This window comes from Aythya marila (assembly GCF_965140915.1).
Source record: "Aythya marila genome assembly, chromosome: Z".
In the NCBI taxonomy this organism is placed as follows: Eukaryota; Metazoa; Chordata; class Aves; order Anseriformes; family Anatidae; genus Aythya; species Aythya marila.
Window position 1 is genome coordinate 68536309 of NC_139080.1, and position 143006 is coordinate 68679314.

At 40.2% G+C, this 143006-nt stretch overlaps 6 protein-coding genes across 18 annotated transcripts; 4 read left to right on the top strand and 2 right to left on the bottom strand.

Moving 5' to 3' along the window:
• Positions 1-9688: 9688 nt before the first annotated feature.
• On the top strand, positions 9689-11204 carry NAIP (NLR family apoptosis inhibitory protein; the record flags this gene model as incomplete). The annotated part of the gene is given in 8 exon segments (XM_082783918.1): positions 9689-9716; positions 9811-9865; positions 9867-9907; positions 10732-10922; positions 10925-11008; positions 11012-11032; positions 11035-11086; positions 11089-11204. Coding segments are annotated over 8 exon segments (579 nt in total). The 3' UTR covers positions 11196-11204.
• Positions 11205-12240: 1036 nt separating this feature from the next.
• Positions 12241-17845, bottom strand: SMN1 (survival of motor neuron 1, telomeric). 3 transcript variants are annotated; one of them, XM_082783273.1, is made up of 9 exons: positions 17786-17845; positions 17614-17685; positions 17402-17518; positions 17005-17178; positions 16513-16656; positions 15194-15265; positions 14051-14161; positions 13489-13574; positions 12246-12743 (listed from the first exon to the last, which is right to left on the bottom strand). In XM_082783273.1, exons 1-8 carry the CDS (start codon positions 17822-17824, stop codon positions 13518-13520), a joined length of 786 nt encoding a protein of 261 aa, XP_082639399.1. In that variant the 5' UTR covers positions 17825-17845; the 3' UTR covers positions 12246-12743; positions 13489-13517. The 3 variants fall into 3 exon arrangements, with proteins under 3 accessions (XP_082639400.1, XP_082639399.1, XP_082639398.1); XM_082783272.1 differs by having other exon boundaries at positions 12248-12747; XM_082783274.1 differs by lacking the exon at positions 15194-15265 and having other exon boundaries at positions 12241-12747.
• A 143-nt stretch (positions 17846-17988) lies between these two features.
• On the bottom strand, positions 17989-22339 carry SERF1A (small EDRK-rich factor 1A). The gene is made up of 3 exons (XM_082782472.1): positions 22240-22339; positions 19002-19110; positions 17989-18503 (listed from the first exon to the last, which is right to left on the bottom strand). Exons 1-3 carry the CDS (start codon positions 22244-22246, stop codon positions 18431-18433), a joined length of 189 nt encoding a protein of 62 aa, XP_082638598.1. The 5' UTR covers positions 22247-22339; the 3' UTR covers positions 17989-18430.
• A 142-nt stretch (positions 22340-22481) lies between these two features.
• Positions 22482-80371, top strand: BDP1 (BDP1 general transcription factor IIIB subunit). 10 transcript variants are annotated; one of them, XM_082783639.1, is made up of 42 exons: positions 22482-22731; positions 26545-27097; positions 27773-27882; positions 30741-30800; positions 31158-31301; positions 32032-32165; positions 32590-32684; positions 34335-34389; positions 35060-35203; positions 37070-37357; positions 37578-37755; positions 38853-39012; positions 40968-41044; positions 42440-42584; positions 43263-43339; positions 43941-44097; positions 44523-44605; positions 46213-46444; positions 46946-47133; positions 47816-48029; positions 48529-48713; positions 51321-51531; positions 53056-53171; positions 53839-54061; positions 54598-54779; positions 57093-57306; positions 58523-58737; positions 59611-60001; positions 61099-61215; positions 62024-62060; positions 64160-64243; positions 64737-64962; positions 65883-66037; positions 66760-66898; positions 67427-67598; positions 68816-68876; positions 70380-70569; positions 71977-72193; positions 73066-73108; positions 74465-74765; positions 76083-76311; positions 78025-80371. In XM_082783639.1, the coding sequence occupies exons 1-42, from the start codon at positions 22589-22591 to the stop codon at positions 78151-78153; spliced, it is 7074 nt and encodes a 2357-aa protein (XP_082639765.1). In that variant the 5' UTR covers positions 22482-22588; the 3' UTR covers positions 78154-80371. The 10 variants fall into 10 exon arrangements, with proteins under 10 accessions (XP_082639765.1, XP_082639770.1, XP_082639772.1 ...); XM_082783644.1 differs by having other exon boundaries at positions 65883-66034; XM_082783646.1 differs by having other exon boundaries at positions 59614-60001.
• A 468-nt stretch (positions 80372-80839) lies between these two features.
• MCCC2 (methylcrotonyl-CoA carboxylase subunit 2) lies at positions 80840-120685 on the top strand. 2 transcript variants are annotated; one of them, XM_082783731.1, is made up of 17 exons: positions 80840-81043; positions 85133-85199; positions 88297-88381; positions 88647-88748; positions 89319-89446; positions 90157-90269; positions 94972-95085; positions 102602-102666; positions 103561-103660; positions 104659-104754; positions 106038-106110; positions 106326-106402; positions 108401-108467; positions 108752-108908; positions 109688-109802; positions 111208-111293; positions 120227-120685. In XM_082783731.1, exons 1-17 carry the CDS (start codon positions 80915-80917, stop codon positions 120342-120344), a joined length of 1692 nt encoding a protein of 563 aa, XP_082639857.1. In that variant the 5' UTR covers positions 80840-80914; the 3' UTR covers positions 120345-120685. The 2 variants fall into 2 exon arrangements, with proteins under 2 accessions (XP_082639857.1, XP_082639858.1); XM_082783732.1 differs by lacking the exon at positions 80840-81043 and adding an exon at positions 82192-82274.
• A 6438-nt stretch (positions 120686-127123) lies between these two features.
• On the top strand, positions 127124-127663 carry CARTPT (CART prepropeptide; the record flags this gene model as incomplete). Its single annotated transcript, XM_082784323.1, has 3 exons — positions 127124-127309; positions 127394-127477; positions 127556-127663. The coding sequence occupies 3 exons, from the start codon at positions 127124-127126 to the stop codon at positions 127661-127663; spliced, it is 378 nt and encodes a 125-aa protein (XP_082640449.1).
• Positions 127664-143006: the final 15343 nt, after the last annotated feature.

Below are 143006 nucleotides of genomic sequence, written 5' to 3' on the forward strand. Positions count from 1 at the left end.
CACCCTCACCTTGAAGAAATTCATGTTGGTGCAGAATTTCCTGTGCTCTACCTTGTGACCATTACTCCTTGTCCTGTCCCCACAAACCACTGAAAAGAGGTTGGACAAATCCCTCTGTCTCCCACACCTCAGGATTGATGTGATCCCATCTCACTCTTCTTTTCTCCAGGCTGCACAGACCCAGGTCTCTCAGCCTTTCCTCATAAGGAAGATGCTCCAGGCCTCATATCATCTTTGTGGCCCTCCGCTGGACTCTATCCAGGAGATCCCCGTCTTTCTTGTACCGGGGAGCCGTACTCCTCCCGAGAGGACAGGCCCTTTTTCCATGCTACATAAACCTTCCTCTTCCTTTTGATCTTTTGAGCTTCTTACTCATCCACACACATTTCCTGCCCCCCTTCCCCGATTTCCTACTCTCAGGGATGCACCGGTCCTGAGCGTGGAAGAAGTGCTACTTAAATGTAGCCCAGCTCTCACAAGCACCCTTGCCTTCTAGCAACCTAGCCCATGAGATACTCCCAAGCAGGTCCCAGAAGAGGTTGAAGTTGGCACTCCAAAAGTCCAGGGTAGCAATCCTTCTTTTAGCCTTACTTCTTCCACCAAGTTCCATCTGGAACTCCACCATCTCATGGTTGCTGCATCCCAAGCTGCCCCCAACCTTCACATCCCTAACCAGCCCATCCCTCTTGGTAAGGACAAGGTCCAGGAGCACCCCTCTGCCTCATCGCCTCCTCCACCACATGCATCAGAAAATTATCTTCAACGCATTGTAGGAACCTTTTGGACTGTGCATGCCTGGCCGAGTTGCTTATCCAACAGATGTCCGGAAAATTGAAGTCCCCCATGAGAACCAGCGGCTGTGATTGTGAGGCTACTACCAGCTGCTTGTAGAAGGCCCCATCGACCTCCTCCTCCTGATCTGATGACCTGTAGTACACCCCCACAACAGTATCACCCATACCAGCCCACCTCTTAATTCTCACCCATAAGCTCTCCACTTGTCCTTCACCCTCCCCCAGCTGGAGCTGGGTACACTCTAATTGCTCCCTCACATAAAGGGCAACCCCACCCCCTCGCTTCCCCAGCCTGTCTTTCCTAACAAGGACATATCCCTCCGTGACAGCGTGCCAGTCATGCGAGCTGTCCCACCATGTTTCTGTGATTGCAATGAGATCGTGGACCTGCAACCGAACACAAATCTCAAGCTCATCCTGTTTATTTCCCGTGCTCCACACATTGGTATACAGGCACTTTAGGGAAGCAGCAGGCACCATTACCCCTGGAGAAATGCAAGAAGAAGGAAATTCGAGACAGCGTATCAGGATCATTACCTTCTCTGAGGAGCCCTCGGACGATCCTATGGGACAGCTCAGAGGTTTTTCCCTACTATCTTCAACAGTGACAGCAGTGACAACTTCCCCCAGCCCTTCTCTGTCACTTTTAGCTCCCCTCCCTTTCCCCCATCAAACCTAGCTTAAAGCCCTGGTAATCAGCCCAGAGAGCTTGCTCCCCAGCACACTTGTGCCCAACTTTCTGAGTTGAAGTCAGTCGGCAGCCCACATACCCAGCGTCTCAGAGGGCTACCAAAGATCGAAATACCCAAATCCTTGGTCCAGACACCACCCTCTCAGCCAGTCGTTCACCTGTCCTGTTCTTCTTCTTTCTGGGTCCTGGTCACCCAAAGGGAGGACAGAGGAGAACACTACCTGCACTCCTGATCCCTTCAACAACCTTCCCAGGGATGCAAAGTCCTTTTAAATATTCCTCATTTTTCTAGTTGTGGCTTCCCGGGATCCAACCTGAATGACAACAAGAGGATAGTAATCCTCTGGTTTAAAGAGCTGTGGCAGAGCTTTCCTAATGTTTCTGACATGTGCCCCAGTGTGAACCTTTGTTGTCAGATTAGAAACGGCAGTAATCTAACCTAAACACTTTTTTGTTTAAAAACAACAACAAAAAAATCACCCTATCTTAAATTTAGTTCTTGGTGGTTTTTTTTTTTTTTCCTTTTTTTCCCTGTTTTTTTTTTTTTTTTTTTTTTTCTTGTTGGATGTTGGTTTTTTGTTTGTTTGTTTTTAACACCACATACAAACAATACATGCTACTTTCTTTTCTTTCTTTTTTTTTTTTTTTTTTGGTGGGCAGTTTTCATTTCCAATTGTTTAAAAATGCAAGTTCTCTATTGTCAATATAGCACCTTCTGTATTTTCTCTAAAGTTTTTATGCCTGCAGGCTGGCCAGAAGGCAGTAATTCCACTGTGTTGGCAAAAAGATGGTTTCAGCATCTGTTTCATTCTGTGTGGAGTGAAACAATCTTTATAATCCCTTTGTGCTATTATGTGATTGCAGTGCCTGTTACCATTAGCCTGGTTATTGGGCTGTTTAGCCAAGCTATGCTAGGGTGTCCTAAAATGTAGCAGGAAGAGGGACATATTCATGTGTTTTGGTGTGGTTTAGCAGGACATTTGAAGCCAAGGGAATACCCTAAGCATATGTCTCTTAGTTAATCTGATATTGGTGATGGTGTCGTGTATGATGCTTTCTAGAAATGTTTTCATCTTTAGTGTCATCACTTCCTTATGGGGGAAGAAAGAATGTCAAAACATTTTAAATCCATTCTAGCCCTTCCTCTTGCTAAATAGTAAAATAATGTAATAGAAAGTAGAAGCTGTTTAGAAGTCGTAGCTGTGTATTCCATTGTCTGATAGTGATCTGAGCAATAATTTGGGTTGTCCTTTTCTACCCTTCTCATTAAATAGAGCAGTTACAGGTACATCCTGAAAAAATGCTATCAGGACAATATTCCTCCTGACAGATGAGGAATTTCATCTTGTTATAAATGACTCAGTCTTCAAAACAGGATTATAATCAAAGTTTACAATTTATTAAAGGAATAGAGGTAAGCAAACAGCGCTGGGTGCGCCGGGAGTCTCCGCTCCACCAGGACGCACACCAGTTACATCAAGTAGCTGATTTTTATGCTCCTAGACTAATACATATTCATTACTATTTCTAAAAAAAACTGGGACATGTGCAATTTTCTTCATTTCCTTTACAAGTTCATTTACAGCTTTTCTTTCTATTGTGGTTTAACCCAGCGGGCAGCTAAACAACACACGGCTGTTTGCTCACCTCCCCCTCCCCTTCTCTGGGATGGGAGAGAAAAATGGAAAAGTGAAGCCTGTGAGTTGAGATAAAAACAATAAAATAATAATAACAATAATGATGATAATAGTACTACTAGTAATAATGTGTACAAAACAAGTGATGCACAATGCAATTGCCCACCACCTGCTGTCCGATTCCCAGCCTAACCCCGAGCAGTCCGGCCCTCCTCCCAGCTCTTGCACCCCCAGCCTTAATTTAGATCAGCATGGAGGAAAAGCTTCCTTCATCCATGCTCCTTACTAGGATTCACTAGATCTCAGCAGTCTTTGTTCATATCCAGTCAGTTCTTGTTCTTGTTTGTTTTCTTGTTTATTGGATCTGCCACAATGTTAGCTGACCAGTGAGATCGTTATCAGGAGTGTCAGAAATTATTGTGCTTTCTGAGGTTGTTACGTATTACTCAGATAAAAAATGCTGAGGGAAGAGACATGAATGTATACTGTGGCAGGGTTGGGGAAACAATTGTGTTGGGAAGTTCGAGGCTGAAAGGCACTCTCAGCCAGACAGAGCACTGCTGTTTGGAGTGAAGTGGGTATCTCAAAGGTAAGTGCCCATGTTTTATCATGCACTTCATACTTGCAGAAATTAAATTCACCATTTGCAGTAACAGTCATAATTAATTTCCAAGACTGGAAGTGCTGAAAATAAATAAAATACAATTAAAAGAAATGTGATTATTTTTAATAACCACAACTTGTGAAGAACTTGCCTCCTGTTCTATGGATGTCTAACTTGGGCAATATAAGGAAGAGTTTTAATTCTATATTTTGATATAATTTGTGGATGGAAAAAATGTCAGAACAAACTCATCACTGGTTTGTGCAGCCTCCTGACTGAAGGAGTGACAGTCTGTGCATTTTAATTTAAAAATTCATAAAATTTGAACTAGAATCACTTTTTCATATTTAGTTTTGCAGCATTTCTTTTCTGTGGGATTTGAAAGCATTGTTTAGCACACATTTTCCTAAGGGAGTACATGCACTGGTAAAGGTGTGGAATGATTATGGATTTGTACAGTGGCAATCTTGCCTTTGCTACTTCAGTTTTATATCAACAGCAAATGTAGTCAACTCCTTTGCTTGCCCTTGTCTGAATCATTCATGCTGCATTCCACAGTGCAAATCACATTGCTGGGCACTGTAGTCCCACCATTGACCTTCCTCTTTTGCTAGAACTGACCATTTGTTTCCCATATTTGCTACCTGTTTTTAGCCAGTTACTTTTTCTCCATTGTTATGGCTCAGTTCCCTTAAAAAACTGGAAATCCAGGTGGATGTTATCAATCTGATTGCCCATCTGTAATGTACTTGTTGATCCCTTCAAAGAACTAAGGATTTGCTTTTTACGAGCCATGTTGACTCTTCCAAGTAGTTCATATTTATCCAGACAGTCATTCTAGCATTTTTGTTGCTTCTGCTGATCTGCTTGTAGCAGATATTAGGCTTAAGGACCTGCTGTCTTTTTCCCTCTACCTGAAAGATGTGAACTGTTTTCTAAAGATTGTCATAATATTTTCCCTAGGAATCTCTCTGAATTCCTCTGCAGTGAACATTAATACAAATACTGCAGAGGATGGCACTTCAAGGTCTCTGCCATTGCATGGTCTCTTTGAACAGTTCTTTAATATCTTTTATAGTGGATTCTACCACCTCTCTTCACTGGCTTTTTGTTTCTGCTATCTGGAAGAAGGCTTAGATTCCTTTAGCTTCTTACTATTAGCCTTTTCTTTATTATTGCTATTATGCCTGATTTTATTTTTTTTCATATTTCATCTGCTACACCCTTTGAGCCTTCTGTCTTATTTGCTCAAAAACTACAGTTTTTTGAATGGTATTTTCTGATAATCTGATTTATTTTCCTGTCAGTCATACTGATTTCCTGTGACTTTTCACAAATCTTTTCTAATAAATATCACAGATTTGTGTTGCAATTCCATTATAATATCTTACAGGAAACTCTCAAATGACTGTAAGATATTTTTTTATTATTTGGTTGCCAGTTTAGTTGTATGGTGTCATTTTTTTTTAAGTGATCATTTTCAATTTTCTTATCTTTACATAGGTCTTGTTTTTGAAGCCTAACACAGCCTTATCAGATTCCTTGTTCCTGTGGGGATGTTGCATAGAAATAAATCACAATCATTCCTACAGTAATATTTCGTAAGGAGACTTTTTGCTCCTCCCAGCACAATTCTCATTACCAATTCAACTTCCTCTAGTAAACTTGCTAGTCACCGTCTAAAGAAAGTCACCTGTGCTTTGCATCTCAATGTGGTGGCATCAGTGCAGTACACTTCGTGGACAACTGGAGTCACTGGATACAATTCTATTTTTTGCCCATGTTGCTTCTTTCATTTCTTTGTGCCTTAAGACCATTTCCTGCTGTGAAATGAAAGTTGACATAAACTTTTGCTTTCGTTTTTTAAATACTACTGTGATGTTTAAACATATAATCAGCTACATGTTTTTGGTTGTATCAGACATTGTGCCTCTGCAAAAAGACTTTTTTTTTTTTTTTTTAATTAAAATTTAATGTTCAAAAGTTGAAATGAGGTAAAAGTCTCCAAATAAAATAAATGGGTGTCAAATAGCAACATTTTTCTTCCAAATGGAAACAAATGGAGAAATGTATTATACTAACTACTGTGTCTTTTGAAAACACTGCTTGGAATCTAATCAACATAACAGCCTACACAGTTTTGTGCTAATTGTGAGAAACATCTCAATTAATTTTCTTCAGACAGGCTCTTCTGTGAAGCTATTTTATTCACGATTGCAATGGCAGGCATCCTGTCAATCAGGAGTGCATCCCAACAAACAAGTCATAACCTTTTATTCCCTATTACCCGATGCTTGATCACCTTCCCTGTTTCCTCATTGGCTGAGTACTACAGGTTCACAAGCTACTCGACGTTCCTCTATACCATATATGTACAATTTTTCTTTTTTTTCCAACCCTTTAATTTCTCCTTTCTTATGTTTTGAGAACTTGTGATCTTTGTTTTACTGTTCTCACACTGCTCGTCCTGTTCTTTTCAAGCTTCTACCTTATTTGGGAACAGTGAGGCCTTCTATGGTCCACTTACCTACTTAGCATTTCTCCTCATTATGACTACACAACTGCCTTGGAATACAGAAAAACAATTCTCTACTGCAAAAACACAACTTTGTTTCTCAAAATTCCCCCTTCTTCTTTTCTTACTCCTATTGTTGTTTTTGCGCCTCTTCACACAACGCTCTCTTGAGTTTTTCCAACATTAAGGTGCAATATTCTTCTTCAGATGTCACGGGATGATAGATATACAATGCTATTATTATTACAATACCAACAAGTAGTTATTTGAGCCAATTCTATTCAGGTAATCACAAAATTAGTTTCTCCCAAATGTTTCTAAATCCCCAGGATTCTTCTGGTGGGATTAAATAGCCCCCTTTCTCCCACTTCCAGAGAGTGTTTCCTGGAAACACTCCAACCCCTTTTACTTATTAATTCATTAAGAATTCTTCCAAGGAGAAGTTAAAGATTTACAACAGGTAGCTTTAACAGTTTTAACCTTAAAAGTCTTTGTTAATGCAGTCTCTCTGGTATCAGGGTTAACTGATGCTTTTACCCAGGTACGAATCCATCATTTCTCAGCCATTCTTACTGTCATCTTGGTAGTCAGGAGCACTTGGAACAGTCCGTCCCACTCAGGTTGCAGTTTCAGTTCTCTCCATGCTTGCATCAGATCCCAATCTCCTTCTTGGAATGGATGGATCAGAGCTCCCAAGAGTGGGGTTTGACCTAACAGTCCATGGGTCCTGAGAGATGACAAAGAGGACAACAGCCCAAGTACATAGTTCTTAAAAAAAAGTATCTTTTGTCTCAAACTGAGGTAATTCATTCCCTTTGTCCATGTACAGCAATCCAAATAATGTTTCATATGGTAAAACTCCCACATCTTTTCTTAGTGTGGTTTGAATTTGTAGAAGTGCCAAATGTAAGCACTTCATTCGGGAAAGCCGAGTTTCCAGAACTTAGTCAATTGCTTCCTTACTGTCTGATCCTCTCCACCCTTCCAGAAGAGGAAGGATGCCAAGGAGTGTGAAATTTCCACTTAATTCCTAGAGTCCACATTAGCTCTTGCGCTATTTCTGACATAAAGTGATTTCCTTGATCAGAGTCAGTATTTTCAACAATTCCATACCTGGGAGTTATTTGTTCTAAAATTACTTTAGTTACTATGTTTGCAGTAGCAGATACTGAAGGGAAAGCTTCCACCCATCCTGACAAAAGATCGAACAAGACTAATAAGTATTTAAATCTACCTACTCTAAGGAGTTCTGTAAAATATACCTGTACATTTTGGAAGCATTGAATTCCTCATTCTCGCCCCCTTTGATCTGACTGCAGACAATTTTCCTGTTCACATTTTAACATACAACACAAGCTGTTGAGTACTTGTTCAGCCAGAGTATATATATATATTCCTACACATACTTTCATAGCACCACATCACATGTTGCTTGAACTCCCCAATTACCCTCTGTAAAACAGTTAACATTTGTAAAACAGTTAATATTTGCCTCATTAGCACTTTATTCAGCGTTTCTCTCCCATCAGGGAGTATCTGTTTTCCTTTGGACTTTTTGACTCCTACTTCCTTAAAAACCTCTTTCTCTTAAAACTTTTACTTCCTTTTAATTTTGTGTAGGGGTAGCTCAACAGTTCCCTGAATCCTCTCTGGATTTATTCTTTGTTCCCTCTCAGACACCAGATGCCATAAATACTTGACTTCTCCTTCTACGTACTGTAATTTATTTTCCAATACTTTCAAGCCCTGTTTTGCCAGAAAGTCAAATAGCTTGTTAGTGGCTTCCTTCTCAACTGTTTTCTTCTGTCCTGACAATAAAAGATCATCCACATATTGTAACAGTAACACCTCTTTTGGAGGTTGGAATTACTCCAAAAGTTTGTTCTAGAACTTGCCCAAATAAATTGATGGCCCAATAAACCCCTGAGGTAAAATTGTCCATCTGTATTGCTGCTTCTGCCCCATTTCAGGATCTTTCTAATCAAACGCAAATATATCTTTGCTCTCAGGGTCTGAGAGCATCCCATTAATAATACCGTTATTCCAGCCTAACAATTTATTATTTGAATGCCCAATTTCATTATCAAATCCTTTTCCAACAAGTTAGTCCCTGCCTCACGTGCATGCAATAATTGCCCAGTGATCATTCTATAACTAGTCTCAGCTTGGTGTCCCCAAAAAGTGGTACTGTTATCCCAGTCCCTTCTACCCCCATCACATTTAGGGTCTTATTAGTTAATTTAAGCCTTGATACTTTACAGGCCAGTGATGACCTAGCTGCCTCAAAGTATTGGGTTCACATGGCAAGATTCTGGTAGCAGGGGGGGCTGCAGGGGTAGCCCTGTGAGAAGAATCCAGCAGCTGCCCTGTGTTAGATAAGGGACAGTTTCAGCCAGCTCCAAAGGGGCCCAGTGCTGCTCAGAGCCAACCCATGAGCAATGCAGTTTGAATCTCTGAGAGCACACCCGAGAAAAGGAAAAAACAAAACAAAACAAAACAAAAACTGCTGCACAACAGCAGCTGGGAGAGTGAGGAGTGAGAAACCTCCTGCAGACACCTAGGTCAGTGCAGAGGAGGGGGAGTGCAGTGCAGAGGTGCTGCAGTTGCCGGAGCCAAAGCCGCCCCCCGCGGCCCACAGAGAGGTCCCTGGTGGGAAAGGCAGACCCCCGCAGCTCATGGTGTAGCGCAGCAGAGCACATTTCCACGCTGCAGCCCATTTAGGAACAGCCCAGGAACGTCCCCACGACAGAGCAGGGGGGAGAGTGACTGTGAAGGGGCAGTGGAAATGAAGCACCACGGACTGACTGCAGCCCCCACGGACTGACTGCAGCTGCCACTGCCTCCGGTGCAATGTTAGGATTATAAGGACCATAACTTGATTGCTCCTCCAAAAAAATGAACTTTATTGTTTGCATATAAATTTCAAGCCTGAATTTTCATCAGACCCGTATTTTGGCCAAAATACTGAACTTCCTTTTATTAGCTTTTTAGGCCAGCTGGGGTAGGGGGCCAGCTGCTTGGGGTTAGTCTGGGCATCGGTCAGCAGGTGGTGAGCAATTACATTGTGCATCACTTGTTTTGTACGCATTATTATTATTAGTACTATTATCATCACTGTATTATTATTATTATTGTTATTATTATTTTCCTGTCTTATTAAACTGTCTATATCTCAACTCACGGGCTTCACTTTACATTTCTCTCCCCTGTCCCAGAGGGAGGGGGGAGGGTGAGCGAATGGCTGTGTGGTGTTTAGCTGCCGGCTGGGCTAAACCACAACACAAACAAACAAACAAACAAAAACAGAAATGAACTTACTGTGCAACTTGTTTGCATTTTAAGGCCAGAGTGATTCCTTGCAATTCTAGCTATAAAATAAAACATAGGCCATCTGATTTTAAAAAAGTGGTAAATTTAAACAGGAGAACAAAACTGCTGCTGCCATTCATGTTTAGTAGCTTTGGTTGGGAGAGAAGTAAAGTGCACAGGTGTAGCTATGACAACCTTTATTTACCCTTGTTCATTATACAATGAATCTTTAGTGTTGTAACACTTTGTCATTCCTGAAGGGAAAGGGGTGAAGTCTGCAGCCAAACTGATTATTCAGCAGTGTCTACACCTGCAGCAGATGCTTCTCATTAATTCCATATTTGGATCATGACAGCTGTTTGGAAATAAGTGACTTTAAAGGAGAGAACTTTGAACATGAAATAACATTTAAGAGCAGAGAGCACACTGCTTCAAGATAAATTAATTTTATGTTTGTATACATTACAACAGTGACAACTTACTTGTTATTCTCTCTTACCGCTTTTTCTACATTCAGCCCCAAATATTTCTTGCTCACCAGTGTATTCAGACTGCTCAGACACTGGACTTTGTTTAACACTTTGTGTAAAACTTCTTTTGAAATGTCTCAATTTCCTGTCTTCCACAAAACATGTAAAATGTTAAAAAAACAATCACAGCGCAAAACCAAAAAGAAGAAAAAAAAAAGCAATAAATGACTTAAACTAGAATTTCATAATTTGGTTGGTAGTCTTATTAGCTTACCTCTCACCACTGAGATGCACTAGTCGTTAAAACAGTGCATTACCAAAATATTTATTGAATTTCATACTTGATAGTAGTCTTAAAGCTAGTGTCTCATATATGTGACTGAAAAAAAATGATTCATTTCACAAGCAAATGCTGAGTCTGTCCTATAATTTTCCTCTATTTTTGACATATATTTTAGTATACCAGTAAACCTCATCAACTTGCTTACCGGAGTTCTGTCTTGTAAATAACCTGACCATAAGTCAAGACTGAAAAGCTGTGCAAGTGGTTGTATAAGCTAGTGTTTTATTTGCTTTGCTCCGTAACAGTGATAATCACACACCCATCAGCACACTGATATATTTTTTCTGAGGCATTAATATGACAGGTAAAATACCCTCTATTTTATCTCTGTCCTTAGCCTGAGGCATTAAAATGCTTAATGATGTGAGTTCAAAGTTCTACATTTTTCATCTTAATAGCAACAATTCTGTTTTATTTTAGATGTACAAGTCCTCAGCTTCACTGTATCTTTATTCATGTTCGAGATGGGTTTGAAGCATCTTTAAATCCTTGGTTGAGTTCTGCTTCTTTTTGCAGCAAAGGTTGCACAACCTGTGGAGGTTTCCAAAAGGTTGAAAAGTGCTCTCCTCTCTCTCAGTAAATCACAATGTTACAGACATTGGTCAGAGAAACTTCTTTAGAACTCTGAATTTAAGAAAGCCTGATTAAGGAAAGCTGGACATTAGTCATGTATGTTAACATATCAGATGAAAGCCAGTACATCAACAGTCAGAGCTTCTGTCCACTTGTTTCTCAATTGTCTGGCCTTGTGACAGTTAGGATGCATGGCTGGCTCCTTGATGCAGAAGACTGTAAAATGTTTGATGTCATGAAGGTGCATAACCCCATCTAGGAGTTGAAAATATCTTGGCAACTGCTTTTGCACTTTCACCAATTGTTCAAGACTAAAAACATTTGAAAGTGTTTTTTTCATTGCTGTATGAATTATGCACCTATATTTCAAATAAATACATTGTAAATTTTTTACCACAATGAAATATGCGAAATGATTAAGGAAGACAGAATTAACTAAATTGAAAAACCTGACCTGCTTTACAAATATATTGTAACTAAGTGATGCCTTCTACAGAAAAATGTATAATATGCTTAAAGACTGTTTAAAATAAATATTATTTCTATTCAGTTGTTCTGCTTGGAATTAAATGAATTACATGAATCATTTGCTTTTAAATATAATCAAAAAACTATCTGTAGCAGCACTGCACTAAAAAATAATATTGGATGCTAGATTTCACTAGTATTAAAAACTGATTAAGGCCACTTGTAACTTCATGCCAGAAACTATCACAGGACTAGCTATAGAGGTGGACGGCAGCTGTCCCTCTCAGCAACAACCAGTCGATAACCTGGTTTATACCATTTGCATGACAGTGAGCAATCTTAATCTAGTTTTGCTAGGCAATGAGGAAAAACTTCCCTTTGAATACTATGATTTCAATTTCTCTCTCTCTTTTTGATCAATTATTTATGGGAAAAATGATTTCCAGGGATTTGGACATCGTAGGGAAAGGAGTCAAATATATAGCAAAGTTCCAAGTCTGAATTACGCTACTTTTCCCACAATAGATACTGCTGGCTTTAACTAAGTAACAATCTAGTTTTATGTGTATAGACTCCGTACTACAGGACTAAAGACTGTCAGTCTAAGACCGCCAAAGTCTTAGTCCACAATTTCAGTTATCTTTGCAGAGCCTGCTACTACAACTTTTGCATTTAATGTGGTACCACAAGAAACCCAGAAAAAGGCCACATGCCAAAATGTTACTGTCCTATTTGAACAATTCATCCAACAGGAAGACTTCTATGGAAGTCTAAAAATAAACAAACAACATGCCTAAATTAAGTTTGAAAAGTAGAACTTTATTAACAAGCACGTGAAAAAAAACACAAGTCCTTCTGAATTCAGCTGCCATACTCAGACCCGTAAAATAAGGTATCTTTTTCAGGTCATTGCCACCAGTAGCCACTGTAACATAAATTGTTGCCATAAACTGAAAATACTGTAATTGCTCGTTGATGTGTTGTCAGTCAGGTAAAAAGTCAAAAGAATACAAGAGAAACTAAAATAAAGGATAAATTAAATCTGTCAAGTGTTTTTTTTTTCAATTCATATTAGACTTAAAATTGTGTTTCAAGAACGTAAAAAAAAAAAAAAAAAAAGCAAAAACACTTCATTGCTGCAGTGCTTTCTAAATGCATTTGCTTGGATGTCTTTATGACAACGCACATACAACTATCAGCTTCAAGTAATCTGTCTACTTGTTACCAGGGGCAGATCACTGTTAAGAAACCATTCAGATTAATTGTCTTGATAACATTCTGATCTTCGCCATCAACCAATGCACAAAGTGATACACACCTCTGTCAGAAACATTTGTACCTGGCTTTAAAAAAAATTAAACAAGCAAGAATTAGTAAAAGACTTTTTTAAAAAAAACAAGCAAACAAGTACTCATTAGCACTGAAATGCAATGCTTGTCACAGAAAATAAGAAAAGCAAGTTCCCATAAGAACACAGTTTTTTCTATGAAGAACTGGAGAGTTCTAAACAAATGATTCCAAGTAAAAGCAAAGCACTGAAGTATTGAGAAGGGAATAGTTCAGCAAGATAAACCTGAAATGCTGATCTTATCCAGAAAACAAATTAGAGCTACATATCCCGCTACATCATCTGTATAAAGAAGCAGTTGCTTTTGAAAATGCATACATAACTGTGAAAATTGTATTTTAGTTAACAACCCTTTTACCTTCAAAATAACCCTCGAGCAGATAGAGTAACTCTTAAAAGTTTAAGTTGTGTTAATTAAAAAAGTTTAAAAAAAAAATAATTAGAGTTTTAATCATGACATAAATGGCGAGAAAGGTATGAGTGATGAGAGGTAGTTAAAACCTCTCATCACAGCAATAAAATACTTTCCTTCACTCTAGCTAAGAAAATACTATTCCACTGCTGCTAGGCAAAGAAGGAATTAATTATGGCAGAGAAGATCTCTGTAGAGAGCCATGAAAGCAGGTGGAAGTCCTGAAGCATTAAGTTTTTGCATGGAATTCAAAACTTTCCAAGAGCTAGACAAATTTGTCAGGCAACTGTGTATCTCAATTTAGCATAAAATTACCACACTTACAATTGTTCAAATCAGTGATGGATATTTAGTTATTTTGTATAGGATTCTCTCTCCAGGGCTGCTTCCATTCGACTCTGTTTTAAACCCTACAGGACACAATGTAGTTAGAGCTTTAACTTTCTTGTAAAAACAAGATGTTGTCACAAAATAAAGATATTTACAGACAACTTTTTTTTTTTTAATTCCTTAACAAATCAAGAGATCAGACATCGAGCATTAAACAGGACAGAAATTAAACTATCTGTCCCCATTACAAATAGTATTTTTACGGAATGATTAAAGATCTCTATTTCTTGACCAATGAAAATTGTATTAAAAAAAATCACTTATATAATCTGAAGCAAGATATACTAAAGTTAGTCCTTCAAGGAGAACCTAGAACTAAAACAACATCAACCATACAAACATCCAGGCTTATGTGACCCCTACTCAAGGACATGAATATGCATATAATCCAAAATACTTTTAAATCTAACTATTATAATTTAAAGCAGCAGCAACACACACACACACAAACAAAAGCAGGATGACAAAGACACTTCCAGACAGAAATTGCACATACCAGGTAATAGCCAGTGTGATAACCACTCATGTACCAGGCTATCAACATGCTTCCCAATGCTTCATCATCCTCAGGAGAATCTGGCCCCATAGGTGGTGGAGGAGGAATCAGCTAAGAAAACACCAAGGAAACGTAAGTTGTTTGTTTCAGTGGAGTACAGGCCATGTTAGATAGCAACCAATTCTAAATGACCAAAATATAATACTGAAAACAAGGAACATATCCTCAATGCACTCCCTGGAAAGGAGTCAAGCAAAACAATCTTTTCTAAAAACATTTGGTTTCCAAAGCCTGGGAGGAGCAGGGTTCCTGTAGATTCACTGTTCAAACAAACTTTCATTAGAACAAGAAAATACTTATTTGTACCAGTGAATGCTGTTAGTCAAATTTAAGGTAATAAGTGGAGACCAGGCCCCCTGCACTAGATCTCTGCAATATATGCAATTGAATGGGTTGTCAAATATTTGGAAAACACGGAGTCTAACACAGAAATGTGTCCTAAAACCAAGTGTTGTGGTTTAACCCAGCCAGAAGCTAAACACCACACAGCCGTTCGCTCACTCCCCCCTCCCTCTCTGGGATGGGGGACAGAAACGGGAAAGTGAAGCCTGTGAGTTGAGATAAAGACAGCTTATTAAGACAGAAAAAAAATAACATAAATGATGATAATAGTACTACTACTAATAATGTGTACAAAACAAGTGATGCACAATGCAATTGCTCACCACCCGCTGACCGATGCCCAGACTAACCCCGAGCAGTCCGGCCCTCCTCCCCCCGGCTAGCCACCCCTATATATTGTTTAGCATGACCCCAGATGGTTTGGAATACCCCTTTGGCCAGTTTGGGTCAGCTGTTCTGGGTCTGTCCCCTCCCAGCTCTTGCTGCACACCCCCAGCCTGCCCACTGACAGGACAGAGCAAGAAGCTGAAACATCCTTGGTGTAAGCACTGCTCTGCAACAATTAAAACATCAGCATGTTAGCAGCACTCTTCTCATCCTAAGCCAAAACATAGCACCCTAACAGCTACTAGGAAGAAAATTAACTCTATCCTAACTGAAACCAGGACACCAGGTGATCAGCACACTCGGAAAACCTGTGATCACCAATACTTATCTCTGACACTTTTTACTCTTACTTACTGGTGGTCCTGCTGGAAAGGGTGGAGGCCAGCAAGATAAGAATGGCGGAGGTGTTCTGAGTTTTGATCCAGACTATATTGAAGTAATTGAACAATGAAAGTTAAGAAAAAATATTAAGACATTAGATTTTATTAAACACAAATATCTGAAGCAATGCACAAGCCTTAAGCTAAAGACAGCCCATCCAAGCAATTTAAGGAAACTGAATTAAGAACGTGGGATGGCTATTTCTGGGGAGCATTCCGTGACTAGAAGAGTAGAACTTGTATTAAATATGCCCCGAGGTAACCACTGCTGAAACAGGGTTCTATTTAGCACAAGCTTTCAAAAAAGTTTTTTTAAACAGAATTCTACAGAGAAGGCATCTGAATTTTTACATGAAGAATCTATGATACTTCCCACAGGCATACAGATAATTTCTCTGTTCCATTGTGGCTGGGGACACATGCTGACTAGATTCACTGAACTCAGTGTACCATTTTCATTACACTCATGAATGTACTTGCTTAATATGAGCTCAAATACAAAGCTATAACACGGAAGATTAAAAAAAAAAAAAAAAAAAAAAAAACCATTATAGAGATATCTTGCACAAATAGCAATATTTAGAAAACACAATGCAGTATTTAGCTGCCTTATCATTTTAACTTCTGCACAACACAAAAACTGAAGGGCCACCCCAGCTAAATCAATAGAGAAGCTACAGCTGAGGGCTTCTATGACACCTGGACATCACTCTGCTTGCCTTCAGTGCCATGTGAAATGAAATGTATCACTTGTCTTGCAAGGTGTAATATGAACAGCTTCTACCACAGTTCTACCACAAACAGCATGATGATGGTCCAAGGAACAACATCCTCTTCTAAGCTACAAGGCAGCTGCAAAGCAAGTGCTAGCTAAGGAGAAAGCCTTCTTCACTAGCCAGCAGCTCTGCAAAAGTTCCACACTGTGGCCAAGCTATTAAAAAATTACATACATATGGGTTGTAACCAGCACATCTATTCTCAAAATGGTATTTTGTTTCTAGACAATGACAAAGGTTGTCAGGCACTGGGACAGGCTTCCCAGGGCAGTGGTCACAGCACTGATCCTGTCAGACTGCAAGAAGTGTTTGGACAACACTCTTAGATATAAGGTCTGATTTTTGGGTGGTGCCATGTTGAGGCAGGAGATGGACTCAGTGATCCTTGAGGGTCCCTTCCAATTCGGGTTATTCTACGATTCTGTGACTATATGACAAATATTATGCCATTGTCTCAGAATTTAGCGAGCATGCTTAACAGTGGTATAGGAATTATTGCAGATAACACTGAGCTTACCCTTCCCAGGCTGGGGGCTGCTGGTGGTATGGGAAAACGGAAGTTCTGGGGAGAGAATCTTGCCTTTGTGCAGTTGTTTTTGTTTTGAGGTGACTGGAAAGATTTTTCGCTTTCATCTGTTGAATATGGAGTCTCGTTTTCATTCTGGAAAACCAAAACATTTTTATGAGATGCACTAAATATGAGTCTGCAAAACGCAATTTCAGTGTGAAAAAGTGTGGACAGCCCTCTTTCTTTCCCTCCCAATCCTACTGAGGAGATATCTCATCATCCTACCTGCTCATCACGCTAGCTAGGTTTACTTTTACTCATAAATTTCTTGTCTCCCACGCTGACTTCTGTAAGTAAGGGGATGCTTTTGCCCCCTGCATCAGTTTGCGTTCTTTCACAACGCAATTGGGTTTTCAGCCTCACATAACCCAATCTGGTCACAGCAGTGGTGCCAGAAACGCTGGAAAGCGCCCCTCGCCTCCCCGAAATCCCCCATCGTACTGTTTCGTCGTTGGCTGGAAGAAGTAGATCGGAGAGGTTCTGCTCCTCCTTGTTCCCGTATCCGTCGTACGTAACGACACACGTGCCCCTCTTCTGGTTTATGGAGACGATGGTGGCCAGGTACACGTTGCCGTCCTCGGACCAAACCGCGTTGCAGCTGTCACCAACTTTCCACTGCAGCAGAAGGGAGAGAGGCAGGTAGGGAAGTACAGCAGCGACTGGTGAGGAAGAAGCCTCCTTCCGCCCCGCTTTTTGTCCCAGCCCCTCTAACGGGTAGCGGGACGCGAGGTCTGCGGCGCTCTCACCGCCCCCCCACCGCGGAGCGCTGCTTTTGAGGTAAAAGCGGCCCGTTTTGGGTCCTGCCGCCGCGAGCAGCGGGCGGGGGGCCCCGCGTCACCTGCAGGGCGCTGCTCTGCTTTCTGTTCCTGTTCTTCTTGTTGTTCTTCCTCTTCATCCCGGGCCGCTGCTCCTGCTTGTCCGCGGGCTGGGCGCACTCCCCATTCCTCAGGGCGCTCTTGGGGCACAGGCAGGGCGCGGCCGTGAGCACCGGCCCCGCGCCGCCGCGCCCCGGGGGAGGTAAAGGGGGGGTCCCCCCGCGCCGCCCCTCACCTTGAAGGACGCCACCGCCTTGTCGTACGCCTTGATGAGGGCCGTGTCGTCCCACACGTCCGAGTCGTCGCTCTGCGGAGGCCACACAGCGCCTTACAGCCGCCGCCATCGCCTCACCCCCCCCCCCCATCCGCCCTCCACCCCCACCCCGTCCCCCCTCCCCGCCGCCCACCTGCCCGGTGCCGCGCCGGAACAGCACGCGCTCCGACATGGCCGCCCCGCCGCACCGACACGGCGCGCACTGCGCACGCGCCGCGGGGAGCTCCCGGGAGCCGTGAGGCCACGCCCCCCGCCCCTCCCGAGGCCACGCCCCCCTCCCCCCGCCCCCGCCCCCGCCCCCGCCCCCGCCCGGTGATGACCCGGGACAGGCGGGAGGTCATGCGAGGTGTCTTTTTATTGTAAAAATAGTTAAACGGGGGAGACACGCGCGGCTCGGGTCCCCGCGAGCCTCGGCAGGCGTTACAGGCGTGCTGCACCGCGAGCCCAGCGCAGCTTCTGGGAAATGCGGGAAATAAAACCTGGTCTAAGCGCAGGCGTACAGACCCGTGGCCGCAACCGTTCGGCGGGAGCTGCAGACGCGGCGCAAGCCCGGGCACAGCGACGGCCCGGTGCTGCCATTGCTACACATGCAGAGCAGCCGGCTGGGAAACAGCATTCCAGACTACTACACCTACGCTAACCAGAGGACAAACTAACGCTAGCTGAACAAGGCTGCAAAATTAACACCTAAATCGTTTAATGGCTGGCCATTTTCACAAATGATCCTCTAGGCCTTTCTGCTTCAGCGGCGCACTCCTGTCTGCTCTGCAGGGGTGCTTCATTTTGCTTCTGCCTGCAGAGACTTCCTTTCGTTAGCCGCCTTCTGTTTCTGCTGCATGATTTCAGAGTCCCTGTGAAGAAAAAAAAAACATTGCGTTTCAGGTAACGGCTTGCTGCTTCTCTAACCAGTCTCCTCTAGCTTTTCTACAGCCCTTTACATCAACCCCGTTTTGGTAACGGGAAAATACTAGAATAAAACATCTCAGCCATTATCACACTCTTACACTGGTCCTTTCATCAAGGTACGCCATGATTTAGAAAAGCTGCTTGATTAACGCGTTGGATCTAATTCTGAGTTTTATAAATACAGGGTGCAATGAAACAAACATCTTCAAGAAAGCGTTATACCACTGTTAGCATCATGCAAAAAGCTGCTAAAAAGAAATAAAAGCCTTTCCAGGTCTTGGAAGAAAAAAAAATGTTCAACAGCAGATGCAGCAAACCCTACATCCAGGGTTTACACTTTGGCACATGAGTTGAGCAAAATACTTTAATCTGTTTAAGGTAAGACACTGGATTTTTCTGATCCTTCCCATTTTGCCCAACCACTTCAGTGCTAGATTTCTCACCTCTGTTTTCTCTGAGAAGCAGACAAGCTATCCTCTTTCCTTTTCCCTTTGTGGATTTCCTGAGTCTTCTTCAGGTTCTTTTGGCGGGCAAGTTCACGTTGGTTCCCACCTAGAAGATACCGTATGGTTTATATAGGTCCTACCACTTTCCACATGCATTTTGTGTGTGTAGGAGTCGATTACAAAGGTGGCAACGTTTGGCTCTGCCTGTTAGCAATGGCAGTATTTTCTATCATGGTCTCCCTATCGGGTGCACAGTGAGAGGCAAGACAGCCTATTACTTCTCACGCTTAGATTCCTACAGGTCATGCTCAAAGGATCACCAAAATCCATCTCAACATTCCTTGCAAAATGTGCCATTTTTCCAGGTGCACAATGCAGTTTCCCCCAAAAGACTGAAGGCAGACCATCCCATCAATGACCTGGGCAAAACAATGACAGCTACTCTTCCAAAGAGGAGCCATCCTCCAGGAGCCTTGAACGTGATTCCAGCATCCAACAGAGCTTACAAATTAACTTTAGACTGGAATTACATCATTAAAATTAAGGCAGTCTGAGAGAGCTTATAAAACTTCCTCAAACTCTTCCCAAGGCCTTCTTAAGAAGCACGTGGCTGTACATATTTGGAATCCAGACGTGTCTACCTGCTTTCAGTCTGTCATGCTGTCGTGCAAAATCACTGATGTTTGATCACATCCCATGGTCAAGCAGCCAAACCTTTTAGATCTTGCTCATACTTACTAAATAGCAGCTGGGAGCCTTGCACCCATGTGTAGAAGAGCACACTTCCGCTGATGCCACTTAGAGGATGACCAGTATGGGTAAGACAATGTCAGATCTGAGAACTTTGACCTTATATTCTATTAAAGTCCCCCACACCACTTAATGTGGGATTAATAACGCACACATACCCCAGAAACTCAGGACTATGAATTGCTAAGAGTTGCCTTCCTCTAGCACTATGAAAGCAGAGAAGACCATTTAGTATACAAGCAGCTGTATGGATGTTTAATTCCCTTTTGCTGCAAAGCAGCTGACCTGTACTCAGTACTAAGGCAGCCAAAGAGCTCCAGCCGAAGGTTTAGTTTACAGACAACACAGAGCACCCTGTGAAAGAAAAGGGGCTCACAAAGCTGAATACCGACTCAGAACTACAGGTCCTCATCAAGACTCCTTGCTCCCTCCTTACCACCAGCATTAATGAGATCCTGTCCCTGAAGTTCTGCCATGTAGAACTGCTAGTAGTAGAGTTGATTAGAACTTGATGACTCATGAGCAGATGATACTTTCCAGGCTATAAATGGCCCCTGGATTTTGTAGAGCTCAAGGAGGACTAAGTGTAGTCTTTTACCATGACAAAAAAGGAGGTGAGAAGCCAAAACACACTGCTACAGACAGAATTCATATAGCAGTCATCCTCCACCCTTAACCTTATACCTTTCTTTCCTCTCCAGGCAAATATTGTGCAGGGTGTCCACAGAACACATGTAAGACTGAAAGCTCAAGAAGCAAGTTGAATGGCATCAATGAAAAGCTTGGCTGCTATTTCTGCAAAGCAAAGGAGAGCAGAGGGGAAGGAACAGCAGTATAGTATACATACAGAACATACAAACCTAAACTATTATTTGAAAAGAAATACTCCTTTATCATCTCTGTTTTCCAAGAAAATATTGCAAAAGGACTGTTCGGCCCCAGCACTTCACCTGAGATGCTGAGTGAGAATCCCTAGCTCCACTGGAGATGGTCCTGTTTGCTACATTCCATAAAATAAATCTTAATCTTCCATGAAATGTGGTCCTAACAAGATGCCAATTCCACTTTCTATCATGTGAAATTCAGGCATTAACAGCTACTTAAAGGCCAGTACATACTTCCTGCTTATACCTGTGCTCTAGCACCCCAGTCCCTGCCTGCCTCTGCAAGACATACAGCCTTGGTTCTGCCTGTCCCTCCTCTCCCATCTCCCAGGATCCATTTGTCCTTGAAGAGAAAGACAAGCAGAAGGCCTCTGTACAGCACTGGAACAAGCAGTAATCGTCTTTACTGGAAGGAGGTCAAAGAGAATGGCTCTAAGGGTTGACTACTAAGGTCACGATCCCTGCACTACTTTCTGAGTAGCAAAGGATCTAATCACAGTCAGAACTTCCAGCTGAATAGAACTGTCTGCAACCACATTCCCAAAATAGAACACTAAAGTAAACAGTGGAAGACAAGTGCCAAAAAAAAGTTCTCCAATTCATCTAGCAATGAACATCTTCACAAATCTATTTTGGTTCCAGGTGTTTGCACTGCTTCAATCTCATGGTGCAACAATTACCGTGAATTTATGAATTCAGAGGCACAATTACTAATAAACAATCTAATCTTATTCTGTTTTACCACGTGACTACTTGAAGTCAGAAGGAGACCCACGTGACCAATACCAAAGCTCTGAACTGTAAACATATCCCACAGCAAAGACCGAACAGCAGAGTGGCATACCACAACTGCTACACCTCTAGCATTTCAGTACTGTATTAAAGTAGGTCACAGAACGAAATGCAATCGCTCTGTTATAATTAGTTGTGGGACACTGTACCTCTCCTCAAAACTTAAGCCGTAGTTATCCTAGTATCACAAGAACAGGAAAAAAAACATCAAAAGCCATCAACCTGCTTCTTCAAATTCAAGGTCTGATCTGCACATAGACTGCTTATCATCTAGTCCTTTGTGCTTCCAGCAGTACAGTGTATAACATAGTGTATTTGAGGGTGTGTTTTCTGTTTTTTTTTATAAAGTCCAAACTTAAAAACAGCTCCTTAATTAACCACGGGCAGTTTCAGTGCTGCCAAGCGTACTACGCAGCAGACAGAGGAGCCGCAGCACCTATTGGGTTAAATGGGGGCATTCTAGGCTCCGCTATTTTAGAGTAGGTCTATCCACGTTAGTTTTGTACATCATGCTAACGCCAAAAAACAAAAAAACAAAAACTACGTGCTATTAACTATTTGCAACCGCGCAGAAACCCTTTTTTATTTTTTTTTTTACAGCCTGGCCGACAGCCAGGCCCGAATCCGACCGTTTCTTCCCGAGCGCGCTGCCCCGGTCCCTCCTCCTCCCCTCACGGCCGCTCCGTGAGGGCCGCCCCCGGCTCCCCGAGGCCACCCCGGGCCCCGCACAACCCCCGGCTCCCCGCTCCGCCTTTCCCCGCTGTATCCCGAATCCCCGCTCCGTGACAGGCCCCCCCCTCCGCACTCACGGGTCATGGCGGAACGCTGGGGCCGCGCAGCGCCGCAGCCGCCGCCCCCCAACCTCCCTCACCGGCTGCTAGAAGCTTCTGACGGCGCGCCCGCCGCGCGCTCCCCTTATAAAGCCTCGCCCGCCGCTACGTCACGCGCCGCGCGCGGGGAGGGGGGCGTGGCCCTCAGCGGCGGCAGCGCGCGCGCCGATGACGCGTGCGGCGGCGCCGGTGGAGGAGGAGGAGGAGGCGGCGGCGGCGGCGGCCATGCCGTGCGCGCGCCGGGCTCGCGCCGCCCGCGGGCCGTTAACGCCGCCTGGGGGCCGTTAACGCCGCCTGAGCGCAGCCCCCGCGCGGCGCCGCCGCCGCCATGTTCCGCCGGTCCCGGCTGAGCGTGCGGCCCAACGTGCGGCCCGCCGGCAGGGAGACCCAGGGGTCCCACGCCGCCGCCGCCGCCGCCGCCGGGGCTTCTGAGCCGCAGCCGCCGCCTCCAGCCGGGAGCCGTGGTGAGGGGTGAGTGCCAAGTGGGGTCGGGGGGGGTTGTGGTGTTGTCCCCTCCCGGCTTTTTGGGGTGTTTTAGGGGCTTTCTGTGGCCCTTTTTGGGGTGGGGGTTGCCCTTCGGAGCAGCCTCCCCGCTGCCTTTAGCTGGCTGTACGTGCGCGGATACCGGCGTTTTTTTCCTTAAAATGCCCTTCGTGGCGTTGCACGCGGTCACAGAGTCGCAAAGTAATTTCTAGGTTGGAAGAGAGCTCGGGATCACCGAGTCCAACCTCTGACCTAACACTGCCAGCCCTCCTCTAAACCATATCGCTAAGCTCTACACCTAAACGGTCGCTTTACAACATCTTTACTTTAACGAGTAACTCGGGTGTCAGCGTGCCTGCGGTCGACCCGTGCTGCCTTCAGTCCAACTCCTTTCTTGCGTCCCGAAAGCTGTTCCACAGCACGTCGTGAGGGTGTTCCTCTTCCAACACTCACTTATAAAACGTGTCAGCTACAGAGAAGAGATCAGTGGGTCTCTGGTTGGGCAGAGCTTAATCCTGAAACGACGAGGCGGTTCGTCGGTTATGTGGCAGAGATGCTGACTCAGCAGATTTACCCTTCTTTTTATTATAGTTTAATGGGTGTGTTAGCATGATGTAATGTGCAAAACTAGACACTAACGCTGTTCTGGAGCGGAGAATATTCTACGAAATCATGACTTGAAAAAGTAGACTTTTACCATGTAAGTAGCAGGCTCTTGGCTAACAGTAAACACCACCACAAATATCCGTGCAAACAAATCCTGATCCTGCTGTTTTAAATAAAAACTAGAGCAGTTACATTAACCTTCCACTACCTGTGGTGGAGGTTATTTCAGAAGTAGTGTAACACCTCCAGTTCGTTAACCCAGTGAGATGTGCGGGGTGGGGAAGAGGCCTAGGAAGGAGCTTCTTTAGCAACGTGCAGGTTTGGGAAGTGATGTGCTTACAGGAAGACTCTTATGGACCACTCCTACGGTGGCTTCTGGAGTGCAGGTGAAGGTAGAAAGCAGCATCTGCCTGTAAGTGCAGGGAGACTCAGCAGTACTGAATGCTTAGTCCTGGCAGCAGGTAGTAGGGGCACAGGTGAGAGTTTCTCCCTTTTGCCCCATATGCTCACCCCTGAATTCCACAGAATTCATAAAGCTTCAGCATGGTTTTGAAGGCCTGTACTAACCAAACAGGAGAGAGTAGGTGTCCTGGTTTCAGTTAGGACAGAGTTAATTTTCTTCCTAGTGGCTGTTAGGGTGCTATGTTTTGGCTTAGGATGAGAAGAGTGCTGCTAACATGCTGATGTTTTAATTGTTGCAGAGCAGTGCTTACACCAAGCCAAGCATGTTTCAACTTCTCACTCTGTCCTGTCAGCAGGCAGGCGGGGGGTGCAGCAAGAGCTGGGAGGGGACAGACCCAGAACAGCTGACCCAAACTAGCCAAAGCGGTATTCCATCCCATCTGGGGTCATGCTAAACAATATATAGGGGTGGCTAGCTGGGGTGGGGGGCCGGCTGCTTGGGGTTAGTCTGGGCATCAGTCAGCGGGTGGTGGGCAATTGCATTGTGCATCACTTGTTCCGTACGTGTTATTATTCTTAGTGCTATTATCATCATTTATGCTATTTTTTTTCTTTCTTAATAAGCTGTCTTTATCTCAACTCACAGGCTTCACTTTCCCGTTTCTGTCCCCCATCCCAGAGAGGGAGGGGGGAGAATGAGCGAACGGCTGTGTGGTGTTTAGCTTCTGGCTGGGTTAAACCACAACAGTGGGCCAAGGGATTTATTGCAGTGTAAGCAGTAGTAGCTTCTTGAAGAGCTGTCTCATTGCATTTTAAAAACTGGCCGCCAGGGTATTTCAGAAGATTCAGGAAGAGTGGATATGAGGAAAGGCAATCTGATTTCTTGAGTGCAGTAATTGGTAGAATACAGCACAACGTGGTTTTATGTAGTCTGCAGAAAAAGGGAACCGAAAAGTCCCTGAGCATAAGGTTACTGCTTTTCATTTTTTAAAAATGGTGTCTGCTAATGTTGGTTAATTTTAGGAGGCTGCACACTCATTTCCCTGCAGTGGGATGGAAAGAGAATCAGAAAGGTAAAAGAGAAAACTCGTGGGTTAAGACAGAGACAGTTCAACAGGTAAAACAGACTCTTTTCATGCAAGCAAAGCAAACTAAGGAATCCATTTGCTGCTTCCCATTTGCCTGCAGGTGTTCAGCCACTCCCAGGAGAGCAGGGCCCATCATGTGGAATGGTTCCTTGGGCAGACAAAGGCCATCGCTCCACATATACCCCTTCTTCCTTTTTTCCCCGCTTTTATTGCTGACCATGACTTCACATGGCATGGGACATCTTGGTCGGTTTGGCCGGCTGTCCTGGCTGTGTCCCCTCCCCAGCTCCTGGTTCCCCCTCAAGCCTCCTCGCTGGCTCTTTGTAAGCACTGCTCTGCCACAGCTGAGACATTGGTGTTTTCACCACAAATCCCACGGACAGCACCAAATGAGTCTGTATGAAGAAAGCTGTCTCTATACCAGCCAACACCAGTACAGCTGAATTTAATTGGCCAAAATCTAGTGTGGTACTCTAGGAAGAACATGTAAGCTACAGGTAGTGCTGAGAAGATAAGCAAAGAATTACTTTCCGCTGTCTCTTGCTGTACCAAAAACAGAGAATATTGAACAGAGGTTGTAAGGATCTCATTCAAAACACAGATAGGCAGCATATAGTGAAGTTGCTCAGTGCCTTGTTAAAGGATGTTGTATGCTCTGAGAATGTGTATGAACTCACGGCATGGGATAAATTGATACAGAAAAGTCTGCTGAGGCTGTTAAATAAGACATCATCTGTAGCCCATGCCTGTTCCACAGAGTATCTAGAGAGGTTTTGGAAAAATTGTGCTGTATATTTTTGCTTTCCTTCTATTCCTTCTACTTGCTTTTCTTCCTGTTCTTTCAAAGGCATTTGCTTGAGTATTTTTGGAGATGGATAAGTAAACCATAGGCAGGGTCATCCTTATGTACAGAAACAAGGCATAGTTCCAATGTGAAATTAAAAAGGTCTTCATGACTCATTTGTAATTCTGCTGTAGTTTTACTGTCAGCAACAGCCAGGGAGTCAAATACTGGAGCTGTTTTCAAGATTTTGGAAGATGATCATGGTTTTTGCAATTTTGTGAATTATTTCTGTGTAAAGGATGGAAACAATACTTAAATTAAGAAAGGTTACCAGGAAAGCTGGAAGTTGTTGTCCCCAAAAGCCCAGTTTTGAGTTGTTCATTGGAACAACAGCCAGTTTCACAGCAGAGGACTTTTTTTTTTTTTTTTTTTTTTTTTAATCACAGTTTAGATTTTATCTACTTACAAGTGTATAAGAGGATGGCTCAGGTTGGTTGTGATGAAAAATCGTAAAACTACTTGTGGTGTATACCGTTATTAAAATGTTCTTACTGTGTAACATGGTATGTAGGGTATTCTTTACAAAGCTTTATTGAGTTTATCGTAGTATGATGTTTGGTATTCTTAGTTGAAAGTCGAGAGCTTTCCAAAAAGAGGGCAGAAAAGGATTGCATGAGTTTAGCATTACTGGTCAACCAACTTGTAGAGAGCTAATACTTAATATTAGAGAATGATACACCAGTTTTTGTATCTGGTTAGTTTGAATGCCAGGCGTAGGTTGGTTCAATTGTGACTTGCTGTATATATCTTTAATTTTCTGTACTACTACATTCATACTGAGTGAAGCATGTGTCTTGATAGTAAGAGTTCTGAATTTGTCACTGAGAAGTATTTCAGAATGTTTCCTCTTAAATTTTCCAGTGATGACAAGGCTGATAGCTCAAATGATGCTGGAGAAACTACTAAAGCTACAGAGACACCTACACAGAGAAGAAAACGTATTTCCACTACGCCAAATCTTGTCAAACCCAGAGCTGGGCCTTCATCTGTTCAGTGTTCTGTATCAAAACCGCAGAGGCGAGCATTGCAGGCTCCCGATGGCAGTGCTTCAGTTCAGAAGGATTCTTCTGCATCAGAAAAGAGTAGTGCTGAATGCTCTTTGAAGTCTCCCATGCTGCCTGAAAAGAAAACGCCTGTGCCACAAGTGCCGCAGTTTTCACCCCTAAAAAAGTCTGTAAATAAAGAACAAACTGCCAGTGTAGCTGCTCAAAAAAATGATGATACCTTGCCGAAGAACCTACCCTCTCCACTCAAGGAGAGACCAACACAGGAAACGTCAGTGACAAAGGAGGAAAAGTTACCTACAAAACCTGCTCCCGCAAAAGAAAAACGAATCTGTTCTGATCGTGAAAGGATCCTCAAAGCTCGGAAGTTGAGGGAAATGCTTAGAGAAGAGCTGAAGAAAGAGCGCATGGTAGGTCTGCCTTGAGCAGTGCTGGTTTGTGAAGCACAGGGAAAGATTTGATTCATCTAACATTGTCACTGCTGCGTTGCTGTAGTGTTTTCTGACAATGATCATCACCTGCTTACTGCTAATGGTTTGTGATGTCTCATAATTATGTATGGTGTTAGTTTGTTTGTAAGCAGTAACAGCACTTCCCTCATACAGATTTCATGGGAAACAAGGTATCTTTCCTTTTAGTTAGACTTGCAACCCTTTTTGACCTGAGACATGCTTTGTAGTAGTCACCTTTCCAATCTTCACAGCTGATAATACCTTGGGGTGGTATGTAAGAAGCTTGGGATGCGGGGCTTCTTGCATTATTTTAGACTTGCTTATTTACTGAGTTCTATGACTTTATCTCTGCTGAGTGTTGAATTTCTTTGAGAGGATAAATCACTTAGAGGTCTATGGTGACAGATATTTGTCCTCTCCGACAAATGTACACTCTTAAGATAAACTTTTCAGTTGAGTGTAAAAAAAAAAATAAATAAAAGCACCACGAACAGCAACACCAAAACACCACCCCAACAGCAACAGCAAAAACCAACAATTTTCATCTGAATGGTACTTAATAAACAAAGAAAAATATTAATTTGTGTAATATAAAGTATTTCCAGGCTGAATTTCTATTTTGGTTTTATACAGAAACAGTTAAAACACAGGCCTCCAATTATCGAAGGGCGTTCTCCACCAGATCGCTCTAAAATGACCATGAGAGACTTGATATACTATCTGCCAGAAAACAACCCTATGAAGTAAGTATGACTTTTTCCTGCTCCTTAGGTTAAGTAATCTTTTTTTTTTTTTTTTTTCTGTCATTTTAATGATTGTGAAAAGGAGGATTCTTAAATCAATTAGCACAGATGCAATATTTTTGCAACGGCAATAAAAGCTTCCATATGTCTTTTCACATCTGTTCAGTCCTTGTACAGAAATGAGAAAGCAGGTTAGTGTACCTGTTGAAAGATAAAAAGACAAACCTTTCCCCACTGCCGATTTATCTCTGTACAAATGCAGAATTATAGTAAGTTGCCTTTTGTTAGCTAGCTTCTGTTAAATTTTGTTTTAGGGACTTTGAGTCACTACCAAATCTAGTGGACTTGAGGAAACAAAGCATTTCTGCTTTCTGGCTGCTGAATTATAGAATATGCTGCAAGTCCCTGGAGGTGTCTCTGTCCCATCTGGATGGATGTGGCTGTTGCTGTTCCTGAACAACAATCGCAAACATATGTACGGTTATCCAAGTCCTGTTCTTCCTTTCTGGTTGATCAGAAGTTAGATAGTGAAATGAAAACACGTGTGCTCATGGATCCCTTGAATGCAATACAGCTTCAAAGCCTTGTATCATGTTGGAAACATCCCCTCATCTTCCAGGCAGTACATGCATTTCTGACATCATGGCTTGTTCAGACTGATGTTTATTGGTAGAACAGATGTATGTGCCCTCACGCTCATTTTACAAGTACCACTGTGATCGTGAATCTCTTGCATAAGTGTGAGCTCTGCCTTCCTAAAGTCTGTGTCTGGACCCTGGGCCTTTATTGAGTTACTTGCTGGGTTAAGCAAGCTGTGTGCATGTACACATCAACATGCATGCAGGGTTAAATGGTTAATAAAAACACAACCTGGTCTCTGTAGTTGCTGGCACTTAGTGTCTCTGTGCACACTACCACCAGCTGCTGACCGCTCAACCTACAGGCATTAAGATCTGTGGTGTCTCCAGTAGCTGGTGTGCAAACCTCACCTGCCTGCGAGCCTGTCTGCCTGCTGGCACCTAGACCCACCAGCCCAGTGAAATGCAGCCTTTTCTCCGATTGAGTTTTAGTCCCTGATTCACTCACAGAAAGTGAGATTATCCATGGAGGGGAAAAAATAATTCTGAACGGTTTGAATTGGAAGGGATGTTTGAAGATAGCTGAGTTCCAATCCTCCTGCCAAGGGCAGGGACACCTTCCAGTAGATCAGGCTGTCAAAAACCCCATCCAGCCTGACCTTGTACAGTTCCAGGGATGGGACATCCACATCTTTTCCAGGCAACCTGTTCCAGTGTCCCACTACCCTCTGAGTGAAGAATATCTTCCAAATATCTAATGCAAACTTACCCTCTTTTGGTTTAAAACCACTATTCTTTGTCTTATCACTACACTTCCTTACAAAGAGCTCCTCCCCAGCTTTCCTTTTGGCACCTTTCAGGTACTGGAAGGCTGCTATAAGGTCTCCCTAGAGCCTTCTCTTCCCCAGTCTGAACAATCCCAGCTCCCTCAGCCTGTTGTTACAGGAGAGGTGCTCCAGCCCTTTGATCATCCTCATGGCCCTCCTCTCGACTTGTTCTAATACTTCCATGTCCTTCCTGTGCTGGGGGCCCCAGAGCTGAATGCAGCACCCCAGGTGGGATTTCACAAGAACAGCAGAGGGAAAGAATCACCTCCCTCCACCTGTTGGTCATGCTGCTTTTGATGCAGCCCAGGGTACAACTGGCTTTCTGGGCTGCAAGTGCACACTGCTGGCTCATGTTCAGTTTTTTGTCCACCAACACCCCCACACAGTTCTGCTGTCAGTTCATTTTATCACTGAGTTTGTATGTTCATATAAGTTCATATAATCCCACAACCTCTTTCTGAATACAACAGTAGGTTTTGGAGAGTCCCCTCAAGCCCTTTCAAATATCCCACAAGATTCTTAATGATTACAAAATGTAAGTTGACCTTTAAAGCTATGCCTGAGTAGTTCCTTTCATCAATCAGTAGCAGACAAGTTTGAGGTTCATTATTGTCCACTATCGTCTGCTCATTAATGTTTGTGAGCCTGTCTTTTATTTAACACTTATCTTGATTTTTATTTTTATTTTTTTATCTTTTACACTGAGTAGTCCTTAACCAGATAATGCAACATATGCTCTTACTTTTCATACGTTCTTATAATGAATATATTGTGCCTTGCAACCTAGCTGTTACATGCTCTCTTAGCTTAATTCAGTTAATTCTTACAGCAGCATGTGCCTTGATGTTGTTGACTCTAGCAGTTTGGGATGGTGTGTAGATGGTGCAAGGAGAAAGAGCAAAATGTTAGATTTGGTAACCTGATGAAAAGTTAGGGAAAAGTATGGCCACTTGACCTCCAAAGTACAGTGGTTACTGGAAGGATCAGTTTCACAAAAGAAGTGTCATTGATTTTTCATACTCACAAACTTGCTGGTCAGTGCAAAGTGGAGTTGTTAGTGTGTACTGCATTGTTTTACCATCAGCTTTCGATATTTCTGTCTCAGTGACTGATGGACCACTGTTCATCTTCAGTCTCTTGTGATAAGGCAATCTGAACTTCTAATTAAAAAGCTAAGAACTAATGTTCGCAAAGTGTTGATCACTTACTATAGTCTCAAGGATTATAGCTTGAAATCTTTGATTTGTTCTTCATCAATTTATGCTCATTAAAAGCAAAATTCACTAGGCAGTGATAATTGTTCAGTTAAACCAAGTCTATATGCAGTACAAAGACTTGAAAATAAGAACGTTTTATGTTTCTTTGTCCATTATTCAGTGAAAGTGGGTTTAGGGGAATGAAACTGAAGTGTACTTGTATAATCTTTAATCTCTAACTTTTTAAAAAATTCTAGGTCTTCATTGTTAGAAGAAAAGAAAACAGAAAAAAGTTCTGCACAGTGTCAAATGAAAGAGTAAGTCTTGGTGACAGAGGTATTTAGAGTAAAAAAAAATTCTGATATTTGGTATGAACATGTGTAAATGTAGTAATGTTAGCAATGTAGGTCTTTGTTTACTGTAACGTAGCCCTTATTTAAAATAAACTGTAATTTGGGAGGGGAGGGTAGTGAAAGCATTTTGCTTTTCATTTTTATGGTTTTGGACTTGTTCACTGTACAACAGAATGAAAAGCAGATTCCAGAGTCTGTATTGACTAACTTGTGTATAGGCTATATTGCTGAGTGGTTAAGCCATTGAAGATCTGGCATACAGAGCAGCAAATTAGAATGCTGACAAAAGTAATCTTTTTGCTTGGTCTCTTAAAATTGTAGGCAGGAAGAGAAAAGTACTCCGGATCATGAAGAGGAAGATGAGGAGGAAGAGGCAGAGAATGGGGAGGACAGTCAAGATGGTCCACTTCTAGTTCCTCGTGTGAAAGTAGCAGAAGATGGTTCAATTATTCTGGATGAAGAAAGGTAAATCTCTGCCTGACTCGTGGACAATATGTGCTAGACTGCTACTTCATTTGTAAATAGAACAGTTATTTTGGATAGGAAGAAACATGAATGTATTAATATGATGACAGTTGAGCTATCCTGATTAAGAAAACAGTGTAAATACGTGTCAAAATATGAGCAACAATTATCTTATTATGTGTCTTAGTAGTGGCAAAATTTCTCTGAGAAACGTGGTTTTGGAGAAGGATACAAAAGAGGGTACCATGCTTTGTTACAGGGAATAAAATTTGTCAGTATTTGTCAGACTTCCAGATGTGTCCTATCTAGTTCACTTCTTTGATTCTCACAGTTTCGATAATCTGCTCATTGTTGTTCAGTTGTCAATATGATTTGCTCTAGCTTTATCTCTTCCATGTTGCTGCTCTGTTCAGCTGTCAGTGCTTTCAGTAAGTTTGCTTAGAATATGACTTTTAAAAGTACTAGGCTACCAAATTACTGAGTTCTCAAAATGCATTATTACCATGAGATTTAGGCCACGATGTAAAAGAATTTAGAGAGGCCATTGTGTGGTTTTGCAAAATAAATTCTTGGATATTAAAAAGACAGTCTTTTTTTTTCTTGCAGGTATTTTAATTTTATCTGTTTGTACTAAATCTTATAAAAGTGGAAAAAAACAAGTTTACAAATGCCAACTGTATGTCTTGCTAGTGATATTGTCATATAAGTCTTTCTGTGTTTGCTTTTCCAGTTTAACTGTAGAAGTTCTAAGAACTAAAGGTCCTTGTGTTGTAGAAGAAAATGATCCTATCTTTGAGCGTGGCTCTACAACTACGTATTCCAGCTTCAGGAAGAGTTTTTACACCAAACCATGGTCAAATAAAGGTGAGAATACTTTTGGTTTCATGTTTTAAGTGTGCAGAAAAAAATACCTGTTTCTACCGATGCTTTATATTTGATGCATTTTATTCCCAATGAAGTTGATGGATCTGCTTAAGTGTGACATGGTCTCAACCCTGGAATTCTTTGCAGCAAGCAGAGCTTTGATGTTTGCTATGCAAATAGGCAAATTAAACAGAAAAAAAAAAGTCCAGTGCCTTTTGTAGGGTACCCATGACTGCTTCTGTCACAGATGTTTAGATGCTGTTGAAATGCTAGCGTGCTTTATCAGATGTGTAATTTTGGATGAACCTGCCATCACTGTCGGTAATCTGAAAGTTATCTATCTATTTGTTTTAAGTTTGAAAATTGTTTTTAAGTGTGTGTGTGTTTGTATGCATAACTATTTTATTTATTTGTTTCCTCCCAGAAACAGACATGTTCTTTTTAGCTATCAGCATGGTAGGAACAGACTTTTCCTTGATTGGACGATTGTTTCCTCACAGAGCCAGATCAGAAATTAAGGTAAAGATTAAGGCACTTAAATCAACTGATTAAAAATGTGTTTTCCCCCTTTTTTTTTTTTTTTTTTGTTTCTCTTTCTCTGTTACTATGCTCCCTATCAGTATTGGTAATTTTAATGCTAATTGGCTCTGTAGCAATGGTTTTAATAAATGTTTCCAGGAGGTGGAAACGTTAAAGTAATCTAGTAAATCTAACATGTCTAGGCACAGTTTGTCTTGATTTTATTTTAATTGAAAAATGCTGATAAACATATTGGATGTTTGATGAGGCTCTTTTGTGTTACTTCTTTCTTGGTATGCAGCTGGGAAAACCTTCTGTATTTCAAACTATGCCTAGACTGGAAGCAAGGACAAAGATGTCAAAAAGAATCAGAAACCATGGCTGATATGTATTAATGAAAGAAAACAAACCTTAGCTTTTGTATGAAAAACTGAATAGCAAACTGGTGGTTTTACCTGAGTGCGTGGCCGAGCTCCACCACAACTGCTCTCTTGCTCCCCCTCCTCAAAGAGGAATGGGGAGAAAATATGATGAAAAGGGCTCGAAGGTTGAGATAAGGACAAGGAGATCACACAGTAATTATCATGACAGGCAAAACAGACTTAGCATAGGGAGACAGTAATAGGTAATAAATCTTACTAACAAGCTAGAGAAGTGAGAAACAAATGAAAGAAACCAGCACCTTCCCCCCCATCCACCCTCTTCCACCTCCTCCCCCCGAGCGGTGCAGGGGAACGGGGAATGGGGGTTATGGTCAGTCTACAGCGCTTCTTCTCTGCCGCTCCTTCTTGGTCACTCTTGTCCCCTGTACTGTGGGGTCCCACCCACGGGATGCAGTCCTTGGTGAACTGATCCGGCGTGGGCTTCCCACAGGCAGCAGATCTTCAAGGACTGCTCCAGATATGGGTCCGTACCACAGGGTCTGTCCCTCAGGAGCAAACTGCTCCAACCTGGGTCCCCCACGGGCAGCAGCTCCTGCCAGATCACCTGCTCCTGCGTGGGCTCCTCTCCACAGGCTACAGGTCTGGCCCGGAATCTGCTCCGGCAGGGGTCTTCCACAGGCCACAGCCTCTGTCACTGCAGGGCCACCTGCTCCACCGTGGTCTCCTCCACAGGCTGCAGCAGGGAACCCTGCTCCACTGTGGTACTCCATGGGCTGCAGGGGGACATCCTGCTTCACCATGGTCCTCACCACAGGCCGCCAGGGACTTCTGCTCTGGCACCTGGAGCACCTCTCTCCCTCCTTCTGCACTGACCTTGGCGCCTGCAAGGCTGTTTCTCACTCTTCTCACTCTCCCAGCTGCTGTGTGTCACAGCATTTTTTTCCTGACTTAAATCTGCTCTCACAGAGGCGCAAAACAACATCGCTTACTGTCTCAGCTCTGGTCAGCAGTGGGGCCCTTAACAAATATGGGGCAGCTTCTAGATCCTTCTCACAGAAGCCACCCCTATGGCCCCCTGCTATCAAAAGCTTGCCACATAAACCCACTATACAAACTTACGTTCTGTCAGCGTGCTTGCAAGTTTTTACAACTTTAGTTTGTAGAATATTTTGTTGCATTAAAGAAGGCTTACTTTGATCTGCTGTATTTTACCATATCTTGTTGCATTTCTTGCTTACTGAAAAGGACATTTTTATTTTTTTTTTAGAACAAGTTCAAACGTGAGGAAAGAGCAAATGGATGGAGGATAGACAAAGCTTTCAGTAAGTAAAGGAAGCGTACCCCACCCTACAGTGAGTCAGTTATGTGCTAGTCATCTTTCTTCATTGTCATTTTTGTGTTTTGCCTTGCTTGAATTAATTATGACCAAGGTTCTTGGTCATAGGTGAGTTTAGAAGCTGGGGCATATTAATTTTTTTTTGAGAAGTATGGTTGACAGTTACGGTTATGTTTATTTTTTTTTGTTTTTCTATACATCTGAAACATGAGATTAATATACCCCTTTCCGTATGCATTCCGTTCATTATCCTAATTCATGATATTTTTTTAGCACAGTTACTAATTGTGAATTCCTTTGAGAATTTTTAAATGTTTTGTATGTTATCTGAATGAGATATATAAATCTTGAATCAGCATGTTAATATATGTTAATGTATTTCGTGATACTATGGTGAGTACTGTGACCTTTTTACTGTCTGTTTTTTAAAACCAAGTTGCTGTAATCCTTAGTGTTTTTTTTGTTTGTTTGTTTGTTTTTTACCTCTAGTGCCTGGTCAGGTGATGCAGAAATTATTTTCAAAAGATTCTTTGTTTAAACATATATAACACCTGTATTTTAGGCCATAACATGTACTACTGAGTATTTCACAAAATAAAAACCTGGAAAAATTCTCACCTTTAATTTTTTTTTATTTCTTTCCTTTAATCTGATAGAAGAGAAGCGGCCCTTTGATTTTGAATTGTTTGCCCAGCTACTTGAAAAAGTCTTGGCAGATGAGGAAAAGAGGAAGCAAAAGACAGTTAGAAACCAGAAGCCAAAGGAAAAGAAACCACCAAGGCCTCGTAAGAAGCCAAAAGGTATTTCAAAAGAGTGCTTGAGTGCTCTTAAGAGCAGTGGTCAGTAATACGTTGCTAGCATAAGTAAAATCATGTAGTGAATCTCTTCCTTTCCTGTTCTAGACAGAGTGAGAGAATCCTGGCTTCATAGTGTATTTATGTTTCAGATGTAGTTCATTAATCTGCAGGGTGGTAATCATAGAATCATTTAGGCTGGAAAGGGCCTTCTAGATCCAACCTTCAGCATGACCTACCAAGTTGCATCTCTAAACCAGGACACTAAATGCTGTGTTCACACCTCTTAAATACCTCCAGGGATAGAGGCACTACCATTTCCTTAGGCAGCCCATTCCAATGATTGACCACGTTCTCAGTGGAGAAATTCTTCAGAATATCCAATCAAAACATCCCCTGGTGCAATTTGAGCTTATTTCCTCATTTCTTACCTACCCTAGTAACAGGTAGCAGCCAATTTCCTGAGGTGCTTTTTCTTGAGGCAGGAATGTAAGATGACACTGAGATTATTGATTCACTGGTCTTGAAGTACTCTAATTCTAAATGGAATATTCTACTCTAAATTTATAAGAATCTCTGCTAATAAATTTGCTTTCAGAATCCTTGGGGCAAAACCATATTTTGGCACGTTCTTTCTTTTTCTTTTTTTTTCATTACTTTTTAATTACATTTTTCTTATATTTTAAACCAATTTTAAAGATTCCGTTTTCCCTATACTTAGTTTAAGTCACAAGTCTGAATGATTCTTTTGTCTTCCCTTCAGGGAGTCTTGTAGAAATTGTTTTACTTCTCGATCTGTTCAAAACTAATGACAATGATTCAATTTTATTACTATTGATCACAATATAGTATCTTATTATTTCTGTAACTGTGAAAGATTCTTTCACAAATGTGCTTAAATGAAAAAATGCATGTACCGACAGCAGTTTACAAGTTCAGTGCTGATTCTGAGTTTTTTTTTTTAATATTTTGTCCATAAAAACACATTTGTTTGTAAATAGTATTGTGGAACAAACAAAAGAACAACCCTTTTAAGGAGTATGCCGGCTAGGAAGCAGCATTTCAGTTAAATTCTTAAAATTGATGCAGCTGTTTTTCCCTAGCCTTGATTTCAGATTTGATCAAGTAAAATGTTCCACTGAGAAGGTCTTAAAGTTGTTTGTAAAAATTATGTTGATAAACTTTAATGGGTAGCTTAAAGGTATTTTGTGGAAAGCAATATATGAATGCTTTTCTACTTCTACTGCATTTTAACTTTCTTACTTAACAGGGGAACAAGTTAGTATACTGATAATAAAAATGATGGGGAAAGGTGTTTGGTGGTTGTCTGATGTTCTGCATGAACTGAAGATGATGACAAAATGTTCTAGAAAAGGCAGGAATAATTTTGGAAATGCCTTAAAGCCCTAACAGAGCTTATGAATTATTAGCTAGATAATAATTAAAGTTTCTTATGGAAAACAGGAATTATTAATCACAGTACATCTGTTGATCAAAATTACATTTTCCTGACATAGTTTCTGTAACCATTATTACTTCTTTCTACGGAGATACAAAAATTCTGCTTAGGAATAACAATATCCGTTTTTACTGGACTCAAAAATGAATACGTAACCTGGTCAAAAATATAGGAACAAGAATATTTGTTAAGTGTATTCTTTATTGCCTTTATACTTGTGGAAGTGTTGTCCCCTCTACAGAATGTGTTTTGTGTTTAGTGTTGAAGTAAATCTATGCTGAAGCGTTTCTGTTTTCTGGTAAGATATTGACACTGAAGTATGAATTCACAAAATATTACTAGTGAGAATAGCTTTAAAATGTATGACTCCTAATATTCTACCGATGTATTAACTGGGAACCACATTGTCTCAGTAGCAAAAGCTGCCAGCACAGAAACTCTTGATGATCAAGATGATCTTCAGGAGGCCAGAATTTCTGATGCAGAAACAGAAGCAGATGCTGTTACGGCTGAGAAGGAAAATGAAGAGTCCTTGGGCATTTCGGAACAGGCTGAAGAACAGGTTGCATTAGAGCCAGCACTTGCGAAGAAGAGAAAAAAAAGGAAGAGAAAGGATGATCCTGAAGAGGAAGTGGACAGTTTTCCAGAACAGCTGGCTGTCCCTTCAGAAATTGAAGAGGAAAGGAAATCCTATAAGAAAAGTAAGAGGCAAAAGCACTTTAAATCTAGACACCAAATCTAGACTAAATATATTTTAGGTGACAACATTTTTCTTAAATCATAATAACTGGTAGTCATGCTCTGCTGGGATTTTTTTCTTGTCTTAAATTAACACTTGCTTCACAGTAGCTAGGATACAAGAACTGAAATTCTTAAGCTGCTGCCCAGAATGTCCACATTTATTTAATTCTTTTTTACTAGCAGGAAAAAAAATGGGATGCGATACAAACACTGATGATCGTATTACCTGCAGAGAAGAATTGGACACTGTTATTGAAGAAAAACAAGATGGTCCTCCTGCTAAAGAGGAGGAGAGATTGCAGTCCTGTTTACCAGTGGATGACATAACAGAGAGGGAAAGTGATCTCAGTTTATGCAGGTAATGTTTGTAGTGGAAAGCTTAGGAAAAATAAAAAGTGATTTGAAGTTTTTAGTTGTAATGTAGTTTTATTTTTTTGTAATAATTTTTAAAATTTGTTCTTACTGTCACATTAAGTAGCAGAAAATGGACAGTTTTTTAGATTCTAAGGACAGTGCTGGATAAGCAGCTTTTAGTTTTTTAGTTTTTTAGTTTTTAGTTTACATGGTCAATATATTCTCTACCCTGATGCACTGTCCTTGGAAAATAAATTTACGTTAATACCAAAGTTCTATCTAAAACTCCTTTCATCATGAGGTGATAAGGAATGGATGTTCATGAAGCCTGTTGGATTATCCTCACCTCTAATAATTTCTCTTAAAACGCTGCTTGGTAATGTTGTTAGGTATTGTTACTGCACACCTGGAATTTTTTTCTATTTTTAATATATATTGTTGTTGTTGTGGAAAAGGAAGGCTGCTTGGATTTTAGTGTTGAACTTTGGCAGAGAGGCGGGCTTTTGTTTTCAATCTTGGGTATTCTTTTACTAGAAAAAACAAACAAACAAACAAAAAAACTTGTTTTGTTAAACTTTTGATATGAAAGCAGTAAATTGAAAAAGTCATTATGAAGCTGTTAGTACTACTTGATCATTTTATATGCTCTATAACTGCTCTGTATAGTCACACTGTAATTGTTTTGTTATTTTATACAGTTTCCCAGAAACTTTTATGTGCTTTAATTCCTCATTGGAAGTACATGAAAGAACAGTATTTGTCCTTGAGCTCAGCATAGTTACAGAAGATGAGGGAAAAAATCGTCTGCATACAGTGTTTATATCAGTAAAGTCTGTTTGTAAAACTATCTAGTCTAGAATACTCAGGTGAGATTTTAACATCTTGCATTGAAAAAGTACAAAAGTTGTTTTAAAGCTCACATCATGGGAATATCACTACAATTTTTCAGATTCTCTGAAAAATATAATTATTAAGTATCAAAATTGCATACTGCTGTAAATATAAATTTTTATGTGGAATTTGATCTGTCTGTAAACAAAACTAGCTTTTTATCAGAGTACACTAATGTTGTGTCTTTTATTGTGCTTTTATTGATTTCAGTTTTCAAGATAGCAATGATGTTATACTTGAAACAGAATCTGCTCAGCTGGGAACTCTAAATATCCCAGATGATATATCACAGGAAATCCAGCTTTCAAATTTGCCAGTTTCAAGGATTAGAAATGAAGAAAGACAATCTGAAGAAACTAGAGAAACAATGGTATTTTTATTTTTGTGAAATTCTAACTTCTTAAAATCTTTGTCTTTCTTGTTAAGTGTTTATATCATTCAAAGTTACTTTTTGGTTGTGTTATTTTTTTTTTTTTGTCATGCTTTTACCATCAGGAGTGAAAAAGGCAACAAGCTTGGGAACAACACCAAAATCTAAATATTTTCAGTGTTGTTAGTATAACAGCCCATTAAAGCTAAACTCGTTCAGAGAGTATAGTGCTCATGCCTGCCTTACCTTACAGACAATTAAAAAAGCTGAACGCTTTGTTTATTCAAAATTAAAGTAGTACAACATCAAAAGTAATGATGTACTGCTTTAGAGCAATTTTCCGTTGCTTGCTAGTGGAACACTGGCAGCTGAGCAGGATGATCATTGCATTGTTTGCGCTGCCTCAGAATGGAAACCTGTCTAAACTTTCACCTGCTGGTACTGCCTGGTTTGAGGTATTCCAGAAAAGATAAGAAATTAGACTAAAATTAAGTGGTCTTTCTTCAGGTATGCTATAGTCAGTTCCATCAGTTTAGAAACTTCCTGAGATTGCATCTGACTTTTTTTCATAGCCTTTAGTGGGGCTTCTATTCATGATTTATTTGGCAGCTTTTTTTTTGCATTTTCCTTTACATTTGTTGTCAACTGCATTGTACAGCTGAGATTTCCTTACCTTAATTATTAACTTAGTAAAAAAAAAAAAAAAAAAGCATACTCTTCAGATTGCTTTAAGCTTCATGCATGTAGCTTAATGCATTGCACCCTTTATTATGATATAATTTATTATAAATTTAATAAATTATAATAAATTATTATGATATGATTTATTATATCATAATATGCATTGCATCCATTATTATGTTCCTGTTCATCATCTTCAAGCTATTCTTGTTTTATAAAACCGTTTTTTTCCCCTGTTCAGCATTATTTTTTTTCAAGCTGGAGAGTCTTAACCTTACACTTCTCCTTACATAGAGACTATTCTGTTCCTCTGATAATCATTCTATCCTTGTGCAGTTACGTTGGTTTTGTAACTTAATATACTGTTTGAAGACTTGTATTTGAGCAAATTAATTAATTTTTGTTCGTCTTTCTAGGACAAAGAACAATCTTACGACTAAACTTTACAGTGAGAGATTAGGAAATTTGAAGTATTAGTGTATACCTAAGGGCAAATCATTCCTGCTTTGGCCTGTTAGATTCTGTTTCCTAAAGCAATGTCTTCGTCATAGTGGAAAACTAACTGCTTACAATCTTCACAAACAGTTAATACCCATGGTTGGGAATGTTAGAACAATGCAATCTCCTGATACTAGTTGGAATGATATTTATAAAAATCAGTGAACTGAACAGGGCAATTCTTTATATACATCTGTCTATCATATGGTACATAGTAGCCAATGTAGCTAAGCTCAGCTCTCTGTCCAATTACTTCTGCTGTTTGGCATGTGAAAAGGTAAAAGTAAATGATTTTGAAAGATCTCGATTGTCAGTTCTAACTGGCTTGGCCTGCTGTGGTTGATTTTCTTTACAAGTAATGTGAACAGAGATCTAAAATTAGAAATAACCAACTAGTAATGTGTGAAATGTAATTCTATCAATATGATTAAAGAAATGAATAAAGTAGAGAAATAGTGTTTGCATGCAGTAGATTTTTATCTTAATTCTGTAGATAGGTTCTGTAAAAACTTCACTGTAATTGGGATTAGTTTGCTCTTGTCACATCCCCCTCTTCCCCCCCACCCCCAAGTTATGGTCCATATTCTTTGGGAAACTGGTTTCATACTAGACCTGGAAACTTACTACTAACCGATATTGCCTAAGGAGTCTGTTATCAGCTTCATTCAGTTAAAAGATGAAGTTACTTTGTGAGCGTTTCTTCTTGTTGTTAACTTACAGCAAAGAGTTCTTCATGTTTATCAATTTCCACACCATTTATTTTTCTTCTTACTTAGAATGAAGACACACATGACTTACATAGACCAGAGGAAGAGCAGAGTGCATCAGAAAGTGATTCTCTGCCTGAAAAAATGTAAGTAGAATTAGATTAACTTGTGGGGGTACTTGTGCTAAACCTGTATTGACTTCATTTGGGTATAATTGTTTCACCGGAGTAGGTTCAACAACATAGTAGATTGTGATGATATTTTTTCATATTCAGGGAAGTTTTTTTTGATAGAAATTCTGATTGTTGAGGAGCAAATGATGCTTTGACTAAAACGTAATGTTTGGACATGAGAGAGGATTAACTGAGCTTAGAAAAAAGCTAGTCCCTCTACACTGAATAACAGCAAGAAACTTTTCTGAAGAAATGTTGTGATTTTATGGGTGAGCCTTTGTTGGGAAAGTTGATCTTGAAAAAGGACTTCACTGTATTCTCTGAAAGTGGCATATGGCCATCAGAGCTTATTAGCTGCACACAGCCCGTGTGCTATATTGAAATGTTCCTGACTGGAAAATTTTGCTCTTTGGAATTCGAGAGTGTAAGCTGAGACATACCTTTCCAGAAGGTACCCCACTCTGTTTCAGCTGCACTCCTTTATGAGGTTAATCTTTGTGACTATTTCCTGTACTTATCTATGTAACTGAGCAGTGATGTTTAAACAACTCTGTGCTCAAAGTTTCCATTCTATATGATCAGAGATGTAATAATCAATGGTATAATTCTTTAAAGTTGATTTTGAGATGGTCTACTAGTTTATGTTAAGGTAGATACTCTTTTCAATATGAAAGTTTCATGCTTCTGCTGTTAGCTTACTGATGGGCAACTCATTTCTAAAGGCGATCAAAGTTTCATTTACCCTGTCCTGGGAAGAGGATAAGAAAAAGTAGTAGTTTCCAATCTGAAGATTATCACTCATCTGTAGGGCTCTGGCAAGTAGCATCTGAATCCTGAGATTCTGTATTGCAATAGTTAATAGGATACAGAGATTGATACATGTACCCCATTCTTCAACAGTTTATGGTACTCAGCAGTAGGACAGAGTTTGTCAATAGCAGTTCATAGTTCTTGAGCAGGGTAGCTTTGAAAGGGGATAGAGGGACAGAAAAAGGGATTAGCAAATTTTGTATGTCAAACAGATCTGCTGTACTTTGGAGCAGACTTGTTGTCTCTGTTGAATTCAGTAAGCCTGTTCACACTGGTGTCAACTGTGAATCCCTAAAAGAATTATTCCTATTTATTGAGAATCAAGAAATGCTTCCTTCAAGTATTTTTAAGTAGATTGCACTGAAGGCCATCAAAGGTATTAAGGTTTATTTGAGGTTCTGTGCTTAAAGTAGTAATGTATATTATATTTTTCTGCTATTACAGTTTTCTTCAGTTTATTGGTACTACCAATGCAGTTTGTACTGCTCTTAAAGTACATCTTGGACCATGTCGTGTTTTAGTAATAGTAATATAAACTACGCCTTTTTATGTTTTAAGTAAAACTGAAAAGCCAGCAGAGAGAGGACACTTGCAAAGACCTAAACCCAATTTCACAAGATCCTCAGGAAAGAAAGAAGCAGCAAACCAAGAGAAAATGGACGCCGAGACTTCCTCTCCAAAACTTGTGAATACAGCTGAAAAGGTCAGAAAGAGAAATGTGCCTTAATATGCTATGCACTTGTTGCTGTATCCATTTTGATCAGTGCTGATCCTGTAGACAAACTGCAGTGTAGTACGTAAAATTCTGAGAACTACCTCTGAGGTATCTATCTGTGCATTTGACCAAGATTTCTTGCTTTTTTTTTTTTTTTTTTTGGGACCGTGTTAATTTTCTTCATAATAGCTTGTGTAGTGTTCTATTTTTGGATTTGTAATGAAAATAGTGCTGATGAATGTTTTAGTTATTGCTGAGCACTGCTTATACAGAGTCAAGGGCTTTTCTGTTTATTGAACTATCTGCTATAAAGTAGGCTAGAGGTGCATGAGAAGCTGGGAGGGACATAACCAAGACAGATGACCCCAGCTGACCAAATAGACATCCCATACCACAGGACATTGTGCTCAGCATCAAAGTGCTGGGAGGTGTTTGCCAGGGCTGCTGCTGTGGAGGGACTGCCTGTGCATTAGTGCTGGACAGTTGAGTTTTGCATCCCTTGTTTTTTCTTGGTTTTGATTTTCTTTTGTTTATTTTTTTGATGCATGAAGCTGTATGTCAACCTGTGAGTTTCTTAACTTTTACCCTTGCGATTTTCTTCCCCTCCATCCCTCTTGGGGGAATGTGAGTGGCTGTGTTAAACCACACCTCTTGCCTTAATTACAGGGCTCTGAGCAAGACAGTAGAAGAAACAGAGATGAAGTCACAGAATTGGAGAATATGGATTTGGATACGAAATCTGAGTAAGTATTGAGATCACTTTTCCAGTTTCATTAGTATTAACTGTCCATAATTGTTACTTCATTCTGCATAGTGCTGTTATAAAAAGACAACAGTGAAGTCAAAAACTTAATATGAATCTTAAAATCAACTTTGGCATTTTCTTGGATGATTCCAGTAGTGGTACTACAGTAGAAGATACATGCTGCTTTTCTGGGAAATTGCAGAAAGTATTACTTTATAAAGTACAAATGTTATTTGGAATTTGGGTGGAAAAAAAGGTGATAACAATGGCTTGGCTATCCTCCCACCCCATCTACCAGTTCATGGCTCCATTTCTGACACTTGCCGGAGCAGGAGTGGCATGTAGTCTATTTGGGTTCCTCACTTGTGTGATAACTTCATATCTTTTCAATAATTAGATAAATGAAGTTTCCACACCCTTAAGACTGAATATAGCTTGGTACTAATGCGAAGGAACTTGCATAATTGTATGCAAATCCTTCTAAAGACAACTCAATGTAATATTGACTCCCAGTAAAGAAAGTTGCACAACTCATTGAATATAAGGCTTGAATATTTGAATATAAGAATAAATTTCATTGTTTTGAATCCTTTGTGCAGAGAGCCTGAGAAAACTGTAATTGGAATGACAAGAGTTAGAGGATGTCGACAGAGATTTAAACCTAATGTTACAAGAGCATCTGGAAGGAAAGAGCCTGAGAACAGTTCAGGAAATGATAAAATGTCTCATCCAGAGTCTGAGGAGGGAACTAAAAAGGTACTTTGTGGAGTAAGATAACTGGAAATAATATGTTAGCTAGGAACCTGTTGGGCAACATTCTTCTTTTTTTTTATTATTTTTAACTTCTTTTTTTTTCTTTTTCTGAATATGACCAGGAATCAGCACTTACTTAACCAGTAGTGACTACGATTACTGTGTAAGGACCTCAGCTTAGCTGGGAGATTGTCACATAAATAGTATATGCCAGTAATCTCTCATGTCCTACAGCAAACACAGCTTTGTTTGTCTGAACTAGATTTTGCTGCACCTTTCTGACTGTGTGAAATGTAGTGTGTAAGAGTCCGTATCTGTCATGAGAAACCCATTTTGCATCCTGTTAAGGATAGTTACCTGATCTATTATTAAGTGCAGCATTACCTAATGGAAAATAATTAATGTTTTAATGTTCTATTTCTATTCAGAATATTGACCAAAGTAATAGGTCTGATACTACCAGTGGAGAAGCTGCAGAAAAAGATGATAAAATTGTGGAGACAGTGTCTCAGTAAGTATGTGAAAAATGAAAAAAAAAACAAACGAACAAACCACCAACGTGTTACTTTCCAACAACTTGCTGTACTTCTCATGTCTGGTAATATTACATAGTATGGTAGTTGTAGAAGTTTCTTGAGGAATTTCTGCAATGAGATAGAAATTGAGGGAATCTTTTTTTCTTTATGCATGAAATGAATTAACCATTTTTGTGTATAAAGCAGTTCTTTTAAATGAAACATCAATCATGATGAATGCAAAAAAAAAAAAAAAGGAAAGCTAGTCCTTTAAAAACTATAACAAGCTTTCTTTAATAGCTTTAATACTGAAGTACCATTTCAGTGGCAGAAACTGAGTATTTAAACAATACTAATCAGTGCTTATTCTTAAAGTGTTGTTCTTAAATCACGGAATCATGTAGAGACCTCTAAGATCACCTAGTCCAACCTATGAGCTAACACTAACCAGTCCTCCACTAAACCATATCACTAAGCTGTCTAAAATGTCTAGCTATCTAAATGTCTTCTAAAGACCTCCGGAGATGGTGACTCAACCACTTCCCTGGGCAGCCTGTTCCAATGCCTAACAACCCTTTCAGAAAAGAAGTTCTTCTAATATCCAACCTAAACATCCCCTGGTGCAACTTCAGCCCTTTCCCCCTCATCCTGTCACCAGGCAAGTGAGAGAATAGACCAACCCCCACCTCACTACAGCCTCCTTTAAGGTTCCTGTAGAGAGTGATAAGGTTGCCCCTGAGCCTCCTCTTCTCTAGACTGAACAATCCCAGCTCCCTCAGCTACTCCTTGTAAGATTTATTCTCCAGACCCCTCACCAGCTTCCTTGCCCTTCTTTGGACACAGTCCAGCATCTAAAGTGTTAGGTGTCTTTCACAAGGGGGGAAAAAGTCTAGTGTGGACAATTTTATGTGAAGGTAAATTAAGAAGTATTTCCTTTATTTCTGTTCAGTGGAGAAATTACAGCTGTAGTGTAAGAGGAGAAATGTGTTTTATAAGAGATTGAAAAATACAAAAAGCTTTTTCTACTACATCGTAAAAGGGAAAATAGCAGTGTGGAGGACAGGTAAACTGGGTTTAATCAGGTAGAAAAATAATTCATTGGTTGCTTCTTTCATCATTATTCTTTCTCGATATTCTTGCTATATAACTTGGCTCTCGGGGTGTAAATGCATAGAAGCATCTGGTAGTTGTAGGTGCATCTGATATAAATAACTCAAAGAATATATTATGTCAGTAAGATTATGGAATGTTTATGATTTAAACATGTCATACCCTTCATTAAACTAGGTGCATTTGCCCCTAAACCAGATACAAAAGAATATAAGGAGAGCCATTATGGGTCAAGAAACTGTCTAGCATGGTATTCTGTTTTCAGTGGGGAAAGACAAAGAACAATGCAAGCATGAATTCTTACTTCTCAAGTACTTTTTCAGTCTAAGACAGACACTTCTAACTTCATTGTTTCATGAACTTAGGAATACATAGCTCCACTTTTAAGAAAGTGTGTCTTAATAAATGCTTGAAAAAATGAAAATATCATTTCTTTGGAACTCTTACAATTTTAAATGTCTTAGATACTTACAGATCTTATATATTTTTCCAGGTCTAATGAAATAACCTGTTCACAAGAAGACAGCAAACTGAGTGTGCTGAAACCAACACCTCTAAAGAGAGGCCGAATGCAGAGACCAAAACCAAATCTAGGCAGAACTGTTGCACGGAAAGATGACCGATCACATGAAAAAGATGCTGAAGAGCAGAAAGCTGAAAATGGAGAAGTAGAAAAGGTTGTGAAACACCATAGAGATGAAGACAGTGGTTCGTGCCTCAAAAGTGTAAGTTTCTTGAACAGCTGCATATACTGCATAGGTTTTAGTGGGGGCCCAAACAGAAGCTTTTAGTAATAAATATCTAGGTGCATACTGCTTAAGTTGTAAGCCTGGCATTTGTATAACAAATTCTTTCAGGATAAACTGAATTGTCATAGAATTTTCTAACTCCTGCATTTAGATTCTGTTTTCCATGGAGAGAGAGATTGTATCCCACATTGTTGTGTTATGGGTGATACAGCTGTGAAAAGAGAAGTGTGTATAGAAAGCATGGTCTTGGAAGAGAGACCATTTCAGGTGGAAAGTATACAGAAAAATAACATTTTTAATTTTTAAAGTATAAACAAACTGAAACAGTGGTTTCAGTTGAATGCACGGGAAGTGAGGGATCTTTTAGAGCATTTTTGTAAGAGCTACTGAAAAATAACCTTTTGTCCTCCTGCCCTTCTAAAGCAGAGGTTGACCAAATCTTTTTCCTTAATTGAGTGAAACTTTTATTCCCCATAGGATGTGATGGTTCACGAAGACCTACAGCCATGCATCGTGATGTTAGAAAGGGATGTTTCAGCAGATTCTGAGTTGAACTCATTACGTACAAGGCAGTGCTCCCAAGAAAAGTCCTCAGAAGCTGGAGGCTGTGAAAGTGAAAAGGGATCTTCAGATGACATGAAAGTTGTTTCAGATTTCAATGCAGGGTAAGGTTATTTTTTAAACGGAGTAAAGGGATAGTTCAAAGCCATCAATATCTCTAGGCATTCCATGCTTTTACATTCAACTCCAGAATCAAATACCTTGTCACAGATATAAAACTTTCTTTTAATCAGGATTATACTATACTTAAACAAAACAAAATCCAAAAAGTCATGGTGATTCCAGTTTTCAAATAAATATCTAAACGTTACTGAATTCCTGTGCTTATCTTCTCCATGTTGGTTCTACCAGTACATCCCCATATCCTTACGTAAATCCCCAAGTGTAGGGCTTGGTTTCCTATTAAGCTGTCTGTAGAAAATAATAAATAAAGAAATCTATTGTGTAGTTCTGGCCATGATGAGACAAAGAAAGGAATTTTTAAAATACTTACATTCCTCTTAGAGTGTGACTGGAAGTTGCGGTTGTTCTGAAATCAAACATCAAAGTCCTGTATCTTATAAATAGGTCAGCAAAGATAAGTAAAAAAAAGAAGCAACGTGTTTCTTTTGTGTGTTTGATATGTTCTTTTTTCACAATGTTGATAACTTTGCTGTTGCTCTGAGAAAATTACTGTGTTTTATTTGGCTACTGCAGTGGACAAAACTACATACGAGTATGTAACATATGATTTGGAGAACTAGTGCTGTCCCATGCCTTTGACTGTTGTTCTTTTTGCTTTCACAGGGAGTCTGGTCCTGAGAAGCAAGAGGAAAAAAATGTTGCTTCATCAGCACGGCTACTGAGGAGTCGATTCCAAAGACCAAAGCCAAATTTAAGAACAATAACTAGTAGAAAGGAAGTACTGGATGTAAATAAAGATGTATCACAGAAGCATAATAACAAAGAAGAAAGTTTGATGCAGTGTGATGGTGAATGTGGTAGCCTGCCTGACACAGATGTAAGGCTTTTCTTTTTCCCCCTTTTAGTTGGATTTCAGCTTTTGAGTTTATGGAACTGAAAGAAACATCTGATGATTTAAAAACAAAACAACACAGATTAATCTTTTCAGAAATAATCTTTTTTCTAAAGTTAGGATTTTGTATGTGAAAACTGCTGTACTTGAGCAACACGTGTGAGGAACACGTACAATCCATTCTGTATTTCCTGTTATATGTACAGATACCTTTTTGACTTGGATTTGCAGAGATGTTAGGGAAATAAAAGTGCTAATAAAAGATGGCAAAGAAGAAATCTAGATTTCAAGGTATTTTAAGAGACAAATACGTGTTCTTGGAAAGCCTGGGAGGTTACCAGTGAGCAATTAGATGAAGGTGGCCTAATTTGACAGGAAACACTTTGGGGAGTGATTAGCACAGAACTTTATGGACAACATAACATACCTTATTTTTGGTTTTATATCTTGACTTTTTCATTTGTGTTTTTTTTTTTTCTTCCAGAAAGCTGGAAAACCTGAAGTCCTGCAATCATTGGAATCCTTAGGAAAGGAAAAGTCATTTGGCCCTCTGGATGCTTCTGAGAGGCAAAGTTGTAAGTCCCCACAGACACTTTCAAGATCAGAGGATGGTGAATTGAAGTCTTACCTACCTGTAGAAAAAGATGGGACCTCAACTACTACTGTTGGGTAAGGGCGTAGCTAGTCAGTTTCATTCTTCATTTAAAACACAGGCATTTTAAAAGGAAATCATTGTGCTGATGGATTTCTAATTGGCAAATAAAGTCTAATAAAAATACTGAATGAGGTGTCAGCTCTCATAGTATCAACACTAGTTATATTAAAACTCCAGTTATTGGTATTCTAAGTATTAAATTAATGGGCATTAATTTTAGGATCATAGAATGGTTTGAGTTGGAATGGACCTTTCAGGATTGTCTTGTTCTAACTGCCCTGCCATTGGCAGAGTCATTGTCCACTAAATCAGGTTGCTCAAAGCCTCATCCAGTGTGGTATTTGAACACTTTTATGGATGGAGCATCCACAGCTTCTCTGGACAACCTGTTCCTGTATCTAACCACCATCATAGTAAAGAATTTTTTTAATATCTAATCTAAAGCTCCTCTCTTTTAGTTTAAAACTGTTAATACATGTTCTATCATTATAGACCTTGGTAAAGTCTTTCTCTGTTACAAGCCCCGCTTTAAATGATGAAAGATCTCCCAAGAATCTTTTACAGGCTGAACAGCCCTAGAAACAACCCTAGAACTGTCTTTCTCCATAGGAGAGGTGCTCCAGCCCTTTGATTCACCTTTGTGGCCTTCCATTAAGGGATTACTGACTCCAACAGGTCCATGTCTTTTGCTTTGGGTCCTAGAACTGGGTTCAGTGCTCCAGGTGGGGTCTCACTAGAGCTGTGCAGAGGGGGATAATCATCTTCCTCGACTTGCTGGCCATGCCTCTTAATGCAGCCCAGGATACAGTTGGTTTTCTCAGCTGCAAGTGCACATTGCTGGCTCGTATCCAATTTCTCATCCCCAGTTTCTTCTCCATGGGGCTGTTCTCAATCAATTCAGCCCTAACTCTGTACAGATAGTGAGGATTGCCCTGACCCAGGTGCAGAACCTTGGACTTGGCTTTGTTGAACTCCATGAGGTTTGCGTGGGCCCACTTTAGCATGTCCAGGTCCCTGTGGATGTCATCCCTATCCTTCTAGGGGATCAGCTGCACCACTCACCTGGTGTTGTCTGCAGACTTGCTGAGCGTACGCTCAATCCCACTGTCTGTGTCATTAACGAAGATATTAAGTGTTATTGCTCCCAGTATGATCTTTTAAGGGACAATGCTTGTTACTGGTTTCCATTTGGATATTAAGCTGTTGATGGCAGGTCTTTGGATACGTGCATCCAGCCAATCCATCTAATAGTCCATGCATCAAATCTTTATCTTTTGTGTTTAGAGGCAAGGGTGTTGGGGACTGTATCAAAGGCATTACAGATATCAAGGTAGATGACATCAGTTGCTCTTACTTTATTGTCCAGTGCAGTCACTCCATTGTAGAAGGCCACTAGGTAAGTGAGGCATAATTTGCCTTTTGTGAAGCCATGTTGACTGTCTTATCACTTCCCTGTATTCAACATGTCTTAACATAGCTTCCAGGAGGATCTGCCCAGTGATCCTACCAGGCATAAAGGTGAGGCTGACTGGTTGGTAGTTCCCAGTGTCTTCTTTCATACCTTTTTTTTTAATTATTATTTTTATTTTTTAAATGGATGTGATGTTTCCCTTTTTCCAGTCACTGGGGACTTAGTGCCATGACTTTTCAAATGTGATGAGGAGTGGCTTAGCCAGTTCATCTGGCATTTCCCTCAGGACCCTGGGATACATCTCATCTTATGTCCCATGGACATCCAGCTTCCTCAGGTGGTCTTGAACCAGATCTGTGATGGGTGGGACTTCATTCCCCCAGACCCTGGCTTAAGTTTCAGGGACTTGGGAGATGTGAAAAGAGTAGTTGTCATTGAAAACTGAGATAAAGTGGAGCACCTCAGCCTTTCCCATGTCAGATTGATTCCCAGGTTCATCAGAAGGGGTACGATTTCTATTGTGTTTCTTTTCTGACTGATGTCCCTATAAAAACCCCTTCTTACTGTTGTTCTCATCCCTTGCCAAGTTTAGCTCTAGCTGAGCTTCAGCTTACCTGATCTGATTCCTACATTCCTGGGCAGTATCCTAGTATTCTTTTCAGTGTGTTTGTCCCTACTTTCACTGTCTGCATTTCCTTCTTCCTAGGCAGTATCCCACTATTCTTACCATTCATGGTATTCATACCACAAGGTATGAAACCAACAGGATTTCAGTGATGGTGATCAGACTGTAGCTTTCCAGATGGACAGTATCTATCAGCTCCTGTTTGTCTCCCATGCTGTGTGCATCGGCATAGAGACACTTCAGATGAGTTGTCAACAGTCTCACCTTCCTGGTAAAATCTTTTTTTAGGCATTCATCCCTTCTCTTGTAGGTGCACTCTTTTACCTTACTGCTTGTGAGTATAGAGGAATTACAAGGCATTAATTCTTAATTCTGTTGTGGAAGAAATTAGGAGATGAATGGTTTGAAATTTGTGCTGAAACAAAGGTTTGTGTGCATAACTTACATTCAACAGAACTTTACGTTTATGTGATGTCTTTTAAAAACTAAGCTGTGTTCTGTATGTTAATTAACCTGTGTTTTTAATGACATGCTTTTGTATTAAGTTTCAGATTTTTTTTTTATTTCTATATGACTTATTGATAGAAAAAATACAGCTCAAGAAGAAAGTAGACAAACACTTCTTCAACCTGTCCAGTTTGTGAGGGCCCGATTCCAGAGGTACAGGCCAAAATTGGGAAGAGCTGGTGGAAAGAAGGAGTTACAGATATCAGAAGATAATGAAGGGCAGAACAAGTCTGAAGCAGACGAGTTGGAACTGCAAAAAGATGAGTCTACCAGTCCTGTGTCTGCCATGGTACGTCTGGGAAGAATAATTACTTTGCTTTCAAAAATGTGGCTCCAAGTTGCATGTTCTATCTTCTGAAGCTGTATTAAAACATTTAAGTTGCATTCTCTGAGGCAGAGAGACCATATGATAAGAAAGTAATTCCCCAAACCATCATATGCTGAGGTTTTGTAGGTACGAGATCAGTGAAGTCTACAACGTGTAGTATTAATGTCTTCTGAAAACTGAGATCTTACTTTGCTTAGACTACACGATAAAAAAAAAAAAAAAAAAAAAGGTTTATGCACATTTAGGTAAATAGAATAAAAGTATGTTCTATATAAAAATAGGTTTTTATTGCTCATTTCATCTTTTCTGTTTAGATTATTAAAATTTGTGTTGAGGAGTCCAGAAAGCATCAAGAGAAGGCAGAGTATAGCTATTTTTCTGTAAGAGTGAGTTAAGGTTTTATTAATTTTGTAAACTTCAGCTTCACCATTATAGTGCCTGACACTTCTCTACTTTACACAGGTAAATAGTCATATTTACATACACTGTGTGTCTCACAGACACTTTACAAGGCACTGTTAAAGGTACTGAAATCCTTGACAGCCAATATAGTATCAACTCTCTGTATTCATTTTGTGGGTTGCACATGAATCATGTCATGGCTGTCTCTTTGTAGACGCTACTTAAATCTCAAACGTAGCTAAGCTTTATAAGAGTGACTCATTTTTTTTTGGAGTGGTTGTAGCTCTTTTTATTCTTGAACCCATGCAGAGCTAGCTTGGAATGCTTGTGTGCTGTATTCCCAGAGCAGAGCATGAGCACACTGCCCCTCTTTCGGTGCCACAGTAGTATATCACTCCCAGCTGAGAGAGTTGCTTGTGGTTTGGATTGGTCTATTCTAGACCTTTGTGGCCTGTGAACCATGCATGTACATCTGCTTTGTCCTGCACAAATGCGCAGATTCATAGCTGGTCTGATGCTTTTCTATACTAATGAACCTGTCTCAGACCTGGAGAGATGATGGATGTGTTTGAGCAGTTTCTTTGTGGAACCAGTGTGGCAAATACAGAATTAAAACTAACGAACCCTTCAGAAACTGAGGTTATGTTGTGGTATGTTGGATGTGTCTGTATCGTATGTGAGAGCATCTAAATTTCAAAGGTTTTTCCATTTGCAAAAGTATTTTTTTTCCCTCATGCCTTGTATAATAGAGTTGATTGAATGCTAAATAGAAGAGTGCTACCCACTTGTTTGAGTGCTGTTGATAGTGTTTACGAGCCTAACTGTAGGTAGCCCAGGACTGAAAAGAGCTATGTTCCCACTTGCCTAGAAATTGCATTACGTGCTCAGGAAGATTACTCCCTATAAACATAGCATGATTTCTTTTTTTTTTTTTTTTTTTTGATTCAAACTGGGAAATTAATGCAGAGATGTACATGTAGTTAGTATTTTTATAAATGCACTTCTGTTTTAAAACCTTGTTTGATTCTCCTTTTTTCTTTGTGCTATGTTGCATAATGTTTTTATTTTTACTGCAAATCGAAGGGTGAAAATGAAGCTGTATTGCATCAAGCAAATGTATTGAGCAATGAGGAACAGACACTGAAAGAAGCGCCTCAGGTGCCGTGTATTTCTGAAAACATACTGCATGAACAAAGCAGGTGAGATTAGAGTTTAGCAAAAATCATATGTGAAAAGTTTTTATTTGTTGCATAATAAGACACTTTTGCAAGAGTCAATTCTTTTGTTCATTTTGAGCTGACTTTCTGTGATGCTTAGGTTTCAATGCCTACAGGCAGCTTTGTCCCATGTTTTCAGAGTACTCTTTTTAATTAAAATGAACTACTTGTCATTGGTTATCTGGCAAGTACTTGATCTTGTGGCTCTTTTGATGAAGCTTTTCTTTTACTGGGTTTGTATTCCATGTACAGTGGTCATACACATAACAGATAAATTTTGGAAAATATTATATTTGTCTTTTATTGATCCCAATGTGCTGTCCTATTTTACTGTCATTCTTGATAAATTATGGGTTTAAGCATGTGTTAGCATGTAGAATCTTTGTTGGTATGCTTAGCAACACAAATTTCTTGGTATTGAAAATGTATTGATAAGTCTTGTTACTCCTCCTTACATGTTAACCAGAACCAAAAATGAGAAATTTGCTTGACAAAATATTTTCTTGATTTTAAGTAGGATACAATGTATTAGAATTTCTAATACTTTTGTGTTGATTCAAAACTTAATGAGTGCAAAAATGCTATTTTCCCTCCCCAACCAAAGTCAAGCAATGCTATTTATTTTCTAAAAAAATTTGTTTAAATACACTAGTGCTGAACAATCCACTTCCCAAGAAGGCAAGCTGGGTGCTCTGAAATCAGCACAGCTCATAAGGAATCGATTTCAGAGGGCCAGACCAAACCTAGGAAGAACATACAGTGAAAGAGAATCTCCAGTGGCACACAATCTTGCTGCTCCAATTGAGGAAGAAGCAAATAAAGGAAAAAATCTTCCTGTAGCAGAAGACTCTGAGGAAACTCTTTCCTTAAAAGTGAGAATTCTGTCCAGATATTTCTTACTATACTTTCTGATGCTTGTCTTTGCACCAGCTGTTTTTGAGGCATCTGAATAAGCTGTTCTAAACCTATAAATTAATTTTGGACCGGTGAGAATTACATTCTTGTTTCATACTTGTGCTGTTACAAGAGGTTTTTTTTTTAAAATTATGTATTAATGCCACATAATATGTGGGCTTCTGTTACCAAATTTAAAGACCTGTCCTGCTTGTCCTTTAAACTTTGAACATTCAGTCATGTACATTGTAAATGTTTACCTGTAGCACATGCTCCTTTTGCTGGGTTTCTTCTGATCCCCTTGGTGGTTGCTTATGAAAGACTATTGATTCTAGTATATGTTTTATTAAATATCTCCTTTAAACAAACAAGGAGCAGTGATGTATGCCATAAACTGTTTGCTTAAAAACTTTCAAAATTTTGTCTCAAATTGTCTGGATCATAACTTGCAATGCTTTATTTTACAGTTGATCTATTTTGTATTAATATATATATATTTTTTTCCAATTTTAAGGATGACATGGAAAGACTGTTGTTTGTGGGTAATTTGGCCAAGGATGACAGTCTAGACATGAATCCAAAAACTCTGTGGTCAGAAACACTCTATTCCCCTAAAAAATCACCGAATTGCCACAGCAAGGGAGAGCAACATCTAATTACACATCCTATAGGGAACATTCAAGATTCCACCAAAAGGTAAAAATCCCTGTTGACAAAATAAAATGTTCTTTAAAAAGCTGGTGTGTTTTTCCACTCGTTTCCATTCAACACTTGAATTTTTGAAGTGCAGGCTCTGAGCTGTTAGTTCTTAGATGCTATAAGCTGTGAAGGTCACTAGGTGGCATTCTTACGTGATTTAAGAGTTTTTAGCAGATTTGTTCTCAAGGCAATTTTCCTTATAAGAAGGTATTTCACAAGTGGGAGTTTGAGCAAGTAGAGTTTCTGTCTCAATTTCTTACTAATACCCTCTTAGGTGCAGTGCAGTACACATGTGGATCCTTGAAGACTGCAGCGCAACTTGCCCTTACTTACAAATGAGAACATTGATGGGCTTGTTGTCTTCGATGTATTCTTAGTCTCTTCAATTTTTTTTTTTTTTCAGGCAGAGAAATTCATGCAATTATGCGCAGTGACATGATCCTTTAGGAGGGATGCTTTTTATGTATGTGGCATAGAAAGCAGATAGTGCCATTCACAAACATTCATTTAACAATTGAGTTACATCTTTTGCTCACTATTTACTGATATGGAGCAACCTTGCCTGAGTTCATTTTTCTATTCTCTGAAATCATATCCCACAGTCTTTATGCAAGTGTTCACAAGACAAGGGATTTGTTTGTCTTTTTTGCTTCTGTGATGGGGGGAATTTTGCAGAATCACAGAATGGCTGAGCTTGGCAGGAACCTCTGGAGGCAGTGTGGTCCAACCTCCCAGCTCAAACAGGGCCACATGGAGCAGGTGGCCCGGGACCATGTCCAGATGGCTTTTAAAGATCCAAATCCAAAAGGAGGGAGACTCTACAGCATCTCCAGGCAGCCTGTGCCAGTGCTCAGGCACCCTCACAGTACGGAAGTGTTCCCTGATGTTCAGAGGGAAACTCCTGCGTTTCAGTTTGTCCCGTTTGTCTCTTGTTCTATGACTAGACACCACTGAAAGGAGACTGATTCTTGTCATCTTTGTGGCCATTTGCTGGGGTCTTTCCAGTAAGTCTATGTCTCTCTTGCACTGCAAAGCTCAGAACTGAACCCAGCACTCCAGCTGTGGCATCAACAGTGCTGAGTGAGGGAAAGATCACCTCCCTCCAGCTGATGGCAATATGTCACCTAATGCAGCCAAAGATGCCATGGGCCTTTGCAGGAAGAGCACATCACTGGCTCTTGCTCAACTTAGTGATCACCAGAACCCCCAGGTCCTTCCCTGCCAAGCTACTTTCCAGCTGGGTGGGACCCCAGCCTGTACTGGCTGTTGTTCCTCCCTAGGTGGAGCTTTCCTTTACTGACCTTCATGTGAATCCTGTCAGCCCACTTCTGCAGTGTGTTGAGGTCTGTCTGGATGGCAGCATGACCCTTTGATATATCAGGCACTCCTCCCAGTTTTGTGTCATCTGCAGTTTCGCTGAGGGTAGGCTCTTCTGCATCATTCAGAGATGATAAGCTGGGCTGGACCCTCTGTTGACCCCTGAGATCCAGTCTTAGTTACTGGCCTCCCCTGAAACTGTGCCACTGATCACTGCTTGCAGGGCCCAGCCATTCAGCCAGTTTTCAGGGCATCTCCTCGTCTGCTCATCCAGCCCATAACTTACCAGTCTTTTTATGAGGATATTAGGGAAGAAGTATTGGAAGCCTTGCTGAAGTCATGGTAGACAATATCGTCTGCTTATCATAGAAGGTTGTCAGGTTGGTCAAGCATGACTTCCCTGCTGTGAATCCATGCTAAATTCTCCAAGTCAGCTTCTTGTCATTCATATGTCCATAAATGTTTTCCAGAATTAGTTACATCACTTCGCCAGGAACTGAGGTGAGGCAGACCAGCTGGTAGTTCCCTGGATCTAAAAAGGATCCCCTTTTCTACCTTGCTTAAAAGTATGTTTAAAAGCTCAAGGTTTCTGTCTTACTGATTTGAATGTGCTTGAAGAGATGTGAGAATTTTATCCTATTTAAAAGCAGTAGTACCTTGAGCACTGGAATTCATGCAGATAGCGTTCCTATAGTTGGTTGATGTGGGGAGCCTATGGTAGTATAGCTGAAACTTTACCTAACATCTTAATGATGTTTCCTTCCTGAAAGGTTTTTCTAAAAATAAACAGAAAGGTCCACTACTGCAGAAAAGCAAGTTATATAATTTTTTCATTGTTTTTTATTCCCTTAGTCAAATCGAAATAAGTAAATAAAAATGCAGAATACTTAAATTCATTTCTGGCTGTATGTTCTAAATATTTGATAATGACACAATATCATAGAATGTGTTTTATAATGCATGAGAACTAACAGTTGAAAAATATTTTTGTAGGTCTAGTGTTAATTTAAGTTCTGGAGAAGAAAGTAAACAGTGTGATACAAAACCTTTGCATGAAGCAAGGGAACCACTCACGAACCCACAGCCAAACCTAATGAGAGTTCAGAGAAAAAGAGGTCATCCTGAAGAAAGTAGAAGAGATGAGAACAATGTCAAGATAAGAAATTCAGAAGAGTATTTATTGTTAGAAAAAACAGATGTATCAATGGTAAGTACTGATCGTGAGAGTTTTGAACCAGTTTATACCTCAGCTCTTGTATTCTTAGAACTCATAGATGACAGGAATCCAGTATATGTCTATGAAAGGTTAAAGGAGATACTTTCGGTTTTGTAATTCACCATTGGAAATGATGCTGAATTAATGGACTTAAAATCTAAAAGCTGTGGAACTATTGTCTTAAGTTTTGCAGTTTATATGCAGAAGTTTGCCTTATCATAAATAGTTACTAATGCTGTTGTGAATAAATTTAATGTTTGTTATTCTTTGAGCAATATATTTTAAGGCAACTTTCTAATATCAAATGCTACCTAAAATCCATATTTTTATAGTAGCATGGATCAACTTTTTAAGTTGATACATAGGTGAACGACATATTCAGACTTTGTTCTATTTGAATTCTCTCTAGTCCTGAGCTAGCCCAGATTGTTTCCTTTTCTGTTACAAGTTGCAGTAAGTGAATCAAGTTTATCTGGTGATTCTTGTTTTTGGGACAGATCACTAAAATCTCTCATTTATTTTAGCCAAGTACCCATAATTGATGGAACTATGCTTACTAATGTGTTTTAAAAAATTACGCATTTTGAGCAGAATTGTGTACTGTTTTCAAGTGACAGTTGTATTCCATCCCAAGTAGCTGTTTTTGTGAGAATAGATACATGTAGAAACTTTGTGAAAGGAAACACTGTAAGTGAGCAAAGTTCTGGGTTTCTTGAAACTACAGTTCCTACAGAGGAAAAAGAGCCTTGATGTAATTCTGCTTAATAGAATATTGCTTAGGGTATATTTCTGTGTGTGATTGAATAACACTTAAACTCCATTCTGCAATAGTTTTTTCTTCCCAGTTGGTTCCCAGGGCAGACAAAATAACTTTTCCTTCCCTCATGTTGTTCTCTAAAATAAATAAGTAGTTTCAGAAAACGTAAAGTAATTCATCTTTCCAGTTGAAGTTTTGCTGCTTGTGATAAGATGAGCATGGACTTGGTATGTTATTTAGTACCAGTGGGAAATTCAGGCATCATAGATAACACTATCTAATGACAATTCTACTTTAAGCAATGAAGAAAAAAAAGACATCCTAAACTATCAGGTTACAGCTGAGCATAGGTTCAAGAACTTCAACCTTTGTTTATTAAATTTTCTGTTACCAAAACCAGTTTAAAAATATGTGGCAATTAATATGATAGCGATTGTCTCTTCTGTTCAGCAGAGCTCTAGTAACATAGTGGAAGCAGCATCCTTCCCAGAGGCTACAGGAAAACATGATTTTATAGACTCTATTGAAGAAGCATCCTGTAAAAGAATCAGGCAGAATAGTAGATTCCAGTCTCCAGAGGTGTCATCAGAGAGTGAGAACCAAGTAGAAAAAGATGACTTTCAACCTTCTACATCTCAGCAAAAAAATTCAGACGATCTTACAAGGTAAAACAGCTGATTTCAGCTTGTAATCTAAACTGATTTTTTTTTTTTTGGCTTTAGACCTTGATTAGTAGCCATAGTTTTGAAGTGTGTGAGAGAGAAAATGAGGAGGTGAGGAAGATAGGGGGAAGAGGGAACACGTGCAGGATATCAGTACTTCTGTTTTCCATCTGAATCATGTCAGATGCCTTTTTACCCTGTCTGCACACTCATTAAATGAACATAGCCAGCACATCCACCAACCTACTCCAGGGTCTACCTTGATCTCAACAGAAATTCCTGATTTTAAAAGAGGATGACCCATCCTAGGGGAAAAGGGACCATGGGATTTGCTGAAGGAAAAACCACTGGAAGTTCCATTTGCTAGTATTTTGTTTCCTTTCCCCACCAGCTGACAATAGAAGCTGTTCTGGGGCAGGGGGGAATTTGGAATTACTTTTGGTTCCTAAAGTGGTCACATCCATCATTTTGAGGATGGAAACAGTAACTAGCTGATGCAAAGGATTACTGTCTAAGAATTAAGAACAGATAATTAGTTATCATCTAACAGTTTTACTTTCTAGGCATTAGATAACTAAAATTTCAGTTTAGGTTTCCTAGTGCAGTATTAGCAACAGAGAACTAGAAATGTTCTTATGATTTAAAAAGCACACAACTTCCAAGTCGCTGAAAATGAAATTAATATATCTGTTTCTAATGAAAGAATTGTGTATCTTGTAAACTTCATTATGCAACTTTTCAGCACTCTGAAACTGTGATCCTTTTCTATTAATTGAGCTTGTTTTTATTTAAGGTGCTTTTTGGGGGGAGGGGAACAGGAGGGGAGAAGTCTTAGACTTCATTATTTTTTAAACATGCTCTTGTTCTGTGCTCTAGAAGGCAGTCTAGGAGGTCATTGAAACAGACAGCACTACCAAAGCATGGCTTGGAGCGACGAACTGCTTCATCTCTTGCTTCTGAATGTGATGCTGATTGCTGTGAGAAGGGGAATCAAAGACAAGAAGTTAAGCAGAGTGTTACTAGAGGCAAAAGTACGAAAACTGCTCATAGGAAGAAACCTGGAAAGGAACACAGAAGTTCAAAGATAACCTTAGTGACTCTACGGGCTTCTCAAGAGGAGGAAGAGGAGGAGACAGATGACTTTGAGCCTGATGATGAGGATGAATGTTTTGCACCAGAGGAAGTAAACAAAGCTCCAGTGTTTGTTCCTGTTGGTCTTCGATCTCCTGAACCTGTTCCCGTTCAGATAGAGGAAACCATGGAGGAGGTATGATGTAGCTGTGTTCTGTGTATGTACATTTGTATTGATTGTTCAAACAGAAGCCTTTATTCTAATACCTGCTACTACTTGGTGGTGGTTTTATCCCAATTTAGTTTACTTCATTAAGAATAGTTTTGACAGTGGCAGGGATGTTTGGTTGACACAGGTATTTGGTTTTAAATGAATTACGAATTAGTGTAATTTTATTATTTTTGCCTATCTCATGTTTTCTTGCCTTTTTGCAAATCTGTTTATCCAACCAGTTCCATTCATCCTTCAGGTCATCATTACTGCTTCTTTTCTTTCACTCCAATTCTCACTTTTCCTTCCTACTACTAATCTTCTTCCTCTCTTCTGTTGAAATCCTGCTTTTTTGCATCCTGAATTAATCACGTTATTTCTTGCTCAGGGTGAAACAGCAAGAGAGTTTAAAGCTCAGTCAAAACACTATGGGAAACTCTAGAATAATAATGGAGAGCAAAGGTGTTTCAGGGAAAGTTTTATGGTATCAAAGATTTCCATTTCAATGATGTGGAATATATTAGGTTTGAGAATAGTCATCAAGTTACCTGGTTTAACACACAGATGTCTTGAATACTTGGATATGATTAGATACCTGAAGACTCAGCTGTTTGCAGATTTAAATAGTTCAGTGGAAAATAGTAAAAGTGGAAGCTTTGCAAACTATGTAGATTAAGCAGTGATTTTCATAAGAATTTCTCTGCCAGTACCGTAACCTCTCGGCCAAATTTCAAGTTCTTGTTTCTGAAACTGTGAAATGTGTGAGGTTCTCAGTATAAGTACAGTGCCAGAGACGAGAAAAAAAAATACAGGTAAAATGATATGTGTGTGTGTACATGTATATTCCCCAATCTTACATTAGAAAATATTACATAGAAAAAAGGTAGAACTGATTTTTTTTCCCTGAACACTTAAAACCTGAAGAAGTAAGAAAACCAATAAAACCCATTTGATTTTTGAGAAGTATCTCACTAGATGTTCAATATCAGCTAAGTCTATACGTTATATAAAAGAACAAAGGCATTTGATGGATTTTCTTTTGGGGCTGATGAACTGAAATGTTTATCAAATTATTTTTACAGCTGGATATATCTGTGAATATCCCAGATGTGCAGGTGGCTACAGATGTAGAAACTCTCTCTCATATAACTGTCCAGCCAGTGATCCAGAGGGAGGAAAAAGCAAACACCTCACCAACTGTAAGAACGTCTCGTTTAATTTCATTGTAGATACAAAGCTATGTGGCTACCACCATAGAATCATGTCATAGAATCATAGAATGGCTCGGGTTGGAAGGGACCTCAAAGATAATCTATTTTCAAACTGTTGGCTGTAGGCAGGGATGCCAACCACTGGATCAGGTTCCCCAGGGCCTCATCCAACCTAGTCTTTAACACCTTCACGGATGGGGCATCCACAGCCTCCCTGGGCAACCTGTTCCAGTGCCTCACCACCCTCTGTGTGAAGAATTTCCTCCTAGACTCTAATCTAAATCTCCCTTCTTTTAATTTAAAAACATTCCCCCTTGTCCTGTCATTATCTGCCTCCATCTTTTTAAGTTCCCTTCACATACTGAAAAGTTGGAGTGAGGTCACCCTGGAGCCTTCTCTTCTGTAGGCTGAACAGCCTCAACTCTCTCAATCTTCCATCATAGGAGAGGAGCTCTAGCCCCTGGGTCATCTTTGTGGCCCTACTCTGAATACGCTTTAACAGGTCCGCATCCTTCTTGTGCTGGGGGCCCCAGACCTGGATGCTGTACTCTAAGTGAGGCCTCACAAGGGCAGAGTAGCAGGGGACAGTCACCTCCCTTGACCTGCTGATAATGGAAAACTGTAAAATATTATCAGTATTTAAAATACAATTTTAAAGCCAGGGTAACCTTTGGGCAGAGAATTAACGATTATATTAGATTACAATTGCAGACTCATTTTATATCTTTTCTCTTTATATCTATTATCTTTATATCTTTATTTATATCTTTGATGTGTTTTTTCTTTTTTATTTAAGGAAGCAACCATAAACGAAAATCCAGAAGTGGACAAAGGTAGATATGAAATGAATTTGTTCATGTCTTCCCCATTGCTACTAATAAGCAGTTATTATTGCAGGAAGTTCATTTATTGTAGGAAAAATGCTCATGAAATGCTGCATGCTTGGATATTTTGGAGGAGACTTAAACAATTTGCTTTCTTACTGTTCTTTATCAAGTAGATAAACCAAGCACTGCAAACTTCTGTTTCTCAGGGTCAGAATGCTAATTTTTTGTGTCCCATGTATGCTTTCCATGCTGCAGTTAGCTGTACGTGGGAGAAGAGGAAACTTTAGAAATGCTTACTTACAACTTAACCTGGTGTGTGACCAAGTGATAAAAAATTAGGTAGATTCATAGGTTTGTCATCACTATGGTCTCTGACTTTAATATCCTAGACTGTTAAGCTAGTATAGTGAAAGAGTGTCGTGGTTTAACCCGGCTGGCAGCTAAATACCACGCAGCCGTTCGCTCACCCTCCCCCCTCCCTCTCTGGGACGGGGGAGAGAAATGGAAAGTGAAGCCCGTGAGTTGAGATAAAGACAGTTTAATAAGACAGGAAAATAATAATAACAAAATAATAATAACAATAATAACAATAATGTTACAATGGTGATAATAGGAAAGTAATAATAATATGTACAAACAAGTGATGCACAATGCAATTGCTCACCACCCGCTGACCGATGCCCAGCCTAACCCCGAGCAGTCCGGCCCCCTCCCCCCGGCTAGCCACCCCTATATATTGTTTAGCATGACGTCAGATGGTATGGAATACCCCTTTGGCTAGTTTGGGTCACCTGTCCTGGGTCTGTCCCCTCCCAGCTCTTACTGCACCCCCAGCCTGCCTGTTGGCAGGACAGAGCGAAAGGCTGAGATGTCCTTGGCTTGGTATAAGCACTGCTCTGCAACAATTAAAACATCGGGGTGTTATCAGCACTCTTCTCATCCTAAGCCAAAACACAGCATTCCACCAGCTACTAGGAAGAAAATTAATTCTGTTCTAACTGAAACCAGGACAAAGAGTAACCACAGCCTTCCAGAAGAAAATATTCTTTCCATGTGAGATATGTTGCTCTTACAGATCTATTGTTTTTTAGAATAGATTTCACTTTGAAATTTAAATACATTGTCAGTCTTTCTGAAGAGAAATTAAAATTTAATGGGTTGCCATCATAGTTGAATAAGGGAAAGTCTGCTATGCTCCTTTGATTTACTTCAGTACAATTGTTTTGGAGGATGGAAATGGTTTGTTTTATACGACCGGTTAGTTATAGCTGAAGGGATGTATTCTGGGTAGAGATTAGGAAACAGGGATTTAAACTGAGATATGGATTAATGCTACAGGTTATTTTACAGGCTATATTACAGGTTATATTTTTACAGCTTATATTACAGGATTTATGCAATTAAACTGGTTCCTCTTTCTTTTCCATTTATGGTGGGTGGGTTGACCAGGGTTGGCTGTGAAATGCACACCAAGCCACTTTGTCAATCTTCCTCCTCAACTGAACAGTGGGAGAAAATGGAAAAGCATATGGGTTGAGATATAGACAGGGAGATCACTTACCAGAACAGACTCAACTTAGGAAAAAATAATTTATTTTATTGCCATCAAAAGTGGATGTGGGTGGTTAGAAGTAGAGAAAAAGACTAAAACACATCATCCTGGCACACCCCGCCATCCTACCCTTCCCCAGGCTCAGCATCAGTCCTTCGCTCCTGACTTGCCACTCCCTACCCTACCTGGGAGGAGGTGACAGGGGTTGTGGTCAGTTCTTAACACTTTGCCCCTGCTACACCTTCCTCCTCACACATTTCCTCTGGTATGGGGCCCTTCCCATTGGTTACAGTCCTTCAGGAACAGCTACTAATACAGGATCCAGGATAAGCCTGTTCTACTATGTCCTCCATGGGCTATATAGTTCCTTCAGGGAATACTGAATTTAGTGGGAATTGCCATCTGTCAGTGAGTATCTTGAGCCATAAATGGCAACAATTTAAAAATGCATTCTGCGATGTATTGATGATAGTGTCAAATGTTTTTTTGAACACAGGTAAGTATAATATAAATATACTTGTGACTTTTAACCTGTGTGTGAACAACTTTGCAGGAATTAATGATGGAAGCACTGAAGCTGCCATGACTTTACTTGCAATGGGTGATCCAATGTTCCAGTTAAAAACAAGCACTGAAGGTATGATCTGATTTGAGACAAAGCCTTCCTTGTGCTTTCTGGGTCCGTGCTTCTTCCCCATGCTGCTGCATAGCAAGCATTCAGGAGTCTTTTATGCATTTTGTTCTGTTGAATTGTAACACGTGTAGTGAGACTAAGCAATGCAGCTTGGCTGGAAAAAGCAAGGCACCTTACTGGATACTACGAACTGCATCACTGTGCTAGAAAGATGTTTCGAGAGCTGTTTAAAGAAGGACATGCTTGAATTAATCTATGTTGGTCACATAAATTGAACAAAAGAGAGGATCCAAGCTTAAATGAGCATAGGTATCAGAGATCTTTCCAGGCCTTTAAATTGGAACATAGCTTCCCAAGTAGCTGTAACCTGAAATTACGTTTTCAGTCTAGTTTTTGGTAGACTTTTACACAGAATTTATTGTCAGCTTTCATTGGTTGAATATTAATTTCTGTCTTTTAAGTTATGCTCTTCTATTTTGTTTATTGTTCTAACCAGAATGGACACAGATGTTACCAACTCAAGATGAATTGAACTTGTCCAGTAGCCTTGTGACCCACGATTACTCTGAGCAAAATAGGACTTCTGATCAGTACTTAGTTTCTTCAGCCTCTTACACCAAGAATTTGGTCCTTTGTGACGATGGAAGCAACATTAATGTAGAGGATCAAAGCACTGATGCAGGAGCAGGTGTTGAAGAATATTGTGAGAAAAATGCTATCAGGTTCAATTAGTACCTTAATTAATATTTTTATTTTTTGATTAAATTACTTTAGGAAGAGATCCTATAGCACTGCTTATGTTTGTGATATAATATGGGAAATGCCTCTTGCATTTCTCTTATGATTTTTGAGATGTTGATATGTGATTTGGAGACTGTAGAACTTTTTCTTAGCTTCTGAAATTATGGTTATGTTGAGGAGGGAAGAATGTGAGAACTTCATTGGTATGGATTGCTGCTAATTACCAAGCCCATTTTCCCAAAGTACTTTATGGCTAATTAGCCCAAGGCAAATTGCTTATGTGTCAGTGCTGCTCTGTACTCTACATTTAGAGCAAATGAATGTCAAGGAACTATTTGATCTTTTATCATCATGTCTTCTAGTTTTGTTAAAATTTTTGCAAACGTTGAAATAGCTTGATGGAACAGCTTTTCAGAAAAATCTGGTAGTGAACATGTTCCTTTATTTGGAAGACTGTAACTTGTTGACTGCTTGAACACACTATCAGATTATACAATTCTGAAAAAATTATAATCAGAGATTTTGATTTCAAATTAGGTGGTTCTTTCACTATATTATTAGCCAGAACTTAATTTCATACGATCAGTGTTATATTGCTGATGGTCTCACATTTTTTCCATATTTCATCTGTTTCTGTAGATAGAGAACATACTAGTTTGTAGTAAACTTGTGTGCTCCAATTCCCAGTGTAGATGATCTTTATTTTTTTGTTGTTCTGCCAAATAGCCTTCGTGCCTTCACTGACAGTTATAGTCTGTATTTCATCTGTTCATTTTCTCATCTACTACACCTCTCCTATCTCTTCTCTGTGCAATGATCTTTGCTGAAAACACTGATTTTATCACATAGTTCTTGATTTTTGACAGCTAGCAATGTTGATGGCATTTCTTTTTACCTGTAGTAATAGCCCTCTGCCGATGGTGAATCAGAGACTGAGAAGAGGCAGACTCCTGAAGCCTCAGCCAAACCTTGGAGTATTGAGGTCTAATGAAAACATACTTCAGGAGCCACTTAATACAAATGTAGTTGTGGAACAGCTGGACCAAGTTCAAAGTGGTAAGCCCGTTTCTTATCCTAGGGTTTTGAAATAGTTTCTTCTAATGGATTCATGTCTGTAAAACAAAACTAGGCTGAAGGTATTTTTCACTTCTGCTCACATTCACAGATTGTGGATCACTGCTTTAACAACAGACAAGTTTATGATATGGTTTTATACAACACCAAATAAAATGAAATCTCAGTAGCAATTACTCGTCTGGCAATGACAGAAATACTGTACAGTACATTGTACTTTTTTTTCCTGTTGTTACTGTCTTTCCCTTCCACTAAAGGCAGAAGGGGAGATATACAGAATAGTTTCTATATTCTTCAAGCAATTACAGAAAAATGGTGGTCTGTAGGGTGTTCAAATTTTTAATTATATTCATACCACTGGCAAAAAAGAAACCACAAAATACTAAGGCAAGTTGAATCATGTGTATATATATCATTTACATTAATGGTAACCCGTGTATACAGACCAGCAAAATTTTTACTATGGTTTTTGCATAACTTGTGTGTGTATACACTTTATGTACACACTAAAAGAATAGATTTTATAGTGCAATTATATGCATATGTCAGTATTTTTAATAGACAAAAGTTTATATGTAAAAATAATATACAAGAAACTACACAATTTTTCTGTGTATGTATATATATACACATGAATAAGTGTAAATATACATATATACAAGTGCATGTATAAATATTTATAAAATAATATTTATATATCTTAGAGTCTACAGAGCTGAGAAGTACTGCAGAAATGCAGGGGGTGGAACTAGAACTGCTCAGACCAACTGCAAGTGATCCTTCAATTCTTCATAATTTTGCAACTAGTATGGAACTTGTCAAACAAGTGAACAAAACAGAGAGGTAGGAAGAAATCATCAGTTAGTATTTGATTTCATTTCTAGAGTCTTATAAAATAAGCAGTTTTGTAATACATCTGTGATGGAAATTATATGCTTACAGATAATGCACAGAAGCTTAGTTTGTCATTTTACTTCTAAGGCTTTTCTATATTGTCTTGCAACTTCTGGAGGTAAAACGTTAATTTGTGTTCGCTGTTTCAGTATTTGGTAATTACTTTGCTAATTAATTGTCTCCCAGAAAACTGTGTCTGAAAGGAAATGTTAAGCAGCTGATCAATTTGGAAATGTTAATAAGCTTGTAAGACTACATGCTTGGTCATGCCTTTAGTAGTAAAGTTTCAATTAGTGGTGTTGGGCTTTTTGCTGAAGAACTTTATGTAGACTTATTTAAAGATTATGCGTTTTCTGTAGTAGAAGTATGTAATTTTCAAACAGGTGCTCTGTTTCTCTGTATGTAAGCTTCACATTAAATGCATAATTATGCAGAATTCAGCCTTGGTTTCTAACTAACTAGGTATGTATCTTACAGAACAGAGAAGGAGATGAGAGATGATTGTAGGACTTCAGGGAATTTATCACCAATATATAAGAAATCTCACCTTGGACTAGAGGATTATCTGAATCAAAGTTCTGTGGATGGACTTACCATGCAAAATCCTTGTCCTGCTGAGCACAGCGTCTGTACAATCAACTTTGCTCAGGTAAATAATTTAATTACAGTCTGGAAGTGCCCCTTTTCTCAAACTCTAGAAGAAGAGGTTTCCAGTACAAATGTCTTCACCCATTTTACAGACCTGGTAGGTCAGCTGGTGAATGAAACCCCTCTTTATTTTTTTTCATGGGGATAATCAAAGTTAATCATTCAGGCAAACCCCGTCTTTGCAAGCCTCAGTTTTTAGGGTTTCAGCAATAAGTGATAAATTTTAGAAAAATTTTGAGGATTTTTGAAAAAGAGTTTTGATGGAAGAAGTTACCTAAGACTCCTGTATTCATTCACTCTGGCCTCTTGCTGTTACTTTTTTTTTTTTTTTAATTAAAACTATGTTCTGCTGGACTCACTACATTTTCATTGTCCCCTTCATTTGCTTTGCTTAAAACAAGTTTTGTGTAAATTGACCCCCATCCTTCGTTCTACTCTTTTCCATTTATTTCGAAACATAACTTTTACATTTTCTATTTGACCGCAGTAATGTATGTATTCCACATCCATTGCTTTGCAGTGGTTTGTGTATCCCAATTCTAGCATATTTGTGCTAGAGAAATATCATATTTCTTCATGAGAGAGATTCATTGTCAGTTCACTCAAGGTTTCTAGTGTTGCTCGGTACCAGTGTTCATGTACTTAAAGTGGAATAGCTGATGGGTAGTAGCTTGTTTCCACAGTGCAATCTGTAGATGTATCAAGACCCATCTAAGGTTAGAACAGGGTACAAAGACTTAGCTTATATTGGACTGGCAGAGAGTGTGAGAGGAGGCAGCTTGTAGTAGAGTATTCCTGTTCTTAGCAAAGGTGCATGCTATAAAAGACGAAGTGTAGGTATGTTGCAGAGCTTAGTGAATGTCTTTGGCACACAGTGGTTTTGTAGTGGTTGGGGGAATTCATGTTCTTAGTGCCACTGAGCAATTTGTTGTGTGAGTCATCAGTGACAGTTGTGCTGTAGGAAGTATAAATTTATTTCAACAAACTATCAATACAGTGAGCTGCATATGAATTATATATTGCCCAAGTGTTTCTTGTCCTTGACAGGCTAGTATCCTTCACCCTAGATTAGCTAGAAATAAAACTTGACAAAATGTAATTATGATGATGTCATTAGATTTTCTGGCTCTTCATTTGACATGTTTTGTTTGTTTCTTCTTTTCTAGAGTTATTTCTCAGACTTACCAACCTGTTTTATTTCAAATATTTTATTTCTAGAATGAAACGTGTGCTCAGGATTGTCAACAGCCATGTGTAAGCAGCACAGAAGAGACTTCAGGTAGCATGTGCTCATATTTTAAGTCAGCAAAACTCCACACTTGTGTATGTTGCAGTTATGCAAAGATGAATCAACAAAATGAAAATGTTTTTTTATTGACATAGTTAAACAATCTACTTCATAAGCAAAAATAAGAATGCACAGCATAGTGCCATTCCCCACCCTATCATTATGTTTCATTAACACAAACTAGACTTGGGAACTTTTGGAATGGCACCCTAAGTTTAAATAACAATGGAAGGGGAGTTTCTTGCTCTTTCCTCCCTGCAAGGAGATCCTACTGCTTACCACTGCTGGGTTTAGCACTTATTAAAGCATGTTATGAGCCTCTGATTGACTCACTTGCCAAATGTGAAGGTGGTGGAGGGAGAGAACTTGTGTAGTTTTCCACCGGTTTAGTGAACTGTAGTGAGCTCATGGAATTGTCAAGTGGATGCCAGTGTCACAGTTGTGTTGGGTGGGTGGACTGGACTGTGCAAGTCCAAGCAAGTGAAAAAGGAGAGGGGAAGAAAATGGAAGAAAACAGAATTCCCTCTTTACCTGGCAATCAGCTGCTAAATGATTAAAAGTGGTGAAAGGTACCAAGGTAATGGTTGCATGTTGTTAAAACAAATTGAAATGGAGCTGGTTTGGAACCAATAGATGGCTAAGGTATGAGAAAATTAGTGTCAGAAACCCAGAATAATTTCTTCATATGCAGATTGCAGTCTTCCTGCCAAACTCCTGAGCATGTGCAAAAACTCTAGGGTTAATATTTCTTTTTAGGGGTCTGTCATTATGCTTATAAGGGTCTTGGAACAGAGCCTTGTAAATCATCTTTAATTAGGAAAAGAACCGAAGTTAATTAAGATCAAAATAACAGCTTTAAATAATCAAAAATGAGAGTTGTGTTAAGTAACAGAGTAGCACTGTTGATTTCCATTTTTGAAAAACCTTTAAAAATGTTATCTCCTTAAATTCATTCTAATGGCAGTTGGCAGTTGTCTGTTACTTCCAACTTTTTGGCTAAATTATTTATATTTGTCATTTGTTCAGTTTCTGACAATAATTCTCAGGCCCTCTTCAGTCAGTGGAGAAAGGAAAAATCTTGAGTTTATTGAAAAAATCCAACCTACTCCTGCCACTTCAAAAAATAACTCTTACCTGACAGTAGCATTTAGAGACAGAGAGCCATTTGTCCATTACACAAGTTTAAATGAACAGCAAGTTGTTCATTAATACTAGAACATTCATTTTAAAAGCTCCATCTCCAATAGCTATGCTTAATATTCTTCAGTATGAATAGTTTTATGAGCTCCAGGGAGTGATGATGAGTATTTTGTTTCAGAAGAAGGCAAGCATATTGTCTGAATGATATTCCCATTGTCTTTTTCCCTGGAGAAACAAGCACCTAACAGCTAATTAGTCAAGGGGGGGTGGAGGGGAGGGCATGAAGAAGAGAAGAATACGGTTTGAAACTTGAATAATAGATTTCTTTATTTTTTTTTCCACTGGAAATTATAGTAGTGAGTGACAATTGTCAATGTCCAGATGAAGAACAGACATTCATTTTAACATTGGTGGAAATCCCAGCTGACTCAAAAGAATTTGATGCATCTGCTTTGCTGGAACAAACTTCTGAACCATTACTACCAGCACCAATAATTATTGGCTCAGAAAATGCAAGTGAAACAAGTGTGACTGAAGTGGAGAGGTAAACGCTTTACTTTTGAGCATCTGAGTGGAACACTTTTTGTGAATCTTGATTATACCTTGAATGTGCATTACACAGTGAAACATCTCAAAAGAAGAAATAAATGCAAGAAGAAATCATTTTAGTAGGCTGGGCAGAGTCTTAAAAGTACTTAAATCAGCGTGGAGAAAGCTCTCATCAGAGGTTTAAAGTTACTGTTTTAGTTAGTTGGGTTTTTGGTGTCAATGTTAACTTTAATTCTAATTTATTCTTTAGTGTTGATTTTTAAAAATAAAAGTCATTTATTCAGCTGAAATTTATTCTATCATGGATACTTGGAAAGAAAATTAATTGAAAATGATAAATCTAAGCGTGTTTGCATTTTTACAGTACTTTAACAATTTTCTAAAACAAAACAAAACAAAAACTTTAAACTTCTTTTAACAATTGCTTTTCCAAATTTCTAGTCTAAATGGCCCTTTGGAGAATATGATAAATGGCAGACAAGTTGATACTGTTCTCTTGAGTTTGTGCCATGATTTTAAAGGCAGAAGAACCTAAAATCAGATAAATGAATTCACTCAGTAGAATATTAGCTAGTTGGCAGTATTTTGAGACAAAGGGTTTGTGTGTATCTTACAGCAGGAGTGTTCTTCAATGTGACATAACTGAATTCTTTCAACATTGTGGCTGAATTAAATCTCCTGTTCATCTTGGGAAGAAAGAAAAATGTCAAAGGCAAAAAGATTTTGAAGAATAGGAAGTGTTGTTATGTTGTAAAATGTACTACTGTATTAATGTAAGTTCCCAGGTCAAAACTACAGGTGTGATGCAGTTCTCCACCAGTGTGGAGAACTTTAAGGAAAATGTTATTCTCTTTAAAGATCTATCCATTCAGTAACTAAGAGTGAATTGGTGTGGAACTACTGAAGATAGAGAGAACTACTGACAGGCAGAGTTAGGGTACATCTGTCTCACTGTTCTATTACTGCTTTACTTTATTTCCTAGTCTCTGCTGCTTCCTGAGATTTCTCACTCTCTTTTGAGATCGTACCAGGGGGAGCAGGGAGAGGGTGGGAATTAGATTCAGCAGCACGTGTAAATAATATTGCATTATGGAATTATTTAGGGCAGTTAATCAATTGACATATTTTTGCATTTTATGGAAGTATCAAATTGAATTCAAACAGAACATCTTCTAAAGTAATTAGATATGACTGTAACTAGCAAATTTCAGTTCTCTAACTTGCCTTAAGGTAGTGCAGCAAAATAGTTCTTGATGGTAAACAGTACATGTGAAACCAATACTGGCTTTAAGTAACAAAGAATATCAGCAATGATCCATGGGTAATTTCCATACCGAAGTATTATACAAGGTAAATTTTGGCTTTTTTTTACAGTCACAATAATGATTTTTTATCTAAACAGCACTGGATCCTTGAGAACTGCAGCTCATGAATTTGATGCATCTTTGAACAGCAATATGGAAACCAAACAACTACGGAATGCATTAGCAGAGCCTGTTCTAAATTTGGTGCAGACAGCTCAAAAAAGGTCAGCGGCTGAGCTTGCAGAGAATGACGTTCCTCCTGCCAAGAAAACTCTGTCTACTGTAGTGGAGAGTAACTTCGAAAGCCCTTGTAAGGTGAGAAGGTGATTTGTTTAGTGTGTCTGTAATGCATAGTGTAAACGCTTAACACAACTGTGGAGCTTTGTAGCTATGTTTAATGTTTAGCAGTACACTTTTGAGCAAGTGATGCTATTACCTGTCCAATTTCAAGGCAAAATCAGTATCCATAAATTGCTTTTTATGTTGAACCCAACAGCACTTTTTAGACTGTTAATTCTAGTATTATTTTTCTGAAGAAGCTGTTGGCTCTCAAATATTTTTATTAAGCTTCCTGGTAGGTAGGGTGGTAATATGTTTCATTGTTCAGTTCATTCACCACAGCCTTTCTGACAATTACATTGGAGGAGGGTAAACTTTGGATGTGTATTGGATGACTGGCAGACATTACGATTCCTAGTGGTATCTATTACAGAAATAACTTATTAGATATATTCCTAATGTTTTTTAACTTAGTGGGCACTAGTCTAAAAGAACCTGCAAATTAAAACAGGCCAGCCTGTATTCAGCTTTCCCCTTTCCTTTTAGAATACGACCAAGCTTGTGGGAGTGACTTCCATCAATTTCTGTGAGGAGGCTAGGATTTGGTAGTGCGTCCCTGTGAGGGAATGTGTGATAATTTCCCATATGACTCAGAGAGCTTTTCTAGGAAGGACTTGGTAAAAATTTACCTTGTTCTTTGACCTCTTGTCTTGGCCTTTTTGACTTGAGTCATTTTTCATGAGAACACCTTGAAAAGCCTGCTCAGGAAATGAGATAAATGGTGAATGATGCTCTACTGAAGATGTATTCTCTATCACTCCTGTTCTTAGAAGTGTACACGCACAATGTGCCTTTGTCAACTTTCATTGTCTCTTGAATGGTGAAAGTTTTTTTTTTTTTTTTAACAGGGTTATTCAACTAAATCCACAAATTCTCCAAAAAGAGCTTCTGGTAGGTAAATTTAAACATGTAAAAACAAAGTGTAATGAATGTAAATACACGATACATTACAATTTAATACTTGCTGTCGTTGTGCTAAATGGTGCTGTAATCAGCTGTCTAACATAACAGTTGAATGAAATTTTCACTGTAATAACCTAATACCACAATTTCATGTTTTTGCTATAAACTAATTGTGTTGGATTATAAAAGGTGGTTATTAATGGTTAGGAATGGTTCTAAAAGCATTGCCGTAGTTCGTCTATTCATGAATTACAGGAGATTTTTGGACCACACCTATTATCTTCTGCTTAGCAAATATTTCCACTCATTGGAGAGTGCTAATAACTAAAGGTATTAACTGGTGTCTTACCATGCTATGCCAAAATAAATTTTTAAGATTTTATTTTGTGTTAGTCTTTAAAAAAAATAAATTCACAGTTTAATCTGTCTCTGAAGAATCAACAGCAGAAGGAAAGCAGAATTCCTGATGATATAGTCTTTGAGCCCATGAAGGATTTGGAGAACTACTTCTTTGTCCTGAAATAAACTTGAAAGAGAAATTGTGGAAATCTGAACAGCTAGATTGCTAAACTAAGTTCTATTGTTGTAAAGGGTGTGGGCAGTAAAACTACACTTCCTCAAATTTTTCCCAGCTTTTCCATATGGCATCTGTAAGATTTTACATACTTTACAAGTAGACTGTGAACTCTTAATTCATAATGGTGTTTTTTAAAAAGAGAACAGTAACAACAACAACAAAAATTCAGCCCTTCTCTTGTGATGCAAGCCATTGTAACATTATCCTCATCTTTTGGGCTGTGGCATTATCATAGAATCATGGAATGGCTCAGGTTGGAAGAGACCTTAAAGATACCTAACTCCAACCCCCCAGCCATAGGCAGGGATGCCACCACTAGATCACGTTGGTCAAGGCCCCATTCAGCCTGGTCTTGAACACCTCCAGGGATGGGGCATCCACAGCTTCTCTGGGCAACCTCTTCCAGTGCCTCACTCCCTCTGAGTGAAGAGTTTTCTCCGAATTTCTAGTCTAAATCTCTCTAATCTCTTTTAGTTCAAGACCATTTCCTCTTGTTCTGTCATTATCTACCTGAGTAAAGATTCCTTCCCCATCCTTTTTATAAGCCCCCTTTAGGTACTGGAAGGCCACATTGAGGTCTCACCATGGCCTTCACTTCTCCAGACTGAACATCCCCAGCTCTCTCAGCCTTTCTTCATAGGAGAGGTGCTCCACCTGCTCTCTGATCATCTTTCGTAGCTCTCTTCTGTACTCGCTCGAACAGGTTATCATCGAAGGAACTAAATGAAGTTTTGAATAACACTGAATAACTCTCAACTCTTTTACAGGTAATCCTTTTCAAAAAACAGAAGCTTCAGCAAAGAAAAAGTTACTTACTTCTGTGTTGGTGCCCAAGTCTTTGTCACTCGGACCACTAGGTGAGAGAAGTCAGCATGAAACTTTGGAGAATTTAGGTAAAGCATCGTTTGAGAATTCAGAATCTGATCAGGAAAAAGAGGTGATGTCTAGCTTAACCTGCAGCAGAAAAGCAGAAACAAGCGAGCAAGGAAAACTAGGAGATGTGCATGAACCTGCACAGTTGGAAAATTCTGGAAGTCTAAAAGAATCTTCAAAAACTCCATTACTCAGGTATTTATAGAATAATATTTTGACCAGCCTTTTCTGTTAAAAAGACATTGTTTCCATATTGAGTTTCTGGTATACTTTTTAATAAGGGCAGTACACTTGTTTGTGACCATACTGGGTAAGAATTATAGTATCTATCCTCTTCAGCAAATTAAATAGGATCAAACTGTCTCCTTTGAAATTTGATGTATTTTAGTCATTAAGTGAGCAGATACACTAAGGGACACTACTGATGTATGTTGTATCTATGTAGACATTTACAGATGCCTCTTGCGAGGGAGACATCTGTTGGCTCTGATACTGATTTAGGATAATTGTCGTTTTCCTTAGCTCAGTCTATGCTTAGATATATGTACCTATCCATTTGTTTTGATTTTTGTCCTTCTGCCAATAAAATTTATTATTGGTATAGTACTCATACACTGGATTTCTAGGCCTAACTTAAGATGCACCATTTCCCCAAAGGAGTTTCAAGCCTGACAGCTCAGAAGAAATTGTTCTCATCGGTCTGTCAGTGTGTGGATTATGTTTATTTTTTTAATATACCCTTCCACACTGTTTTAAGTGTTTGAATTCCTGCTGTCTGTTGCACTTGTGCTCATTGGTCTCAGCTGTGGTGCTCCACTGGTCTGTCCTGATCCTGTTGTTTATTCTTTTGTTACATTTGTGCGTAACAAAATTGTTTATTTGTACCTTGGATATCCACAGCAGCTGGGTAATGATGCATTAAAATTAAGAATCCTTGCCTTAGAGTTTACTCCCTAATCTGTAAACTCTTTGTAACATAAGAAGTAACTTTGATACTCTGTACCTCCATCATCACTGTCATTTCTTCCCTGTTTTTCTACGTAAGTTTGATTATTAGGTGTGATGAGTCTGAAACCCAGCAGCAGGGAGTCTTCTTTCTGTGGTCTAAAATAGTCTGCTGTAGCCCCATTGTCGGGAATCAGGTTTCTTTTTTTTCAGTGAATAGACAAAGGGTGCTCTTTTTCTTTCTTCATGCCTAAGTCTCTGTTCCTCTTGGTACCTCTTTCTGAAGATTCAGTAGTTTTTTACAGGCTTTAGCGTAGTGACAAATCGTAGGTTCCTGTTCTAAGGGTTGGAGGTCCTAGTTTCTGTAGTGCTTTGTAAAACTCCTCATGTGAGAAATTACTCAATAATAAAAACAGCCTGTCTTGGAATAACTTCTTGTTTCTTAGAATTTTCATGTGCATCTGTGGTGTTTGTTTGCTCTGTAATGAGTTGGACCCCTGCTATGCTATTTATATATTGCTTTAATGGAGCAATCTATGACATTCTGACTGTATTTGTTTTGAATAGGGGTGGACGAAAACCATTTGGATTTTTATCTTTAATTTGTAAAAAAAGTAGTTCTGATTCTGCAGAAGATACCAAGGGGAGTAGAGGGAAGATCCAAAAACCAAAGATTGCGACCCTGAAGCGAAATCAGAAAAAAAACTCTCCATCCAGTAAGGAATCTTGTTCCCTTCCCTCTACAAGCACATCATCTGTGGAGTATGATGGCATAACTGCTGATGCTGTAGTTACGGTATGTTTGCTTCTGAATGTCCTTTCATTTTTGAGAAGTGAAGAACAATGAATTAGTTGTTTCAGAAGTGAGTAGGTGGGCATACAGAGTTCAAGTTTGGAGAGACATCTGCCTCACTGAATAAATAGATCCTAACTTGTGCATGTCAAGGAAACTTAAAAAGGAACTAAGTTTTTTTTTTTTTTTTTTTTTTTTTTTCTGTGCACATACATCTATGAATGTTTTGGTTTCTCTGACAGTTGTAGCCCAATATTCTATTCTGTTACATTTGCAGAAGTTGCAGAAGGTTTGTACATTTCTTCAAAATTTGGGTGAAGCTGTAAGGGCTTCTGCTGATAACTGTTTATGTGCATATGTATGATATTTTAATGTGATGAAGTTTTGACTTTGAATTATCTTGTGGACTCATAGAATCATTAAGATTGGAAAAGACCTCCAAGATCATCTGGTCCAACCATCATCCTGCTACCAATGTAAACCACTTCCCTAAGCACCACATCCAACCTTTCCTTGAACACCCCTAGGGATGGTGACTCCGCCACTGTCCTGGGCAACCCGTTCCAATGCCTGACGGCTCTTTCTGAGAAGAACTGTCTCCTCATTTCCAACCTGAACCTCCCCTGGCACAACTCGAGGCCATTCCCTCTAGTCCTATCACTAGTTACCTGTGAGAAGAGGCCAACCCCCAGCTCCCCACATCTTCCTTTCAGGTAGTTGCAGAGAGCAATTAGGTCTCCCCTGAGCCTCCTCTTCTCCAGACTAAACATCCCCAGTTCCCTCAGCTGCTCCCCACAGGACTTGTCTTCCAGGTCCTTCACCATCTTTGTAGCCCTTCTCTGGACACACCCCAGGCCCTCAATGTTCTTCTTGTAGTGATAGGCCCAAAACTGAACATAGGACTCAAGGTGTGGCCTCACCAGAGCAGAGTACAGGAGGACGATCACCTCCCTGATGCTTCTGGCTACACTGTCCCTTGTACAAGCCAGGATGCTGTTGACCTTTTAGGCCACCTGGGCACACTGCTGGCTCATGCTCAGGTGAGCATCAGTCAGCACCCCCAGATCCTTTTCCTCTGCACAGCTTTCCATCTACTCCATCCAAGGCTGTAGCATAGCACGGGATTGTGGCTAAAGCGCAGGATCCGGCACTTAGCCATGATGAACCTCATCCCCCTGGCCTCTGCCCATCGACCCATCCTGTCCAGGTCCCTCTGCAGGGCCTTCCTACCCTCTGGCAGATCCACACTTCCCCCCAGGTTGGTGTTGTCTGCAAACAATTCCCTCATCCAAATCATCAATGAAAATATTAAAGAGGACAGGCCTCAACACTGGCCCCTGGGGAACAAATTGCAGAAATACTTCTCTGTTTTAACTGAAACCCATAGCAAATATGTGAAGTCAAACAAAAGGGACTGTTGTCCAGTACGTGGTCTATCTCAAAATATTAATCAGCTTTTCCTGCAGAAATATTCCTGGTGTTAGTTAGCAGAAGATGAGAAGAGAGTCTACTTGTTTTCCTTTTTCCAGTAATTCCTGTTTTTTTATTGAAACTTCCTGTCTGAATAGGAAGCACAAGCATATATATCTACATATGCTTATACACATGTGCATATATATGTGTATATGTATATATGTGTTTGTGTACATCTGTGTGTATATATAAATATGTAAACAGATTAAGACTGTTAACAGTACCCTTTTCTTTTTCTATTAGGTTCCAAGTAATGAGCCATCTCAGAAGCCCCCCCTTTCTGCTAAAGATCCAAAGAAGGAAGAAGAGCCCACCAGAATCTCTGAGTATTTTTTCAGTGACATCTTTATGGAAGTAGATGACTCAGAATAGCAAATTGGCTTTATAAAAATTGTGGGACCTAAGTACAATAGCAAGAAATTATTTTAAAAAGTCTGTGCTTGTTCTAATGCTTGCTGTGCCAATCTTACCGTCAGCCAAGCTATTGTTAATAAACTTCCCTAAAGATGGAATCAATTTCTTCCAAAGTGACCTGGATACTTTTAAAATGTTGATGCAACCTAAACCACTACATTGATGCCATTGGATGTACCAGTGGCGTAATTTTCCCTTGTTTAGATGTTGATAAATGGGTGCATGGCTGTCTTCCAGAAAAGTGTGATGCAAAAAATGCTTATTCTTGTGACAAGGATCCCTTTGGATTATAATGCTAAAGCTTGTGGTACTGGTTATACAAGTTCTTTACTTCTTTTTGTGAAGTATGCTATATTAGTATATTAGAAGGAGGAATGAACCTTTTATATATAGCGTAATCTCTGTAGATCAGGATGCAAATACTGAAAGTAGCATAGGAAATACATGGATATGCTCATCACTGCAGCTATTTTTATTAGCATCTCCAAACTACGTATTTTTATATTTAAGAAGTCTTGCATAAATTAAAAGACCTTAGCCTGAAAAGCCAAATGGTTTTGTCTCCTTTAAAATTTATATAGGAAAACACTGAAAGACATGCTTCATTTACCGAGTGATGCTATACAATGTTAATTTTTGCAGCTGTCCTACTAGAGTGAGGAAAAGGTTAGTGTTTCCCAATATACATACTAATTTCCTTCCAAATTTGAAAACAAGGGATTGGATACCATTTCTTTTCCTTGTTTTTACATATAGGTGTATATATCTGTACCACTGTCCTTTGTTTCAACTGTGTAAATTAGCACAAACAGAACTAAATTTAAACCATGACTGTACATGTACAGTGAGGTTGCTTTAAGGATTTGCTGCTTGGAAGCAGTTGAATTTGAATGGCTTTCCCCGTGTTCCTGGATTACTTGTACTCGCTGGCATAGCTTGAGATTTTAGTGTAATGGTTTACTTGCTTAGGAGGAAGATTGTCTTGATGAAGTAAGAAAGTTCTATTGAGTCTCATAAAGCCAGGTGGTCAATGAAAGGTGAAATATTTATTCTCAAACTTCATTACACAATGAGTGTGTAGATCTAGGTAGTCTAGCTTTGTCCTGATACTTAATAACAGCAAGTAATTCTGCAAAAGAAATGATCATAAAAGAGAAACTGTATTTGAAACTGTATTAGCCTGTTTTCAGTTTTGGACTGGTTTAATCATAGGCTGGCAAGTATTTTCACGTAAGTATCTACTTAATTTTGAAATACTTCTTGAAGTTTGAAAATGTTTGCCTTTCAGAAATTACTGGCAAGGCTTATGAAAGAGCCTTTAAAACTTTGTCAGTAAGGGACAATGCACAAAAAAATATTACTGCTACTGCAAATTGCTATACTAGGAGGTTTCTGTCAACCAGATGGCACTAGGAACAACATCTAGTTGACGCGGTAAAGAGGCTGATGTTCCCAGTAGAAAGTAACTTACTGGAAAGCATACTGTCAAAAAGAAAAAACAAATAGACAAATCTACCACCACCACCAGAGCTTCTCCTCAGACAGTATCCTGCTCTGCCTAATCCATTTAACTTGAGTAGTTTATCTAAGTATTGTCTTACTGTAAATATTATGAAATAGGATAATGTATACATTAAGCTCAAAGTATTGTATATCTTGTAGATATTTCATTAAAGCAAGTTCTTAGTTCCTAATAGATGTGGCATGTTTCAATCACTTGCACTGGCATAGCCTAAACACAGATTTGGGCAGAGTTGGCTATGAAATAATTGCCCTAATTACTTTCTAAGGTGATATCCATTCTATATTTTGTTGCATATGTGTTAGCTTGCATTCACATTATAAGATAAAAATAATAATTTCATCACCAATATTTAAGGTGCCTTATCTACCTTGTTAATTGGGGTACATTTTTTTTTCCCTGCAGTAAACCACATGCACTTTGTTAGAGGATTTTTTTTAAAGAACAAGTGTAATATGAATTGTGATGAGACAACTTTGTGTTCTGTTTTATGCAAGTTTTGTAATGGTGGGGGATGTAAGAAAGGAATTGTGAAATCTCGATGCCGATTAGTTGTAGCGTTTTTACAGAAATGTGGCACAAGAAATGTGGCTTTGCTTGAAGATGTGTCCGACACAGGTATTATTGCATATAAGCTTTCTGTTTCAAAGAAAGTTGTCATATTGTATATGTAAATTATGTGAATAAATTATTTTATATTACCTGTGTCTGTTGGAATATTTATTGCTATTTCTAAAGGCTTGTATGTGTTTGGAGGTGTGGGTTCAACTTCTGCCTCGCACTGTGAGGCACGTTTGCATGGGGAAAGCAGATTGAAGACACTTCGTCTTATGCTGTCGTTGGCTTTCTGTCTGGGGTGCACCTTTATTTCACTTTTCTTTACACAAAATGACTTCGGCCTCCGCCGGACTCTCTCCTCTCATCCCCCTCAGCCCAGCCGGCGGCAGCAGCCCCTCCTCGCCCTCCCTTCCCCTCTCTCTCCCGCACACCAAAGCACGGAGCCAGCCTCAGCTCCCAGCCCTGCCCGCTGAGGGGCCCGGCCGAGCGGGGCGGGCGGCTGTGGGGCCGCGCTCTGCGCATTGGCTGCGGCGGAGGGAGTGGCGGCGGCGGCAGGCCCGGGACGGCCCGGCACGGCTGGGGCTGGGGCTGGGGCTGGGGCTGGGGCTGGGCTGTGCTCCGCTCCGCTCCGCCGCCGCCATGCTGCTGGGCCCGCGGCGCCTGCTGCGCCCATGGCGGCTGCTGCGCCGCTCCCCCGCCCGCCCCTACCGCGGCGAGGCGGTGGCGGCCGTGGGCTCGCGGCCCGACGCGGGCTCCGCGCTCTACCAGGTAGGCCGGGCCCAGCACCGCTCGGCGGCCCCGGGGCCGGGGGAGCGCCCGGCGGGAGGAGGAGGAGGAGGAGGAGGAGGAGGAGGGCAGCGAGGGTCCCTCAGGCAGGGGGCTCGGTGCTCGCAGGCAGCTGCTGCTGCTGCTGCCGCCCCTTGGGCTTGGTTGTTTTTTTTTTTGTTTGTTTGTTTGTTTTTGGTGGAAGTGCCAAATCCCGTTTTATCTCGCTCAGGCTGAGTTTAAAATTAAATAAATAAATAAATGAAAAAGGGCATGGGGCCGTGCCGTCTGCCGCCTCGCGGTGGGTTTGGTCTCGACTTTTCGCCTTAATCCGAGCGCCTGTTTGCCTGCTGTTATTGCAGCGGTGAGGAAGGAGCTGATCGATACCGTGCTGGTGAGGCGGGGACGGGGAGCGTGCAGGCAGCCGAAGGAGGTCTCTGGTGGTTTCAGGGCTGGAAACTTTCTTCTGTTTGCCAACTAGCTCCTGAGCTGGAGGCAGGGGGAATATTGCAGAGTCAAGCGTGTGCCTCCAGAAAGCTGGATGCCAGTGGAAAGAACCATCCCCAGAGGTGGAGAAACAGGTGGAATGACAGTCTCCTTTATGGAGATGACAGCACCTGTGTCTGGCGTAAATTGTTTTGTTTTAGTGGGGCGTTATTGGCATCTTCACATTGAGGATAAAAGTTGTGTTTACAGTTAGGTTGAAAATCGTGTAGTTTTAGGTGTGGATCAAAACTGATAGGAAGACACACAGCTGTCTTAAAACTTGATCCAGGCAAAATAACTAACAGCAAGTGAAGCAACAGCACGTACTCTCACAGAAATACTTCCTCTCGTTCTGTGTTTGGTTTTGCAGAAACTAAGTTTTGGGACAGAACTTAGTAGGTGACAGAAACTTCTGTGAAGCTTTAGTGTGTATATGTACAGAGCTTGTACATGTGAAGTGAGTGCGAGTATGTTTGTGTACGTGTGTGTATATTCACACCTACAAAAAGAAAAAGTAATAATGTGTTTACTCAGCTAAGCTGTTAATGGATTTTCATTTGCGTGTGTACCTCCAGAGCTCAAAAAAATGCAAGGCCAGGTAACTTTTTCTAGGATACATTTTTACTTTTTTTTTTTTTTTTTTTTTTATTAGTGTTCACAAGTTTTGGCAGCAGTTTCCAATGGGACATTTTGACAGGAAAAGTTTGCGTGGCTATGCTAGACAAGCCCACTTACTTGGACACATCTGGTACGTCATTCAAGCAGTACGGTTCCTAATAGTGTTAGTATTTGGTAGAAATAATTACAATTTGTAGACTAGTGTAAATGTACGTGGTGCTTTACAAACACAAAGAGCTGGGGTCCATGCTGTGAGGTACTTAACCATCTGAAATAAATGTAATACACGGAGTAGCAGTGCAAACACAAGAAGGCATAACAATATGTGATGAAGGTCTTGCCTCCTGCAGCTAATGTTTGCTTTTCTGGCTGTGAATTCAGCTAGACAGGCTGGCCTTCATAATGTAAACTGTCAAACCAGACAGGTAAAAATGTAATTTAAAAATGAGTTAGTCCAAGTTCTAGAAAATAGAGGAGAGTCTATGTAAAGATTCTGAAGATCAGCTCTGACTGCTCCTTACCTTGTGTAGCAGTAATTCAGCTCATATAATAACTGTAGGATTAGTCTGTAACTTTGGCTTCTAGATTTTGCTTTAAAGTTCCTGGGAGCCCTTATATTAAGAGCAGACTTTTATAGAACTGACTGGTGCAGGGGCTGGTTTCCAGAAAGAACTTGTTGCCTTTTTGACATCAGTTAATAAAGAGCTTATTAGAAGAAATAACAGGTTTGGTTCTGAAGGGAGCTGTTTCTTAAAAAACCCATAGAAAGATTTGAAAACATGTTTACTTTGCCTTTGTAACATACAATGATGTTGTGTTGTGGTTAAGGACATGAAGGATAAGGTTAGAAATCAACTGAATTTCACTGAAATACTGGAATGCAATGGTTTTCATAGATGGTGTAAAAAATCTTTTCACAGTTTTTCATGTAGGAGAATAGCTAAAGCAGCTGCCAGGAGCTGTTAATTCAGAATCGGATAAGGGAGCCTGCAACTGGGGTTGCTACAACCTTTCTAATTTCCTCTGCCATTTTTAGCTGCATTTTTTCCTATGTTAAAGGTGATCTTTAAATCTCAGTACTGTCAAAAAAGGTGAGTGTGTTTAGAGGAAACAGGCTGACTGAAGAAGGAGAAACAGGGAAAATCCTGTGTGCAGTGCTGGGCAGTGAGTCGGCTAGACAAACTGAACACTCACGCATACAATAACACTGGATCTTGTAACAACTGCAGATTTAGAAGAACAGAGTTACGATGTCTGTTTTACGGACTTTTACAGAGGAGTTGTAGGAGTTGTAAGCTGTAAGTTGTAAGTTGTTTTCTGAAGGTCTGAAATCAGGTTCTGCTTTCCTCATTGGTGAGTGGTTGTGTGTGTGGCTGCAGGTGCTGTCCGTAGTCTCTCTGGGGAGTGCTGGAGTCCCGTTAACAAGACGCAGCTTGCTTTGCACTTGTTTCTCTGGGATGCTGTGAACAATGGTAAAACTGTCAGTAAGTCATTCCCCTGTGATTTCACAGCTTAGGAGGGGAAAAAAAAAAGACAAAAAAAAACCAGTTGAAGAGGTAGGTGCTGGGTCTGTGTGGAGGGTGGGCCAGGAAGAAAGACTGAAGCACCAAAGGAGGAGCAGCATGCTGGAGCAGACAATGCAGCCTTACAACTGAGGGAGGGGACACAAAGTTTGGTGACTTCCCCGTCCCTGTCTCCTGGGGCTGCAGGGCAGCTCTGGAGGCAGGTAGGTAGCGTTCTGCAGTCATCTTCCTGGGAGGCACCGGGTGCAGGCTGAGCCCTGCTGCCCGCAGCACTCAGTGGGGATGTGCAGTCCTTCCCCAGGCACAGGGGCTGACCTGCTGCCGACCCTGTGTACCAGGGGGGAAGTGGCCAAGACCTGCTTTCTTCTGACACATTCTTACCTTTCAGTAGGATATTTTCTATCTCTTCATAGCGATTGTAAAGGAGGAGAAATGTTTTCTTTTTCAAGTCCTTCTGTACACCTAAAGTGGTTTGAATCCAAAGGGCCCATACCTGTTTTCATTCTCTTTGCCCTTCACCACATGCTGTCTTTCTGTGATTAAGACAGAGCTAAACAAAGCTATTTAAACCACAACACTTGCTGCTTCCAGGGGAAACCCCAGTTCTGAATGTTCAAGTCTGAATATGAAGTTTCCAGATTGATTTTTCTGTAGACTTTAATATCTTCTACATGGCAATTAGACAAGACAGTATGATTTCTTTGTGCAACAATTAATGTATCTCTTTGCTTTGTTGTGGTTATACTTTTCAAAGCAGTTATGTAGTTTTTAGTGTGTGTGAAAAGCCAAGTTAAGGTTGACTAACACGTTCTAATTCTGAAGAAATGGTAAAAACAGCTGTAATGATCACACAGAGTATGGGATATTTCTGCAGTGGTGAGCTCAGTACTGGTTTGCTCATAAAAAGCTGGAAAAGTCTGTTTTTATAAGATGAATATTGCCTCGAAGACCGGTCTCCTTGGTTTTGCAAAGCTTTGTTTTCTCTTTACATTCTACTTAAACAATAAGACTATAGAAATTGTTTACCAATTTCTATTCAGTCTAGGTCATTCATCTTCCGTAGAAGAGACATAGCATCAATTAATTTGAGTCTCCATGATGTTTTGTTTTACAAAATTAGATTTGTAAAAGGCAAACAAACCTGTAACAAAACATTAACAAAACCTGAAAAATAACATTTCAACTCTGTAATGACTAATTCTGGTAATGGTTCATTAAATTTAGAACTGACCTTTTACAATTCAAACACACTCAGAGTTTTTGTGAAGGTTGTTTTGGGATGCCTGAGGAAAGCCTACACACAGGTAGAAATTTTATTACTTTAAAAACAGTGCAGAACAAGAATTTAATAAGGTAGATTGAAATTTTGAAGAGAAATAAATCTTGTGCACTAATTTCTGTGTTTTTTGTTCAAACATAGCAGTGTCACTCTTGGTTAAACTTGAAACATTTTTCTCCTACTTAGGAAAACTATGAACGAATGAAAGCACTGGTAAAGGAACTCCAGGAACAAGCAGAAAAAATCAAATTAGGTAAGTATGGTAGTCCAGATTTTAGAATACTTGTTTAAACTAGTCCTAAAATAGATGTTTTTCTTTAAATTATTACTATTTTTCCCATTAATCAGTTCATTCAGACACAACATTAGGTGGATTATGGTAGTCATACTGAAGTTTAGGTCATCGGTTTGCATCTAGGTGCTATCTTTCATCAGCTGAAAACTTTAAAGGGTTTATGTCCAAGTTAGCTTGGTTCGAAATATTGGTGGTTTTTTTCAAAGTAATTTGGTTTAAGTAAGAAAAAGAGTCTTTAACATTGGCATTTATTTGTTTATCACAGTATTTAGTGTTAATACATTTTTTTGCCAACAGAATATCACAGGAATATCCTAATGCAGCAAGTCCATAAATTACTGGAAAAGCACGATAAGTTAAAGTAAGGTTGATATAACAAAACAGAAGACTAATTTCCTTGCTAAAGAGGCAAAAAGTAAGCAAAATACATGGTGAAAACTGGATATTCAGAGCTGTTTCATTTTTAATCAGTCCTTTTAATCAATGGAAAATATGCTTCTTTAATGAATTTAATGGCAATATTTAAAAAATAGAAAGGACTATTAAAAAAAGGTTTTTGCTCATGTACTTTCCTCTTCACCTGCTTCTTTGCTTCATCCTCGGCTGCCTGCTTTTATAAAAGCTTGGTTTGGCAAATGTACTACTGTTCAAGTTGTGTGTTAGTTTCTTCACCTTCAAGGGGGTTTACAAAGACCTCTGTTGTTGTTTTGCTGGCAAAAAAAAAAAAAGGTAAGTAAATCTGTACTGATTTGGAAGTTTGAAACCTGTGTTTCAGGTTTCATCTTTACTGATATAGGACTACCTAAATTAATTACAACTGACTGAGAAATACAAAATGAAATTGTTTATCAAAGCTAAACTGTGCTGCCTGAGATCAAGCATGTAGCTTTAATTCTCACCTTGTGTGTGTCGTGACAGTGTGCTGTTTCCTATGTAATGCAACTTCTTGTACAACTTTGGAACAGAGCACATTTAAGAGTATGAGTTTAATATTCTTCCTTGTTTGCTATGTAACAAAGCTCAAGGACTTTATAAGGATGTGCTGAATCCTGTAGACTCCCTGTGTCTTTTATGGGTGTAGGGACTGTTTAGTAGTATCCTGTGTGGCTCGTGAACTAGTGATAACGGCCTTCTTCACTGCTGCACCTTTTCTTCTTCTTGCTCATTATATGAAAACAGGACAAGAACACAGTCCTCTTCTGCATCTCAGTAAGGGAGCTCTGTCACAAAGTTTATATGTATTTTGAGAGTGTGATCAAGTGAGATTGCTTTGCCTGTCATACAGGTATACAAGAATCACAGAATCGTTCAGGTTGGAAAAAACCTCTCAGATCATCTAGTCCAACCAAGAAGAATTGGATACTTAGACTGAATACTTTTGAGGGATCAATGCAACGTCTTTTTCTTTCTAAGAGCGGTCGTTCAGAGAATGAGCTCTTGCCAGAAGTCTTTGTAATGCATATTTCATTATTTGTTGCTCTGGTGGGTAGGTCTGTTGTAATCCTCTATCACATTCTCCTGTGTAATACCAGTCTGTGTAACAGGAAGGTCCCTGCCACCAAAGAATGTATGGGCTGTAAAAAATTACAGCAGGTGGATTTCGGATGACAAGCAAAAGAATTTTACAACTGAGATACTTCTAGGCTTTGCGACTGGCAGGAATCATAACCAATCCACAGTCACAGTGAAGTCTTTATAGACATTGCTGTAGAGGAGAAATTGAACAGGAGATTTCACGTTAAACACCTCCAAGCTTTTTTCAGTGAATTTCTGCTTCAGAAATTTCTGCTTCAGAAAGGAGTCTAGTGTAGGGTGGAGTGAACCTCTTGATCCTGAAAGAGAAATGTTCAACAGAATGGCTATAGGGCATGGAGGGCAAGCATTTAGGATTAGCATGTGAAGAGGGGGTATGCGCAGAGATGACGAAAATCACAGGATAGAAAATGATTCTTGCAGCAGCACTCTAAGTGTAAATGAGAAAGGCAAGATGGTTTCTGCTAAGGTCAGAGAAAATGTTGTAGTAATCATGATGTGGGATGTTGAGAACTTGGATGAGAGTATTAGCTCTGTGGGTGGATATGAAAGGTTGTATCGTAAGAGACCTGTGCAGGTAAATCTGTGCAAGATTTAGGCTTAGGCTGGATATACAGACCTAATGAACAGACTGAATCAGAAATAATCTGTGGGCTTTCTGGCCTGCCTTATAGGTAGGAAATGATATTCATAGTGGTCAAAGAAGGAGGTAAGAGGGATGGCTTGACAGGTAGGCTTAAAAGCTCTGTTTCAGCAATGCTTAGCTAACAAAGAAATCTAGAAGTCTCAGGAGAAATGCTAGCAAAATAACACCTGCTTTATTTTGGACAAGGGGAGACAATTTTAGAGTGACGAGGTGGATCAGTGATCTGTCTACATAAAGAGACGCTGTTTGGATAAGCTATTGTTATAAAGAGGCTGAGGTGTGTCAACAAATCTTAAGTATTGAATGACACAAAGCTCTAGAGAGCAAAAGATATGATTTAGGTTGGCCTCCAGTAACGGGCTGAGATGAAGCAAAGATAAATATAACCTTGATATTAAATGCTGTGTTTCTGAACTCTGATGCTCACAGCTTTGGAGTAATCTAAGGAAATGAATCCTGGTAGTGTTGGGTCTTTCAAGACTGGATTCAGCATAGCTGTTTTGAACTAGTTTGGGAAAAAGTATATTTTGTAGTTCTTATTGCTGTGCTTTTCCTCTGTGTATTCATGTTTCCAGCCCTTCTGTTGATAGCCAAGCAGAGAGTGAAAGTTTCAGGCAACGGTGTTTATTAGTATCTTTACATGAAGACTAGCCATAAAAAATGAAGGGGAAAATAGAGTAGATTCCAAAAGGCAAGCATTTGTATCAATTCCTTAAGTCTGTTTGAAGTGAAAATCATTATTTAATGAATGCATTATTAAAGTCCATATTTGAAAAGCTGGGAACTTTTTAGTGCTTCCATTCTAAATTTTAATATAACTGTTGATTTGTCTGTCTGTGTTCAGTGTAAACCTAAAGAATGACTGTTGTATCACAGGGGGTGGAGAAAAAGCTCGTAAGCTTCACACATCAAGAGGAAAGCTGTTACCCAGAGAGAGAATTGACAGGCTTATTGATCCAGGGTAAGTATTTTCTCTGCTTAAAAACACATCGAATTCTCTTTCTCAGGTCAATAGTCTAAGAGACTTGTTTTCTCGTTAGTTTCCATGAGCACTGGCAGTTATCACCATTTGAAGTTTTACAAATGTGTTCTTTGAAATACTCATCGTTTTAAAAAGTGAGATTTAAAAAAAATAAAATTGGATCTTACAATTGAGATTCAGTGACATTTGAGTACTAAGCCAATTCCTGTTTAAAAATCTTGTTATGATCTTTGTCATTACTCAGGTCTCCATTCTTGGAGTTCTCCCAGTTTGCAGGCTACCAGTTGTATGGTAATGAAGAGGTACCAGCAGGAGGAATTATCACAGGCATTGGACGAATATCTGGGTGAGAGATAGCAGTCAGCTACATTATTGATGATATGAAAAGCAATAAGGTACAATACTGCTTAATTTCCAGCATTAAGCTATTAGCTTTTAAGTGTTTTGTTTCAGAGACTCAAAATATCAGCAAATTCAGTGTCTTAATTCATTCAGTTTTTGTTAAAAGGAGGTGATTTTTTAAATAACTGTATTGCATATTGAAGTTGGACACACAGATTTTCTGGTGTATGATGAAGAAAAGAGATTTGTGCATCAGTAAGGCAATTTTCAAGAGACAGAACAGTATTCTAGGTTAAGAATTAGTTTTGCTTACTAAAAGTACCACTAAAACTATTGTTGGAAATAAGTATGAATCTATAGCTAATTATTTAGGGAGCTAAGGGACTGTGAAGCAGAACGTCATAGTGCTGCAACTGCTGCTATACTGTGTGTTTGAGGGAATGCAGGTAAAGAGGATTGCTTTCTTGAGCATCCCAAGGGTTTCAAGTATCTTGAGTGTGTTGCAGTTCTTAATCAACAAATGATTTGTTTACTAGGACTATATTTCTCTCCCATAAATTTGTTTTGCTTTCAGGGTGGAATGCTTGATTGTTGCCAATGATGCAACTGTCAAAGGTGGTACTTACTATCCCATCACTGTTAAGAAACACTTACGTGCTCAAGAAATTGCAATGCAAAATCATCTCCCTTGCATATATTTGGGTGAGTCCCATTGCGGAAATAGCAAATGACCTTTGTCAATGGTATTACATGATCTCTAGATAAAACACTGCTTCTTTCAAAACACATTGTTGAGGCTGACATGTCCCCAGATTCAACTAACCAGGTAAATATTTCCATTGCAAATGCATTTTCATCAATACAATGTTACTTCTACAGATTAGTTGCAAATCTTACTGGAGTGCACTTCTAGCTTTGTAGCACTATTTTCTGCATTGCTGTAGGTCTCGGTTTACAAGATACAGATGTAACTACACCACTGTATGTATCACTTCATTGTTTTTCCTTTCCCTGACATCTGTCATGCATGAGTAGTTAGTTTCTTCATTTTTTTGGATCTTGTGACAGAATTGCAATAGAAAAATTGTCTTAAAAGTTGTGCACTGAAAGTGATCTTAGTTCAAATGTTTTGCAGTAAGATGAGGTTAGAAGTATCTGCAGGAAGAATGGTTGTATCTCTAAAGCCATCTGAATTTATTTTTCATTAAAATATTTGGTGTGGATGTTAGTTGTGTATGTGGAATGTACTAATTCTGCATTTTCAGGAAGGATATCCTATTATACATAGATACCAGGTAGCAGTAGCGATAGTAAGGGCTGGATATTTTCAGTAACATGCAGATAATTTACCAACAATTTATGTATATAACACTGTTCAAAGGCATGTGTTAATATATTTTCATTTACTGTAGTTGATTCTGGAGGAGCAAATTTGCCTCGTCAAGCAGAAGTATTTCCAGATCGAGATCATTTTGGTCGTATTTTCTATAATCAAGCAGTCATGTCTTCACAAGGAATTCCTCAGGTAATTTGGTTTTACTTGAGAATGAAATGTATTAATTAGTTTTTATTCCTGCTGCTTTTGTGTGATTTCAAGATGTGTAGTCATGCTTTGCTTTAGTTAGCACTGCATTCTGCTGACCTGTTGGCCCAGTCTGGGGATTAGAGGCACTGTAAACACAATAACTGTCCACAAAAAGTCATTATAGTTTTGAAGAAGCTGTCTTCTTTCTTGGCCTTGATGTTAATGACATGACCTACCTGCTCCTATCTTGGAGTGGGGAAAAAGAGGACTTGACAGTGTGGTAAATAGGGCCACGTCAGGAAGCAGTAGGAAGTCTTGGAGCAGTTGATTATTCTTCATCAATGCTGTAAGGGTGAGGACCCCTTTGATGATGGCTAGTAAATTAGACATACTTTTTGCTAAGAGGGGTATATGTATATTTATATATCCATTTTATACACAGATAACTGTATGATAAATCTGCCCTGGCAACAAGGTCATTTTCTAATGTATTAATGATGCATTGAATTACTGTTGGTCACAATTTGTGGATTTAGAAATGTTTTTGTGTTATGGATATTCCAGGAGTGTGTTGGGGGCAATTTTTAGGTGGCCAGCTAGGAGAGGAGTACTACTGAATCTGCTACTCATGAAGTGTGCAGAACTGTCTGAGCATGTAAATGTTGATGGGTGCCTTGGCTGCAGTGAAAATGGATGGCAGGATATAAAATCTGGATGGAGGTGAGAAAGGCAAGTAGCAGGATAAAGACCCTGGGCTTCAGTAGAGCAATCTTTGGCTAGTTAAGGGAGCTGTCATCTGGCACCTGTGAGAGGCCACTAAGGAGGGCAGAGATCCATAATCTTTGAAGATAACCTGCTCCAAACACAGGAACCTTCTATTCTGATCTGTAGCAGGGCAAACCAGGTCCTTTCTACAGCTGTACAGCTGTCATTTATCTGCCTCTTACTCCCCATTGCAGGCTGAAGAATTCAAGATTTCTTAGCTGTTCCTCATAGGGAAGGTGTTCCTTACTTTTGATCATCCTTGTTTATCTTCTTTAAACCTTTTTCCAGGCCTAGTTATATCCTTTCTGAGGTGAAAGAGACAGATTTTCCTGTATTACTTAGTATGGCAACTGATTATGGATTTATATAATAGTACATGTACAATGATATTCCCAATTCTATTTTATGTCCCTTTCCCAGTATTTCTTTACATTTTTGCTTTTTTTCCCCCACTACTACTGAGCGGTGGTCCAGTGTTTTCTCTGAATTACTGTAACTACATGAGTCTGCTCCTATGTGTCGTTGTCTGTTCAATGCCTACCATCTGGATGAAAGAAGGTGAAGGAAGTCTTCTTAGAAATAGCTATTGGAATCTCAAGCAGAATGGATGTTCTAGCTCACTTGCTCTTTCATCTGAGCACAGTGAGGGGCGTATTTTACCACCATATTGTTTTGGCATATTTGGCTGTTGAACTCACCATTAATGTAGGGTGGAAATTATGTTTTATTTTCTTTATTCTTATCTACCCCTGTTGTTGAAAGGCGTGGCTGAGCTACAAACATACTTTTTATTTTATTTTATTTTATTTTAATTATTCTCTGCAAGAAGCTATACTTGGTTGAATCTCATAGTCTAGGAGTAAGTGGAAGCTAGTACTTCCTTTCACTGTGAAGCAGAAGTGCTGGTCAAGGATCTAGTGGTCCCTCTGACTCCTCCTTACCTGACAGATGTTGGCTTTGCCTGATGTCTGAGAAAAATACCTTTGTTGCCTTGATACACTTTGGGTGCATTTTGGAGGCAACTCAGGCTTCAAATCTTCATTCATCTTTTCTCCAACAAAGAATCCTGAAATTCATTGCCTCTGAGGCAGAAGATCCCCAAAATTCACTAAATCTGTTTTGCAATCGGACATAATTTAACTTTGGTAGTGCTTTTCTTTCTGACAGCAATAGTTAAGCAAGTGTAGTGTTTAGTAAGGTTACTTGAGGAAAAGCACTGTTTAATTGGAAAAAAAATATTTAAGAGAAAAGAGTTAAGAATTCTTAAGGAGCTCATGCACTTGCATAACTAACAAATTGGTCATTCACTGGAGTCATTGATGTGTCTAGGTTGTACTTTTAGATGTATGTATATGAATAAAATTGGTCCCACCATTTTTGTGGAACAGGAAGCCAGTGTGTTGTCAAAAGAAGCATTCACATGGCTGTTGTACTGAATTCTTTTAAGAGAAGTTTTGGTGAACTTTTTTTTTTTTTTTTTTTTTTAACTGGAGACTCCGATCATTATCTAGTATGGGATTAGTGATTTTTAGATGCTACGTTGAAGATGGGTATGCAAGCCCTGTTTGGAAGGCTGAAATTACTGAGGTTATGCAGCACCTTGCTAGAAAGTCCTATCCCTAGCAGTTTTTCTGGTACATGTTGAAACGTTCAGGTATTTGCAAAATTCCTCATCAAGCTGAATTCGTTGTTTTGATTACCATGTAGTATTAAATTAGAGTAGCACTGTACCCCTGTACAATCAAAAAGAAGCATGGGAAGAATTTGTCTTCTAATAATACACTTATATTGCTGTTTGGCATGACACTGATAAAAGTAATTTTCTTGATATGACACTGATGAAAATTTAACTTTATTAAAATATTTATGGAAAATTGGAGAAAAAAAAAATCATTGAAACTATTCCTTCATATAAAATATCTAATAAGAGTATTTTATTTGAGGGATGTTTTTATCCTTTGTTTCATTTCAAAAAAGCACAGTAAACGTTTGTAATCTGCTACTGATTCTGTGCTAGCAGATACAGGGAACTAGAATAGTCTTCCCTGTCTGAGAGGATGTTGCATTAGGGAATGTTATTAGGAAATAGTGCTGCCTCTGATTCCTGTTCAGGTTAATTATTCTGACAAGTGAGTTTGGATGTTGTTAGTTTTCTATCTGCTGTTACTTTTTGTGGCCTGGCTGAGCATCTGTTTCATCAGCTCATAAGCTCTTCTCAATTTTGACCTTAAAGTGATTGCTTTTTTTTTTTTTTTTTTTTTTAACCAGTTACCTATGCAGCTTTTAATTTCCCCCTCCGCTTTTACCTGTGACTAATTTATTATACTCCTACTGCAGCTTTAAATTGCATTGATGTCTATATAGCTGTGAATCAGAAAGATGTGATTAGCTTCCCATTAGCCACTTCTTAGGCTTTCTCATACTCATAAGCTGCATGGATACAATAGGGGAGCTGAGCAGTAGGTATAAAATAACTGTGTGCATTCAGAACTGTTGATCTATATTGCTCTTTTAAGTAGTTTTCAATGCAGTAATTCAAAGAATGAAGTCAGGAAGTAGCACGTTGGTTGGAAAGTTTGAGGTTGTGCTTTTTGACAGATAGGTTGCGATTTTCCTATGTAGCTTTGGAAGAAGTAACACCTGAATGACAGTTTAAATGCAGCCACCTTTTTCAGCATGAGCGTGAGAGAAGAAAAAACTTAGAGAAAAAACAGAAAACCTAGGGAATAAAGAAAATTAACTTTTCCCCCAAGTTTCTCCCATTTCCAGAGGCTTACATGATGTTTGTATTTACCTGGAGATACTTATTCTATGCACAATTGCAGATCAATCACATGACTGAATATAGTTTAAGAAACTGAAAACTGTTAACTGAAGAAGCTGTTTGATTTGGGGTTAGAGATTAACATAATTTCATCTACTTCTTCTTTAGGTACAGAAAATGCACTAGAACTTGGATGTTCTATTTCTGTGTGTGCTCTTTTCTTTTAACAGCAACCTTTAAATTACCATTTAACACAGAACACTACTTGATGTCATTTCAGAAATATATCAAAACAAAGTTCTCACAAAACAATGTTATTTTGTGCTTCAGATTTTTTTTTTTGTGGTCATGGAAGGAAGCATTTAGAGAATTATTTTCTTTCCGTCTTCCTTTTCATTATGAGCATTTAATTTTTTTTCATTACAAACTGTTTTGAAAATGTCTTTAGCTTTCTTAGAGGATCTCTGCTGAAGGAAAAGTTAAGAGAGGAACTTCACTTTCAAGATCACTTGCTGCTGCAGTTATTCATAATTACTGAAATCCAGTCAATTTTGTAAAAGTGTCACCCAAATATTAGTGGTAGAAAATGTGCATTGCTTAGATGTTTGTCTCAAAATTGGCATAAGAATGAAATAATTATTTATGCTCAAGATGACAGTGAGTTATACAACACACCTTGAAGGGGCAGAGCTAATGTGTTGGCTATTAGTTGATCCATTGAAGAACTGAAGTTATGTACTAGTAGATGTAAGAAATGTTCTTTGAAGGCTGCTAACAGTGGTGAAATTATACCGATAAGCAACAACTGATACCCTCAGTTGTAAATACCAGGAGCAAACTCTAGCTTTCAACCTGTAACAGTTCACTGGTAAAGACATATTCCACTATAGAATGTTAGTTCCTTCAAATATTTCACATACGTGGCATATGGCATTTCATATATGAAATTTCATGCAGGGGGGCCTGAAGAAGATGGGTTGAAAACTAAAGATGTTCCCTTGTTTTTGGAAGAAAAGCTAAAACTTAAATAATATTTTTGCCCAGCCAGTCAAAAGTAATCTTGTAGTACTGTCCCAGAAATTATTCAAATCAATACAATATACAGTTATGGAAGTGCAATTCATTTTAAAAGGCTTGACAATTATTTACTTGTGTTTTTTGTTTTCCCAATAGATAGCAGTAGTAATGGGATCCTGTACAGCAGGAGGAGCATACGTACCTGCAATGGCTGATGAAAGCATTATTGTCGGCAAACAGGGAACAATATTCTTGGGAGGGCCACCACTGGTAAGCATAGAGAAGTTTTTAGTAACATAGCCAAAAAATTTTGCACTGCTGACAATTGTGCTACTTGAACTATTCAGATCAATTTTGGTGAGATGTTTCCAGATCGTCTGTAAGTAATTTTGCATTTTTAAATATATCTGAATGTTTATATCCTTGATTAAAACTTTTCTAATTAAAACTTTTCAATGTGTATATATATAACTTAGACTTTGTTAAACTGTTTTTATAGTACCACTTTGAGATTTCTATGCACATTTTAAACGGTAGGAATGCCTTCTATATTCAGTTAAATAGTCTCTCGGTTTGACCTGAAATAATAAAATAAATAAATAAATAAATAAATAATTACAACTGTGTGTTATATCTCAGAGTCTAGATCAGAGAACTAGATGGACTAAGCAGATGGACTAATTGGCTATATTTTATGTTATTTTGTAGACAAAAGAGATGCACTAATTATGTAGTTTGTCATCATTTTTCTACCTTCTTAGTAAGAAAATTATTTCTAAAGAAGCATGCCTGAAGAACTCTGGTGAATTAAAAGTTGCTTTTATTGTGGAACACACAGTTGAATCTGTGGCTGTGCAAAATACTGCAGCATAAGGTGACTTGAAAATTATGATAGCTTGGCTACAACAGGAAAGGGAGTGTTTAAGTGGGTTTGTGTTTTTTAAAAAACAGTGTATGTTACAGCATAGGCTTGATTTTATACTGAAAAAATCCCATTTTTTTTCCTGACAAGTATTGTTTTACTCAACATAAGCTTTATGAGGAAAAAATAATCTTGTGTAATAAGTGTTACATTAGTGCTAGAGATAAGGTAAGGCTGCTGGTAAGGCAGCTCTCAGCATAACCAGTCTAGGTGAAACCTGACTGGATAAACTTGCTTCTTTGAAATAGTCAAGTTCTCGTTGAACAAACTGGTCTGAGGCAGCGTGTTGTCTCTGTTTTAGTTATACTGGCTTGGAAACTATTAAGGGTGTTTCCTTTGACAGAGCCAATAGCAAATCAAATGTCTAGGAAAAAGTCCTTCCACCCTGAGCAAAGGAGAAATCACTTTTAAAGAGCAGTGTTAATGAGGATACTGCTCCACTCTATTCTGTAGTAACAGAGACAGGGGAATCTGCTGGAATTCACTTCTTTCCACCGCTTATGATACTGCGAAAAATTTAGCAGATCCTACGAACTATGGGAAAACAAACACGGACATCTTTTGTTGTTGAGCAGTTTCTAAAGCATGGTTGGGTTAATTTCCTTAAAGAAGTTAAGTTGCTTGAAGAAGTTACCCTGTGATGCCATTCAGTGTTTACTTGTATAGTATTGCTTTAATTTCCATAATATATTTTTGCATTTTATTCTTTTTCTTGTGTTTTTTTGTTTGCTTGCTTTTTTTTTTTTTTTTTTGGCTTTGTCTTGATCCTAAAAGTGTATTTATTGTTCTATACACTTTTTTCTTTCCAAGTTCTATGTATAGATGGAAGTAAAGTTCTTGTGCATCTTAAAAGAAACTAAACAACCTGTTATTCAAACACACTTTGCTATGGCTGTTAAATAGTAATTATTGTTCTAGAACATCTTAAATAAATTCAGAGTGTAACTGACAATGAAAGTGTGTGTGTGGGGATACCTATTAGTACGAGCATACTTTGTTGCCTACCTTAATAAAATAATGTATTTAACGTGAAGTATTTTATTATTATAATGGAGACTTTCCAAGTTAACAAGAACAACAAAGTAATCAGCAAAAGCAAATGCAGTAAATAATAGCAACTATGCCATTTATTGCTAATTAACTTATTGCTCATTTGCTGATAGAATTTATTTGGCATTAATTGTTGTTTCAAATGTGTTACATATGTCTCTGTTCCTTTTTATCTTGTGTTAGTCTTTTTCAGCATGCAGTTTTTAGGTAAACAAAGACAAATTCCCCCTCAAAATGAAGTAATGTTCTGTAAATTTATCACAGTAATTTAGATATTAGGAATGTCTTTGTGAAAGGAGGCATACATATGAATGAAGATATTAGTTGAGAATATTGGTATTAGTTGCATGAGTAACACTGGGTGATTCATGTATCTTTTTTATTGAAATAAAGAAATTACTAGGATGAAAGAAATGAGTTTTTACATCTGACTGTTAATAGCTTGCTTATCATGTTACAAATAACTGCCACTGGCTGCAGGAACACCTGAGTTGTCTAGGCACGAAGTCCTTTTAGGCCCAGCACTGTTCATTAGCTTAGACAGTGGCACGGTAAGTTGCATTACAGCCTCTGGGGCTTGCTCAAGTTCAGAGTAATTTGTTGCAGAAGCTCTGTTGGTAAATCTGAAAGACCTGAGCAAACCTTCCTTTTCTGACAGCACTTCCACAGGGGAAAGCACTGGGGAGCATGGTGCACCTTGAGTGATTCTGCCTGGAGCTCTGTTAAAGCTGGAAAGGTTCATCAGAGCCAGAGGGGACCCCTTGGGTACACCAAGCCATGTGTCCTGGGGGAGTGTTGTGGTTTAACCTGGCAGGCAGCTGAGCCCTACACAGCTGCTTGATCTCTCCAGGTGGGACGGGGGAGAGAGTTGGAAAGGTAAAAGTGCAAGAACTCCTGGGTTGAGATAAACCCAGTTCAATAGGTAAAGCAGAAGCTGCACATACAAGTAAAGCAAAACAAGGAATTAGCTTACCACTTCTCATCATCAGGGAGATGTTCAGCCAGTTCCAAGCAAGCGGGGCACATCAGGTGCGGCAGTTTTTTGGGAAGACAAACACCATCACTGTGAATGTCCTGGAGCAGCAGCCATGCCTCACAGCCACTCCCCCCAGCTTTATTGCTGAGCTTTATTGCTGTACCATGATGCCACATGGTACAGGACATCCCTGTTGCCCATTTGGGCCAACTGTCCTGGCTGTGTCCCCTCCCAGCTCCTGGTGCACCCCCAGCCTCCTTGCTGGTGGGTGCCTCTGCTGAAAGAAGCTGAAAGGTCCTTGGCTCTGTGTGAGCACTGCTCTGCAACCACTGAAATGCTGATGTGTTAGCAGCATTATTGTCATCCTAAATCCAAAACACAGCACCATACCTGCTACTAGGAAGAAAATTAACTCTATCCCAGCCAAACAAGCAGTTTGTTTCAAGCTTCAGCATTAAGCAAATACAAAATGAGAGAGCTAATACCCAGTACTAGCCAGCAAGCTGAAAAATAGGAAAACAGATGCTCTCATTCTAAGGGGATGGTACTCTTTTAACATTGTAAGGGAATTTAAGTCATTCATCTTTATCACTGAGATGTAGAAACCATATAGGAGACTTTTGCCCAGTTAGGCGGCTGAAAAAGGCTGGCCTGAGTCAAGTCTCAAAGTGAAGATTTACCAAGACAAGGCAGTGACTGCGTAGATATTGTGAAGTCAGAAGGGAAGAAAACTTTTCACCACTTCCAGAGGAAGATTTCACAACTATCCTGCAATTTAATTTGTTCCTTAGCAACCTGCAGATGTAATGATCTTTATCTTTGTGTGTATAGATCAAACTTTAATATCACAACCTGTCAGCTTTCCTGTTTGGTAGAGCTTTTCATATTCTCACTAACAATTTTTTGCTTGCCTTTCTGTAAGTATCAAAATTACTTCAGACTCCCGTAGAAATATCCACTCCATCTTGTAGTAGATATTGTAGCCATTATTGTGTATGCTGTATTCCCCAAAAAACGTTGTTCCTGTATGAAAAGAATTGGATTGGAGTTTTCTGCTCACCTGCCTAAAACAAAACATCCTAAGGAAATGAAAGAAAAAAATTGATGATAGATATAATTAGTCTTGGGATGTGTACACTTAAAAAAATAAAAATAAAAAAAATAATTGCATGTGTTGTCCAAAGTCTGAAGTGCAAGTTTCCTCAGTGTTCTTTTCTGGAAGGTGAGGAGTAAGGACTTCACAAGCAGACAGATCTCAAAAACAAGAGGAGCAGTGCCACCAGAGTAGTAATGTGACAGAGCCATTCCTCTGTACTTGACCAGGTTGAGGAATCAATATCCTTGCCCTTGGCAATACTGATTCATAGCTCAGGGTGTCATGTTGATTGATAGGCTTCTCCATCTCATCCAAAACTTACGATCCTTCCTCCGCCAGGGAAAGTGTGTTACTTCCTGTGTTCTGAAGTAAAGGGAAGCCTGGTGAAAAGGGAAAAAGTGCAAAACTCCTGTAGATTTATGTGCTAGGAGTTCTTCTGCACATCAGCTCATCTGCTTGGGAAAATGTGTATTTCTGTTCTAGAAACATGATATGATTATAGTATTTACTTAAAGTATTTTAAAAGACAGGTAAGTGGCCTCTAAGTTACTCAAGATACTGAAACTTTATATTTTTACTTGAATAGTAATCATTCAAAATGAGTGATTATTCACAAGCTTGCACTTTAGTCCAGTGAATCTACATGTCTTTGGAACTGTAATATTCATTAGTTGTAATTTAGTTGCATTCAAAGTGCCTGAGGAATTCAACCTTTTGTCTGAAGTGTTTGGAATTCTAGTTATAGTAATGAAATGAAATGAATTGGATGATTTTGTTTTTAAATTTTACCCAGAAGTACGTGAATATGTTTGCTGTAGACCTTTCCTGTACCTCTTATTAACCTCTTTTTAATCTCTTGTTCGTGGGCTTGTAGTCTTGATTGGAAGTTCAGAGTATTATAAATTAAATAAATGAAATTAGGAACTGAGATGCAAAGAAAAACCTCATGGTGTAGAAAATGAAGGATGTGTATCTATAAACATGCCATCTGAATTAAAGGATAGGCCTCTTAATGACACACAAAAAAGGGCAAAATAATTCAGTTTTCAAAGGGCTTTCTTTTACTTCCTTTTTTTTTTTTTTTTAATTATCACTTTATGTGAGGAAAATTGATCTTCTTTCTTTTTACTACATACTACCACTTTTTGAAAGAGGTGTTTAATTGCTAATGACACTCCAGATTTAGAAGAAAGTTGTATTAACTACTTTTGAATGGAATTTCTTTATTTTCTAGTGGCAAATTGTCCCCTTTTTAGGTATAGAAGACTAATACTTACTTGGCCAAGACTCACACTTTTCTTCAAGGGCCTTAGGTTAGGATGGATTTAGGATGGCCAAAGTCCACCTGGAGTTGAATCTGGAAAGGGGCATGAAGCACAGAAAGAAGGGGTTCTATAGGTATTGCAGCAGTAAAAGAAAGTCAAGAGAAAATGGGAGCCTGCTGCTGAACAGCATAGGGAAGCTGGTGACAACGGATGTGGAAGAGGCTAAGATACTCAATGCTGTTTTTGCCTTAGTCTTCATTGGTTAGATTAGTGTTCAGGAATTCCAGGATCCTCAGGCCAGGGTGAGTAGTGTAGGAGGGTCAAGGTAAGGACCATGTAAATAGTTTAGACATAGACAGGTCTAGGGGGTCTGTTGAGATGCACCCATGAGTCCTAAGGAATATGGCCGATGTCGTTGCATGGTCACACTTTGAAAGTTGTGGTGATCAGGGTAGGTTTCTGAGATTGGAAGGTGGCAAAGCAGGCAAGAAGGAGGATCCAGATAACTACTGGCTAGTCAGCATTGCCACAATACCTAGGAAGGTAAAGGAGCAAATAATCCTGGAAGCTGTTTCCGAAAATATTATGGACAAGAACATGACCAGGAGTAGTCTGGTTGGATTTTCAGTGAGGAAATCAAGCATGACCAACCTGTTTTCCCTCTATGCTAAGATGACTGGTTCAGTGGCTAAGGAGAGAGTAGTAGATGTTGTTTATCTTCACTTTGATGAGCTTTTTGACAGTGTCTCCTGAAATAGCAAACTGAATGGACAGTAAGGTGGATTGAAAACTGGCTGAACTGCTGGGCTTAGCAAGTTTGCAAATAATGCAAAACTGGGAGGAGTGGTTGATGAATCAGATAGGTGTGCTGCCATTCAGTGGGACCTTTACAAGCTGTACAAAGGGACTCACAAGAGCCTCTTGAAGTTCAATCAAGGTGAATGCTTATTGGAAGAAATAACCCTCTGCACCAGAGCAGGCCAGGAACTAACCAGTTGGGAAGGTGCTGGACACCGAGATGAATATGGGCCAGCATTGTGTCCTTTCAGCAAGGTGGCCAGCAACATCCTGGGCTGCTTTGGGAAGAGTATTTCCAGTAAGTCAGGGGTGGTAATCCTTCCCCTCTACTCAGCACGTTTGGGGTGCTGGGTTCAGATCTGGGCTCCCAGTACAAAAAAAAAAAAGTAAATCCAGTGAAGGGATTGGAGCATCTGTAATATGGGGAGAAGCTGAGAGCTGAGACGTTTCATTCTCATTAAGAGAAGGCTCAAAGGGAATCTCTCCATGTGTATAACTACATGGTCAGGGGGAATAAATGTGTTGAAGCCAGACTTCTCATTGGAGTTCAGTGACAGGTCAAGAGGCAAACTAAAACATGGGAAATTATTATTAAAAAAGCAAACAAACAAACAAAAAAACAAATAAAACACATTTTTACTGTGAGGATTGTGTGATCATGCACCAAACCAAGTTGTCCAGACAGGTTTTGAAGTCTTCATTGCTGGAGATACTCAAAACCCAACAGTCCATGATCATGAATCTTGGAAACTGGTATCTGGTTTGGAGTGATAGTTTTCTCTTTCCTAATGTCTTTTGCTACCTCTGTACTCTCCGTGGGTGGTGAATAATGGTTTCACTAGCTTGCAAGGAATCTTTTTCAAAGGAGTATGGCAGAGCTTGTGGGAAAGGTATTTCAGTGGAATTGCGTCAAAAAGTTTTTTTTTACCATGCAGAAAATGATACTGCTTTATTTTAAGAAGGAATTCAGTCACTCTTAAATTATCCTGTCAGGTCTATAATTTGATAGGATTTAGATCATGCATTCCAGTTATTTTTATGGAGACATCATAGTTAATCCAAACAGTTTTATGCCATTGATGCACTCTTCTTAGAAAATGATTGTTATTAAATTATTGTGTTTGTAATGGAAGATCTAGGAAGTACAAACTAATAATGATTGTTTTATGATTAGTGCTTAAATAAGTAACTTAAAATTTACAGAAGTTTGTGTAGAGAAAACAAACTAAGCGGAATCAAAACGCACAGTGTCAGCTGGGTATTGTTTTTCTTTGTTGTTGTTGTTTGAAAAAATGCAGGATGTATAACATTTCAAATTGCATTTGTTAACTGCTAAAAATCATTTTGTGAAAATGCATGTTCATAAACCTAAGGGGTATGTAAATATGACCACACTAATAATAGACACAACAACAGATACTGCAGTAAATGGAAAATCTTTCCCAATAAAAACTACAAATAAATATTAGATAATAAAGATACAAAGTCAGTAAAATTAAGTAATTTTGGCAGGATTCTGAGTTGTCGTGTTTGAAGTGCTCTGAGGGAGAGTAACTGAGAAAATATTATTAGTGAAGAAATATTTTGCAAAGTACGGTTTTATTGTTATAACAGTCTATATAAATATTGATGCTAGACAAGTGTCAATTCTAATGCTCGTTTTCCTTTTCTTGTTGTAGGTTAAAGCAGCAACAGGTGAAGAAGTATCAGCAGAGGATCTTGGAGGGGCAGATCTTCACTGCAGGTTTAAAGAAATATTTTCCTGGAGTTATTTTTTTCCATCCTTTAAGCTTTATTAGAGTGGTTTATTTATTGATTGATTTTGTTATTATTTAGATTATAAAAGTTAAATATTTGCTTTGTCATTATCTGATACTGGTGGATAATTTTGTTGTTAGAGTAGCGTAGTTAGTCTGTGTTACTCCAAGTAGTGTCTTGTTTCTTTCACTTACTGCTTTAAAATACTTAAGTGTGTATCTAACATACTGCAACATCATTCACAACATGGACGACTTTGCTATTGTTGTATGCTGAGTGCTATTAGAATAACAAATTTTGAGAAAGCTAATGTATTTTTGCAGATTTTATGTCAATTGGAACTTACTACAAACAAAATCAAAATAGCCTGTGTTTTTCGTAAGAGAATACATATCAAAACAAAGACTTCAATGCGTTTCCTAAAATGAAAACAATAGTAAAAAAAAAAACAAAAAAAAATAGGTGGTGCTTTTAAAAAGTTAGGTACTGCTGTACAATAAATGCTTAATTTTTAGTTCAGTTTATTGAAATGACTGAAGAATTCTCTTCAAGGGCAGTTCATAGTATTTTTTTAATTATTTTTTTTCTTTATAACTTCAAATTAATTTTCATTTCCATTTGAACAATGTTTGCCATTTTTTATGTTGTCATTTAGATTTTGGGTTTACCAGAGTTACCATTTTGTATCCTGTCTGATACCGTTTAAAAGAAAAGTTCAGACATGGGTTTTACTTTCAATTCAATTTTATAAGATAACATGCAGAGCTGTGTTTTAGCATCTATATTTTAAATAAACAGGTTTGAAGGTTTTTAAAAACTTTAATTTTCATTCTTGGATTTTCTAAAAAATCTTTATATTCCTATTATCATTTAAATACAGAAAATCTGGTGTAACAGATCATTATGCTTTGGATGACAGTCATGCACTTCATCTAGCAAGGAAAGCTGTAAGAAGTTTAAATCTCCAGAAGAAAATAGATGTAAGTATATAGAACATTCTCGGAAAACACTTCATTTTTTAAAGGATGAATGCTCGTCTGACCCTGATTATACAACATATTTTTTTTGTCTTTGACTTTAAACACTTTGTAAGTAGAATTTATGATTCTTGTCTTTAATGTTTTGTCTAATGCTTCAGTTCTGCAATTAATTACATTCCTACTACATCATTCCCAGTGAAACCACTGGGATTGCATGCAAGAGTGAAACATGCACTATAACTAGAATAGCACTTCAGAATCACAGATTTGCACTTTAGGATGAACTCATTCTTGCCAGGTGCTGCATTTAATTTTAAGCTTACATGGTCATTCCCATGGACTTGAAATTTGGTAATTGCTAAAGCATTTGTTTGAACATCTTTTTGAGATTATTAACAAAAGATGTAAAACGTGAGATAAAGCTACTTTATTTCTTTTTGGTACCTTAGGTTTTGTAACGTATTGTTACTGATCTAAAAAATTCTTTTAAGAAAAAAAGGCAACTATGATATAGTGGAGAAATTATCTTAACCTATGCTGGGGGAAACATAAAAGGGTGAATTGGAGGTAAAATCTCTGCAGCTGAAGGAAGCCAAGATACTGTATTTAGTGGAATTGCAGAAATCCTTGTTTTTTCAGAATACTACCTGTCTAATAGGGCATAGGGGAATAAAAAGGAAAGGGGAAGACATGCTTAATTTTTGATGACATGGAAGAAGTTGTTAATGTGGAGCACATGTGGAGGCATACACAGGAATAAAAACAAAGGCCCTCACCTTTGTTGCAGTAAGTGAGAAGAAATTATCATTCTTCTATTTAAGAAACTTGATCTTCATGCAGAAGGAAGTCAAGCTAGTACAGACATTTTGTGGCTGTGACTGGCGAAGAGAAGACTGTTGAATGCAGTCTAAACTCTAAGTGGTGTTTTTTTTTTTCTAAATCATAATGTAGAATAATAATGACTTTGTTGTGAAAATTGTTTTGTTAACTTGCTACAGGTGACTGTAGAACCATCAGAAGAGCCTTTATTTCCTGCTGATGAAATATATGGAATAGTTGGTGACCAGCTAAAAAGAAACTTTGATGTCAAAGAGGTATAAACAGAAATAGAATATATACATGTACTATGTTTTCTTGTAGGAAATCACTCTTTATATTCACATAGTTTGTCTGCAGAAATTTGGTTTATGGCATATAGTGAATATTTAAATATTATATATTTTTTAATGTATTTCTGGATGTTGTTATCTAACAGATCCATTGCAATGACAACGACATGTTGAAAACATAATGCATTTTATTTATACTTCTAAGAAGGATAATTAAAGATAAGAGATTGATAGAATGGTGAAAAAAAATCCAAGAAATAGTGAACTTTTGGCTAAAGATTCTATAGACTTGCCAAGTGATATGACAGCTTTCTTTTTCTATTAGTCTAGAGAAAATAAAGATCAAATATTTAAAGATCGATGGAGTATAAGCATCCTAAACAATTCAGTGCTCTTCCAACCATGTGAGGAGACTATTGTACTCTACTGCAAATCTCTTGTAATTATTTGCTTCCATACATGCAGAGAGTAACCACACTCTGATTTTTTGCACAGGTAACATATACAGAGCTTTTCCTACTACAAACCAAGTATTTATTTTAGAAAAAATCTTAGTGTATACCTTCCTTAAAATATTTTATCAGAAATTACTATGATTTATTTTGCAGTAAGAGGAAAAAAAACTTTTATTGAGTCTTACTTGAACTATACGCTGGAACACTGGAGTATAAATAAATCCCCAGCTTGGATTTATGCTCTTTTAAAGTTGAAATAAATATCTTCTGGCAAACATGTTGCTAGCAACAGATTTATGTTTATTTAAAATGCTCCTTTGCATCCCAGAGAAACCTCAGGACAAATCTTCATTATTTTTGTATGTCAAAAACTTAAGCAGAGATGAAAATGTAGTTATCTCTAAGAAAGTGACTCATGGCTGTATATATTTTTCTCTTTATAAATGTGAACCTATTGATTAATGTTTAATATAACCAGAGGTACCAGTTCTTCTTTGAAATGGAACTAATCAGAAAAAAAACTTTCTTTCTGTTTATTTCAACTGCTTGGTTACAATAGTCTTAGCCTTGAAATTCCATTTTTTTTATAAGCATGTAGAGAAGTTACACCTTAAAAAGTTAGTAGGTTTTGCTTGCCATCCAGACTACTTACATGGCGGACTGCTTGATATTTGCTGACTGGAAAGCATTCATTTTAAGTAATTTTAAGTCAAGATGCTACCATCTTCTTTCTTTCTAAAAAAAAAAAATAAAAAAAAATTATAAACTATGAAGGATTAGGTGTTTCATTCTATTTTTCTATTTTTTCTTAAGGTTATTGCTAGAATTGTAGATGGAAGTAAATTTGATGAATTCAAAGCCTTGTATGGGGATACTTTAATCACAGGTATTTAAAAATACAATTACTCTATGTATACTCCCACTGATTTTATACTTATATTCATTTTATTTGGATTACCCGATGGTGTTTTTTAATGGTGTTTTTTTCCTTAAAAGAATAGCACTTCCTGTTATTAAGAGAAAGTGTTACCTTTTTGTGCTACAGTAAAATAAATATACATCATAATTATCATAATTTGTAATTTTACCTGTCCTCTTCAGGATTTGCAAGAATATTTGGTTACCCAGTAGGAATTATTGGAAACAACGGAGTTCTTTTCTCAGAGTCAGCAAAAAAGGTAAATCTTAACCACTGAGAAACAAACCTCAAGTTGAAGAATTTGCTCTTGAAATGTGGATCTTTTTTTAAATAAGGAAAGTGGACTGTCCGCAAATTTATCATGTAAATAAGAAATAGCTTAATAAACTAAAAATAATTGACCTTATTTTAGTGTTTGTTCTTTAGGTTTTTCTGATATGAAGTAAATAGGTCAATAGTAAAATAAAGACAGCATTTGAATTTGATTGACTATAACACAGTTGAAATATTATGTCTTGAAACTTACAGCTCTTAGAAGAAAAATGCGTACTGATTACTTCAAAAAGCCTGTTGATTATAAGTCCTGAACTCCAAGCTGATGTACTACAATAAATCACATCATTGTTTTGATAGTAACTGGAAAATTTCAAACCTGGATTCCGATATTCAGCTCATTGACTTGCCAAAGATTTTATTTTCATACTTTGTTGTGGCAGCTCTTAATCTAATGAGTAAACCATACATGGTCTCAAACTCTGTGAAACACAGTACCTATTTTGTGAATCAAAGGGCATCTTTGAGGTTTGGGGATTGGAGATGGTAAAGAGATACTGTGCATGACAGAGTGTTTATTTACCTTGTTCTGTGTTTAGTTATTTTTTTCAAGAACTGCTATGAGTTGAATTTTTTGTAATAGCAATTACATATGGTAGTTTTGTGTTAGTAGGCTCTTCAAACTAATGGTTAGGAAATCAGTATGAAAAATCTATAGGAAAAAAGAGGCCTTTATGAAGAAGTTGAAGAAAGGAAGTAATTTTACTTGATTTATTGCTGTCATAAAATAATACACAAAATTGAGTTTTATGTACTGGAGAATACTTTGAACTTGGAGCACTGCAGTAAGTGGCGTTGTTTTCAGGTAGTGTTTTCTTAATCACAGGTATTTCCAATTTGAAAATAATCCTTTCTGTATTTCTAATACTTCCAGTATTTTTCTGATGATTTTTTTCCTACCAATGAAAAAATGAAAGGAATCTCCCTTGGTTTGTTGACTTATGCTGACGTATTGGTACTCTATGAGGAGATAATCAAGTTTCACTTATTTAGCTGTATTCATGACATTGCATCTGTAAGCTTCCTAATCTAACAAAATATTTTTTAAATTTTTATAGTGAGTTGGAAACTTAAAGAAAAAAAAATGGCAAAAGTACTGTGATCTTTGTCCAAAGATCACTGTTTTTTTGAGTGCTTCTCTGAAAAAGCTAGCTAAAGATTGTTTCATTATTTTTCTCTTTTTGTGTGTGTCCTTTTTCTAAATGTTGCTGGTTTTGTATTGTGAAGAGGTTAGTTTTTTTCTCAGTTGCAGTGATATTTTTTTTTCCTTTTTTTTTTGTCAATTATATCAACAACGTGTAAATAAGTGGAGAAACTGTATTGTTTTAGATTATGCTTAGTTGAAAATGAAGCTTGGATTCTGCTATTATCTTTGTTAGAAAAATTGTCTTTCCCAGAAAATGCAGAGGGGGGATTTTGTCCTGAGAAAAGGGGAAAGAATGTTGTAGCAATTGGCAGGGCCAGGAGCAAATAATGTATGTGAGCCTTGCTCAGTTTCAAAGAATAATTTTCTTTTATAAGGGAAATGGGGAGATTTTTTTTGTGATCAGTTGTCCAAGTTCCATGACAGTGTTACAAAACTGTCACATGCCACATTGTGAAGATGTCTACAGTTTAACTGCATATTGGCCAAGTCAAAACAGTTGAACTTCTCAGTACAAACAGTAATACTTAAGGGAATACCCTTAAGTATTTTTTATTTCGACTTGGTATTTTTGGCATTTTCTTACTTCTGCTAGAGTTGAATTATCTTTTGCAGCTTACTTTGGATGGAGAAGTTGGCCATCACTTTATGATACAGATACTCCAATGGACTTCAGTGGAAGGAGACTGTCACATACTTCAAAATGCTGGTGGTAGTAATGGCTTCACTGATCTAATACTTAAAGGCTTACCCTTTCTTCTATTTTTTTCCTCCCCACAGGGTACACATTTCATCCAATTGTGTTGCCAGAGAAATATTCCCATTGTGTTTTTGCAGAATATTACAGGTAAGTGCAGTATTATGAAGTTTAACTATGCTGTAGGCTTTGCTGTTAACTGTTAAGGCTATAAGTTTTAGAAAGCATCTTGTGTGCTTTATTTTATCTACATCTCCAGCCTCTTCTGGAATCAGTCTGGCTGCAGCTTGTGAAGGCTTGAGTTATTGATGATTCGTTCTTGTCATCTTACTTTTTTTTTTTTTTGGATGTGCTCTACATTGCATATTAGAAAGTACAGCAAAGTGTGATAGTATAAAGTTACTAACCCTTTTTTTCATCATGTAACTCATTAGGTTTCATGGTTGGTAGGGAATATGAAGCTGGAGGGATAGCAAAAGATGGTGCCAAGATGGTAACTGCTGTAGCTTGTGCCAATGTACCTAAGATAACAGTCATTATCGGTGGTTCTTATGGTGCTGGAAACTATGGGATGTGTGGAAGAGCATACAGGTAAGTGTTACTTCAAATTACAACAGGACATAGCACTAAGTTAAGATACTCTAACCTTAAAGTACCAATCTGAAAAGCTATTTTAATTATTGCAGAAGTTGTACTCCTAGGAAAACAAAAGAATTCTCATAGAATGTGGTCTTAAGTAAAAAACAACCATACAAACCTGCAGAGACAGTTAAGCTCATGATTAACCTTAATTTATGTGACAGAAGAGATTTTCTAATGTGTAAACCTGCTGACGTGCTTTTCTCCCGTTATTGTTCCTGGGTCAGAAAATCAACAGTCCTAAACAATCGCTAGGTGGTATGGGCTAGTCCTTTATTCTGCATTCATGTGAAGAGAACTGGCTTGAATAAAAAAATCTTCATTCACTTTAACAAGTCTGGATTTTATGAGCAGTGTTTGCAAAACTTCTAAGGATTTATTTTTGTGACCTGTTGGACATGACTCATAAATATTTTTTAATTATTTTTGAAGGTCCCTGATACTACTGAAGTTGTCAGTGATATTTTAAACAGAAATGTTCCTGGGGGGCTGTGAGTTGAAGAGACACAAGAACGAGGGAAATTAATTTTTAAGGTGCTTGAATATAGGAAACAAGCAGAATTTTTGTATTTTCAAACATAATGCTGCAAGCATCGAAAATGTTAATTTGCATTCTTTGAAAACCAATGAATTGTAAGACTGTCATGCATAAAATGCATCTGAGTGAGAATTAGTTCTTTACCATGAAATTATACATTGTCTAATTTTAATACTTAATGCATGTTTTTCAGTCCAAGATTTCTTTATATGTGGCCAAATGCTCGCATATCAGTGATGGGAGGGGAGCAAGCTGCAACTGTTCTAGCTACAATAGCAAAGGACCAAAAGGCAAGGGAGGGAAAACAGGTACATCTTTCTTCTTTCATTTGCAGTACTGTTATTATAATTTACTTCTTCGCTGGAGCTCTCACATTGTAAGCCAGGGAAGGATGTTACAGAGTAAAACACCAGTGAGCTATGGTTCTCCTAATACCACCCAGCACATTGACAAAAATGAAATATTTGTGAAATATTACATCTTCTAAATGTGAAAGTCATTCATGACATTTCTTGTGTTTGTTTAGAAGGAGAAGTATTTCTTATATTATCATCTTTTCATATTTTTTTTGCACATGATTATTTGTTCTGCCCAAGATGAGCAGCAAGGGACTCCCACTCCCCCACACCCACTTGGGAGTATGAGGAGGAATATGTGAGAACAAAGTGTCTTTCCATTTACTTTTGAAGTAGGCAGTTTTATAGAAAACTGATCTTCAAATTATTCAGTGACTGAGACTTATAAGGTTTATAATAGGAGAAGCCCTTAGAGGTTTGGAAAAGTTTTTGACTCATTTAATCATTTTAACTAATACTTAGTGGTATTTTGTTTAATAATATTTTTCTAGTTTCTCTACACAGTTTTCTGCTGTGTTTTTTAAATTACATGTTCTGTGTTTATGCTGGTGCATTGGTCCCGTAAGAAGTGATTTTACTGTGATGTCTTAAAATTGCTTGTATTTATCATGAGTAGTTGTTCAGAATAGTGAATCAGTATGTTCTTGTTATCTCTGAAGTTCTTTTTTCTGCTCTTCATTTTGACTTTCCATGGATAGAACATATAGATCCTCATCTCTCTGTCTCAACTTCCCAAATCCCTAATATTGTCGGAATGAGGCACAGAAAGTAAAAAATACTATTTTATTATTAAAAACTAATTGTAGTTAATGTCAGTAAAGTATATTAGAGACTTGACAGTTTTCTGAATTACAGTAGTGACCACTCTGGATCAGAGAAACATAGCACCAGAATAGAACAGACTGGTTTTATTAAAAAAGTATTTCCAAAGGCAAGTCAGAACGGGGCTTATCCAGTTAAGTAGCATCATCAATTTTTTGGATGCGAGTCCACAATTATTCTTATACTTGGTTAAGTCTATTAATAAAATCTCAGTTTATTATCTGCAGAAAAATTAGGTGATTAAGTATGGCAATAGGACTTCCTGTTTCCCTATAAATTTCTACTCTTTTTCCCACCCACCCATTTTGAAAAGTGATATTTTAATTCCACTGATTAAATTTATAAGTAAAACAATTTAGCAAATTGCTAAATTGATCATTATAGGTAAAAAGATTGAAAAAAATCTGGAGAGATAATTTAGGCTATTTCTGGTTGTTTGATGCTGCTTGTCAGCATCAAAAAGTTTTACTGTCATTGCGGAAGAAGATAATAAATATTTTTTTTTATCTATGTTTGTGTATTTGTTTTGTTACAGTTATCTGAGGCGGATGAAGCAGCTTTGAAGGAGCCAATCATTAGGAGGTTCGAGGAGGAAGGAAACCCTTACTATTCCAGTGCAAGGTAGAATAAAAATGACTTTTCCAAAACTTGATTGTAATCACAGGATATAGCAATGACACCTAAATCCTGGTGTTGTAGAAGAGCAGAACAGAGCAGTCCAGAACAAACGTTTTGTTTGATGTGCAGGAATACAGCACCACAAACTTCAAACCTCTATTTGTAGTGCAAACTATTTCAGAAGAAGGCATGCACTTCCAGGAATTACTGTGCTGGTTCTGTAAGTAATGATACAGTAGGGAGATACTCCTTACCTGGTCTTCTGAAACATGGAATTTATATTCTGTGTATTTTGTTCTGGATAAGTCTTAGATCATTCTCTCCACTGCAGCGTCTGGTCACCTTTCTAAAGCCTATTGAAATGTACTGAAGCATACATGGATTCTACATCTAGAAGAGGCCAGTGGTAAAGGAGAAGTTTCAGGAATACCTGAAGCAATTTGTAAATCTTGGGTCGCGTAAATGTCTACTGAATTATAGGAATTCAGGTAGGGCATTAGCTGATGCGTGAAGCGTATTCATATATGAATATGCTGACAAGTCATCCAAAACTACCACAGTAGTCCTCTATAGCATTTGGTCCTCAGTTTTATGGAATATTGTCAATGCCCAGGAAGTAGTTAGTCTGATGAAGCAAGGTGGCATCCTAGAGCATGGCCTGTGGAAACTAGTTCGTAGGCTTGGCCTTGGATTGTTAATCTGGGTTAGTTTCATCCTGTTTGTAATAGTAACTCTGTGAACTTTTCTGCTTGTCGTATCCTAAAGCTAATTCTTCATAGTCTCGCAGCTGCTAGTCATAGGATTAGCATAAAATAATGAGACTTTACTGTGCCTTTGTAGCCAGTTTGAGCCTTTGGTGTCTGCTGTATATATTTTTTGTGTGACTTAATTAGAATTATTGATGGTCTTGTTACCTGCAAGGCAGGAATTTCACAGAATCACAGAATCACAGAATTTCTAGGTTGGAAGAGACCTCAAGATCATCGAGTCCAACCTCTAATTTGGGAAATAATTTGAGTACAATGTGTTTGGAACATGAAAAATTTTTATGGGGTCATCATGTGTAGAAATTATATGAACAGGTGGGTGCAAAGTATTCTGTAAATGTCTTACAGAAGCCAGTAAGTCTAGGAGCTGGGGGCTTTTTTTTATCTGATTTGATACATGTTAAACCTCATGCCTGTCAAATCTCATACATGAGCAACATTGTAGCATCAGTGACCTCCTATATAAATTGTTAGTTCCTCATGATCTGAAGAAAGGTATAAAATTAATAGCTGTTTAACTCTCTTTTCTGTTGGGATACTGGAATGAACGTAATTGTAATAATCATACCTACAGAATCCATATTCATTTTAGTATTCTGACTAGGTGAATGCCTTCATCAAACAGAAGCTCTTGCTTTTTTGCCCTGTTTGGTGCTGTGATGGGCTCAGTATTCTCAATAGGGTATTCAGCATGACAATTTAGGCAGATTGCACTGGTGCAGACATATATCACATAGGTCAGGGATTTAGGGAGAGGTTTTGTCTTGTCACTCCTTAGTTTGTGTTTTTGGCAAAGGTCTACATGGCAATGTTGCAGAGAGTTGTCATGGATGTTCTCAGCTTCTTGAGGTCTTGTGCATATGTGCAATCCCCACAGCTACTAAATTAGTTTATGCTTTTTACTGTGTTTTTTACATATAGTCAATGAAGATACTTATGTGAAATCCTTATTTTATAATTGACGTGGACTTTCTGTTGGCATGCTGTTTTTTTTTTTTTTTTACCCAACCTTTTAAATCAATTTAAATTTCATAGGATTTCCCCCAAACTGAAATGCTGTCAGTTGTTGAAAAATCTTGTGCTATCTCTGTTAGTCTCCCTTAAATCAAGCTTAGGACCTCTGTCGCAAAACTTTGTGTTCCTCCCTGTGGCAAGAAGGAAAAATCAAAACACATGCTGTCATCCTTTGTAACTGGATTTTAAGGAGAATTTTCCACTGAAATAATAACATTAAAAAATGAGTCAAACTGTCTGTATTTAAAATGAATCCCTACCATGAAGGAGGAAATGAATAGTCTGATTTTTTTTTCTAATATTTGCTCTTTTTAATATGCTCACTGAAAACACAGTCACAGTCTCTTTGTACTCATGATTGAAAATAATTGGATTTATTTAACACTCAATATATTCAGTATATCAGTGATACAAAAACTTCTCCCCTCCCAAAAAACAACAGACCATTGCTACAATTTGCAGGAGTAAATTGCTAATCTGCAACAAAGTAGTTTCATACATAAGATTAAGGTTAGGATTTAAAAAAAAGTCAGGTTTTAAATTTTTAATAACATTTGGTGATTTTATATGAAACTTTAATATTTAATACCAGCTTTCTGCTCCCTATTGGTCAGCTTTTTGACCCAGTTTCTTTCCAGAATGTCTTGCCATTTTGTAAAGCCATGTTGGAAATACATAGGCACTTCAGTAAATAACCTAACTTTGCCAGGGGTTAGGAAGTACACTTAAGTGAAGGATGTGGCTCCCAATATTAAAAACAAACAAACAAACAAACAAAAACCACAGGGTTTTTAATACTTCTTATTGTACCTATAGCTTGCACAGATATGAGGTGGCTAGCTGAGACCTAGCTTGGGTCTGGATTATATCTGGTTGAGTTCATGAGATGCTGCACTCAAGCTAATAAGCCCAGCTGGGATAGGAAGTCAAATGTCAGGGCTGACATCCCTCAGAGATTCATCTGTCTGCAAGCAGTGAAAGCAAAATGTCCCTTGTCACTGAGTGCTTGTGAGAGCAGTGTGTGACTAACTCAGGTCAAGACAGTCCAGGTTGATTTCTCTCTCTGTGTCCATGCATTGGACAGAGTAGTATAGTTGGCATTGTACAGAAGCTCTTAATTGCTCTCTTCTGTCTGGTAGAGGTACTTGGGTATATTGGTAGATATTCCTAAGTTTTCTGCCTTCATTTCATGACTGTCAGTGTTATCTTGCATATGCCTTGTTCCTTCATTTATCAGTAATCCTGAAGCAAGATCTCGGACCAATTGCTCAGAAGTTTTTATTGTTGTGGGGTAGGCTGCCTACCCCACAGGAGGTAGGCAGAAACACTGACATGAAGCAGGTTTACGCTGCCTGTGGCAAGTAATGTACACAAGGAAGGGATTTGAACCACAGAGCCAATCTGCTTGTCAGCTAACATCAGCAGTTGCTCATTGGCAAGCATTTGTTATATGTCAGGGAGAAGTAATATGTTCCTTTTGCTCTAAAGGATACTTCCTTTCTGATCCCAAGCATAGTTAAAAACAAACAAACAAACAACAACAACAACAAAACACAAACAGTTGACTGTCAGCCACATAAGAGCATCTGTTTGAAACTGGGTCCAGACAGCCTTGTTTTTGTCAAACACTAGCTATGCCCTTCCACCAAAAAGACAAACCAAATGATTGCTGGAGAAAACTCCAACAAATAGCTTTGCGTTGCTGAGAGGAAAAGAATGATAGATGGAGATAAAGCCTGCTTTCTTTATGACTGCTTGAATGCAGTCAGTTTGGAAGCTCCCTCGTGCTGTCCTAAGTTATGGGGACTTCGTCTCACCTCTAACATCCACTGAGATTGATGTGGCTCTTCCAGTTGACTTCATTAGGCTTTGACTCAAGCTTCGTGCAGAAACAAGAGGGAAGGAAAACATCCAATGGTCTTGAAAAAAGGCAAATTTCCTTATTTACTCTTCTTTTTTATTTTTGCTTATAAATTGCAACTTGTTACATGTACAGAATGTCAATACTGTTCCCCACAGTTGTATTTTCTAATCAAAATTTAATCAATTATTTGATTAGAACCTTTCACACTGAGCAGACTTAATTAACAAAAGTCATTAGGCAGCACCCATTTTAATGAGCTATATTAATCCGCTTACAGGTTTCTAAAAGGAGTTTCGGCAGTTTGCATCATAACAAATTACATGAGCATTTTCATTTTGGGAGCTGTTCATTTCTTGTACTCAGAGCATTTCTGTTATGAATGTTTTATGAGTGTGGATGTGACTCATGTTCTAGCAATGGGGTTTTAATAGATAGTTTAATTATTAATGTTACATCCCAGTAGAAAATGTAGTTTTCTTTAAACAAAGAGAAGCAGAAACCAGGGGTGGCCATATGAGAGTGGCTTGACTTTTATGCAGCATGAAATCTGTGTGGTTGTGAATATAACTTTACTGTGTTGTTACAAAAAGCAAATCTGCCATTAAAATGTGCTTCATGTTTGGAAGTGTTTGTTGCAGTGTTGGTCACTAGGAAGTTGCAGCTTGGGAAGTACCCCATTAAGTCAGTGATTCTTTTTAATTCAGATCATTCCTGCCCTCCTCAACCCTCAGCAGATTTATTAAACACTTGTAAAAAGTTTGAATTACTTAATGTAGTTTTATTGGTTTTCATAATTAAAAGTTCACTGTGAGTGTTCATTAAAAAATTGAAGTGGAGAACAAACGAAGCTGTAACATCCAAAAAGAAAATACCTGCTTAAAAACAGAAGTCAGTATATTTGTCATTGTTATTACAGTCAAATTTTTAGTCTTAAAAAAAACAGCAGAGTAGTGCTGACTGATTTGACCTCAAAAACTACTTTGTTGGTTATCACTATTAACACAGACCTTCTCCCTTCCCCCAGATTAAGCTGACTAAATTAATCAAAATTTAATATCTAAACACAAGAAAAGATAAGGAAAAGAGCTTAGGAAAGTTAAGAAAAAGAGTTTGGTAATGCATACTTCATGATGTTGAATGTGGAGGGAATGTTTTGTCTTTGCCGTTCTATCATGTTAGATTACGTAAATAGGTATAATCACTATGCTTGGGGAAAAACAAACAAATTCAACCAACGCTTAAATAAATCTCAGTTGAACAAAGTTACATCCTGTCCCTTTCTTGTTTTGAACAAAAAACCCTTCCAGTTATTTTCACTGTATGGTTAAGCAGTCCTTACTCTGAGTCTCTTTTCAATGGAGTATTGTTAAAATATGCCAAAATATTTTAACAATTTTTCACTTACTGTTAAAAGCTACAGCTATAAAAGCAATTACTCATGGGAAGCAGTCTGCAAGAGGTTATACCACGCACTTTATCCAAAATATGATACAGACAATTATTGTCTTTCTTCTGCAGCACAATTTGCTAGTACAACCTCTGTGCAGGTGTGGCCCTTAGAATATTATAGTTCAAGGCTGGAGCTGTCCAGCCCACTTAAAAGGAGATATTCACAAGAAAATCCTACACTGAGAACAAATTAGATAGAGCTACTGTTACCTTATATTTGTTATTTGGCTCTATAGCACCTTTTTTTTCCTCACCTTTGGAAGAAGTACTGTCTTTTTCAGGCTTCTTTCGGGGTTGGTTGTGACTCCCGTCAGCCTGGTCAGTGAGCCTCACTCTAGTGTGAAATTTCTTAAACAAACTTTTGTTTTCAGTCACAACAAAGGAATAAGGTAATTTTGCCCAATTAACAGGAATGTATTCCCTATTTCAAACCTCTTTCTCCTTTTGTACTTCAGCTGTGCTCTTTGTGCCCTGTTTAGGGTAGTGGTCTCCTGTACATGGGCAGCTACACCATGATAAATTTGTATTTGTAGTAGAACCTTCTTTATGAGTCTGGTATCTTTTTTATTCTGGTAGCTGGAGAACATACACCTAAGCTGGGACTGAACCCTTGTGCCTCATATTGTGTCGTGGTTTAACCCGACCGGCAGCTAAACACCACGCAGCCGTTCGCTCACCCTCCCCCCTCCCTCTCTGGGACGGGGGAGAGAAATGGAAAGTGAAGCCCGTGAGTTGAGATAAAGACAGTTTAATAAGACAGGAAAAAAAATAACAAAAATAATAATAACAATAATAATAATGATGATACAATGGTGATAATACGAAAGTAATAATAGTATGTACAAACAAGTGATGCACAATGCAATTGCTCACCACCCGCTGACCGATGCCCAGCCTAACCCCGAGCAGTCCGGCCCCCTCCCCCCGGCTAGCCACCCCTATATATTGTTTAGCATGACGTCAGATGGTATGGAATACCCCTTTGGCTAGTTTGGGTCACCTGTCCTGGGTCTGTCCCCTCCCAGCTCTTACTGCACCCCCCAGCCTGCCCGTTGGCAGGACAGAGCAAAGGCTGAGATGTCCTTGGCTTAGTATAAGCACTGCTCTGCAACAATTAAAGCATCGGGGTGTTATCAGCACTCTTCTCATTCTAAGCCAAAACACAGCATTCCACCAGCTACTAGGAAGAAAATTAATTCTGTGCTAACTGAAACCAGGACATATTGTTACAGGTGTCCTTTATTACAGTTCCACTTTGTGCATCCTAGGAAAGATATATGTAGTTTTTGCAAAAATAAAAACTTACATCATCAGTCATTTAATATTTTTCTCTGATTTGATTAATTTAGTGTCACAGTAAATGGCAAAATATATCAAAGACAGAAAACTGTCAGAACTGTCTGTTGGTGCCTCAAGATTATCAGCATGTATTTATGCACATTTTGCAGTCCTGTTTCTTTTGGGGGCAGGCTTTTAGTATTAAGAGAAATGTGCAAAATACATTGGTTCCTGTGTAATTGCTTTTTTTTTTTTTTTTAATTAATCTTCAAACAATAAGAAAGGGTTTGAAGCTGGAAACTTCAGTTAGAAAGGAATGGCTGTCTGTGCATTCTCTTAGTGAAAAGACAGTGTTAGCTCTCTATTCATGACTCTTTCTTGTAGTTTTAAAACACATTAGTAGAGCAGTCTTTCCAAAGACAAGGAATAAAAAGTAGACATGACAGCACTGCAGTAAGTTCTGGAAAGGTGCAAAGAAAGTCTCTCTAGGGAAAGATGGGATGGAGGAGGAACGTTGCTGTCTTAACTGAAGGTATCGTACCTCTGTTTTGCATACCCTGGCTAAAACGTTTGCTTCTTTAAGGAAGACTTGAGTTGCAATGGGCAGTGCGGTCTCTTGTTTAACTATATCACCAAGGAGGTAGTGGATGTACAATATTTACAGTTTTGTGGCCTGATGAGGGTTTTGACATGGTTTTCATTTTGGGTAAGATGAAGATGTGGAGAACTGATGCCACGAGAACTTTGATTTTTGGATAGTGTCAAAGAGTTTGTTTACAAGTGTTTAGGAGTTTGGGGACTGCAAATTTGGTATTTGCTTGGAGGTTTTGACACAGTGCATATTCATAATTTAATTGCCTTCAGGGCGGTAAAAAGGAGGGTATTAGCTTAGAGTTGTTTAGAAAAGGCAGATCCTGCTTGACGAACCTGATCTCCTTCTATGACAAAGTGACGTGCTGGGTGGATGAGGGAAAGGCTGTGGATGTGGTCTACCTTGACTTCAGCAAGGCTTTTGACACCGTCTCCCACAGCATTCTCCTCAAGAAACTGGCTGCTCTTCGCTTGGACTGGCGCACGCTTCGTTGGGTTAGAAACTGGCTGGATAGCCGGGCCCAAAGAGTCGTGGTGAATGGAGCCAAGTCCAGTTGGAGGCCAGTCACTAGTGGCGTCCCCCAGGGCTCGGTGCTGGGGCCGGTCCTCTTTAATATCTTCATCGATGATCTGGACGAGGGCATCGAGTGCACCCTCAGTAAGTTCGCAGATGACACCAAGTTAGGTGCGTGTGTTGATCTGCTTGAAGGTAGGAAGGCTCTGCAGGAGGATCTGGATAGGCTGCACCGATGGGCTGAGGTCAACTGCATGAAGTTCAACAAGGCCAAGTGCCGGGTCCTCCACCCGGGGTGCAATAACCCCAAGCAGAGCTACAGGCTGGGAGATGAGTGGTTGGAGAGCTGCCAGGCAGAGAAGGACCTGGGAGTGATGGTGGATATTCAGCTGAATATGAGCCAGCAGTGTGCTCAGGTGGCCAAGAAGGCCAGCGGCATCCTGGCTTGTATCAGGAACAGTGTGACCAGCAGGGCTAGGGAGGTGATCGTCCCCCTGTACTCGGCTCTGGTGAGGCCGCACCTCGAGTACTGTGTTCAGTTTTGGGCCCCTCACTACAAGAAGGACATCGAGGTGCTTGAGTGAGTCCAGAGAAGGGCGACGAAGCTGGTGAGGGGCCTGGAGAACAAGTCCTACGAGGAGCGGCTGAGGGAGCTGGGCTTGTTCAGCCTGGAGAAGAGGAGGCTCAGGGGCGACCTTATCGCTCTCTATAGGTACCTCAAGGGAGGCTGTAGCGAGGTGGGGGTTGGTCTGTTCTCCCACGTGCCTGGTGACAGGATGAGGGGGAATGGGCTTAAGTTGAGCCAGGGGAGTTTTAGGTTAGATGTTAGGAAGAACTTCTTTACCGAAAGGGTTGTGAGGCACTGGAACAGGCTGCCCAGGGAAGTGGTGGAGTCACCATCCCTGGAGGTCTTTAAAAGACGTTTAGATGTAGAGCTTAGGGATATGGTTTAGTGGGGACTGCTAGTGTTAGGTCAGAGGTTGGACTCGATGATCTTGAGGTCTCTTCCAACCTAGAAATTCTGTGATTCTGTGATTCTGTGAAATGGACTTCAGAAAAAATAAATACAACAGATATTGGAATTACCTAAAATTAAACTAGCTCTTTTAATGACAAAAATATAAACATATGAAGCATACTGTCTGGCAGCTTGACTAATCTGAGTAATGTACATAATGATGAGACATAGTCCTTAGCATTTTTAGTAGAAGAAGGTAGCTTCTGGTGAAAACGTCATTTTCTACATTATGCAAAATTTATACTTTGTTTTAGAAAACAATTTGTTCAAAACTAGTCTACTGCATTGATGGTCAGGTGAATTAACTCCATGGTTTCATGCGTAATTTAGCTCTTTATTCCTTGCAATTTAGTATAACTATTTTCAGTTTTGCCTACTTGAAAATCTACCAGCTGTATATGTTAATGTAATTTTAATTATTGTTGTTCGTCTTTTTTCTAGATTGTGGGATGATGGAATTATTGATCCAGCAGATACTAGACTGGTTTTGGGCCTCAGTCTCAGCGCAGCACTAAATGCACCTTCTAAGAAGACAGAATTCGGGGTTTTCAGGATGTAATCTAAATGTATGCTAATCAGAATTACCTCTGTATATTATAACTGGGACTGGAGAGTGAACTTACTACAACATTGAGGTGTTTTAAACCAGTTTAAAAAATAAAGCTTTATACAGTACTATTCTTGATGGAAAAGTCCTATTTATTTATTTTGACTGAGTAATCATCACCATCCTTCAGTATTTTGGTACTGATTTGAGACCAGTCATAGTGCTTATATAACACTGCATTGCCCTGTTCATGAATAAACTGTAACTTCTGTCATTAAGTTAAAATCTTTGATAAGAAAACATAGATATTGTCTCTTATCTAAATAAATCTACAAAATAAACTGCATAATTGATGCTTATTAGCGCCTTCATTTCTTTTAATTCTTTTCTGTATGTCTCCTACAAAAGCAAAATATTACTGAAATTCAACAACAACAAAAACAGCACATTGCTGGTAAATAAAATCTGAAAAAAAAAAGTGCAATAATGGCAACCAGGGAGTTCAAAACAGCATGAAATTATAGATTTCGCACGGTTGTTGGCATTTTGGCCTTTCTCTGGCTTTCATTCGGAAAACATTAGTCTTCTGTATGATTCTCTGAAGTGAAAACAAGAGAATCTGATGGATGCCTAGCTTTTTCTGGAAGAGCTGGAGAGAGTAGACTACATCTGTGTGAGCTGCAGGTTTCTGAAGGCACTTCTGAAGACGGGTTGGCTGCTGAGGTGTTTCAACATCTTGCTCCAGTGGCATGATGCTTCTGGCAGCTTTAGTTTCACAAAGACATGGCATCCTCTCCAAATGGGTCAATGGTTGACCCAGAGCACTTGCCTGAATCCCACCAACTTTGGGGTTGTTAAGATGCTAGAAGTGCAATCTTCCAATTTATTTAGTGTAGCTTGTTGCAGTGTAATATTTTTAAAGAATTCGTTTGTTCTTTATAGAAGTAGCGCACCTTGCAGAAACTAAGTGTTTGTCATGAATTGTGCCTGGAATATGGACGCAAAGACTATGCTAGCTGGAACTCTGAAGGTAGTTTTATCTAGCTTGGTCCCTCAGGCACCTAGATTCCAAACAATTGCTAAATGGCAGAAATGCTTTTGACTGACAAATTACAGAATAGTTTAAGTACATGGATGGAAGTCTTCTCCTGTGCTGGCCTGGGGCGAGAAGACAGATAACTGGGCAATAATCATCCTGGACAACATGTCAGCTGTAGTCTTCCCAGATTTGTAGGGCTGAGAAGTAAACTCTTGGATCAAGGGATCTTTAGTGTAGTAGAACCAGAGCCCAGCCTGTGTTGAGCTCTGGGGTCTCTGGTATGCATCCACACTACATTAAATGACCATTTCTCTCTCTCAGTTTTTACTGAGAATAAATTCATATAAAACTCAGTGTGTTCACACCACCGAAAAGACTACTTCTGTAGTTTTGCGCATGTACTCGCTGTTATGCCCACACCCAAGTTTTTATTATGTTAACCATGTAGTTAGTGTAGTTAGCAGAAAGTAACAGCGTAAAATACTACCATAAAATGGCAACAAGGTACAGAGCTGTTTTTGTGGCACTGGTTCTTGTTCTCATCTCACCACAAGAGTTTGTAAAAATTGTGTTGGGCATAGCCCTAGGGTATCTTCATCCTGAAAATATGTTGACATTATTTATGGTTGCTGAACTTTTGCAATGCCTTGTTTTCAAATACGTATATATAAAATGTAGCCAGGGAGAGCAAAGGATTCAGACACTGAAACTATTGCTATTAACAACTTCCAACAAAAAAGAAATGCTTTATTTTCTTCAACTCCAGTGGAGTCAGCAACTGAAGCATCCTTTGTCTCTCTGCTTTAAACTATGGGGTCAGTTTCCCCAGCCTGTTACCCACAAAGCTATAAGGATTATTGTCATTTTCTTAGCAGTAAGTAATTGATCACTTAGGAATAATATTTTTACTTTGGATATATTTTTTCAGCAAGACTGGTAATGAAATCATTCAAAGTTGGAGACAGTAACTGATAATCCTTAGATGCAGATAAAGGAATTAGATGCATTTAGGAGGATTCATGCCTCTGACAACACCTGTCGTTTCTTATGACTGAAAGGATAGATATTTACATTTATCAAAATTTCTTCCTCTAAATATGTGTACAAGCTGAGTCAAAACATGTCTCTGAATAAATAAGACAGTACTGCATTAGTAATACCTGTCTTTGGAAACTTGTTAAATGAAATTCATCATCAGAGGCTTGTTAGCATCCCATCAGCATGTTCCAGTTAGGGGAGGGTACAGAGTGGAACCTTCACTGAAGACAAGTGATTCAAGGAATTGGTAGTGATTTAACAATTAACAATTCCCCATTGCCTAGGAAAATGGATCTTGAAAAATCTTTTTTTTAGGTCAACATGCTGTCCCTCGCAGGTAGGCACTAACTACAGGACGCATGTTGTGCAGAATAGCACTCTAATGGCACAGACTGGCTTTTGGTACTCAGAAATTTGCTGAAAAACCTGTTATTTGCAGACCCACCGGGAGTCATGAGTTGGACTACCGTGTTCCTACCATAGTTGATGTTGTTGGTAGGTACGTTTATGCCTGGGCATTGTTCCATTTGGTAGTCATTCTCTCTTCCCATTGCCACTGCTTATTGGTAGGACTTCTTGTGGATACTTCCTGAAGGCAAATGTTAAACACACTATTAATAAGGTAAGTGTCACTGCAAGGACATAAGATTCCTGACATCAAGGATGTCTTAAGAACTGTGGATGACTATATCCAGGCTTGTCCTACCCATCGTGGCTGTGTGTCACCTCTTCACTCTAGTATATGAACAACTGTTAATCTGTGTACTTGTTAGAAAGGATGATACGTAGGATGACACTTACTTTTCATGTGGGAGTTGAGGAACAAAGGAAATAGCTGCATAATGTCATGCACACAAGCTGCAGTGGACCAGGACCCCAAACTTGGTGCTCTAGGCTTCCAGGTGATGTTTCTGCTCCCATCTGGTCTGTCCTTGGGGACTGCTTTTCTGGGCTGTCTGCCTCCCTCCTGCCAATGAGCAGTAGCAATGTAAGAGATTATCTAGTTCCAGCTCTCTTTGACAACTGTAAAGGACATGGTCCATTTAAGAGAAGTCAATGTTTGGGTATGCTGAGTTTAGTATAGCTGATATTCTGATGTTGAGTGTGTTTTCAAATGCCCCCACAGAAGGAAGTGGAAAGCTGTGAATGAGGTCAGCTAGACCCTTTGTATCCTTGCTGCAAGTAGCCAAGGGTGCTTTTTAAATTACCTGGGATGAGATGGTGAATCGAGGATGGATCACAAGAACACCCTCCTCCACCAACTGCCACTTGAACATAACATTTTCCTTTTTCTTCTCATGGCACTGAGAATGTGCTGGGAACCACTGAAAGCTACAATGTGGTAACCAACCAAAGTGACTGGCAGTTTGTGCAACAAATGTTGAGGGCAGATAGTCTGGTACAGCAGCAGCATGAGGATTGCAGAACAGTTTCCAAGACTGAAATGAGCACAGCCTCTCTGATGGATTTGCCGACAGAAACTGAGAGTCAATACAATTTATGAGAAGCCATTGGGTGCCTCTTTCTACCCTTCTTTCCCACTTTTTTTTTTTTTTTTTTTTTTTTTTTTTTTTTTTCCAGCCATTTTGGAGCTGGTTTGATGTGAAGTTTGTAGTCTCGGTGTTTGTGCTGGCATTTGTGTATCTGCTGTTCTTGTGAGACCAGCTCTTATTTAGATGGCATTTTGTGAACCTGTTACTCATCAAGATGAACTGGTATCTCCAACTGAAACAGATGTTGTCTTTCAAGTATATCTCTGGACTATATTAAATGTGGCAGAACTCTAATTTGTCTTAGACTTTCCTTGCAGTTCCAGATTTCAGCTGAAGAAATCTCTTGATTCAGAAAAAAAGTGTATGTTGTATTAACTTTTTTTTTTTTTTTTTTTTTAACCGAGGTTTATAAATTAAGGCAATTCAACAAAGCACATGTAAAAGCCTGGTGCTTTTCAGCAAAGCCTTAAAGTATCCACTTAAAGCCAGATGTCCACTTTCACAGCTCTGATTCAGTAGAACACTTTGAACAAATGTTTCATGCTAATCTCTATGGTCTAGTAGTCATAAAATCCATCCAACAGTGTGTCTACGTCAAGCCAAAACTAGAACACATAAGTGTATCAAAACTGCTCAAAGAATTATTTAGAATAGAATGTCAAAACATTATTTTGACAATGGTGTCAACAGAAACCTCCTTTATTTTCCTGTGCTTAGAATTACACTCAGTTAATTAGTCACAACGGAAGGGTGCGATTTAATATATAGTGTAAAATTTCAAAAATTATCCATTTGATATGTAGATGTTAAAACACATTGACTGTGTCCCATCTGTACGTCATGCCTATTAGCTTTAGTAACTGTGTCAACTTTGAAAAGCTTGAATAAATATGTAGCTGAAACAGAGCTGTTCATCCATGAGGTCTGACTGGATTTCATGTAGATTATCTGGAAACGAGTTCTGTAGTGCCACACGCTGCCCTGTGGGAATTAGATTTAAGTTAGTTAGTCTTACAACTGGCTACAGACGCTGTTGCCAAAAAGTACCTGCCTTTTTTGTACTTGTAAACAGAGATTTTGCTTTTTTGTACCATTACCCAATTCTGCTCACTGACCTGGTAGCTTCTGACTCTCATTTAATATTCAGCTCTCCTGCATCCTCCAATATTTTCCCCCCAGTGATGGAGACATAGTCTACAAGAACAGCTGGACTATGGAGCAGGGTACAGTGATGTTCATAAAGACAGCAACAGGTAGGTGCAGATATGTACGGCTCTGTAGGTGTCTATAGCCAGACAGATACATTGGCTTTTGGAAATATAAATTTGTAATTACCTCCACATTCAGTCATAATTTCACCACGGGAACTAAGAATCAGGACTTCAGCTTTTCACATGGAAGTACCAGTCAGAAAGAAAGCAGTGATGTCTTCTGAGCATTTCTGTGATGTTTTCAGCACTGCGTGAGTAATCCTTGTACTATGAAATACAGCTTGAATTTTTTGTCAGGCTTCACAGACACTGCTTTCAAAGCTGAATAGGCCATATATCTGCCTGTCCGTATGAAGTGTGGCGTTCTTCTTGTCTGTGTTATTTCTCTGCTCTGAGAAACTTTGCTTTGACAGGCCCATCATTTCCAGCAGCTCACAGGGTTGCATTTCTGCACCAGCCTGGGATGTGGGATTTGTTATGAGCAGTTGACCATCAGCCTAACAGCTGACGTCTTAGCCTTCCCCGCAGCAAAGTGAGGCTGGAGGATTTATGCAAACAGAGAATCTCTACTCTGAAGAGCAATTACAAACGGGACCTTTGCTGGATGTGATGATCAATAGGAGTGTGTGGGAGGTGGTAACAGCAAGAGGCGAACACGCAGCTGTGGAGACAAGTAACATGATAGCTGTAGAGATCAGAGCCTTTTTATTACCTCAAACAGAACAGTGCTCTTGAAAACTGTTTAAGCCACAACTCATTTTGGCCCCTTTAAATGTTGTTTCCTGCATGGAAAAATATGTTCCTGGGCCTGTTTCACTTCTTCTCTTTGAAGAACCTTCTCTTTACCCATGTCATTTTGACTTTCAGGCTATCCCTACCTCCCTGACAGCCTGCCCACCAATAGCGTTTTGCCAGGGAGGCTTCCCGAAGTTCCCCCTCTCCAGGCAATCCTTTTTGCAGCTGGGAGACCCAGCTCAGCTCCAGCTACTACAGGCCAGATGGCACCCACATCCCCATGCCTCTGCCATGCTGTGAGCGGGGCCTCCCCTCTGGCAGGCTCACAGCAATCTCCCTGCCCACAGCCACCACGTTTTTTGGGGCTGACTGGCTCCTGACAGGGGCAGCATCCAAGCTGCTTTGCTCCCCATGGCTTTCCCCCAGCCTCAGCCTGTGGGAGTGAGGGGTTCTCTTGCCCTCCTCTCACCTGCTCCCCAAGCACAACACCACTTTTCTCAGCTGGGGGAAGTCTCAGAACTGGCCAAGGCTTGAGCACCTTGGCTCAACATGAAGCCACCCAGCCTGTGGAGGTGAGCATCAGTGGAGAGGCATGATGGCAGTGAGTGCAGTACCCTCATGATGGTGCCAGTTCTCATTTTGGTGACTGTGCTTTCTTCTCCCCAAGAGGCGGGTACCACATTTCATGCACGGGGCGGGTGGTGCTCACTGAGCTCAGCAAGGTGGTGCTCAGCCTCAAGCCCCTTCTCGGGGTTGTGCTCAAAGTGCTGCTTATTACTTTTGTCCTGGGCCAGTTGTCCATCGTGCTCTACAGCCCCAAGCCTCCCTAACCTACCCAGTCCCACTTGTCGCCCCCTCGCAGCCCATCCTCCTCTTCTCCACCCCCATCTCCTGCAGGGTGATCCTCCAGTCCCTGCTCTTCCTCTCCTCTCGTCCGACCTTCCCTTAGCCCCACGGCTACCGACCCTCCCTCTTCCTGATCCCTTTGTCTTCCAGCCCCGACCTCCCCGACGAAGAAAACCCGACGAGCGTGCGACAAACACGCAGACACACACGACGGTTGTGTGACACGCACACAGACACACGACGGGCGTGTGACACGCACTCCCCCCGTGGCTCGGGGTGCCCGGCCGCCGCTCAGGAGCCGAGGGACGGCTCCGTCTCGGTGCTCCCGGGGCGGGGCGGCGGCGGAGGGCGCTGACGCACGGCGGGGAGGGCGCGGGCGCTATAAAGGGGAGGCGGCGGCGGCGGCTCGGCGGGGCGGGCGGCAGCACCATGGAGAGCTGCCGGGCGCTGGCGCTCTGCGCCGTGGCGGCCGCGCTGCTGCTGGGCGCCCGCGGGCAGGGGCAGCCCCCGCTGCGCCGCGCCCGCGACCTGGGGCCCCCCGGCGGCGGAGGAGGAGGAGGAGGAGTAGGAGGAGGAGGAGAAGGAGGCGGCGGAGCGTCCCGCGAGAAGGAGCTGGTGGGGAAGGGGGAGAAGGGGTCCGGGTTGGAGGGCGCTGTCCGGGCGGGAGAGGGCTGATGGGGTGCCGGGGTGTCCCTGCAGATCGAGGCGCTGCAGGAGGTGCTGGAGAAGCTGAAGAGCAAGCGGGTGCCGCACTACGAGAAGAAGTTCGGGCAGGTGCCGATGGTGAGTGCGCCGGCGGGAGGCGGCGGGACGGGGCGGCCGCCGGGGTGCTCCCGCTGACGGCCCCGCCGCTGCCCGCAGTGCGACGCCGGGGAGCAGTGCGCCGTAAGGAAGGGGGCCCGCATCGGGAAGCTCTGCGACTGCCCCCGGGGGACCTGGTGCAACTCCTTCCTCCTCAAGTGCCTGTGAGCGGAGCGGCCCCGGGCTCGCCGCCGGGCGCGCAGGCACCGCCGCCTCCCGGCTCGGCTCCTCGTCGGCCCGGGGGGGGCCCCGCGTAACGCCGTCCGTGACATCCGATATCCGTGGAGCTGTTCTCTTCCCTGTCCCCCTCCCCGCCCCACCTCCCCCATCTGATTTCTGTCCGTCCAGGAAAAAAAAAAAAAAAAAACCAACAAAAAAACAGCCCGCTCCTGCCGGGAGCCGAGCCGAACCCGGGAGAGGGACCGGCGCTCCTCTCCTTCCCGAGACATCCATCGGAGGGGCAGAGGCCGGGGCCGGGGCCGGGAGTGCCCCGGCTGGGCGTGAGAAGGAGCTGGTGGCGGCGGGGGGAGCACCCTGAGCCCCGTCCCCTCGCCCCGCGGCCGGGACAGCCCGCCCCGTCGGGCAGGAGGCACTCACGGGGGTAGCCCGGCGTGGGAGCCGGCAGCGCTCAGGGCTCCGGCTGCGGGTCTGGGGGGAAGCCGTCGCTTTACCGAAGCCGCCGCGGAGAGAAAGCCGTGTGGATCTGTGGCGAACCAGCAGGGGATATCCCAGCCACCCGAACCAAATTTCTCACGTTTCTACAACGAACTGATGTACGTAAACGTGTCTGCCCTCCACAGGTGCACTGTGTGCTCCAGCGAACTCATGACGTGTTTTAATCCTCTGTTCGTCTCTCTTAATAAAGTCACTGTTCTGATGACGGCGTTTGGGACAAAGTCTTGATTTCCCGCACGGGAACACCAAGCGCCCCGAGCCGGGGAGCTGGGGGTCACTGCGTCCCCCGGCCAGGCTCCCCACGATGGGCTGGGGAGAGAGCTTCGTGCTTCTGGCTCATCCCGGCCCGGCCTCAGGGTGAAGGAGGGGAAAAACGAAGTGCGGCGGGGCCGGGGGGGCGGACCGCAGGGCCGAGGGATGCCCTGCATGGGCAGGGCATAACCGTCCCGGAGTGGGGCTGTGCACTGAAATGGGGCAGGAGACAGCACCCGAGCGGTGGGAGTGCCGTGTGCAGGGGTGCCACGAAGAGAAAAGGGGTAGGAGGTGAGCAGCGGTGGGATTTTCCAGGCTGTGACCCACGCAGCCATGGGAAGGTACCGGTCTGCGTGGGAGAGGTGCAAAGGTGGTGCTCGCAGGGCTGGAGGCATGTGCGAGCTGGTGGCCATGCTCCTGACAGCTTTCCGGTGTAGCCCTGAGACACTGCAGAGACATTTAATCTTCATTTCTTGTGGAAGAATTACATATTTATTTCATACCACCTGTGTTTTTTGTTTGCTTATTTTCCCCTACAATAGGAAGGATTTACATGCTGACCTGTATGCTCTCAGCCATGAGTTTGTCTCCTCCATGGTTCCCCCAGCACACATCAGAGGTGCCCATGGCTATGGGGAACTGAAAGTGCTGATCAGTGTCCCATCACAGGTACCATGGCTGTCAGCAAACCCATTCCACTGCAGACTATCTAAATGTGTAACATTTTCTACTGAAAGTGTAGTTACACAAATTCAGACTGAGACGTGAATTATTGGACTGAAAGACATCAAGAAAGATTCAGCTTGTGTGTTAATTTTATAATTTTTTAGTTCTTGTTTTGCTTGGTCTTAATGCTCAAAATTACAAGTATGGTTTAAATAAAGACCAAAATTTAAAAGTCTAATACCTAACAAAGAAACTGAGACTTCTGGTTCACTTGGGTGGTGCTGTCATTATGAGAATGCTCTCTGCAGTGTCATGTGCTATAGCCTGAGGGGCTCTTACCACTTTGATTACACTTACAAACACTTACATTACATTACAGTTATTTTTATTGTACAGATTTAAAAGAGCACACAAGCAGGGAAACCCGTGATGTAACAGTTTGCATAGAGCTGTCACTTGAATGTCCTTCACACTTCTAACATTGATGACATCAGGTGACACCATTTTTTTACAAAGGATTTATTTCTCCATTCCTTTTCAAGAGTTCTGACATGAGAAGTTGTGGCATTTTAGGGGCAGTGGAGTGCCAATACCTCTGGGCATCTCCACTGTGCTTTGTCATGTCCTCAAGGCACCCATGGGCTTCAAGAGCTGCTCCAGCCACCCCAAGGCCTCCACCTCCACCCCCCTAGACCTGACCCCTGACTCCTGCCCCCAGACCTATATCCCATTTCAGCCCAGCCCAGAGCCATTATCCCTTGCCCCAGTGGTGCCACCCGGTGCTGGTCTCCAGCTTTCTACAGCCCTTTTCTGCTTAGTCATGGGCCCCATAGGCTAATATCTCTGCCTGGCCTCAGACCCTAGAATGAATCATAGTACCACAGAATGACTTTGGTTGGAAGGGACCTTGAAGACCATCTAATTACAAACCCCCTGCCATGAGTGGGGACATCTTCCATTAGATCAAGTTGTCAAACTCCCAACCACTACCTGGCTTTGAACACCTCTAGGGATGGGGCAGACACAGCTTCTCTGGGCAACCTGTTCCAGTGCCTCACCACTCTCTGAGTAAAGAATTTCCTTCTAACATCTAATTTAACACACCTTCCTCTTTTAGTTTAAAACCTTTCCCCCTCATCCTGTCAGTTTAAAACCATTCCCCCTCATCCTGTCATTATCTACCTGAGCAAAAAGCTGCTCTCCATCCTTTTTATAAGCCCCCTGTAAATATTCAAAAGGTGCAATGAGGTCTCCCTAGAGCTTTCTCTTCTGTAGGCTGAACAGCCCCAGCTCTTTCAGCCTTTCTTTGTTGGAGAAGTACTCAAGACTTCTGATCATCTTTGTGGCTCTCCTCTGGACATCCTTCTAGTGCTGAGGGCTTCAGATCTGGACACAGCACTCAAAGTGGGGCCTCGGAAGGCCAGAGTAGTGGGGGACAATCACCTCCCTCAGCCTATTGGCCACTCCTCTTTTGATGCAGCCCAGGATACAGTCGGTCTTCTGGGCTGCAGGTATGCACTGCTGGCTCATGTCAAGCTTTTTGTCCACCAGAACCCCCAAGTCCTTCCCTGCAGGGCTGCTCTTAATGAGTTCTTCTACCACTCTGTGCTTATGCCCAAGATTGCCCTAACCCAGGTGCTGCAGTTTGCTCTTTGACTTGTTGAACCACATTAGGTTCACTTGGGCCTGATTCTCAAGCTTGTCCAAGTCCCTTTGGATGGTAGCTCTTCCTTCTTTGGTATCAATTGCACCACTCAGTTTGGTGTCATCTGCAAGTTTGCTGAGGGTGCACTCTATCCCAATGTCAATGTATAAATATATTAAACAGCACTGGTTCCAATACAGACCCCTGAGAGACACTGTTCATCACAGGCCTCCACTTGGACACCAACTGTCTGTGTGTGACCTTCAAGCCAACTCCTTACCCACAGAATGGTTCACCCATCAAATCCATCTCTCTCCAACTTGAATCAGTATGTCATATGGGACCATGTCAAAGACCTTACAGAAGTAAAGAAGTTTAATTTAATGTTTAATCTAAACCTACCTTCTTTTAGTTTAAAACCATTACCCCTTGTCCTGTCACCGCACTCCCTGACAAAGAGTCCCTGTCCAGCTTTCCTGTAGACCCCCCTTTAGGTACTGGAAGGCTGCTATAATATCTACTTGGAGTCTTCTTTTCTCTAGACTGAACAACCTCAGCTCTCAGCCTGTCTTCACAGGAGAGGTACTCCAGCCCTCTGATCATTCTTGTGGCTCTCCCCTGGACTTGTTCTAACAGGTCCATGTCCTTCTTGTGCTGGGGGCCCCAGAGCTGAATGCAGCACTCCAGGTGGGGTATCACATGAGAATAGCAGAGGAGGAGAATCACTTCCCTCGACCTGCTGGACACACTGCTTTTGATGTAGCCCAGGATACAGTTGGCTTTCTGGGCTGCAGGCTCACATTGCTGGCTCATGTTGAGTTTCTTATCAGCCAGCATTGCCAAGTCCTTCTCAGCAGCATTGCTCTCAATCCATTCTCTGCCCACCCTGTATTTGTGCTTGGGATAGCCCTGGCCCAGAAGCAGAATCTTTCACTTGGACTTGTTGAACCTCATCAGGTTCACCGGCCCACCACTAGGCCTGGCCAGGTCCCTCTAAACTGGACAGTAAACAGAGCCAGAGGACCTGCATGGTTAAACAGGGAATTTCTGTGCAAACTCAAGTGGAAGAGGAAAGTATACAAATCATGGAAGGAGGGGCTGGCCCCTTGGGAGGAGTATAAGGCTGTTGTCAGAGGATGTAGGGAGGTAAATAGGAAAGCTAAGGCCTCCTTAGAATTAAACCTTGAGAGAGGGGTCAAGGACAACAGAAAGGGCTTCTTCAAATACATTGCAGATAAAACTAACACTAGAGGTAATGTAAGCACAGTAATGAATGAGGTAGATGCCCTGGTGACAGAAGATAAAGAGACGGCAGAGTGACTGAATGCCTTCTTTGTCTCTGTCTATAATGCTGGAGACTCTCCTAAGGATCCCTATACCCCTGAGGCCCCAGAGGAGGTTGGAATAAAGTAGGAATTTGCCTCAGTTGATGAGGGCTGGGTTAAGGGCCAATTAAGCAAGCTGGCCATCCATAAATCCATGGGTCCATGGGTGTTGAAAGAGCTTGCGGAAGTCATTTCTAGGCCACTCGCCATCATCTTTGGTAAGTCATGGGCATCGGAAAAGGTGTTGGAGGACTGGAGGAAAGCAAATATCACTCTGGTCTTCAGAAAGGGCAAGAAGGAGGACCTGGGTAACTATAGACTGGTCATCCTCACCTCCATACCTGGAAAGGTGATGGAACAACTTATCCTTGGTGTTGTCTCTAGTCATATCAAGGATAAGAGGGTCATTAGGGGCAGTCAACATAGAAAGTCTGTGCTGCCAGTCAGCAAAACCTGGACAAGCTGGAGAGCTGGGCAGGAAGAAACCAGATGAGGTTTAACAAGAACAAGGGTAGAGTCCTGCACCCAGGAAGGAAAAACCGCATTTATCAGTACAGTACCTGCTGGAGAAGGACCTGGGGATCCTGGTGGACAACAGGTTGGCTATGAGCCAGCAGTGTGCCCTGGTGGCCAAGAAGGCCAATGGGATCCTGATGTGCATTAAAAGGATCATGGCCAGCAGGTCAAGGGAGGTGATCCTCCCCCTCTACTCTGCCCTGGTCAGGCCTAACCTGGAGTACTGAGTCCAGTTCTGGGCTCCCCAGTACAAAAAAAAGACAGGGATCTCCTGGATAGAGTCCAGGAGACTCTTTGTGGCCCAGCAGAGGGCCACAAAGATGATGCAGGCCCTGAAGCATCTTCCCTACGAGGAAGGGCTGAGAGACCTGGCTCTGTTCAGCCTGGAGAAAAGAAGAGCGAGGGGGAATCTAATCAATATTTATAAATACATGACATGTGGGAGACAACGGGATATGGCCAACCTCTTTTCATTGATATGAGGGGACAGGACAAGGGGCAATGGCCAAAAAACGGAGCACAGGAAGTTCTGCACCAACATGTGGAAGAACTTCATGGTGAGGGTGACAGAGCACTGGAACAGGCTGCCCAGGGAAGTTGTGGAGTCTCCTTCTCTGGAGATATTCAAGGCCAGTCTGGATACCTACCTGGGCCACCTGCTCTTGGAAACCTGCTTTGGCAGAGGGGTTGGACCCAGTGATCTCTTGAGGTCCCTTCCAACCCCTAGAATTCTGTGATTCTGTGTAATTTACTTTGATCGTCTGCATCCAAGTCTTCTCCTGGAGGCTTCCACATACTTCACAAACTTGGCATCCTTGGTGGGGGCAGAAAAAGCTGTTTTTTGTTACCAAGTATCAGGAAAAATACGTGCCATTGGGTGTCAGTGTATGGGGAAGAAGATGGATCTTGTAGAGCACTGAGAGAAAACTTTGCCATCAGCTACTGAGAGAAAAATTCAGCTTTATCATAGAATTACAGAATCATTTAGATTAGAAAAGGCCACATAGCTTGGTGGCACTGTGGCACTGTGACACAGGGCAGTATGAATTCCCCCAGGGGAAAAGTCAACTTTCTCCCTCCCTCCCTCCCTCCCTCCCTCCCTCCCTCCCTCCCTCCCTCCCTCCCTCCCTCCCTCCCTCCCTCCCTCCCTCCCTCCCTCCCTCCCTCCCTCCCTCCCTCCCTCCCTCCCTCCCTCCCTCCCTCCCTCCCTCCCTCCCTCCCTCCCTCCCTCCCTCCCTTCCTTCCTTCCTTCCTTCCTTCCTTCCTTCCTTCCTTCCTTCCTTCCTTCCTTCCTTCCTTCCTTCCTTCCTTCCTTCCTTCCTTCCTTCCTTCCTTCCTTTCTTCCTTCCTTCCTTCATTCCCCCACTTTTTCTTATGCTTCCTCATTTTTTCAGTTATCAGAGAAAATATGTATGTACCTGTAATGGGTATGAAGCATACCTGTGGATGTACCCGATGTACACTACACTGTTGTAGCATATCTTTGGAATTTTGTAGGCTTTCCCCCTATTTCTGACTTGTACATTCACATGGAAGCACTTGATGTTGCATCTGTTTACCTAGTCCTTGTAAAGTTTCAGTTTAACAGAAACTCTGGGCCTTTCTGTTTTTGAGCAGGGTAATTGAGTAGGTAACCATTAGGGTTAATTAGGGTTATCCTAATTGATTAGCTTAACCATTGTGTTGTGGAAAACAAAACAAAAAATTACAGATGAGGTTGCAATGATATGATGGAATAAAATATGCAGTAGGCAGCTGTCTCTCATCTAAATGATTACGTTAGTTTAATTGTGAGGAATGGGAAGCTGAAATACTTAGATTTTCTTCGATGTGTGTTTTATTTTCTTTTGCTTTTGTGTGTTAGTTTAAAGGAAGTTGAAGCACACAGCTGTACTTTGCATCCCTAGAGGACCTGTGGCCTCTCACAAGCCCAGCATGTCAGTGTTAAAAGGAGCTCCGCACGGTGCAAGGCTGCCCTCTGCTGGGAACCGAGGCTGCAGCACAACGGCATCAGGGAGCTGAGCATCTTCATCCCTGTGATTCCATCACACCTGTGGGAGTCCCCTTCTGAGCTCAGACTTGGGCCTTTAGTCTCCCGATCCCGTCTCTGGCCCCGTTTCCTTGCAGCAGCTCAGATCTGTGCTGTGGGTATCTCAGCTCCTGCAGTGATCTCTCCTGCATCTAGATGTCGTAGCTTGTCTCCAGTCCTGTCACCAGCCCCATCTCCTCTGACTGCACTTCCTAGACAGAGTCTGGACCTCTTTCATTCCCTTCTTTGTCTGGGAATGCTGATGGACCCTGTCCCTGACACTAAGCTGTGCACGGCTGCTGAGGGCACTGCCTGTGCTGGGGTTCACCAGCTCCCGGCTCCCCTTTGCCCGGGGAGCAGATGCAATGATGTACGGGCATAGGGCTCACACACAAATGAAAAAGTAGTGAGTGCTGGAGTTGTGGGAGATGTAAGGCTGTTTAGCCGTAGACACACTTCTCTTTGCTCCACTGAGAAACATACTGCCCCTGTGCTGTGGTGAGTAGTGCCTTGAGGACTCTGCTCTGACACAGCTGGCATGGGTGGACATTTGTTAAGAAGCCAAAAGGTGAGGTCATGCAAGCCCTTGGGAACTCAGTGCTTCTTACACAGATTCCTGCACAGAGCCTTTACCAAGGAAATAGTCTAGAGAATGCTGATTCATGTCCTTTTTCTTGTGGTCAACGTGCAGCAGGGGTGTCAGACCTGCAGGAAGCCCTTCCATGTGGTCTGGCTGTAGTGGTGGCTGTAACCTGATATGACAGGTAACCATAATGCTGAACGTACCTGATTAAGTACTATCCTTTTATTCCTGCCTAGAAGATGGCAAATACTGTTGAGCAGATGGTAAATGATGGGATCGATGGTTGGATATCCCACCTGTTTTACATGGGCAGGATGTCTTCTTCATGATAGGCAATACTGGGAGTAGCAATGGGACCACCAATGCTGTGAACACCTGTGCCATTTGTCCTAGCAGTCCTTCCCCTCTTATGGTCCACTGTAGTTGACTAGAAAGGCTCTATGGGATTCCCAAAAAAAGCATAGACTGACCCCAAAAAACAGCTAGTGGACCCATGAACCACAACAACTTTTTGAGTCCCTGCACAGAGACAGTAGCCAGTGTTGGGGACTTCCCTTTGCCTGTGGTTGTGGGAGGCCTTACTGCAACCTTTAAGACCACAATGGGGTGCAGGCTGGTGCTATATATACTTCCAATACAGTCTGTAAGGCTGGTGATATAAAACTTCTTAAAAACACCACCTGGTCGTCTGAGGAGGGAAAAGTAAGAAGTGAGCTGTGACCTGAGGGCATTCCCATATGGGCTGGCAGCTGCCAGAGAAATATAAACAAGTATAGAAAGAGGCACCTGTGTTCAACGACAAGAACAAAGTGGAAAAATCTATGAGAACCTTGACTGGCAACCAACTCGCCTTACATCCTGTTAATAAATTTCCTCATCTTATAAATGTGTATGAATATCTGAAGGCAGGATGCAAAGACTAATGTCCTAGGCTCTCTTCAGCGGTGCCCAGCTACAGGACAACAGGCAACGGTCACAAATCAGAACATGAGATGTTTTCCTTCAACATCAGGAAGCACTTCTTTACTGTGCAGTTTATGGAGCACCAGCCCAGGTTGCGCAGAGTCTCAGGAATTCCCCCTCCTTGGAAATCTTCAAAAGCTATCTGCACATGGTCTTAGGCAACCTGCTGTAGGTGGTCCTGCCTGAGCAGAGGAATTGGACCATATGACCTCCAGAGGTCCCTATCAGCCTTAACTGTTCTGTGATTCTATGATTCCTCTGTATTTGCATTAAATTTATACATCAATGTATCATATTGTACACGACTAGTAGTGGCCTGCCAGTGGACATTTGCTGCTACATTACTGCTTCTCTTAAAAGACATTTAAAATGCTCCTCTGCATTTGGGGTATTTGCTTTGGGGTATTTTTGAATTTCCTGTCTGAAGAGAAGCCAAGTTACAGGCTATCTTGAAAACCTGGACTTCCACAGCTTACACAAGGTAGCAGGAAAGTCCCTGAAAAGAAACAAGGTAACTGTGGCAGAGGGGGTTGCACAGTGGCAGGCGTACTTGATGGACCTTCCACAGCCTTACAGATACAATGATGGTGTTTAGTGTAACTTAACAGTGACAGACGTATTGTTCAAACAAACCTGAGCCACTGATTCAAGAGAAAAAACAGGTTCTGAAATATCTGAGGCTTTTAAAGCTGTTTCTGCCAGGAAGCACTAGCCTCAAATCACAGACTGACGAGGCAAAAAATATTTAAGCCAGCCTTTAAGCAAACTGTTAAAGCAGTGTAATGTTGACATTTTTTGTTGTTAATAATGCATCAGAAGCCTCCATCACAGAGTGTTTTAACAGGGTGCTTGAAAGCAAGAGGTGGGGATATTTTACCATACACAACACTTTTCACTACATTTAGGTATTGTTGACATTTATGAAGAACTACTGCCACAGCTTCCACAGAATGATTGGAACCCAATTTGTGGTTGTGAACCCTTCAAATTCTGTGAGGATTTGGAAAAACCTGCATGGGGGTGTGTTTATAACTGAAGAATCTGCCTCTGCTCAAGAGGAGAACATACGGGCTCGACACATTAGAGTGTCCAGAACAAAAGAAAGATCTGAGGTTTAAACCCACCCATGTATGTGGATTACCATAGAACCTGGAATGGCAATAGTTTTTCTGGTTTTCAAGACATCCCTGTGATGTATGAAACAGCTGCTGGAAGTACATTCTGTAGCTGGTGTCAAAAAAACCCCTTAGGGTTATCCAAGAGGTCACCAAGTCATTTTCATGGTAGCACTTGATACAGCCATGAAAAAAACTCCCAACAGCTGCTAACACCACACCCATAGCCACCCAAGAAGTAGGATCCTACTGGATATTCACCACCTTGCATGATGGATTTGAATATTTTACTTTTCAGCCACATACATAAGCTGTTGGTTAGAGGGTGTCAAACATCTCCTTTTTCTCTCGTGATGGACATTTGGGGTGACAAGTGTTATTGTGCTAGGTTTAAGGAACAAAAAGTGGTATGCAGGCATGAAGGCAGAGGTCAGCATAGCAGATTGAAAGGTATAAATGAAATGATAAACCTCAATATTCTCACAGAATATGTGATAGGTCATCATCATAACCTCATTGACCTGCAGGCCCCTCTCAAAATTTTTGCATCCTGCTGGCAATAGTATCTCAGTTTTTGTGGTTTGTTTTTGTTTGTTTGCTTTTTGTTTTGTTTTGTTTTACCAAGTTAAAAGAAAAAAAAATCATCTAATTAGCTTCACAGAATGAAAAAAAAAAAGAGTATTTTTTTCCTCAGGCATCATGCAGTCTGCCCCATAGTATTCCTATGGTGGAAGAGGGCCCATGTGACTTTGATTTTCACCAGTTTTGAAAAAAAATAGAGGCAGATAACCTTTGCAGCTCTTGATTCCCAAAGCTTGAAAGGAGGGTGCTTGATTTCGTGGATAAAACAAATGTAAAGAGTCAATGTAAATATAAAGAGTAAATACAAGCAGGTTGGGTACTTCCATACACATAAATTTACCACGTTGGGTGACTGATTTCACATCCATTTCTTTTCTTTCAGAAACTGACTAACAACAAGGTAATCATGATAGTGCATAATGTACTAGGAAAGTGCAGTGCCAAAACTCTGTCAATAACCAGCTGTCCTGGTTTCAGCTAGGATAGAATTAATAGTAGCTAGTAGGGTGCTATGTTTTGGATTTAGGATGAGAAGAATGTTGATAACAGACCAATGTTTTAATTGCTGCAGAGCAGTGTTTACACCAAACCAAAGACTTTTCAGCTTCTTGCTTTGTCCTGCCAGTGGGCAGGCTAGGGGTGCAACAGGAGCTGGGAGGGGACAGACCCAGGACAGCTGACCCAAACTGGCCAAAGGGGTTTTCCATATCATCTGACATCATTCTAAACAATATATAGGAGTGGCTGGCCATGGTGGAGTGGCTGGCTGCTCGGGGTTAGGCTGGGCATCAGTCAGTGGGTGGTGAGTAATTGCATTGTGCATCACTTGTTTCATACACATATTTATTATTATTATTATTATTATTATTATTATTATTATTATTATTATTATTGTTGTTGTTGTTGTTGTTGTTGTTGTTGTTGTTGTTGTTGTTGTTGTTGTTTTCTACCCTAATAAACTTTCTCTATCTCAATCCACAGGCTTCATTTTCCTGATTCTTTCCTCCATAGTCCCAGGTAGTACGGGAGGGGGGAGGGTGAGCGAACATCTGTGTGGTGCTTAGCTGCTGGCCAGGTTAAACCACAACAGTCCATTTGGTGCCTAACATGGGGCTAGAAGGGTTGAGATACTGACAGATCTGACCAGAGTATGTTAAACCAAAACTGGTATAAGTATTAGACCTGCTTAATAGTTGCTAGTCACAATGTTGATTGCTTTGATCTCAGGTCTGCAGTGCCTGTTTTCCAGATTGAGTTATATTGCACCTTATTTACTGTATGTGATCCCTGTCATGCTGTTCATCTTTTCCAGGGGCTGGTTTAAGATTATTATTTTACTGTGTGGTGTAACACTAGCTTATGATATGATAAAATTTCTGGTCATAAGACTAACCTGGTATTTGTACTCAGCACTGCTATCAACTCTATACTTTGGAAACCGTATCTCAGAAGCTATTACCTTATTTCTTCAGGGAGCCAATCTGTGGAGGGGACAGGGGGAGATATTTTTTCCTGCTTGTTCACTCTCCCTTTCTCCTTCAGCCCCCACTTCTCCTCTGGGCTAGTTATGATGGTTCTTCAAGATTTTGAATATCCTTGGGGTGTTCAGAACAGCATGTTGTTATTGTTATGTCTCCTGAATGTGCTTCAGATTTTGTTTAAGGTTAAACAACTACTTAGGAATGCCATCCAGAGATCTATCCTGAGGCAGGATAGTTATGAGTGGCAGGGAATGTGGGAGGATATGGGCAGGTATCTAGAGTAGTGGGCACCTCCAGTGCTTTGGAAATTCACCCCTGAACAACTGCAAAATCCTAAAAAACTGGTAGAATGCTTGGAAAAGGGGTGTCATCACCCTGGCAATTCCAGAAAGACAGAAATCACTGCAATGTGCTGGGGTCTAGTCTATGCCTATCAAGTTGCAATTGATGCCACTATAAGCCTAGTGACAGACCCTGCGGCAACTCCAAGTCTTGTGACAGGCCCAATGGCCACTGTAACCCCTGCAGCCACTCCAACCCCTATGATCACAGAATCACAGAATCACAGAATTTCTAGGTTGGAAGAGACCTCAAGATCATCGAGTCCAACCTCTGACCTAACACTAACAGTCCCCGCTAAACCATATCCCTAAGCTCTACATCTAAACGTCTTTTAAAGACCTCCAGGGATGGTGACTCCACCACTTCCCTGGGCAGCCTGTTCCAATGTCTAACAACCCTTTCAGTAAAGAAGTTCTTCCTAACATCCAACCTAAAACTCCCCTGGTGCAACTTAAGCCCATTCCCCCTTGTCCTGTCACCAGACACATGGAAGAATAGACCAACCCCCACCTTGCTACAGCCTCCTTTAAGGTATCTGTAAAGAGCAATAAGGTCACCCCTGAGCCTCCTTTTCTCCAGGCTAAAGGGCCAGAACCCATCTGTATTTATGGGGTGATGGGGGGATCCCAGCAGTTAACTATATTGGAGGCTGAAGTGAGTCTAACTGGGCAAAAGCACTGTACTGTTACTGGCCTGGATGCTCCATGCATCCTTGGCATAGACTGTCTCAGAACAGGATATTTCAAGGACCCAGAAGGGTTCCAGTAGGCTTTTGGCATAGCTGCGTTAGAGACAGAGGACCTTAAACAGTTGTCTACCTTGCCTGGTCTCTCGGAGGACCCCTCTGTTGTGGGGTTGCTGAGGGTCGAAGAACAGCAGGGGCCAATCGCTATCACAACTGTGTACCGGTGGCAATATTGCACCAACTGAGACTCCCTGATTCCCATCCATAAGCTAATTCATCAACTGGAGAATCAAGGTGTGATGAGCAAGACTCATGCACCTTCTAATAGTCCCATATGGCCAGTGCAAAAGTCTAATGGTGAGTGGAGACTAACAGTGGATTATCATGGCCTGGAAAAAGTCATGCCATCGCTGAGTGCTGCAGTGCTGGAAATGCTAGAACTCCAATACGAACTGGAATCAAAGGTGGTACACCACAAAAGTGGTACAGCACAATCGATATTGCTAATGCATTTTTTCTCCATTCCTCTAGCAGCAGAGTGCAGACCACAGTTAGCATTTACTTGGTGGGGTGTCCAATACATCTGGAATCGACTGCCCCAAGGGTGGAAACACAGCCCTACCATTTGCCATGAACTGATCCAGTCTGCGCTGGAACTGGGGGAAGATCCTAAACACCTGCAGTACATTGATGACATCATTGTGTGGGGTGACACAGCAGAAGTTTTCGAGAAAGGTAAGAAAATAGTCCAAATCCTTCTGAAGACTGGTTTTGCCACAAAACAAAATAAAGTCAAAGGACCTGCACAAGAGATCCAGTTTTTAGAAATAAAATAACAAGCTGGATGCTATCAAATCCCAATGGATGTGATCAACAAAATAACAGCTATGTCTCCACCAACTAGAAAAAAAGAAACACAAACTTTCCTAGGTGTTGTGGGGTTTTGGAGAATGCACATTCCAAATTACAGTCTGATTGTAAACCCACTCTACCAAGTAACCTGTAAGAACAATGATTTCAAATGGGGCCCTGAGCAATGACAAGCCTTTTAACAAATTAAGCAGGAAATGGTTCATGCAGTAGTCCTTGGGCCAGTCTGGACAGGAACGAATGTGATCTACACTGCAGCCGGGGAGAATGGCCCCACGTGTAGCTGCTGGCAGGAAGAGCCTGGGGAAACTCGAGGTCGACCCCTGGGGTTTTGGAGTTGAGGATACAAAGGATCTGAGGCCCGCTACACTCCAACCGAAAAAGAGATATTGGCAGCATATGAAGGAGTTCAATCTGCTTCGGAAGTGGTCAGTACTGAAGCATAGCTATTCGTGGCACCCTGACTGCTGGTACTAGGCTAGATGTTCAAAGGAAAGGTCCCCTCTACGCATCATGCAACTGATGCTACATGGAGTAAGTAGGTTGCACTAGATTACTTAGCAGGCTTGAATAGCAAACCCCAGTCACCCAGGAATCTTGGAAGTAATTATGGATTGGCCAAAAGACAAATATTTTGGGATATCACTGGAGGAGGAGGTGACCCATGCTGAAGAAGCCCCACTGTACAACAAACTACCAGAAAATGAGAAGAAATATGCCCTATTCACTGATGGGTCCTGTCACGTTGTGAGAAAGCATTGGAGATGGAAGGCTGCTATATGGAGTCCTACATGATGAGTTGCACGAGCTGCTGAGGGAGAAGGTGAATTGAGTCAGTTTGCAGAACTGAGAGCCATCCAACTGGCTTTAGATATTGCTGAATGAGAAAAGTGGCCAGTTCTCTCTCTATAGTGTTTCATGGATGGTACCAAATGCCCTGTCGTGGTGGTTACAGCTATGGAAGCAGAACAACTGGCAGTGCAGGGGCAAACCCATCTGGGCTGCTGCATTGTGGCAAGACATTGCTGCCTGGGTAGAGAACCTGGTAAAGGTATGCCATGTAGATGCTCATGTGCCCAAGAATCGGGCTACTAAAGAATATCAAAACAACCAGCAGGTGGATCAGGCTGCTAAGATTGAAGTAGCTCAGGTGGACATGGACTGGACATAAGGGTGAATTATTTATAGCTCAATGGGCCCATGACACCTCAGGCCAGCAAGGTAGAGAAGAAACACATAGGTGGGCTTGTGATTGAGTGGTGGTCTTGACCATGGACACTATAGCCCAGGTTATTCATGGTTGTGAAACACGTGTTGCAATCAAGCAAGCCAAACAATTGAAGCCTCTTTGGTATGGAGGACGATGGCTGAAATATAAATATGGAGGGGCCTGGCAGACTGATTACATCACACTCCATCAAACCCACAATGACAAGTGCCACGTACTTACAATGTTGGAAGCAACCACCAGATGGCTGGAAACATATCCTGTGCCCCATGCCACTGCCTGGAACACTATCCTGGGCCTTGAAAAGCAAGTCCTATGGCAACATGGCACCCCAGAAAGAATCGAGTCAGACAATGGGACTCATATCTGGAATGACCTTATAGACACTTGGGCCAAAGAATATGGTATTGAGTGGGTGTATCACATCCCCTATCATGCACCAGCCTGGGACATTGAAAAATTGAGATATGTATTTGGCAAAGGCCACCTGGTTAGTCCATACTAGGGGATCTGCCAACCGAGCTGGACCTGCACAATCAAACCTGTTATGTACT

Excerpts from the sequence above, each read along its gene's own strand:
- SMN1 (XM_082783273.1), bottom strand. The coding sequence starts at position 17,824 with ATGTCGGAGCGCGTGCTGTTCCGGCGCGGCACCGGGCAG. Across the intron at positions 17,519-17,613 it reads AGGCGGTGGCGTCCTTCAAG|AGCGCCCTGAGGAATGGGGA; the intron begins GTGAGGGGCGGC and ends CTGTGCCCCAAG. Across the intron at positions 16,657-17,004 it reads TTCCAGCCAACGACGAAACA|AATGAAAACGAGACTCCATA; the intron begins GTACGATGGGGG and ends TTGGTTTTCCAG.
- SERF1A (XM_082782472.1), bottom strand. Across the intron at positions 18,504-19,001 it reads GCTTCTCAGAGAAAACAGAG|GGACTCTGAAATCATGCAGC; the intron begins GTGAGAAATCTA and ends TTTTCTTCACAG.
- BDP1 (XM_082783639.1), top strand. The coding sequence starts at position 22,589 with ATGTTCCGCCGGTCCCGGCTGAGCGTGCGGCCCAACGTGCGGCCCGCC. Across the intron at positions 54,780-57,092 it reads ATTCAAGATTCCACCAAAAG|GTCTAGTGTTAATTTAAGTT; the intron begins GTAAAAATCCCT and ends ATATTTTTGTAG. Across the intron at positions 74,766-76,082 it reads TCAAAAACTCCATTACTCAG|GGGTGGACGAAAACCATTTG; the intron begins GTATTTATAGAA and ends TGTTTTGAATAG.
- MCCC2 (XM_082783731.1), top strand. The coding sequence starts at position 80,915 with ATGCTGCTGGGCCCGCGGCGCCTGCTGCGCCCATGGCGGCTGCTGCGC. Across the intron at positions 102,667-103,560 it reads GGGGCAGATCTTCACTGCAG|AAAATCTGGTGTAACAGATC; the intron begins GTTTAAAGAAAT and ends ATTTAAATACAG. Across the intron at positions 108,909-109,687 it reads ATGTGTGGAAGAGCATACAG|TCCAAGATTTCTTTATATGT; the intron begins GTAAGTGTTACT and ends CATGTTTTTCAG.